Source organism: Maylandia zebra, linkage group LG1, assembly GCF_041146795.1.
Source record: "Maylandia zebra isolate NMK-2024a linkage group LG1, Mzebra_GT3a, whole genome shotgun sequence".
NCBI classification, from domain to species: Eukaryota; Metazoa; Chordata; class Actinopteri; order Cichliformes; family Cichlidae; genus Maylandia; species Maylandia zebra.
Window position 1 is genome coordinate 18,388,251 of NC_135167.1, and position 121,896 is coordinate 18,510,146.

General features: G+C 39.9%; 6 protein-coding genes and 1 long non-coding RNA gene across 13 annotated transcripts in view; 2 read left to right on the forward strand and 5 right to left on the reverse strand.

The window, feature by feature from the left end:
* rab27a (RAB27A, member RAS oncogene family) overlaps positions 1–20,664 on the reverse strand; it is a 22,086-nt gene extending 1,422 nt beyond the window's left edge. The window contains exons 1-6 of one of the 2 annotated variants that reach the window (XM_004543056.5): positions 20,283–20,664; positions 6,419–6,587; positions 3,898–3,983; positions 3,718–3,821; positions 3,058–3,181; positions 1–1,352 (exon numbers count right to left, since the gene is read on the reverse strand). The exon at positions 1–1,352 is cut by the window's left edge and continues 1,422 nt beyond it. In XM_004543056.5, the coding sequence (XP_004543113.1) occupies positions 1,157–1,352; positions 3,058–3,181; positions 3,718–3,821; positions 3,898–3,983; positions 6,419–6,571 (663 nt within the window). In that variant the 5' untranslated portion in view covers positions 6,572–6,587; positions 20,283–20,664 and the 3' untranslated portion in view covers positions 1–1,156. Of the gene's footprint in view, positions 1,353–3,057; positions 3,182–3,717; positions 3,822–3,897; positions 3,984–6,418; positions 6,588–19,699; positions 19,722–20,282 lie in introns of those variants that run through there. The other variant, XM_004543057.5, reaches the window with a different exon arrangement.
* A 1,509-nt stretch (positions 20,665–22,173) lies between these two features.
* pigbos1 (PIGB opposite strand 1) lies at positions 22,174–25,199 on the reverse strand. Of its 3 annotated transcripts, none has more exons than XM_076882774.1 (3): positions 25,060–25,199; positions 22,876–22,906; positions 22,174–22,520 (listed from the first exon to the last, which is right to left on the reverse strand). In XM_076882774.1, the coding sequence occupies exon 3, from the start codon at positions 22,473–22,475 to the stop codon at positions 22,317–22,319; it is 159 nt and encodes a 52-aa protein (XP_076738889.1). In that variant the 5' UTR covers positions 22,476–22,520; positions 22,876–22,906; positions 25,060–25,199; the 3' UTR covers positions 22,174–22,316. The 3 variants fall into 3 exon arrangements, with proteins under 3 accessions (XP_076738889.1, XP_076738890.1, XP_014267502.1); XM_076882775.1 differs by lacking the exon at positions 25,060–25,199 and adding an exon at positions 23,754–23,770; XM_014412016.4 differs by lacking the exon at positions 22,876–22,906 and having other exon boundaries at positions 25,060–25,198.
* Positions 25,100–29,761, forward strand: pigb (phosphatidylinositol glycan anchor biosynthesis, class B). The gene is made up of 12 exons (XM_014412015.4): positions 25,100–25,232; positions 25,320–25,443; positions 25,945–26,062; positions 26,164–26,268; positions 26,505–26,635; positions 27,159–27,299; positions 27,385–27,436; positions 27,563–27,774; positions 28,639–28,703; positions 28,789–29,011; positions 29,305–29,482; positions 29,555–29,761. The coding sequence occupies exons 1-12, from the start codon at positions 25,121–25,123 to the stop codon at positions 29,666–29,668; spliced, it is 1,575 nt and encodes a 524-aa protein (XP_014267501.2). The 5' UTR covers positions 25,100–25,120; the 3' UTR covers positions 29,669–29,761.
* ccpg1 (cell cycle progression 1) lies at positions 29,617–41,004 on the reverse strand. Of its 2 annotated transcripts, XM_012916983.4 has the most exons (11): positions 40,786–41,004; positions 37,526–37,615; positions 36,950–37,067; positions 36,773–36,858; positions 36,496–36,679; positions 36,314–36,406; positions 34,794–35,138; positions 34,589–34,650; positions 33,667–33,786; positions 31,765–33,056; positions 29,617–30,515 (listed from the first exon to the last, which is right to left on the reverse strand). In XM_012916983.4, exons 2-11 carry the CDS (start codon positions 37,583–37,585, stop codon positions 30,323–30,325), a joined length of 2,553 nt encoding a protein of 850 aa, XP_012772437.3. In that variant the 5' UTR covers positions 37,586–37,615; positions 40,786–41,004; the 3' UTR covers positions 29,617–30,322. The 2 variants fall into 2 exon arrangements, with proteins under 2 accessions (XP_012772437.3, XP_012772438.3); XM_012916984.4 differs by lacking the exon at positions 36,314–36,406 and having other exon boundaries at positions 40,786–41,000.
* A 3,188-nt stretch (positions 41,005–44,192) lies between these two features.
* On the reverse strand, positions 44,193–70,852 carry prtga (protogenin homolog a (Gallus gallus)). Its single transcript, XM_004543061.2, has 19 exons — positions 70,575–70,852; positions 68,874–69,176; positions 62,514–62,658; positions 62,202–62,335; positions 61,768–62,064; positions 61,518–61,677; positions 60,853–61,100; positions 59,523–59,687; positions 58,691–58,996; positions 57,813–58,001; positions 51,890–51,985; positions 51,612–51,798; positions 51,027–51,154; positions 50,735–50,905; positions 49,196–49,366; positions 48,980–49,103; positions 48,698–48,839; positions 48,341–48,454; positions 44,193–48,108 (listed from the first exon to the last, which is right to left on the reverse strand). Exons 1-19 carry the CDS (start codon positions 70,636–70,638, stop codon positions 47,728–47,730), a joined length of 3,525 nt encoding a protein of 1,174 aa, XP_004543118.2. The 5' UTR covers positions 70,639–70,852; the 3' UTR covers positions 44,193–47,727.
* A 6,276-nt stretch (positions 70,853–77,128) lies between these two features.
* On the reverse strand, positions 77,129–118,698 carry nedd4a (NEDD4 E3 ubiquitin protein ligase a). Of its 3 annotated transcripts, XM_004543064.5 has the most exons (29): positions 118,567–118,698; positions 117,209–117,282; positions 114,170–114,248; positions 114,046–114,084; positions 113,731–113,784; positions 95,803–95,853; positions 95,349–95,410; positions 95,070–95,172; positions 93,323–93,486; positions 93,110–93,224; positions 91,100–91,261; positions 90,853–90,936; positions 89,593–89,712; positions 89,147–89,419; positions 88,866–88,943; positions 86,796–86,850; positions 86,642–86,700; positions 86,503–86,568; positions 85,902–86,131; positions 84,522–84,643; positions 82,736–82,806; positions 82,540–82,635; positions 82,367–82,440; positions 82,218–82,278; positions 82,063–82,122; positions 81,860–81,967; positions 81,647–81,743; positions 81,426–81,498; positions 77,129–79,903 (listed from the first exon to the last, which is right to left on the reverse strand). In XM_004543064.5, the coding sequence occupies exons 1-29, from the start codon at positions 118,609–118,611 to the stop codon at positions 79,801–79,803; spliced, it is 2,778 nt and encodes a 925-aa protein (XP_004543121.3). In that variant the 5' UTR covers positions 118,612–118,698; the 3' UTR covers positions 77,129–79,800. The 3 variants fall into 3 exon arrangements, with proteins under 3 accessions (XP_004543121.3, XP_004543120.3, XP_076738891.1); XM_004543063.4 differs by lacking the exons at positions 113,731–113,784; positions 114,046–114,084; positions 114,170–114,248; positions 117,209–117,282; positions 118,567–118,698 and adding an exon at positions 105,457–107,478; XM_076882776.1 differs by lacking the exons at positions 113,731–113,784; positions 114,046–114,084; positions 114,170–114,248; positions 117,209–117,282; positions 118,567–118,698 and adding an exon at positions 97,615–97,669.
* On the forward strand, positions 118,104–120,260 carry LOC106676097 (uncharacterized). The gene is made up of 3 exons (XR_001342197.4): positions 118,104–118,441; positions 118,645–119,652; positions 119,739–120,260. It is a non-coding gene; the product is annotated as an uncharacterized LOC106676097 (long non-coding RNA).
* Positions 120,261–121,896: the final 1,636 nt, after the last annotated feature.

Genomic DNA, 121,896 nt, shown 5'->3' on the forward strand with positions numbered 1-121,896 from the left:
GAGTCTGAAGCAGAAAGCCTGATTTTCCCACCACACCACTGGGTTTTTAAGTTTTATTCAGCCAGGCAACGCCAGGGAAGCCTGGATATGCTGAACCTGCTTCGTAATACGCCCCTCTGGAGTAATAAATATTTATTTGTCAAGGTCTTCGGGACTTTACGAATACTACAAATGATGATAAATCTGAAAATCTGGGTGAAATTCAGGAAATTAGTCAAAGCCTCTCTTCAGACACAAGTGTTATTATTGGGATAACAACAGGCTTCTGCATTTATTTAATCAGAAGCCATTTTGATCATTTTTAGTCTCCAAAATATTCCTCAAAAGTAATCTGAAAGTCCACACACTGATATTTTAGCTTAAAATATAAAACTGAGTATTATGTTTAGCCCAAAAAAGTCCAAATATGCACAAAAGTTTGTTTTTAAACATTTTCTGCAACCGTCTGTTTTCAGCCGCAGGATAGATAACCCGAATCATCCCCGTTCCTGAGTTATTGCCCTGTTTTAAATCACTTTATTTAATTCATTCTAACTACTGAATGTACTTTTTTTTTTTAGTAATTATTGGACTTAACTGTACATAATAAAGTTTAGATGATTTAGTGAAACAGAGTTTTGTAATTTTGCAGGCAAACAAGCACAAAGATTTAGGAAGGAAATTAAAGAGTGTTACTTGTCCATCTAGCTAACACCGGATGGTCACTGTGAGCTACATTTCCTCTTGCTGTGGCACCGGTGAGATTACAGCTTAACATTCAGAAGAGCATCAGTAGAACATAACCTAAAGATCCATAAATAGCTAATTTATCTCTAAAGCAAGTATATTCATAAAACCTGTGGCATTGCAGTTCACCTTTGAATATATGATCTGGAAATTTAAGCTATTCATCATAAGAAATAAATATCCCAAAATCACAACCAGCATGAATTAATCATTCAAAAGACTCATTAAATCAATTCAAGTTAAATGCCCAAATCCAAAAGGCATTTAACTCAGCACTGACAAACTGGATGGAAATGTGTAACACACTGGTTGAATGGCACAAATGATCATCACAGAGCATACAATAATAATGATAATAATAATAATATACAGACTCCCACCTCTTCATCATTTCCCACCCACACTATGAACACAGATGTTTAAAATAAACCTAACATGCACATCTGCTTCTGTCGGAGCCCTCTGAGAGGTCTGGGGTGAAGGGTCCGTTAGCTCGGACAGTCCCGTCGGGGATCCAGGACTTGTCCACACATCGTTCCATCCTCTTCATGATGAGATCCAGCAGGACTTCCACGGCCTGGCTCACGTTATCCCCGTTTGCAGCACTCGTCTCAAAATACGGGATTCTGCACGGAAACATTTTTCAGTTACAAAACAGGGATCAAAGACAGCAGCTATAGTGTAGCTCAAACCTTTGTTGACGTAGGAGTGCAATTAAAAAGTTGTGACTCTGCTCATAAGAAGCAATAATAATAATAATAATAATAATAATAATAAAAATCGGTCATTGAAACACTGGTCCAGAGTCATTCATCGAAACGACCTGAACGTCGCCCCGCTCACAGAAGGGCACACCGAAACAATTTTACCCTCCCCACCTGCCCCATTCGCCAGATCCGACTCCACCCCAAAATGAAATTCAAGCTGAAGGATCGCCGTTTTGACGCAGTGAAGGCGTTCAGGACAAGACTTTCATGGAGCTGAAGTTGAGAACATGAGTATTGATTTTGTTAGTTTTTATGTGCAGAGCTGTGGAACTAAGCATGTTGATTAAGTTTGTGAAATGGAGCTAAGTGTTTTCCTGAAACAGCCTGACGCTGTTATTTCTAAACTAATTAGCAGCAAAAAAGGTCATTTACTGACTTACTGGAGACGTTTTCATCTTTGGATTACCCATCTGCTGCTGTGTACTTATTAAAATACACAGATATAATAATACGACAGTACACGGACTGCTACAGTATTGTTTGATCAGTCGGTTAACTGATATACTTAACCACACTGAGATAAGGGTGTTAGATATTGTTTATATAAATTGAATTGATATACCTTTTATTAGTCCCACAAGGGGAAATTTCATAAGGCTGTCGACCTATTGCACGCAATGGCGGCACCATCTTACCCTCCGACCATACATACATTACACAAAACATCACATGGAGAAGACAGGTCAGAGAGGTATAACAATGGAGAAATGCACCACATGAGGAAAGATGAGGAGAAATAATAACTCCCCCCAGACTGAGCTCCAACAGGGAGATCAGTTAGAGAACAGAAAAAACACCTCTGCACATAGCACATGAAAAAAAAACTCTTAATACACCAAAGAAACACATGACAAGCAACAGGGGTGGGTAAAGGGTGCAGCATCGGAAGGGAATAAGCGTCGAAGGCGTTTGGAAAGGGAGGGGGGATGAGTGTGTGCATATCAGTGTATATGTATGTGTGCGCGTGTCCAGAGTTCAGCTGAGACAGTGTCCTTCGTCCCTGCTAGGCTAAGTAAACAGAAATGAACAGATAAATATGGCACAGACTATATTAAAAGTAAATAAATTCATTTAAAATAATTACAAAAAAAAAAAGAAAAAAAAAGGGAGAAATGTCTGTGGGACATCTGCAAAGCTGAGGTCGTCCTCGACTGTATAAATGTCATTTTATAGTCCGTTGTTAGGTGGTTGCCAGGTAGACATGATGCCGTTTATAGATATAAATGAGAAGTTATTGCCAAGGCCATTGGCTGATTGTCATACAGTGCTTTTCTACTCTACTTGAGGACTCAAAGCATGTCACATATACATTCAGAGCAGATGGGCAGAGATGCCATATACTTGAATGCATCGTTTATATTTTTAGTAAAGGTGTGTCTGATGGGTCCCAAGCAGGATATTTTACACGTGTGCACAAATATTTGTTTTTCAAGGAGGACTAATTTAGTTCAACATTGTCCTGCATGAACTTTGGCAAACAAAGCGGCCACTGCCTCCTTGGCAAATGTTTGAGGGAGAGGTTCATGTACAGATGGATCACAGGCGGGCAGGCAGACAGACGTACCCGTACTTCTCGGCGAGTTCACGAGCCTGGTTTTCACTGATCATTCTCTGGTCCGACAGGTCACATTTGTTCCCACACAGAACGATGTCCGGATTTTCACAGTATGCATGGATCTGTAACTGACCTGAAACGATCAGAGGTTGTTGTTTTTTTTAAATGCATAAAGTTGTGTTTCCATGGAAATATCTTAAATAGTGGCAAACACATCAAGGTTTCATTCACGTACTAGTTGATACAGCTGGGGTTAGAGTAGGGAAAGAGTAATAAGAGGGAGATTAAAAGTTTAATTACACTTTGGGTCTAAAACCAAACTCCACGAGTCGGACATAATAAGCCTTTGTGCACAGTCAACAAGAAACAGATTATTTCTCTGCTAAGGCAGAGCCGACGTGGATGTTTGTTTGTCTGTCTGTCAGCAAGATTACTGAAAAGCTACAGAGCTGAATTTCATAAAACCTGGTGGAGAGATGAAGGCCAGGCAAGAAATAAAATCTGGATTACTTTCTTTACAAATCAGTAGAAGGGCATCTACAGGTGCCCTTGTAAATATCCAGTGACTGGTGCACTTTTTATTAATTACACCAGCAGTGAACTGATTGTTAATTCTTCCATTTTCATGACTAAAAATGTGCTTTCAGCTCAACACATTAGGACACATACTCATCCAGTGTCTGACGTTGAGGAAACTTTGCTCGTTTGTGAGGTCGAAGAGGAGGAGGAAACCCATCGCATCTCTGAAGAAAGCAGTCGTCAAACTTCGAAACCTGAAATCAGAGGAAGAAAAAACACTTAATGGAGAAAAACAAAAGTTAGAGATCAAGAAGTTAGAACAGAGTTTACCTCTCCTGTCCTGCAGTGTCCCACAGCTGCATGTGGATCTTCTGTCCTTTGCTTGATGTGCCATCTGGACCAGGTGATTTGTACAGCTTAGAAACAGAAAAATATACATATACTTAATTTAACAGATATTAAACTGGGATGTTGAGGATATAGCCACCCCATTAACCATGTAGGAACAAGAGGGGGGAGAGAAAAAGAAACAAAACAAAGACGATGATAGAAAAGGTCTGAAAACCAAGCTAGTTGTCAGCCAGTTTGAGGAGTTTAGAGGTGTTTCTGTTTGCTAATGAATCTTATGATAATCCCGATATTTATGACTGTGCAGGGAGTTTTGTACTATTCAAAAGTAAAGTTTAAATTAAGTTATGAACAGGGGATCCGTGTAAATGTAATTATCAGATACCAAATCAGAGCTGTCAAACTAAAAATGGGAGAGAGGAATGAATCATTGAATCATGCCTATGAGTGTTGACAGAGCGTTTAAATGTTAAATGAGAAAATGTGAGAATAATTAGAGTACTGCCAGTTTGTGCTTTTTATGACTGCATTTTTTTTTTAAACAAAAATTCTGACATTTCCATCATAAATCAGTGCAGTGAAACTAAAGGGAAAATTATGTTAATGACATTTAAAATTTCCTGGAGAAGCAGGAACCATGAACCAGGAGCAGAAGGCTCCTCCTGGGCTAATCACCTATGGCCAACGTTGAGATGATGGATAGTTGACACAATTATTTACAGAGTTTGTCAAAAACTGTAGATTCATCAAACTTTAATAATTAGAAGGTCAGAGACAACTGCCCATAAAACAGCAAATGTGACCTTGATAATGAGTTTATATTGTGTGAGCTCTCATTGTGTGCAAGTTTGATTAAATAATGACCCACACTGTAGGAGGAGTAATGACTCATGTGAGCACAGATGGACGACGGACAGTTCCCCGTGGCAGGAGCTCATCAGTCCTGCAGCCGGATGAGCTGAAATGTGACTTAACGCTTGAAGTGGGAACTCGTCTCTCTCTATGATTCCACTCCTTGTGTCTCCGCACACCAGAGATACAAGCAGAGGAGTAGGCAAGTAGAGACACCGGGAGGAAGAAGTTGAGGCAGCAAACATTTAAGAAAATGTTTTCCTGATTTTTGAGCCTCATTTTGAAGTTGCATGAATAGTTTGTTATAGTCAAATTACAGCACAACTTGATACCAGTGTCAGTTTATTTAATATATATATTTTCAATAAAATCTACATCACTCTCAAGATGTTATTGTTCTTTTAAAATTCTCACAAATGGTGAGGTGCAAAAACTCTGAACACCTTAAACAGCTGAAACAACTTATGAATATAATAAGGACAAGTTGTTCCAAAAGTCCTCCTTCCTCTGTGGTTTCTATATTCCAGCTGTGTCTCACGCCTCTGATGTAAACTTTTGCCTGTGTATCCTCCATCACGGCTTCTCCTCCTCCTCCATTCTTAAACACAGTGTACTGAGCAAAACTGCAGCTTGGTGTCTGATGGAGAAGTGCAGTTACCCCATGTATTAATTTAAAAAAAAAAAAACAAAAAACAACAACAGCTGGGGGAAAAAAATTTTTTTTCTGTTCATCTCCCCAAAACAAAAAAACAAAATATTCCCCAGCTGTGCACTCATTTATATTTAAAAGTAAAGTTTTTATGTTTAACGAAAAAAAAAAGAAAAAAAGAGGTACATTCAAATCCTTCAGACCAAGCATTGAAAAGAAAGATAATGACCGATACATATAACAGGAGCAGGTTTTCTTCTCAGAGCTGAAGGTCAGCAGCATTAAAGTAAATATGAGATGTGCTCAGCTGTTTGCCAATGGTATGAAGTGTTTATTCTTAAGGAGGGTGCTGCCTGCTTCTCAGCAGTATTAGTCATTACTTTCTGTTGCAACATTCACCGGTAGGCTTTTGTAACGTGGAGTGAATGATCTGGGAATCTGTTTAAGCTCCTGATCAGGCTTCCTGTACAGCGTGAGAGTGGAGTAATATGTTCATTAAGATTTCAAAAACACTGACAACATTAAAACAGAAAGTCAGAAACAAAAAAGAAAATAAAAAGGAAGCCATTTGTCTTAATGCTGTACATGGTTATCCATATGCAAACAGCTCTTATTTATTTAAAAAAAACAAACAAATGCAAACTGAGTCCATTCAAAACATAACAAACCAAACACTTGATGGTTTACATTTACAATTATTCATAATTACTTTCTGTTATATTTAAATCTTTTATGAAGTTAAGAAAGTGTGTTCAAAACGTCAAAATAGTTTTGCTTTGGTTTTAGTAGATTGCAATTTAAATTTATTTGTTTTATCCAGTGACTAACATCTGGTCTTTCAAGGTTTTTGGTGTTTTAAACATTGTTTGTCGATTTGTAATCAAGTGGAAACAGCTTTGGGTCTGCTGGACTTTCTTTAAGGTCACTTCCCTCACACCTGATGTCCTCCTAAACTGCTTTGATGCCAAAGAAGAAGAGCTGAATGAAAGAGCACCGACTCACCACTCGTTTTTCTCTGAAGTCTATTCCGACTGTAGTGATGAACTTGGAGTTAAACTTGCTATCTGTGTACTGGTACAGGAAGCTTGTTTTCCCCACGCCAGAGTCACCAAGGGCTAAAAATTTGATGAGGTAATCATATTCCCCATCAGACATAGTGAGGCCTTAATTTCTGAAACACATGAACAAAACAACTCAGTCAGCCAACAATCTTATAAATAAATATAAATGGAAAAGTGAAGCCATAGTCATATCTCTATTCTTCAGAAATTAAGCAGAGAGTGGAGTGAAAAAGTACAAAACTAGAACTAAACATAACTCTTGTAAAGTTTTAGTACATGTCTTATCCAAAAACCTCAAACACAGAAACTCTACAATATATGACACGTTTAATATTCAAAAGGTACACTCATCATGAAAAGAGCAAAAGTACCAATGAACTACTGTGTCTGTGTAAAGGTTATTATTATTATTCAGTACATGCTGTAGGTTAAACGCAAACATGCACACACCAGGAAAACAAGATGTGTTTATGTACTATAGAAAACAGTTCACTGCTAAAGTATTAATTAGTCCTGTGGTTGTTCATATTTGCTAAAACTATAGTTGCCACATAGACATTTATGTCTTCATCAGTAAGAACCAGAAGTCTAGAAGTGGAGTGCCAAAGACAGGCGCTCTGTTACGCAAATCCAGTGGTTGCTAAATGTTGTGCCGTATGGCAGGGCCTAGTGTGCAGTGGATTTTTTTTTTTTTTTTTGGGGGGGGGGGGGGACCGACCATATTATCAATGAAATGCACAACTGTAAAAAAATAAAATAAATTTTTTTTTTTTTTTTTAAATGAATTTAAAAAAAAAAAGTTGCATATATACCGTCTGTATGAATTACTTGGTGCTGGTTAAAGCAGACTTCTGTCAGATGTTACTGAATGATGGGAATTACAAGAGCAGGATTTAGCAGTGTGCTGACAGACAATCCCAGAGACAGCTCGTTTGGACCAGTATTTGACCAACTCTCTGTGTACAGCCTTTCAAGTTTCTAAAGATGTAAAGATCTGCATATGTTAGATCAGGGGTGGGGAACTCCAGTGGGTCTACACACCTGAATCAAATGATTAGTTCATTACCAGGCCTCTGGAGAACTACAAGAGATGTTGAGGCAGTAATTTAGCCATTTGAATCAGCTGTGTTGAATCAAGGACACATCTAAAACCTGCAGGATCACCAGCCATTAAGGTCTGGAGTTCCCCAACCCTGTCTTAGATAAATATTAGAGCTCTGGCTCCACTACAGTGTGAAGATAATGTAAGTTACCGTTCTCCAGTCCAAGCAGCAGATTTTAAAGTATTTAATTACAATTGCATTTAGGGCTGGGCCATATTATACCGTTCACGGTAATACCAGTATAATGTTAGGCAACGATAGGAAAATGAAATATCGCGATAGAATGGGAGTAAAACGTGCATGCGCAGTGCCTTTGTTTTCATACGCACATGGCCGATTGTTGAGTGAAACAGATGAACCAGAATTGGTTTGTAAAAATGGTGCAACTTCCGTGATGTGGAACTGGTTTGGTGTTTGTCCGTCAGATACACAACAAAGCACATTTTTTTGCAGAACATGCAAGCGGCCGTTGTTATTGTCATATTTGTCGGACTAAGATGCTCTTAAATCTGGGAGTAATCTGGGTCCTAAACTCCGTATTCTTCAGGTCAAACAACACTGCAGCATCACTTAGAGTTAAAAACTGTCTAAATTCTTTCATCTTTAATAAAACGATCAGCATTGCTGCTTTACCAGGTGTAACTATAAAGTTTAACTTCCAGGCATCCATGAAAACAAAAGTTATTACATTTAACGGAGTTAGAAGTTAGCAGGAAGCTAGCGGAAGTTAGCTCGCTAGTTTCGCTAGTTACCTAAGCATGATATAGCATGTTCTGACTGAGAGATTTCTGAAAAAAATCAAACGTACAGCTCTGCTATCACTTCCAACATAAATGAAGACAGGAAACTAAACAGCAGTGACGTTTGTAGGGTTACTGAAGTTGGGCTAGCTGGTATATAATGATGTGCTACGTGATCGCTAGCGACACAGCTATGTTAGCATAACATAAACAGTGAAGCTGGAGGACGAACACTAACACTTTTCCACTTATAAAAGTTAACGTGAAGGTTCTTCATGGTTAGAGACAAATGCAATCGCATGGCAGGATGCTGTAAACGGACCAAACTTCAGTCAGGAGAACAACTGAGATAATCCATCCACAATACGAGGTTAGTCATTAATATACTGCAACAACATGGGAATAGAGCAGCTGCAGAGAATTCAACATTAATGAATCAATGGTACAGAAGTGGAGGAAGCAAGAAGAATGAGTTTAATAAAGTTTGATTTATCTGACTGCTTTGTTTCGATTAATGTGCCTTATAATCCCGTGCACCTTATGGTCCGAAAAATGCGTACTGCACACTGCAGTTTAATGTTGCAAAGCACCTCTTTTTAACCATATAACCATATTATACGTGGTTATGCTCAGGATATGTCAGCCCATTTCTACTGGAAATGCCTTTTGGTTAAACTTTCAGCAAGGAATTTGCATTTGCACTGTTACATTTTTATAAAGCTTTAATGTACATAAAAACCAGCTTCTTGTTTAAGTGAAAATAAATGGAAGGTTGTCTTTTTGCGCTAGTAATGTTGTGGAGTTGTATTTTGTCTCGCATCAATTATATCGTCGGTTATATCGTTATCGCAAATTTTCAAATATATATCGTGATAAATATTTTTGGCCATATCGCCCTGCTCTAATTGCATTTATTTTCTGATGCTTTCACATGAACTCCGTCTTCCCTCAAATAACAACACTGACAAGTCCTCTTCACACATGAAGAGGACTTATCTGCGGTCTAAAACTTTTCAGATCCGGGACAGTGCTCAGACATTAGCTAGTCTTCAACCTGCCAGCTCCAGATCATCTGAAGTAAAAAACAGAAAAATATAAAAAACTTTTTTTTTTTAAAGCAATTGGTAAAACTCGTGATTTTAAAAAAATCTTGTGTGGAACTGTTTACTAGGCCAACACATGCGAAACCAAACATCTTGGAAAGCATGACAACTCCAAACAGAAGGGTTCAGACTTTCTGCTAGACTTCAAACCCGGGACCCTCTTGCTGTAAAATAAGATGCTAACCACGGATCTACTGCGCTAAACATGACCGTGTAACCACAGACACCAACCGCAGCATTCAACCTCACCACAACATTACACTCAGAGCACTGTAAAAGGCACATTAAACCTTTAACCACGTCACAAAAGATCAGTCTTAGAGCTATTTTTCTCTGCAGTGTAATTGTTTGTTAGTCTGTAAAAGGGCAAAATGCAACCAGTCTTCAAAATTTTGTTTTATGTAGGAACATCTTTTTGAACTCCAAAAAGGACCAATGAAATTTCTTTTACTGTTAAGTACCCCTTTAGATACTAGAGCAGGGGTGGGGAACTCCAGGCCTCAAGGGTCGGTGTCCTGCAGGTTTTAGATATCACCCTGGGTCAGCACACCTGAATCAAATGATTAGTTCATTACCAGGCCTCTGGGAAAACATCAACACATGTTGAGAAGGTAATTTAACTATTTAGATCAGCTGTGTTGAATCAAGGACACATTTAAAACCTGCAGGACATATTCAGACTTTATCATATAGTCTGACTAAATAGACTCATGTTCTATTAAACTACAGTGAAAATTGGCAAGATACATGCATTCCTTCTTTTAGAGTTTTAAGTGCCTTCCAGGCTTAGATTTGTACAGTGAATGGCAATGTGGGGCTAATCTGTGTGTGACGGAAGAGTGGTTTCATCTTGCTGACACGGTGACAGGAAGCATTTTAAATTCCTCTCCGACTAAAGACACGCACTCTGACACAGACAATGCTTTATGTTCCTACAGCTTTAACGTAGTTACAAATTCTCTGAGCAAATTATATTATTTTCTACATACTTGAATTTGTTTTTACCTTAGCATAAGGACACTAGACTCCTAACTCAATAAGACACGGACTGTGTTGTAGCTGCTGGATGTAACATTTTCATTTGTAATGGTCGAATAGGTCCAATCAAAACAGTTAAAAGATGGCGGAGATGTATCATATGACCACTGCATAGAAAAGCATTCAGACAAGTCTTACATTCTTTCACTCTATCGCTCATTGAACTCTCCATCTGGGACTTTAATAAGCAGCTTAAGACTAAGTGCAAAATCAGGATCCACGATAAACACCCTGAGATGGAAATGCCTGCTTTAAGCACGGATGTGGCCATAAACAGTGAGTAAAGAGCACCAAGTCAGACGACAGTGACGTCTACATTCCTTCTCGTGTGTCCGTTTTCACTCAGGCGGGTTAAAACTTCTAAACAAGGTTTTAATAATAACTTTAAAAGCCTTGGTGTTTCCATTAGGTCTCCTGGAAGAAACTCAGGTTGGCTCAACTGCAATCAGCATTACATAAATCCTGAAAGAAGCTACTTTCATTCTACATTTCAAATAAAGGGGATATATCAGTATTATTATCTTTTATCAATACAAATGTAAACTTAATGACACATATTTAATATTTAACCTTGTTTGCATGTTTACACACACACACACACACACACAAAATCAATCTCATAAACATGCAATAACCTAGAAGTCTGAAATTAAAATAACTGACATGTAAAGTTATAGTCTGTTAGATTAGCCCTATTATACCCATTTCCATCTGCATATTTTTGGGAATAGTGTTGCAAAGTTCAAAATAAGCTCATCTTATACTGGGCCTTGGAGCAGCCCCTCACTTGCACCTCTCATTTTAAAACCACCCTCTCTTTAAGCCATACTTTATTCGGATTGGGTGCTCCTCCTAAAGCAATGATTAGAAAAGTAGGTAAAAGGGGCTTCTGTGAGATTGAGGGGCTATGTCTAATATGGCAAAGAAATCATGCAGATCAGAGCACAGTGCTCAGCACTGGGCCATCAGTATATTTTTACTGGTCCACAAAAAAAAAAAAAAAAAAAAAAGCACAAAAGGTCAGGGTATGCATATTTAATATAGGAATCCACCATATAAAGATCAGCGTAACGGCCATCTTGAAACTCCTGCTCTTAAAGCAGCGTGTTCATGTTTGTGTTTTACAGATTTAGATTCTTCACCACAGAGATCAACAAGATCTATCAGACAAGTTCATACTGAGAACCATGTATTAGCTCAAACAATATGACCAGTGTTGGGACTAACGCGTTATTAAGTAACGCGTTACAGTAACTACGTTATTATTAAGCGCTATATAAATACAGGCCATTTACCATTTACCATTGTGGTAACGAGCACGGTAACTAGTTATTATGCCAAAATCAGGAACGCGTTAATCGTTACTGGGATTTAGATAGGCTCGTTATTCGTTACTTCGTGTGGTGGCTATCGCGGAGCTTCCACAGATTCAGTAACATTAGCAAGTGGTGGAGGCCAGCAGGTGGTTGAGGGAAAGGGGAGGCAAGAGGAGAGACCCGAGGTGGCCGCCGGTCCGAGTGTCAGGTGAACTGAACTTCAGGTAAGAAGTTATGACCTGCAGTCTATCTGGGTCAGATATAAACCAAGTTTAGGTGGAGTTTATTTTTGTTGTGCTGACTTTTTCATACTGCGTACTAGCTATCATGACGGAGTTTCTATACAGCTGGGCGAGTGCTATGTTACTGATGTTGAACTTTAATAATTAACCTTATGAACAAAATAGAGTTGCCAACCGTCCCCTAAAAAACAGAATTGTCTCGTATTCAGAAAAAATATCACGCGTTTTGTATTGAGGTGAAAAGGAACACCGTTTGTCCCGGACTTCAGCTACAATGAAAAAGACACAAAGCTGGAGTTATTCTGTGTCTTTGCTGCACAGCTGCCTCTTCTTCTTTCATTCTCGCCCCCTCCCTCTCCTGTTTCTACTTCAATCATGAAACTGACCAATGATCAGCTGATTGTCTCTCTTGTTTTTTTATCGCCGACTTCGCGCCACAAAGAAGAAACCAGCAGATGTCGTGTTAAACAACAGCAGCACGTTTAAGCTTGATCAGCTGTTGTTAGAATTTATTTAATATTACTTTCTAGTATCAGCTGATGTTTGCTGGAGCCACAGCTGTAAAAGCTGCTGGTCATGATATCCGTTTGGATATGTGGTGAGAGGGAAACATGAAGATGAAACCAGGAGATGTCCTTACTGAATCATCAGAGCTGAACAGGTGATGGAGAAACAGGTTTAACTTTTAGTTAACATGAATGAGTTGAAGGGAAGTTATGAACTGTTTCTGAGAGACAAATAACACCAGGATCCTTTTCTAAGTAGCTGACAGCTGCTGGTAACTGTGCAGGGGCGGGTCTAGCAAAGTGTTGCCAGGGGCCAGGTAGGGCATTAACAGGGAGAGGGGGGCACAAAGAAATACTTTTCTTTCTTATTCTCATTTACAATGTCTAGCTTTTAAAAAAAATAATTATCTGAGTCTTACAACAAACGATTGATAGATTGATGCATATATACACCATCAAAACAGTGTACATCACTGTCACAACAGTGTTTGTTTTCAATCAAAGGCTTTATGATTTTTCCTATAATGGTGGGCCAGTCTCTAGTCAAAATGCCCAGGACGATTTTTTTGTCCCAGTCCAGCCCTGTATGCAGCTTATCTGCAGTCTGGTTTTACCTACATATTCCTATTCAGAGGGCAGAATTTCTGAGTTCTGAGTACAATCAAAAGCACCACGACTGCAGTTTTTGTGTTGGATGTAAAAAGCGCACATGACGCTGTGATGTAGGCTAGAATCATGGCGGCGGTCAACGACGGTCCAGGCGTGGGATTTCTCTCGTGGAAATATGCACATTATCTTTTCCTTTCTATTGGTAGGTGGCACAGTGCACTTGTGGCAAGTAAGCAAGCTAGAAGACTGGCACTCTTGCTGGGTATCAGTTACAGAAGCAACACATTAACAAGAGAATTCTGAGTAAAACCAAAGTTACTTTCCCTAGTAACTAGTTACTTTGAAAGTAACGAGTAACTTGAAGTAACTTAGTTATATTACTAGTTACTTCTATCAAAAGTAACTAAGTTACTAATTTAAAGTAACTTACCCAACACTAAATATGACAGCTTAGATTAATTTCAAATAAAACATAAGAAAACAGACATAACCTTTTGTAGTCTAAATTCGACCTACATGGATGTGATGGTTGAAAATTTGTCTGGAGAAATCCAGGGAAAGAACTCCAACAAGATTATAGGACTACACTAAGCCTACAGAGAAACATGGAGGAGGGGCTGTTTTTGCCCTTTAGAAAACTTTCAGGCCAGAGCCCTAAACCCTGTAGTTGGCCTATGAGATGCCAAGAAAAAAAAAGAAGTTAATGACTGGTGTGAAGGTACCAAAAGTTTAGCACGTTGAAACATGCAGAAAAGTCTCTGCGTGAGTCCAAGCACAGGCAGTTCTGTAAGAAACAGGAGGGCAAACTGCACACTTTAAATGCTACTGTGAGGTTTCATGAATTCCTTGTTGGGGGTTAACTGCCACTCCATTTCCACATAAACATTTAAACCATATAACCGATTAAAACACCACAACATCACATCAAAGCAAAAACTAGTGTAATCCTTTAACTTTTTTCAGGTCAGAAACAGGTTTGTTAAAAAAAAAAAAAAAAAAAAAAAAAAAAAAAAAAAACACAACGAGAAGAAATAGAGCATCTTGTACAGGATGGATGGAGTTCACTCTGTGAAAAACTGTAAGAAGTAGTTTAGAAATGTTATAGCGTAATACTGGAAAAAAAATTGTGGTATTTCCACACCTTGTTTAAAATACTGAGAAATCTCCTCAGAAGCGCTTCTGAAAGCTACCATCAGCGAGCATGGCTCCTCGCTGTAGCCACCGATGCAAAGACAAAACAAATGCAAACAACACACCAACTTCTCTGGGCTCAGGCTAATTTAAAATGGACTGAATGGAAAACTGTCCCGTAGCCTGACCAATTAAATCCTTTTCCAGGATCTGTGATGTTATGGAAGGCATTAGAGCACACACATTGGGCAACTCGCCCACCTGTGAAGGCACCATTAATGCCAAACAATATACTTACAGTGACTTTGGAACAGTATGTGTACAGATGCAATCTTTTCCAGCAAAAGGCAGCAGGCCACATATTTCAACAGCACCATTCTGTGGTAAGAGTTCAGGTACTAAACTGCCCTGCCAGCAGTCCATACTGGCCACCCAATAGTGCATTACATAACAATAAACAAATGACAAAGAGGGCTACAAACTGTTAAGCAACTGCTGAATTAAGCAACAATGTAAAACTGTTTCACTCATCTTCCATATACTTAGTGTTGTTAAAGAGGTGATGCAACACAGTGGGAAAAGTGTTGTTTCTGAAACGTGTTAGCACGCAACTGAAATTCTGCATAATTTTTCTTCTTTGTAGTATTTTTACTTGGGTATAAAGTGTAAATATGAATTATTGCACACTGCTTGTTATTTATCTTTTAATCAGTGTCCCAAATATTTGGAAATGATGTCAATTTTGAAGTGTGGCTGAACTGCTCACATGCATGTAGATCAACAACTAAAGTGACTACAAAACCATCTAAATAGTTTAATCAAGAAGTAAACACTAGAGCCTTTACCCCAAAAGCTGATTCTGGTTATCTGGGCGAGAAACGTTTTGTCACTCATCCAAGTGACCCCTTCAGTCTCAGCTGACTGCAGGTTTCTCCAATCTTACAAACAGTACATTTGCACAATGACTGAAACTAGCACCACTGACAAACATGGGCTGTGAGGTCAGTTTCTTGATCATTAATATGCAAATTGTCATGAACATTGATCAACAACTACTGATCAAAGACCATTGATCAGTAACCATGTGTACTATTCACAGAGTTGAGGAATGGCTGCAATCACAGCATTGGTGATGCAGATGATGAAAGATATACCCTTAGGCCCCTTCCTTGATTCAGAGATTATCTTTCTCTTTTCACGTAAATGGCCTTCTTGACATCCCCCTCAAACCTGTGTTCATTCCTGTCCAGGATGTTTACATCCTCATCATTGAAAGAGTGTCCACTGATCTGTCGGTGTAAATAGCCCATGGGGTCCTGGCCTGACAAGTTAGCTTTTCTGTGTTGTGCCATCCGCTTAGCCAGAGGTTGTTTGGTTTCCCGGATGTATAAATCAGAGGAATCCTCCAGGCACTTAACAGCGTACACTACATTACTCTGTTTGTGCCAGGGGACCGGATCCTTGGGGTGGAGCAATTTTTGGTGCCGCTTATTTCTGGGTTCGAAAGCCACAGAGATGTGGTGTTTAGAGAAAAATGTGTCTTAGCCGTTCCGATACTTCTGACACATGAGGGATCACTAAGGGTTTTCGCTTAGACAGTAGTTGTCCTTCTTCTCTCCAAGAGAGCCTTTACAGCCTTTAAAGTAGAATTTATTACAGCATTTCTTTTTTGTTTCATCCTCAGCAAAATGTTGGAAAAGTCATTATATAAGTTAACCTAATTACTACATTTGTTAAGATGTTCACTAATAAAAATCATGTTTATCTAAAGGAGTTTAAAGTCCTTGTATTGTGTCTCACTGGAAAAGAAACTGAAAAATGTGCTTCTTCATTTATGACAAGTCAAAAAGTACTCTGTAATAGAGAAAAAAAAAACTTTCAGTTTTAAATCAATGGTTTTAATAAAAGCACTGGATTAACCTTCTAGGACTTGCAGCCAGTTTTACAAATAGACCAGTTACTGTTTTTAGTGCTCAGAAAATGGGCCAATATACTTCATCTACGAAGATACACTAAAGAATTTATTCATTATTAGCATTAGTATTCTTTTTTAATGAAGGTTTTTCCTGCTACCATATAGCAAACTGGCAACTATGTACCTAAAGATAACAGGACCACATGTTACTAAAGAGAAAAAGAAAAGAAAAAACCTACCCTGTTTATGTTGTTTGTTTTTTTCTTTTTAAATTGACGGAAAAGCTTGAGCCAATATACGAAATGTGCTTCGGCTAAAACAGGTCACAGTGACACAGTCGAGCAAAACCACAGTGAAGATTGTGTCAGCACATTTCTGCAGATTATTATCAGCTAATCAGAGACGTTCTTATTGCGTTTCATTTAAGTACAAAAAAATGGCACATCATCATACATCAAGAAAATGCATTACATGATATGCGTGGCACTGTTCTAAAATGTAAAGTTTGAGGTAAATTGCACAGTCATACAGCACTTCACAAACCTAGTATAGCTGTGAAAAGGATGCTCTGATAGCACAGTATGATCTCTTGTGTTAGGCAAGAAAACATTAGCTGTGAGCATCAAAAAGAAGAAGCAGCAGCAGTCATGTCCTTGTTACTGCCTTACAAAATGCAAATCTTTCATAATCAATAACACCAAGGGTCCTCCTCGTTCACTGGATGTACACCGCTCTAAAATAAACGTATTACATGCTGGCTTCATGTAGGAGATCTGAACTCTTTACTTGCAGTGTAAGAATCCAAGTGCTGCCGAGACTCAGAGGTCCACCAATAACCATTTTAATAACTTGTGTGTCTTTGGACTGTGGGAGGAAGCCATACTGTCTGGGGAAAACCAACACAGGTACGGGGTAAACGTGTAACCTCCCCACAGAAAGGCCTCAGACAGCCAGTAGAACCACTACCCTTCTTGCTGTGAGGTGACAGTACTAACCACTGCACAACCTAAAATAAGAGTAAAGACACATAGTGCAGACACGACATACAAGTTGTAATTCATGTTATACTTGTCTAATGGCTCCACCCTCAAACCCTCCCATTTAATCCCCGAGACTGGGATTGGCACTACAAGCTTGTGACTCCTGAGGCTGGAATTGTGCCTCAAACCAGGGAACTTGTAACTGTACTTGTCACATGTAACACAAGTGTGTTAACCACTACACTATGGAGCCGGTATGAAATGCCTCCATAGATGCGAACTAAGCCTGTTGCTGGATTTAAGTACATTTATCTCATTATTAGGGCAAAAGGTGACATGCAGGTTAGGATAATGGGTGGTGCTTAAATTGCCCCTTTATGTAGCAGTCTGGCGACCCATCCAGGGTTGGCTGGACGGGCCGATAGATGGATGGTGTCATTACTAACAACTTCATTTTATAAATGAAGGAGGATTACTATGACATTTGTTTTGTTGATGGTGTGCTTAATATTCAAAATTTGGAAGCTTAGAAAGGAGATTTAGAAAAAAAAAAGCATATTTAATTATCTGAATAGTTTTTAAATAATTTTTGGTTGTCTAATTGTTACAGTTCTAGGAAACTTTAAATTGCACAGCAAACCAATGTTGAGATCCCATTCTATAACCTAAATTAAGTGTTAGGCTATATTTATTTTTGTATATTTTATGGTGCAGTGAACTAAAAAAAAAAAAAAAAGGATATTTAACCAATTTACCCCAATGGAAGCTAAAAAAAACAAAACAAAAACATCACGCTTTTGCTTTAAAACAACTGCATCTGAACATCTTTATCTGTGGTACACCTGCATTCCTAATCTAACCTGATATTCCACCTTTCTATCAGCTAGGATGATCTGTCACCAGCTTCAAAATTACTCTCGTTTGTACATGTATTATATTGTCTGCATCGACAACACAGTCTAATAGAAAAATGTGAAACAGTCCCAAAGAAGTAGTTTGTTTGTCCTCATGAAGGTGAGATGTCACTTTTTCATCAGTCAGCTGGACTTTGAAACTAACATGTACGCATGAACTGAGAGATTTTTGAAACTAATTAAAACGTACAGCTCTTCTATCACTTCCAACATAAATGAAGACAGAAAACTAAACAGCAGTGGCGTTTGCAGGGTTACTGAAGTTGGACTACCTGGTATATAATGTTGTGCTATGTGATTGCTAGCGACACAGCTAACTTTTTTTCCACTCGATAAAAGTTAACGTGAGGGATTCTGGTGGTTAGGGACAAATGCAATCGCATAGCAGGATGCTATACACGGGGCAAACTTCAGTCAGGAGAACAACTGCGATTATTCATCCACAATACAAGGTTAGTTATTAATATACTGCAACAACATGGGAATAGGGCAGCTGCGAGAAAATTCAACAGTAATGAATCAATGTTACAGAAGTGGAGGAAGTGCAGTTTCTGGCTTTCCCCATATTTCAAAAGTGCTTCATCTCTTTGCTATGACTGTCGCCCGGCATAATTTGCAGATGATAATGGTTTTAGCCACTGTGATGCTTTCGACCAAAACAGGAGCAGCTTGATGACATCATCAACATGCGCTATCACAGTAGAGCGGAATAGTCAAAATCTCTATCGTTGGCCAAATTTATATCGTTTCTATCGTATATCGTTTATGTTGCCCACCCCATGCCCAACTCAAAAGATTGACTGATAGATGACAAAAAAATTATGCCACTGAAAAAAATAAATAAAAAAATCAATAAACAGGCTTCCATATAGTCAACATAAAAAAAAGCTATGCAGAGGTTGTTGTTATTACAGCATTACATGCAAGACTGGACAGAGGAAAAATCGTATTTGGGGACATGTTAAGAAGTGTGGGAAAAGTGTTACCAGGAAGACAAAAACAGATTAGAGGTTAAGACCATTTCACAAACTGCGATGAGACTTAGCACTGATGGTGGAAAGCTTTTTTTAATAGGTTTTTAAAATTGTTAAGCAGCAGCTTTAACTAATCTATGTTGTTTCTTTAAAAAAGGTCCTTAAATGACAACATTGAAAACTTTTCTGATAGCTTTCTTATCACATTTGTTATCACACATGTCATACCTCTGCCATGTTGTTTGACCTTAATTTAGTCTTGTTTTTTCCACATCTTGTCCAGAGCTGTCTAGAAAGAAATCTTTAAAAAAAAAAGCTGTATAATATACCCTAAAAGATCTCAGGGCTGTACCTTGATATGCATGGGAATGGATTTAGAGGCCATTTCTGTCAGGCTGCCATCCATGCAAACAAAAAGCAGCTTTAATCATTTGTCAAAGCTAAAGTGGAAGACCCACCCTGGGCAGCTGTCCAAAACAGAAGGAGGCAGCTCCTTGGGAAAATCCGGATGTGCCAGTACCATAAACCTCAAGCATAATAGGCAAGAAAAAATAAAAAAAAAAAAACAAAGAAAAGAAAAAGAGTGCTACACAAGTGATGTATTTGACTGGATATGGAGGTCCTGCATCAACGATCTAGTCATTAAAATACCTTGTGAGGACTTATCAGCAGCAGGCAGTCAGAGGCGCACAAAACCCATTGCCACGCTCCAATCGATTAACCGAAAACAGGCCGATAGAATCTAATAATCATCAGCTGGTCCTCGTGTGTGTCACTTCTGATCACGTGACTTGTTAGGCAAGAAATAATCACTTATTTAAAAAAAATTTTTAAAAACAAAAAAAAAAACAAAAAACCTTAACATAGATCCTGTGAAGAAGGCAGAACTGCATGGCAGCTTCCTCTATCAAACAAACTGCTGCCACCAGTTTGGTCTAAGCATGGCAGAGAAGTGTGATAAGAGCTGGAGACAGCCAGAGTTTCACACGTTTCAACAGTCTGCTCAATTATCGAGCAAGTGTAGAGAAAGCTACGAGCTCTATCTGGCTATTTGAGGAGAGGATAAAGCAGGTGCTAAAACGTTTCCCCACGCCAGCGCTCCTTTACTTTAACCACACACAAACACAAGCAGTCCCAAAGCAACATATTCGAGCGAGGTAAAAGTTTTCTTGCTAACTGCTGACAGATGCTACAGGCTGGTTTCTTCGATTTATATTTCCTGGAGTATACTCACCCGCCGCAGGGCGTTGCTGCTGGGCGCTTTGTCGCGTCTTTAAAAATGTGGCTAAAAAAGTGGCCCCTGAAGACTTTAGGGAAAGTTAGGAAATGAAAGTTTTACTTTGTCCGTCGCCGCTGGCCTTTTAGTCGACATGAGAGCAGCCTCATCAGCAGTGAGCAGCCGTGGTAACTCGGTCGGTGTGGTCGTGCTGAGAAACAGCTCCTCCTCACGGCTAACGTCAGCTGAAGGAAACGGCAGTTACAACACACAGCCGGACCAGACCGCACTGCTTCAACTGACACACGATACCTCCTCAGGAAACGTCACATTTTCTAATAACTACATACGGCGGAGTGATAACCGCGCCAATGCAAACTGTAACTACGCCATGTGCTCGTTTTGAGGCACTTTTTAATTACGCGATATTCAGCGCAGGGGCGTTTCCAGGATTTTTTAAAGTAGCGGGCACAAAGGGGTCCCACGAACAACAGGCAGGGGGGCATGGTACATAAGTATATGTAATGCAGGATATTAAAAAACCAACAGAAAGTCAGACTTTTTACATGAGAATCCTGATCTTTTAAAATAATTTTTCTGACATTAATTACGAATTCTGACTTTTCTTTATTATAATTCTGACAATAATCTCAGGATTCTGAGATCTAAATTTTTAGTCAGAATTCTGGGATTAATGTCAGGATTCTGCCTTTTTTAAAAATTAAAATTCTGACATTCTGTAAAACAAAAGTAAGAATTCTGTGATTACTGTTAGATATAGATAGATAAATACCTAGCTCAACTACACATTTAAGTCATGGTTCTATCTTATGACTCAAAGTATACAGAAGAGAGCATGATGAGGACCCTACCCAGTCTTTGGATTGGAACAGTGTAGTGCTGTCAGTGACACTCTTGAGTTCAATCCCTGAAAGATGCAATTCTTAGGGGTGAATAGTTTTTATTTCTGTAAATGGTGAAAACATTGTAACCACTTCTATGTTGGCAATATGTATTCATAATGTAGCTGGTCCCCTGAAAATGATTGCTGAATGAGTAATTCTATACGAAATCACTTGTCTGAAGCTATGAAGCACATGTTAGTTGATAAAATGGTAAAACCTTTTTAAAACTCTGTGTAGGCTATATATTATTACATTTGGGGGAAGTAATTACATAGTTCTGATCACTTAATTGTTTAGATGTTTAAAAAAAACAGTCATATTTTTGTGTTTCTTTGTGGTTTTCTGTTAGAAGCACAGGAAATGGGAAAAGTCTAGAACTGCATCTTTGACAGACCTGGTGTAGTTCAAATAGGCACCTGTGTTGAGTTTTGTTTTTTTTTTTACAAAAAAATTGATCTGGGCACACTGCACTGATATCACAACACAATTTTGTGAGGAACGCCATGGGGGCCTATCAGATATCAGAGGTTATTCCACTCGAGGTCTCCCTTCAACCATGGTTTTGTTTATATAGTGCTTATAATTAATGATAATTGAATGAATTACAAATGTATATATATTTTTTATATAGTTGCATTGTTAGTTCATTTATTCCATGAAGAGACACAAATGTATTTCATGTGGCAGAACAAAATGTGACCTGTTTTCAGGCTTCTGAGAACCACAAACCTCATTTTCTCTTTGCAGATGTCTACACGTGAATGTGGCACTTTATAACACTCAGCAAGGGCAACTAAGGACAACTAGAGGGCTGTTACAGTGCTTTTAGTAATGTTTGATCAATTTAAGTTATGTCTAAGCTTTATGGGCTCACAGTCTCATGGGTAACAGCATTTACTCATATGAGAGATACCTCCTACAGACAACTGTTAGAGTGTAAGGAAAAGACTTTTCTTTTTAAGAAACTGATGAGTAACTAATTTTGTTAGAAGTCATTCTGAAACAGATATGAGAACATGAAATTATTAAATATTTATTCTGTAAATTTATAATCACAAACAGCAGGAATCAGTATGACTTAATCCATGGTGATCTTGTCTTTTTGTTTGGCCTCCAGTCCAGCAGCCTCCTGCCTTCTCGAACTCCTTCAGTCCAGTTCATTCTCTTTCTTTGGCTTGTCCTGGATCTGCTCTCCGGATGTCTTTGGCACAGTCTCGAAATAAGGTCTGTAGATGTAAATTCCACCGGCAACTCCAAGCATTGTGGCAAAGGCTAACTGTGTGAAAGGCAGTCTTCTTCGAAACATGATTTATTATTCTTTTAAAAAAATTAGGATTTCCCAATAGTGAACCTAAAAGAACAACAAAAGAGTTATAAGACACTTTAAATGCTCAAGTCAGTCCAGCACACAGCTTTGAAACATGTGAAAACAGTAGTGAAATCACTCATCTCTTTACCACAAAGGCACAAAAATGTGAGGAAAGTGAAAAGTCTTTTTAGGTCTTAGCAAATTCGTTTGCACCACCGCTCAGTGTTTTTTTTTCCTCTGGAAAACTAACTATATGTATACTATTATTTTGAAAAATCCATATCGGATAATAGAAGAGGCCGATCGCTAGCTTCACAGTGTGTTCACCTTCTAGCTGGGAACATTTGAAATTTAAAAAATTTTTATTTAAAAATTATTTGTAACTTTCATAGCTCACCGAGGAAGCCTTTTGATCGATGTATTTGTAACTGCGGAGCAGACGCACAAAGATAAAAACCCGAGGAGATAAAAAACAGAAGAAAGAACAAGCAGGACAGTCAGTTACAGCAGGATGACATTCTTCTTCTACGCTGAGAAGAAAACTGCACTGCACCACCTACAGGAGCGTAGAGTTACTTGCTCACACACACACACACACACACACACACACACACACACACACACACACACACAAAAAAAAACAAAAACAAAAAAACCACCGAAAAAGCAAACATATTTTGACATAATACCTAAGCTAATATTATGGGACACATGAGCAGGTGAAGTTGTTGTTTTTTTTTTTATTTTACTTCCTGTCAGGGCTTGAGTTTCAAAGGAATATTTTTCTTAAAAATATGACACAATGTAAGATATGACATAATAATAATAATAATAATAATAATAATAATAATAATAACAACAATAATAATAATAGACCTTTAAGCCCAATTCTATTTTTTGGCATAATCCATCATATAATTTTGAATCAATTGAAAAATTCTCTTTTTCAATGTTGTTTGGTAAGTTTTAATATTTTAACTTTATAAATATTGATTCAAACAAAAATTTAATTATATGCATTGCTCTTCGACTTATATATGCCTGCATATTCTGGGGTCGAAGAGCAACCCGGCCCCGGACAAAGCGGATGAAGATGGATGGATGGATGGATATTCTGGCATATAAAATAAAATTATTTTTTGTGGTTATACTCACTCTTTCAAATAGATGCAAGTAAAACACAGCAAAATAAATACAATCAAAGATTCTGCTGCATTAAGTCCTGTCGCTTTTAAATCTATTTTCATCTCTCTAGCAGGAGTGGAGCCATCTGACCTTTGTCCGGTGCCACAGCAGTCATGTCAGTGGGGGGATCCGGGGCCTTGTCTGTGAATTTCACATTGCCATGTCGGTTTGCTAGGTGCTTGCTCAAGTTTAATTTTTACACTGTAGAAACACATTTTCTTCCCACACAGAGTGTACAGTGGACGCTAATGTTTTTGTCACTTTTTACAGAATCAAACTCAAAGTAATGTTAGTACTTCCAAGCTTTAAATGCAGTATTGTCATACTGTCTCCCACACTCTATATTATCGACTGTTGATCTACACACTTCTGTTGTTACAATGGACGTCGCACATTCGTATGTCATTGTCACACTCACAAACAAAATGGTTTAGTAATGCAGTAACACAGCATGCTCATGGGAAGGTAAGAGTAATCTAATTAGTTTTTTGCAATAGTAATCCCTTACTTTACTCGTTACTTGAAAAAAAAATGTAATTGCATTAATTGTACTTGTAACACATTGCTGCACATCTCTGGTGGTCAGTATCTGAAAGTAGTCCAGGGAAGGAACAGTAGTGAACTAGTGACAGAGGCATGGGCAACCAAGGCTCTCTGACGAGCTACAGAGGTGTCAGAACACCCCTGTGCATTACAGATCAATCTGATTCCCCAGTCTGATTCCCGTCTACCACCAAAAGCACCAACAACAAACTGGACCATGGAGCAATCACCTGTTTAAATGAATCATGTTTTATTTTACATCACGTGGATGGGCAGGTGTGTCCATGTTTTATCTGGTGAAAACCAGGCATCAGGATGCACTATGGGGAGAAGGCAAGTTGGTGGTGGCAGCATGATGCTTTAGACAATGTTTTGCTGGAAAACCCACATGTACCACCTACATAAGTATTGTTGCAGACCATGTACACCCTTCCATGGAAACTGCATTCCCTAATGGCTGAAGTCTGCCACAAAGCAAAACAATGAGTGTGTGGTGTTGACTTCGCCTCCAAATTCTCCTAATCTAAATCCAGTTGAGCATCTGTGAATGGATAATATATGCAACCTTAAAACAACAGGATGACAAAATAAATAAAGGAGCTTTTATTTTGAAGGCGGGGGAGAACATTTCACCGGAAGTAGACATGATTGCGGAAGCGCTCCATAGTTCATTTAGCTAACTGAAGTTAACTCACATTTATGAAGACTTTTTGGAGATGCAACAGTCTAATATGCTTGTTAAATAAACCCGAAGCTCGCTCGTCCCTGTCGGCAGGCCTGGAGCTCAGTTTTTCTTCACTTTTAAAACTGATCGTATATGTTAACTTTTTGATTGTGTGAGGAGCGAACTTACCTGCTGCAACACATCCGGGGACAGGTGAGGGGAGCTATGCCCGCAAGAGGTTTATGTGAAGATGGAGAATCTGCGCTCACGTCTGAAGTTTGGGAGCAAAGTGGAGGACGTGAAGCTGAGGAGACGTAAATCCCAGCTGTACTCCAGGCAGGAGGAGAGTCCCCTGAACATCGGTGGGGCTCTGAGATTTATCACAAACAGAAATAAAACAGATGTTCACCGCAGCTGCTCAAATGTGCTCATTTGTCTGACCTCCACAGGTGTGCTGAGCGTGACCGTGTTTTGTGTCGTGTTCAGACTGATTAACTGCCTCCTGGTTCAAACCAGCTTCGTCCCGGATGAGTACTGGCAGTCTCTGGAGGTCTCCCATAGGATGGTCTTCAAATATCCTTTTTGGGAGACACCCGTCACAGAGGGGACAGTGGATACGTGCACATTTATTCATTCATTTACTTTTATTTAATATTTTAAGCAACTTTGCTGTGTTCAAAGTCACTTAAATCACATTCCTTCCCCAATGTGATGCTCAGATTCAGCAGGTGTCTTGATCATGTCACCATGTCTAATTGCAGTTGAGTTGCTGGCCTGTGATTTGCTGATTAAATATTTGCTTTAACAGTTGAAAAGTTGCCAGTGATTGCAAATTTGGTTAGACTGTTGAGCTCTACTTTTTTGTGCTTTTCTGAACTTCCTAATTGTTGCCCCTGATACAATTCCACCAGTTAAACATTAAGAAAATAAAAAACTAAACTGAAATCTGCAAACCCCCTGTTTATGTTTATGGTTCCCAGCAGAGATACATGAAGTGACTGTTTACTGTTTTAAATCGCAAAAGGAGCTTTATGCCATTGTTATTCTATCCTGTTATAACCTTAACACAGTAACTTATGGGTATCTGACCTGGGAATGGAAGGCGGGAATAAGAGGATTCTCATATCCACTTCTCTTTGCATTCTTATATAAGATCTTACAGTTCATCAGCTACGACTCAGTTCAGCTGCTGGCAAGTTTCTTTATTATTTTCTCTCAGTAATCTTTTTTTAATGAGCATTTGAACGATTTCCTGTAGTCACGAAGTTTCTATAAACTTGTCTGGCTCTTCAGATTTGGCTTCCGCGAATTCTTCAGTCGCTTCTGGCTTCGTTTGCTGACGTGAAATTCTTCTTCCTGCTTCAAACGCTGGAAAATCAGGATGTTGCAAGATGGACAGTAGGTGGATGTATGCAGATAATGAAAGATTTGAGTGAATATAAGCAGACTGTTTTGCATGGTGACTGTGCTTGGGATTATTTTAAAGATGGAAGATGGAAACCTGCATTTTGTTCAATTCACACTGCGGTTTAAGCATAATAATAATAATAATAATAATAATAATAATAATAGTAAAAACGGCTTCAGTGCTCTGCAGTTTTCATACCTAATCCTCACTTGTCTTTCACCTCCAGTTCTTCTGTCACATGTGCTCCTGGTTTACGTGGTTCTGCTGCACCAGGACTCTGACCAACAGCATGGAGGCCACCATCACCACTCTGGCTCTTTCTTACTTTCCTCTGCCCGGGTCCAAAACACACAGCAGGTCTTGATCTTAAATAGAATTTATTCTAAAATAGATTTAAGAAACATGAAATAAATAAAAAAGGGGGAAAAAAAATCAGAAAAAGTTAAAAGTAGAAAAAAAACTGAATTAAAAAGTCAATAAAAATACATTAAAAACAAGAGAAAAAAATCACACACAATAATACATATCAGAAAGTATCCTTGAAGTGAACTTACACTTTTCATTTCACAGTAGTGTAAACTGTAACCTCAGCTATGCTTTAAATAAACAATAAATTAAAACCAAAACAGGCCACACCCGACTCCCCATCAGTCTGAGCCCTCCCCATCACTCCACATAACCAGAGACCAAAATAAACATCTGAAATGTAGCTTGATCAGAGTTATAAATAATAACCTCCATCTAAACTGATTGCCGGCAGTTTTAAAGCAAAGCTGTGCACAAAAGTCTCTCCTGTTGAATTATACAGAAGCGAAATGTACTTTTTATTTACCCTGATGATCTCTGTGGGGTGTTTTATATACACACTGCTGTTTTCCAGTAAGAAGTACTTGGCCCTGGTGGCCTTGGCTGTGATTATTCGCCCGACAGCCGTGATCGTCTGGTTTCCTCTGCTGTTGTATCATTTCTGGCAGGAAGACAACAAACTGAGGCTCATCACTCATCACTACATTCCCACAGGGTTCGTACTTTCAGCCTCTTCTCCTCTATAACCGTTAGCTTTACAGTGTTTTGTCTCCGGTGTATGATTGTTCTGTCATCACTAGGACGTTGGCCGTTGTCACTTCAACAGCGATTGACTGTTTTTTCTATGAGAAGGTAAAATCTGTGTGTCTCACTCACTCACACACACACACACACACACACACACACACACACACACACACACACACACACACCCAGCATGAAGTCGGTTGGCTGTAACGGCTCCTTTCTGTTTTCCAGTGGACACCAGTGCAGTTTAACTTCCTCAAGTTTAACATCTTGCACGGTGTGGCTGATTTCTACGGCTCTCACCCCTGGCACTGGTACCTCACTCAGGGCTTTGCCGTGGTGATCGGCCCTCATCTCCCGCTCTTTCTTCACGGTTGCATGCTCGCCTTCAAGAGATACAAAATCCTGCTGGCAGCTGTCGTCTGGACCATCGCAGTTTACAGGTGAAGCTGCAACACACACTGCTTACCTGTTCTTGTGATGCTGGCTTATGGTTATTAAACACAAATGCAGAGTTTCCTTTGCCCCTTATTTTTATTCTTTAAGAAAAAGATTAGTGTGAAATATTTGATGTCTGTTTGGACCCCGATTGGCTGCAGAGTGGAGCCTTCTATGGGTGGAGTTTCTTTCAACGCATGCATGTGTGGATTTTGGATCTGGGCGAATTGGAGGCTGTGTCTGTGGCTTTAGCTCTTTTCATGTTCTCTGGCATTTTTTTGGTGTTGCAGAGCGTGCATAGTGTGTTTGGCCCATTTAAAACATTTATGTTGGTGGTGCTCGTCAAAGAGACCTCTGCACAAATGTCACGAGCCAGATTTTTTCCAACAGAACATTGTAACTTAATTATTCACTTCACCATTCAGTTTGATTTAGAGTCTGACTCATTTATTATTTATGATACCAATTTTATTTTGGTGATTTAAAAAGTTGATAGATCAGCCAATATATATATATATATATATATATATATATATATATATATATATATATATATTTTTTTTTTTTTTTTGCTCACCTGTTTCTGTTCTAGACATCCAGGATGTCACATAGTCAAAGAAGAGGAGAAGGGACGGAGTTTAAATTGATGGTTTAAAGATCTCTGTGCAGATTTATTTATTTTTACGCTCAACAAAACCCTTTGTTCATTTTGAGTTCTCCTAAGACATTTGCAAACGTTTTTCTTTATTTTTTTTAACAGTGTGAAACCTGTTTAAATTCCAGCTACTTGTTATGTAACAGATTCCTATAAAGCTTCCTGTGGGTCCTGGTTGGTAGACAGTCTGACCTGTTTTATTTTTTCCTTCCAGTGTGCTTCCACACAAGGAGTTCAGATTCATTTATCCAGTGCTGCCTTTCTGTATGGTCTTCTGTGGTAAGTCACGTATTCACATCAGAACTGCAGTATGTGGTCATTTCCATCCAGATGTGTTTATATAATAAACGTTTTCTTTCCACAGGGATTTCTTTGGCTCATCTGAAATCGTGGCGTCGACCTGCAGCAGCCGTCTTGTTATCGGCCAATCTTATTCCTGCTCTGTACACTGGTCTGATTCACCAGCGAGGCACTCTGGACGTCATGAACCACCTACAGCCACTTTGTGACGTAGGCAATGTCTCCACCACCCGTCCACAGCCGGATGTATTCTTTCTCATGCCTTGCCACTCAACACCCTTCTACAGGTATTTGATGTGTTTCAATAGATTTCCAAACCACTGCATTCAGTTGTTTTCATTTCACACAGCATCCCACGTTTTCAAGATTTGGGATTGTCTCAACCTGATATTTAAGATTTATTCACTTAAAATCAGAGTTTTCAAAATAAAACACTGGAAACATGTTTTAATAATGTATCTGCTGTGGTACGAAAGATTGATTCATATAAACGTGCTTAGCTGTCCTCTGTCAGTCTTCAGAGCTCATTTCCTCGATCACATTATGATGCTATGCAGCTGATGGTCCTGTCTCCTCACAGCCACATCCACTGCCCGATTAAGATGAGATTTCTCGAGTGTCCTCCAGATCTGGGAGAGGAAGCTTACGTGGATGAAGCTGAGAGATTTTACGAGGAGCCTCTTCTCTGGTTCAGGACCTCATTCCCATACAAGTCCTCTCTGCCCACCCATCTGATCATGTTTGATGTTTTGGAAAAGGTAAGACACAAATTACATTTCTAATTTTTGCTTGCAGTGTTTTTAAGCACATTTTGTGTGTTTTCTTCACAGGAAATCTCTGTATTTTTGGAAGGAAATAACTTTGTGAGGGCAGCAAAGATATTTCACACTCATTTTCCTGAAGGAAGAGTCGGAGGAAGCATCTTTATTTATGAAAGGCACTGACAAACACTGGAACAATGGGAACTTTCTGTCCTTATGGCAAAACATGTGGGGGGGTTTTCTTTTTCAAATGGAAATAAATATTTTACACTTAAATCTTGTCATTCATTTTCATCAATTTAAATTTTCATCAATTTAAAAAAACATTTTATATACAGTTATATTTCCTCAAATGTTATTTTTTCCAGTTTTTTTCCTTTTCCATCACAAGTGAAACTGTCCAGTTAAATTAAGTTAAAGGTGGAATGATAGGAAACAGCATGTGAGCTCTCACATCACACAAAGCTGTTAGTGTAGCAGCAAATTAAAACCATCAAACTGAACACAGAAACATCCAGAAGTGCCCCCCCCCCCCCCTTTTTTTTTTAGTCTCTGCTGTTTTTAAATGAAGGTGTTGGGGCTGAAGAGGGAGGTGCTCATCAGTCTAAAATTTACCAGCCAAAATTTAAAGAATGACTCAGTTTAACATCTTAGATAAACTCAAGCTACATGTAGTTAGGCCGCGTCTTCCACTCCAACCTAATGATTTCTTCACCAAACACCAAAGAGCTGAAGGCCGTTCAGTAGCATTCAAAAGTTGTGCAAACTTACAAAAACAAAAAAGATGACTTTGCAACTAAAGTTTGTAGCCATTGTAATAAACTAGCTGAAATCGCTTCAGTATTTGGGGTCAAAGGGCATCGGGCCCAGCTCTATCTTCACGTCAGCCATGTGTCTGTCTGCGTTTCTTCCTGATCGGCTCCACTTGCGTTCGCTGTGGGGTCGAGACCGGGCTCGCTGCTGCTTACGCTGCTCCTGCTTTGTCCTCGATTCCTCCTTTGAGTCTGCCTCGGGTCCTTCAAACGGCCCACTGGATGATTCAAACACAACACAGACGAATGACATCACTGTGAGCGTGATGATATAAAGAAATTAATATGAACCGGCTGCAGCGCTGAAGAAAACAGGTTCAGTCCTCACTCAACTAACCTAACCCCAACCTTTGTGGGGGACAAAAGGTGTATTTTTTTGTTTGTTTTCAGGTGCAAACCTGTTACCATGGCAATAGTAATTAGTGGTGACGGCACTTGGTGTGCCTCTAATAATGACCTTCACTCCCTGGCTTAAATGGACCCTGTGTAAATGCTAAAATGTAAGCAGACATCAGAATAATAGAACTGGTAGAAGATGCCACGTACTTATTCCACTATTTAAGCTTAAAGTCAGCCAGAAAAGTCAGAGGTGGACTCCAAGTACACATTTTATTGTAAAGATTCAATCAGCTTATCTAAACACCCGATGAAGGCTTGTACAACCCAATAAATCATTCATAAAACTGTTTATACACTTATCCCTGTGTTTGAATTGTATGCAGGACTAAAGGAGAAAAACCATTTATGATTTGTATGTTACACCAGTTATTTCCAGTAGATAATCAAACTACAGACATATGAATTTTGATTAAATTACTTCAGTTATTAATTTTTAGAACTACAAACAACATTCAACCAAAAAGAGGAACGATTGAAAACAGTGAAATTACATTATTTACAAGTAATTTGAGTTACAGCAATTGATTGCAATTCTTCACCAACCAGTCAGTCTCTGATGGACTGCGGTTGTTTGGAGTCTTGAGTTCCACCCACCAGGTGACCTGTGCAATCGCCTTGTGCTCAAAAAGTTGCACAAGTAACAATTTGCAGTCAGTTGCAAGAAAAGAAAAGAAAAAAGTAATGAAAAAAATGAGCTGACCTTCATAGTTTTACTCCAGTGTGACTATTGAGCCATTATTTTGCTTCCTTACAGTTATCGAGCCACCTTTGATGAGCTCCGCCCCATTTTCCTGTCAGCGTGAGGCTGTAAAAGTGTCTGAGCGCTCTAGTTTGATTATTACTGTTTATTGAACATTTAGAGGAGCTGTTTTTATTTTAGTTATTTTTCACACATTTTTAGTTTAGATCACTATAACAGCTTCACTTGGACTGTTTCCGAGAAATTTGGTGGATTTTTTTTGTAAATTTATGACTTTAATCTAGAATTTATTTTCACCCATCCAGAACTTTTATAAATTATTCAGACGCAACCTAACAATAAATTAAAGGATCTTTCTGGACGCTCACCTCGGGCTGTAACTCTTTGTGTTTGTTTCTCCAAAGAAGTGCCTGTAGATGTAGTCATCAACATCCCCGAAAGCGTCATCATCGAGGCCGTGGTACTTGCGCATGTCTGCGAGAAAGTTTTCAACCCCGCTCACAAAGTCTGTGAACAGCATCTGGTCGTGAATGAACACTCCGTTGCAGAAGAAGTTGTTGATGAACGTCTCCAGCTCCTTCCAATGGTGGAAGTGGTCGACCTCCTGCTGCAGGTAGCTCTGCAGCAGCTTGTGAAACTCGTCAGCTCTGATTGGCTCTGTGGCTTTGTTGAAGAGCCTGGTGGATTCCTGGTAGGCACAGTCGAAAACCCCGGAGCATCCCTTCATGTGGGCTTTGTGAGCGTTTTGTTCCCAGTCCTGGTGAACTTTGTCTCCTGACTTCCGGGTGTTGTGGCCAGAGTCGTGTTTGTGTCGTTGATGAGGCTTGTGGGATCTGTGCTGCCACGACTCCCTTGTATTCTTCTCATTGCTTCTCTGTTTATAAAGCCCTCGGGCTTTATTGATGAAGGTTGAGGCAGAATCCTTGAAATGTCTGAAAGTGGATTTGACAGAGTCAGAGAACTTCCTCAGGTTCTCCTTCACGGCCTCTTTGGCTTTTTTAATCTGCTCCTTGTGGTGGTGTACGAACTCCTTGGTGGAGTTCTTCACAGCATCAAACGTCTCCTTCACTTTTCCCGCCATGCCATGCTTTGGTTTTTTCACTTTGGGCTCTGTGTCTCCTTTGGCTCTTTCCTCTTTGGTCTCCACATACAGCCGCTCCCACAGGTCAGAGCGCTGCTGCTCAAAGCTCAGCCTCTTCTCCAGCTCCATCAGGCGGGACTGCAGCTCCTCCGCCTCTGAACCCAATTCCTTTCCGGCTCCTGGGAATCGACTTCTCAGTTGACTTAGCTCTCTCCTCAGCTCATCTGTGACCTTCCTCTCTTTGTCAAATTTCTTTCTCAGCGTCTGTGTTTCAACCATCATGTTAGTCAGCTGGCCGTGGAAGCTTCTGGTCACCTGCTTCTCTTCCTCCAGCTGCTCTTTCAGGTTCTGGTTTTCTGACAGCAGCAAGTCGGCTCCTTCTTCCATCGACTCCAGATCTCTGATCTTAGAGTGCAGACTCTTCAGCTCCTCCTGTAAGGCTGACAACGACATCTCTTCTCGCTGCAGAGAGCTTTTCAGCAGCTGGTTCTCAGCTGCTAACTTCTGCTGCTGAGACACCATGTTAGTGTTCTCCTCCTCCTTCTCTTTCAGCAACATTTCCAACTTATCTCTCTGGGTCTTGATGGGAAAAAGAGGAACAGACATAAGATTGCATATGCTGTGATTACCTGAAGCAGTGCATTCACTAAAATCATTCAATATTTCAACAATAAAACGAAATATTTAGTATTTCTATTTTTAAATACCAGAAAAACGCAACCAAGTGTGGTGGAGGAATAATTCTTCTTGCATAGAAACACCCTGTTCTTCTACTGGGTTTGCAGAAATCAAGTGAAAAGTGTACGCAGCAACAAAAACATTATGATCCAGATTTGGGGGGGGGGGTTATAGAGCTGATCAGCACGTCCTATGTTGGAATATATGCTGTCACGTTGTCAGAAAGAATTATCACATGTTTTCATGTGCACCATCACAAGAGTAAGTGATGTCATTTTCCTGGGTTTTTTTTTTAAATTTTTTTAAAATTTTAAGAGATACAGATTTGGCATTTGTGTATCTGGAAAAATGTGTACATTTTTTAATTTATTTATGTAGGTATTATTACATACATATACATAACCCCGGGATATAAAGTTTGTATTGATGTATATTAAGTTAAAATGCTCAAAATAAAATGCGAAGTGGCTCTGACAGAATATTATAAACTTGGAGTGTCACCATCAGTTACCTGAACATGAGCCTGTTTCAGAATGAGCTCCTGGTTCTCGTTCCTAATACTCTCAAGCTCCATGAGCAATGGAATTTGGTCGTCATGCATTTCTTCCATGCCATACTCGAACAACTCTTCCTAAGTGAGAAAAAGAAGTAAAACAAGCCCATCAAAGTCCTGCTTATGGCTCCTCCATCTTTTAATTTTTTTTATCTATCTAAGATGAATATGGTTCATGGGAGCTGAAGCTCAATACCCAGATGGTTGTTGGTTCTATATTTTTTTCACATCTTATAAGAGCAGAGGTGTCCAACATGAGGCCTGAGGCCAGATTTATAAAGTGGGAAACAGCAGTGAAATCATTAAGTACTATTAAATGTCTTTCACTTTGACTTCTGGTTCCAGATTTATTAAAATCTCAGCTCTGGTTGAAGTGAACTTTTTCACAGTGTATAAAGTTATAAGTTAAGAAATATGCAGCAGTGTTTTGTTTTAATGCCCCACTTCAGATTAAATTTGGACTGAACTAAAAAGAGTTTGACACCCCTGTATAAGAGGAAGGTAAATATCCACATTTAGTCTTTACGACTGTGAGTTTCTGTTACACTAGTACCAACTCAGCTCGACTAGGTTTTTAGCATTTTCCATTAGGTGGTAGTACCTGATATCAGATACTCTTTTAGTACCTACTCAGCCAGGGATCCAAGCAATCTGAGTCTGACTTTTGGTAAATTCTAATGCTTTTTTTACTGCACAATTGTAGATCAAATTCATACACACAACAGCATTATGAAGGATTTAAGAATAAAAGCAAATAAAGTGATAAATGATCCATGTAAGAAGTTACAAAAATCAAAAGCACGGCACAGAAATTCATGATTACTGTTCTACCAAAAATAATAAAATTACTCCTCGAGTCGGGACCTGTGTAGTCACTGACCTGGGATGTAAGGTCCATCACATAGTCATCATCAAAGAGCTTCTTTTTCATCTCGTATTTCTCTGTAAGTGAAAGTTTTTACACGTTAGTTCCACAGCCTACAGTAGACAGGAAACAGGTGGAACCACATGAGCTACAGTACATCCCTAAAGTTGAGGTCCAAGAAAACTTTCTGCATTTATCCCAGTAAAGCTGGACTACTCACCATAGAAGTGACCCAAACACAGGAAGGCAGCTATTACGACAGTGATGAGGATCGACGTTTTGAAGATGCTGCTGTTTTGGACTCTCTCTTCAACATCCCGAGCAGCTCTTCTCACTTCAGTCTCCTCCTCCTCTTGCTGCTGCTTCTGTTCTTTAACCTCCTGCTCCCCTTTATCATCATCATCACTTGGGCGAGATTCCAACACAGCCTCGTCCTCTGGGTCAGTCACGGTGTTTGTGGTACTCCTCCTCAACCTTCGTCTTCGTACAACAGTGCTGGCGCTGCGTCCAGCCTCGTCCTCGCTGCTGCTCGAGTTTGTCACCGCTGGCGGCTGCACTGGGAAAACTACGGTTAAAAAAAATGAGAAGTTTTACATGAAGAGAGGAAAAAAAGCACAAAACAAGAAACAGCACACATGCAAACGGTTTCAAAAAGCAGGCATTGGTGCAGTTAATCATGCAGGCAACAAGCCTCTGTCAGTGCGCCCCAGGGTGGCTGTGGCTACAATGTAGCTTGCCATCACCAGTGTGTGAATGGGTGGATGACTGAAAGTGTAAAGTGCTTTGGGGTCCTCAGGGACTAGTAAAGCGCTATATAAATACCATTTACTGGCAGTGAGACCCCTGATCCATTTGTACACTGTGGGCCACATATAGCTCATTTGAATCTTACATGGGCTGAACCAGTGACACTGCCCTGAAGTCTAACTACACCTTTAATGGACAGTTGCACCTGAGTACTACTTGTTGGCCCCTGTCATATTACCTTAAAGCCACAGTGGATGCTCTAGCTCACTGGTTTAGCTTGCTTGAGAACTGGTATATAAGCCAGCACTAACAAAAACAAAGCTTAGAACTCTTTGTTTAATCAGAGATTTGCTTTCCTCGGTTGCTGTGTTTGAAAAACACAAGCATACACACTTATCTACCAATTCCTAAAAAGAAAGAACTAATTTAAAGGACACTACTTCTCTGGTGCTACTCCAGAGACTGTTCCTGCATTCACATTCAGAAAACTACAGAGTTGAGTCTACAGTACCACTGATTACAGACAGTTTGGCAGCCTGGACCTGGCTATCCCGATCTCACGGTTTTGTAACCAAATGGGAGGAACGAGGCAGATCTGACTAAGAAACTAAGGAATACTGCAGTCATTTAAAGGCAGCCATACCGCAAGACATTTTAACTGTTCTGGTACCATAATTCACAAGATAAACACCCCTGTGTGTTAAAAATGTATACCACACAAACCAGATGAGACTTTAAATGTAGTTTGAAACCCTCTCCACTGTCTATGCTTTACATACAGGCTATTGTTATTATCTCACTTCTCCACACAGAAAAATTAAATAAATAAATCAAAGTATTTGACTCCTCATATTTGCTCAGGCACACAGGCTTTAAACTGTCTGACAGCATCTCATCACCTCACAGTGATTCAGCTGCATCAGGATTAGTTTCGAGCGCTGCTCACCAAGCTAAGCATCAAATCAGAGTCACTGCATTTTCAAATCAGGCCACCTGGAAAAGAGCGGCCACCGGTCAGCTGACTTCTCAGACGGCTGCTTAAGTTCATCAGAGTCTGTGGAAGTTTCCAGTGACTCAACAACAAACCTGCTTTGGCAAACAGGAGAAATGTTTGTGTTGTTGTTTTAATGTTGGTAATAAAATCAGCTGTCTTTAGTGTGTGCGCGCCGTCCTACCGGTCTCTGCAGCACTGAAGGCGTACTGGCTGCTGCAGGAGGTGCCGAGGTAAAGATCTTCATGGACGGCTGCCTCTTCTTCCACTTCGGCATGCTCCCCCTCCTTCAAGTCTGGCAGAGTCACGATGTCGGAGAGGTCGCTGGAGGACAGCACGGGCTCTTTCCCTGCAGCTTCGTCTCCGACCTGCAGATGATACAATGAAGACAAGTTATACAGCGAGAAGAAGGGACGAGGCTCTGGATTAATTATTCCGGGGACATTTTCATGTCCTCTCACCTCTGAGGCGTTCAGTGTCTCATCTAAAGTTTGTTCTCCCAGAGTGTTGTCCAGTGAATCAGCAGTCCTTTCTTCTGCACACACAGCTGTCAATGTGAACATAAATGTGTGTTGTGTCAAACAAACTCCAATCAAAGTCACATCTGGATAAAAAAAAAGAAGAAGAAGGAGCTTTACCAGCTGATACTGATGTCTGAACATCCTGCGCCTCTGGTTCTTGCACCAGAGGGCGCTCTAACAGCTCAGCTCCGTACTCCACTGCTGTCTCGGATCCCAAAGTCTCAATATCTGAACCCTGCAAACACAAACGTTCAAAAACCAAACACACAGGATGAACTTCATTGAACTTTCTTTATAAATACCTGACCGTAATTAACTATTCAGAAAAGGACAATTTAATGATGAATTATAGCTGTAACTGACCAGCTATAGCAAAAAGTTGAAGGTTTTATCAATGAAGAAAAATATTTTAAATTTTTCTTGTTAATGAGGAAAAAAAACTAAGCATAAACAGGCTAGTGCTGTCAGTGTCGGCAAACTCTGGTTTACAGTTAAAGTTGTTTATCTTGTAAAACTCTAAAATAAACTTGAAGAAAGAACACAGGAAACTGTAATGTAGCATATCTCTTCAACATGTTCAACAATTCATTGACATTTTATACTTAATGACCCATGCAGACCTGATTAAAATGATAAAAACCATAAGACAACAAGTGGTAAGGATAAAGGATAAACAGAGGAAAGGATTTATACCTCATTACTAATAATAGTCCAGCCACAGGAGGACTCTGCATCGCTGGAGGTCTCTGACATTTCTGTCAGCTGTCAGCAGCACACAGACGTCTGGAGGAGAGAAGAAGAACACCTGAACGTGACTGAGCATCATTTTCAAATTTACAATAAAATTGTTTTCAGAAGCTTTACACAAGTAAAAGTAGAAAACCAGCACTGGAAAAATATTACGTTCAAAGTAAGTCTAGTAATAAAAGTAAACAAATAAAATATGTATGTAAATTCAGAAAATTTAGATAAAGTAAAGGCACTCACTGGAGAAAAATAGCTCCTGAGTTTCTTATATCGTTATGCTTTTATCAGACATACAGAAATATAAAAGCAGAGTTTGGTTTTTGTAGATGATGAAAGTCGAGTCCATTTTCTAATATATCAACCTGCAACTAACTATAATGATCTGCTGATTATGTTTCCAATAAATTAATTACTTAGTTCCTAAAACTTCAGAAAATACTTTATATTTCTGTATTAAATCGACACTGTAAGTTAATGTGATCACAGCAACTGTGACTGACTGCTGCCATTTCTGATATCAACTTGAAGAGAGAAACACTGCCGCCAGCTGCAGAGCGACGCAGGTACACCAGACAGATAAGTGCAAATGCTGCCAACGCCATCAGCCTCTTGACTGGGCTATGTTGTAGGCTGAATTTCACATTGATATGTTGTCCAAATAACACCTTAAATCTCCCTTAATTTTCAAAATTACTGAAGGTTAAAATGAGCAAAAGTAGCGAATTTTAAAAGCTGGAAGGAAGAAATGTACAAATATTAACCAAGCAACCAAAAAACAATTATACAACCAATACCACAATATTGTCCTCTGAAATAACGTGTAGGTCTGAAATAAAGTAAATAAATCCTCCAGTTTTTCCACTTCGATGCAGCACTCAAGTTCTTTTTTTATGTTGCACCGTCTTTCCCATCCCACCCATAAACAGAAACCTAAGCTGCTGAGAAAAACACTTTAAGCTTGTTCAGAAGTCACGCAGGGATCAATTAAACGCTTCAGCACCACCACCCACACCCAGCTACAGGCATGAGTAGGGTGTGGGTTTTCACAGGGATAGCAAAATAAATACACATAACAGTCTAACAGTGCAGGCAGTGACACCAACAGCTGCACAAATCACTGAGTTATTATTTCTATCTGACTTAGACTATGCCTGCTGTTCAGCCTCTTGTAGTGAAAGGCAAAGTGAGATGTGCAGGTGAGAGTGGCACAGCATGCAATTAAACTTCTATCAATCACTGCACATCCTGTTTATACAGCAGGGACTACTTTCACTCCATTTTATCACCAAGCTACATATAAAGAAAAAAACCAAACCCCCACACATCAGTTAAATAAATTCATCCACCCATCACGCGGCACTCGGCTGACCGGTGGTGTCACTTTACATTCGACTGCCAGACTGCTGCAGCAGTGGAGCTCCCGCTGAGCTCCACCTACACCTGAGACAATATGTTGTAGTGAAAAGATGAGCAAGACCTGTATGCCACAAAAAATTCACAGCAGGCCTGTCCAACTCATTTTCGTTTGTAGATCTGACTGTAACACGCGAAAGAGCTTTCTGCTCGTCTCCTCCTGCACCATTAGGAGCTTTGCACACAGATACATCTTAGGCTCCAGAAGGTTCTTATCTAGATGTTAACATGTTGCCTAGAAACCATGTAGCAACAGCTTAAAATGATCTGTTTTTAGTATTTAAGCACTTATCAACACCTTATAAAAGAACTGTACATTCTTTTTATTTATCAACAAAAATATCTTATTCATATCCACAAAAGTTGAATTATGCACAATATAGTATGTTGTCCTCAAGTTGCCTGGCAACCACCCTGCATTGGGTTAAGTGGCCTGTTTATAGTCTTTAGATCTGGGGTGACCAACTCCAGTCCTCGAGGGCTATCATCCTGCAGCTTTTAGATGCATCCCAACACAGCCGAATTACCTCTTCAGCATGCCATGACGTTTGGCAAAGGTCTGTTATGAAGCCATTCATTTGGTTCAGGTGTGTCAAAACAAGGATGCAACTAAAAGCTGCATGAAGGTAGCCCTCGAGGACTGGAGTTGGTGACCCCTGCTTTAGATACAGGGTTTTTAAGACTGATACCAGTTCTCAGTGATTTAAAAATCCAATATTTACTCATATCAGCCTAATTATTACTGAACATTGTTCTGCGTAGATCAGCTGTTTTTCGTCAGGACACGGAAGGCAAGCAGTGGTTGACTTGTCAAATCTAGAAAAACCAGACAAACTAACATGAATCAGTCATAAGTCACAAAACTCATTTGTTATTTACCGACCATTTACCGGTCTGCAACGTGCCCTCTGATGGGCACACTATTAAACATCAACATCACAATATAGTTGCGAGCAAGGTTATAATAACTAAAACTAAATATGCATAATGGCAAAGAGGCCAGCAGAAAGTACAACAAAAGTTAGTTAATAGTTTTATAAAGTTTTAAAAGTGGTCAAATAGGACTGGGTTGATTATAATGCAGAACACTGACCTGATACAATAAGACAGAGTCATAAAGATACTTGGATAACAGCTAATTTCTTTATTGTATATACATAAATCCTGTAAACTACAGCCTGTATATAAACACAGATATTAGTCATAAAAAAAATCAGACAGAAACATGAGTAATCACTTTTTGGCACGAAACCTCATTGGAGTCTTGTTGTGGCATCCCTAGATCTACGCGGTACTGTGATAATACCGTTATAACCCCTAACTTTGGCAGTCTCAAACTCCTCTCCCCGAATCCAGTTACATGCCCCCCCCTGTCGATGTGTTGTAACCGCAGCTAATGCCTTTTTTTACAGCTGGTCACGAGCTGATACCTGGCAGTGTAAACAAACAGAGGAACCAGCGCTCTCTGGCGGTGAAGGCTAGAAGACGATGCCAACCAGCGCGCGGCCTCACGCTGAAAAAAAGCCGCTGTTTACGTCTCTAACGGACAAATTTGCGGTTAAACCTGCAGCAGCTACGGGCAGCGAACACCAGCTTCGTCCGCTGACATCAAATAACCGCATTTGGCGTCAGTTTCGCTGTTACTGAACTAACTTCAGAGGCTTGTTATTACCGTCACCTCTATAAACGTCGTCGGAACGTATAATTGAAACCGTCTCGAGACTATCCGTTATTTTTAACAGTCGTTTAACATCACTGCAACCTAGAGTATGACGATAAGTGCCTAAACTCACCAGTGTTTTGTTCCTGGCGGCGAGACAGCTGTTTGCAAGAAGCTCCACAGTTATTGCAGTATATGCCCGAGCCAGTTTATCCGTTGACGCTGCGTAACCGACCAGTGGGAGGGAAGTGTAGTTTTAAAGGGTTTAGCTGGACACGCGGCGCAATGTCTTCTGCGACACCCGAAACTACATATCCCATGGGTCAGCTCGGCGGCCAAACAAACTCGGCGAGGGTGGAGCGAAAATCCCCGTGCGGCTGCGAAAAAGAAAAAAACATAAACAAGGAAGCGTGACGAAGCACCGACACAGTAACAGCAACGAGGGCGGAGACACGTCGATGAAGAGCTTTTCAAATGAGTGTTTTATATGTTTAGATGTGCAGCCTAAGCAGAACATTAAATAAGCAAAACGCCATACCTGAAAACTTTAACTGAACACACGTGGTCGTTGTTGTTGTGAGCTCAAATTCCCTGTCTCTTGCAAAAGACTTAATGAATACATAATATGTTGCTCGACTGGTTTGGGAAAACATGGTGTTGCAATCTAACAAATACTAAACAGCTGCAACTGTACTCGAAGAAGAAGAAGATAATAGTTTGTAAGAGGGGAAGAAAAGGTAAAGAAAGAGAATGCTTGAACATTTGTTCATGTTCCTGTAAAGCTTAACAGGTCTGTCAGTAACTACCGACACGTGTATGTGTGTGTTATTGTGTTATACATATATATTATGAGCAGGGCAAATAGGCTTACAACACACTATTAAGAACAATAACAACAACAACAACAACAACAGCAATACAAATAAAAACCAGAGCTAGAATAGCAATATGAAACTAGACAATGTCGTTTCTGGAGAAATTGCAGTGACATTTTTGCTACTTGGTCTGTGGCTTGTTACTCAAACCTCTAAGGTAAATAAGTTGTTAACAGCAGCTGCTAGTTGCATCATAAGAAGCTCAATAAGTAAGTAGGTGGCTATATATATATATATATATTTATATATATATATATATATAAATATACATAATTATCACGTTCGTACAATATAATATTTATATTGTACGAACGTGATAATATGTATCTTGTAATAACGTGATATTATGTTGTTCAAACGTGAATAGTATATTGTACAAACAGGAAAAGTATCTTGTTAGAACAATAAACCTTTCACGTTATAACGTGATACACTTTTTCTTTTGCCTGGGTGGCAGCTCTACGCTTCCGTAGTACTCTGAGCCACAAACCACACAAATTAAAATGAATCAGTTGTGAAGAATCGTTTCTGTTTGCTTTCATGTTAAAGTCACAACACTTACTTGTTATTTACAGACTATTTACCGGGTTGTAGTTTTAAGTAAGACTGTATGTTTGAGATTTTAGTGATATTGTGCAAATGCAAGAAAAAGAAGTCCAACATTGAAGGACATATTCTGGTCAAAAATAACTCCAAGACTCCACAGTGTTCCTGGAGCCCAGCATCTGGTTAAACACCATGTTTGTAAGATGTTTAGGGCCAAGTGTAACCTAAAGTTTTATCAGAATTTACAAGCAGAAAATTGGCTAGGGATGGGTATCGTTTAGGTTTTATCCGATGCCGGTGCCAAATCGGTACTTTTGAAACGGTGCCGGTGCTCAAACGGTGCTCAAACCGGTGCTTAAAGAATGGAGAACACAAAATTGGTCCACAAACCTCTCATGTTCAGCTGTTTTTTGTAAAAAGATAACAATGTTAGCCTTTTCTGCAGCTATGGGGCATATATGGTATCACTCTTGGCTGGAAGCAGTGCTTAAAAACCTTATCCAAAAACCTCTCATGTGTTTCCCTCTTTTTCTTTGGTCATTTTAGCCTTTTTGGCCAGGGTGAAGGGAGTATCTGCCATCAAACAAGAAGACAGACGCATGTAGCTATGATGATGTTTGCTAGTTCACCTTACATGCATTAATGTAATAACGTGGTTAGCCTACTCAATGTAAATCACACACGAACAACATTAAGCTACTCACGCAGAGAAGAACGGCTGCTGCTGCCATCATCATCCGTCATCATTTCTGCTACACTGGCAGGGCTAGGGGCCAGGACTCTACTCTTCGTGTTTTTGGGGATGTTGGTAACTCTGGGTCTGATAACAGGCAACCCACGCGCAGTAGATGCGCTTGGTGTGAGGTCTCGCAGCAAGCTATCAAATACAGCGCATTTCTTGGCTTTTAAAAAAACCTGCTATGCGTCGCCAGGTGTTTCATCGGATTTGAGGTGTTACCTCCTTTGACAGTATCACAGTATCAGCTTAAAGCACTTGTTGCTGCTGAGTTTGCATATTTTGCTGTGAAGTACAGCCAGACTTTTGACCGCTTCGCCTTGGACATTTTTAATCTGTAGCTCTGCTCTAAAAGAACGTACGTACCTGGACCCGCCTACTATCCTCGGAAACGTAAAATGATTGGCTAGAAGTGTATCACAGCTCAGGAAAAACAAGCACCGAAATAAAGCACCTAAATGTGCGCTGCTTTTCGGTCTGGTTACTACAGTTTATGTCAGAACCGGTACCCATCCCTAAAATTGGCAGTCATTCAGGTCTTTGTATCTTTAAGACATTGCTGCAGTTTAACTAATTGGTGTGTGTTATCTAGCTAATTGGTGTGTGTTATCTAGCTTCACGGACAGATAAAGTTGGGTATCATCTGCATAGCAGGGAAAATTTATGCCATACCTTCTAATGATACTGTCTAAGGCAGCCTTCCCCAACCCCCGGGCCGCGGACTGGTACCGGGCCGCGAGAGTTGAAGCTCGGGTGTGAAATTTATGGTTTTCAGGGGTTTTATCGTTAACTCGGTTTCCCTGGGTCTTTCCCGTGTTGTAGTTGTGTGTCTTATTTTGAAAGAAATATTTTACGCGTTATCATAGCAACCAGAGAGCATTAAGGGGCAGAGAGGAGGATGGTACTCTCAATGTTGTTGGCACATTTCAGGAGGACACTGCTAATAAAGTTACACAGTGAATTCACATTTACTATTATATTTACAAAATACCACCGTTGTTCTCTTGGTCATATCATTTTATTTTGTTGTATTTATCTGCCACACTTTAAAGGCCGGTCTGTGAAAATTTTGTCTGCCATTAAACCGGTCCATGGAACAAAAAAGGCTGAGGACCGCTGGTCTAAGGGAAACATGTATAATGTAAACAGAATTGGTCCTAGCACAGATCCCTGTGGTACTCCATAATTAACCTTAATGTGTAAAGAGTACTCTCCATTCACATGACAAATTGGAGTGTATTAGATATCTATGATTAAAACAACTGCAGTGCAGTACCTTTAATACCTATGGCAACTGCACACTGTATAGAAAAGTAAAAAGAATGCTCAGAGTTTCAGATAGAATCAACAAAGACCGACTACAACAGCAGATATTATAGCATTTCTGTATTTTTATTTAAAGTGAGAATCAGACTTTTTATCATTAGCTGTTTGTATAGAAACTTCTATCTAAACATTTTGGAAACTTGCAAGTCATTCAGCTGGCACAGACCAAATATAACAAAACATTAAGAGAAAATATCAGGTAACATAATAATTACATAAAGATACATTCAATTTCAAACACTTGAAACCTGCTTTGTCCTGATGGATGAGCAGCTGTGGGTCCCCCTGAGTCTGACTGTAAATGACCCTCAGTGCTCCTCTACACAGGATTAAAACATTACTGCAGAAGACTGTGTGTGTTTAACCCTTTAAATTCACATGTTTTTAACATTTATAAGATGAAAAGCAGCACATCAACTTCCCCAGTCCCACGTTTGATGGCCGTACATCTTGGCCCTTACAGGCATTAAGGACCCCAATCACGTTTAATCTGTACCCATAAAAACAATATGGAAACAAACACCAGAGGTAGGACTCATGTACCTGCATGAACTACTCAAGGGTCTAATCCAGAACCTGCTCGACCAGAGCGGTGATGTGTGTGTAAACGCACAAAGTTCAGATGTTTTTGGATTCTGGATCGGGCCCTTAAAGCTCTGCTCAGGCAGTACGTCTGAAAACAAAGACTCAAACTGTTCTTTGCAAAAGCAGGAAAACAGTATTTAGCATTTAAAAAAACCACAACAGCAATTGTTTTTGTGGGAAATGAAATGATTAAAAAACACGCTGTAACGTTTCCATCCTCCTGACATCATACAGTAATAAAATGAGTACAACAGCAGTGGAAATAACATTTCACACAAAGACAGGATGATTTTAAACTGATCTCTCGCCAACATGCAACGGTGACCTTTTAATAAAAAAATCTTTGGTTTGCTTTTTCTTAAGAAAGAAAGTTAAACTGATTGTGTCACCTAAATATATCAAATGATTGAATCCTCTGCAAAGTCCTCTGATTAAAAATACAGAAATGTGACGACTTGTGCACCCACTGGCATTTTAGCTCATTTATGCCATAAAATTACTTAAAAATGAAAAAAAAATTTCTTGTGAGCACTTAGAATGAAATTAAACTATAGAAATATAATAATAATACACTTTAAACATATTATTCCTTCTAATTATTTTTTTACACTAATTTACAGGAGACAAACCAGTGGATGCACGTTGACACACAGCTGCACTGCCGCAACACAGACTGCTAATCCATATAAAATACTGTATTTAACTCTTATAACATTATAACCATGCAGACGTATGTTTGCTTCAGAATTTGAGGAACTCTGCTGCAGGATAACCTGGCTCGTGTGCATAAATATTAGTCATTGTCACTCCATTTAGTGCCTGTGAATCCTGCAGGCACAACTTTCACCATTTATTTTCCTTTAAAATCTTCATCGTGGGTCAAGGCCACTAATGTGCAAGGCTTTGTTTGATGATCAACTGATCTCCGGTTTCATCTTTGGTCTTTGGTTTCAGTTGTTCCAGCCAGAGATCAGTTGAGAAACTAAAATAAAGGTGATAGCGTCACAGTCACCGCTGCACATTGGCCTCTAATACAAACTACTTTCCAGACAAGTGCTAACCTTTATCTACTCTAAAGCAAAAATACTTGGAACAAAAGTAACTACAAGTACATCATCCTCTAACAAAAATAGACTTTTTATAAGTAAATGTTGTCCATTCGATTCTTCACTTCAGTCTCTGATTGAACACTTCCATTACAACCACTCTTCATGTGTTGCATCCTCATGTGGGGTGTCTCCCTCAGAGAGATTAGGCTTTGGTTTTGGAGTCTGAGGAAACGCTGTCCACATTAAGGCTGATCATAAAGCTTTTCCATACGGACATGCCGCTGCAAGCACTTCTGGTGTGAATTCTTACACAGATACAATGAAGAAGAAGTCAACATACAGACATTAAAGAACCCGCAGATGTGTCCGTCTGTGGTAAGGGCAGCACAAACATCTGAGCTGCTGGCACATAATGTCAGAGATACATTCATAGCGTTTTCTTTGAGGCAATTACACGCGAAAACAGCTTAGTACTGAGAAGTTACCCTGTCAGTCCATCATATAACACTACACGACTTTTCGCACGTACTAAACTTTGTTCCCTGAGTTTAGGAAAACAATAAGACAATAAAATTAAATCTTAAACGAGGTAGTATAAAAACAGGAGTAGCAAGGGCGACTGCACACCGACATAAAGATGAAAAAAGAAAGATAAAACAGACATTCATTACATCAGTAACTGATAAAAATAAACTGAACAAAGACCTATTAATACTGGCTCAGTGCCTCAGCAACATCTGAGGTGATAAATAATAAACTGTGAGTGTGTGTTACATCCTTCAGTCCACACCACAGGTGGAGCGAGAGGAGTGAGCTGCAGCGCCCTTACCATCCTGTACATCAGAACAAAGCAAGGAGAGAAGACGAGGAAGTATAAAGTGTAATGTGACGGAAGCAGCCCATCACACAACGCAAGGTTTAAGTAGTTATTAAATATACAGTGGGAGGTTTACCCATGAGGCAAACCGAGGTAGATAATCCGCAAAAAGGACCTCCCTTTCGCTCCAGTGATAAACTCTTAAATAGCATCAGAAATGTCACTTTGACACTCCTTTTTAAACATTCATGGTGGGTGAGAAAAACACGTACACACACACACACACACACACACACACACACACACACACACACACACACACACACACACACACACACACACACACACACACACACACACACACACACACACACACACACAGGAAATGAAAAGAGAGAGTGAGAGAGAAAGAGAAGGAAGTTAAAAGGATAAAACGAGCTTTCCTGTCAACACTTTATACTGTAGAAGGACTTTGTTAGCTTAGCGTTCACAGTGTGTAGAAACAAAGAAGAAGAAAAAAGAAAAAATCAACACAGTCATATAGGCCAGCAGTTTACCTGCACATTCAAATAACATTATCAGGTTTGTTGTTTGTGATTAATTCAATATTATGGTCTTTTCAGTACTTTCATCATTAAAAGGATTTTTAGGTTGGCTATGTCAGAGTAAACTGACATAACCACTCCACATTAGTTCTTTAAGGCGCATGTGTGTAACGTAAAGCACTGTGCTAAAAGCCACATATTTCAGTGACATTTAAACACACTTTGGTTACTGAAGAATGTGATTAAGTATTTTAAATTATTTAATTTTTTTTTTTTTTACTTTTAGTCTAGGCGACTAGTCTGTTTTGTTTCTTTTCCTGTTTAACATGCTTATATAACTTTTGTTTTACGGGGTATGTGTGTGCCTATTTCTTAGCTCTGTGATGCAATTAAAGCAAAAAGGCAAACTCATAACAGCCCAAATAAGAGGCAGCGTGGTTCCAGACATTCTTCGCTGCACTCACTGACGTGCAGTGTAAATAAACAATAAAGTCAACTCTGGTGAGTGCGCACACTTTTATATTATGTGAATGTTTGTGCAAGTAAACCACCGCCTTCACACTCACACACACACGCACACATACAGAGGCACGCCTTCACACTCTGCTTTGGGCTTCGTGTCGACAACTGCCAGCATTCATTGACTCCTTCGCCTTCTGTTTGCTCTGATTTTCCTCTGACAGTTCGTTCAACTCTTCAGCGCAGCTGCTACAGTCAAACTCGGTCCCGTCCTCTGCCGTGGGAGACGCAAGGTGGCTGCTGGGCCCTGAGGACAGGTTGGTCAGCTCCGTCTCGTCGTGAGAGTAGCGGCCTGAGTCACCGGTGGCGTGGCTGCCCTCGCTGTTTGAAGATCCCTCTGTGTCGCCGGGATGTCCGAGCAGGGTCTGCAGGTTGGTGGGCTGGTTTGAAGAAAGCTCCTCTTCATAGGTCAGCACTGTGGTGCCGTGCTGGTATGAGGCCGCGTCAAGTCTTGTGTTCTGCAGCGCAGAGAGAAAGTTTCTCCTATTAGTCTGACTGTTCACGGCTCAGTTTCACATCTGCAGAGATCTTAACATCTTGAGCAAATCAACAGAAAAAAATATTCAGCCCTCATGAGAAGTGATTCAAACTAGATTTAAACCCAACAGACACAACATACCATGCTGTCGTCTTCAGGTTTGATTATTTGGTAATCACTTATTGAGAAGGACTCATTATTCTTAATCTCACCTGTGTGGGTTTACTCTCACTTTTCACATCACTGCTGAAGGAGAACCATTTCCTTTTCCTCTCAGCAGTGTGCTGAATGGGGCCGAGAGAATTGATGATGAGATCTGTTCCACCCTGCAAGAAAAGCAGCAATAAAAGAACAGAGGCTTTATTACAGTTCAACTGTTGTTTAAGCAGCTCACATTGGCACTTAATTATAAACCTGCACTGTCATTGTGGCACTGATTATTTGAATTTGTTTTGTTTTTTTACAATGTCACATTTCTCAAAATGTAAATATAACTTAACACATTTAATTAAAATATTTAAAGTATATTTTTGTCTGGATTTTAGTGTCACGAGTATGACATGCTGTACCTTTGCATCAAGAAAATGGCTTAGATTCATCATTGGCATGCTCACATCAGCATGCTCAGCTTCTCCTTGAGAGGATGGAGGTCTTGCAGCTGCAGCAGATGTGCTCATTCCCTCTCTGCATGTTTTCACAGCAGAAAGTTTCCTGAAAGGACACAAAGTGACGTGTTCATAGAGGAAACCTCGATGTCTTGAGACAACTGTTGTTGTGATTTGGCTCTATATAGATAAAAGTGAATTGAATTGATGTGGGACATGGTCACTACACTCAGAGACACCAGGTACCTGTTTTTGCCTCTGCAGATGATGATGAAGGCACAGATGATGATGCAGATGAGAGCGATGCAGACTCCAACGCTGATACCGGTCATCGACTTCTGATCCAGGTGGTAGAAGTTATCAGAAAACGCTATGGGCCGAGGAAACATTGTCAGGTTATCATGTAACCTCTTAAAAAAAGAAACTCTTTACACTGTAAGACATCATGTTGGTTTCACTGACTTGTGGAGCCACGAGAAACCTGGATATCATGACCAAGGGGGAGACCTTCTCGTACTGTCAGCTCCACCGCATGAGAAAACGGACCGTCGCCCATGTCGTTGGATGCTGAAACCTTCACGAAGTAAATCTGGCCAGGCTTCAGGTTCTCCAGCAGCGCCATGGTGATGGTCCCTGTTGTGAGATGAAATTCTGTCTGAATACACCGGTGTGTATAAAGCATAAAAGAAGCAAAGACCACAAGGTTCTCCGTTTAATAGCACACTGTTTGTCCATGTTCAGGTAGTTTATGACTCTTCTGTGGCACTGTAATCCATGATGAATAAAAATAAGTTCATGAAGTAGAACAATTAATTAAAAAAATGTTTACTAGAGCCAGATTGATACAGGGTGCTTAATACCAATACCAATATTATCAGACACTAGACCGATATGTAACAATTTAAAAATCTAATATACCAGCTGATCTATTATTTTCTTTCAGACACACTAAATCTCTGTCATCTGCGGTTACTCACAAGTCCTTACTAAGATAATATAGCAATTCTGTTTAAAAATCCTGTTTTATTGTTAATTGTCCCAACTCAGCTTGGGAAGAGCGTTCCAAACAAAACATGTTCCAACAGGGAAGTTGCAGAGCACCCTCTGGTGGACACACTATGCAATGCCAACACCCATAAAAAGGTTAAAGGGTGTTTCTCCCGCCTCTTCTTTAATTTTTTGCTTAATATATATTATAAATATGGATATTGGTATAACGACAAATAGCTGGTAACCAATATACTGGTCAAGCTGAGAACTATCCTGTGACATTTACAATCATGGATTTTTTTTTAACTATGTTTTCACAGTAACCCTTATAATAATAATAATAATAATAATAATAATAATAATAATAATAATAATAATAATAATAATAATAATAATTATTCATCTTATTATAGGCACCTTTAAAGACCCTCAAGGTCAGCTTACAATAGGACAAAAAATAAAATAAAATAAATAAAAACATAAGGCAAGGAACAAAACAAAACAAAAAACAAGCATGAAAGTGTAAAATCAGGTATAAAAGCTAAACAAGGTAAAAACAGACTAAGACGGAATCATGATGAAGTGTATACAAGATTAAAAAAATAAAATAAACACACATAACTGAAATCAATTCTGACAATGCCTGTGATATCGGTTTATTGTGTGTACTTACTAAGAGTCAAATTGTGAGCAATAATCTATCATAGTATAAGATGTATAACAATTATTTACCATCCATTATTGCAGTAAAAAGATATAGGCTGTTCATTTACAGAAGAGATTTAAAAGCATCTTTATGTGCAAATGGTCAACAAGACTGTAAATCAAAGTCTTTGTTGTAGTCTCATTAAACCACTTGGCAGTAAGACAAAGCAGTGAACTCTAGAGAATTCTGGGACTACAATGAAGACAGAGGCAGAGTCACTGATTCCCAGATGACCGTTTCCTTGACAGTCATGCATATATACACACACCTGTACATAAATGCTCTTGTTCTGAGTCTCTCCTTACCTTCCCTTTCCATCACCTGCCACTCCCCAGCTATCCAGTCATTTCTGGAGGCATACAGGATTGTGTAGCGTGTCACAGGTACATTGAGTTCATCTGGAAGCTTCCATGAAACAAGTGCGGTGTCTTCTTCAATTAGAGTCACTTTGATGTTGGAAGGAGGTTGCGTGGGAGCTGGGAGGTGAGAATGAAAAGACAAAGTGAACTCAGAACAGCTTTAACATGGGGATGTTCGTCTTTGTGCATGAAGAAATGAAGAAATTAATCGGTGAATAAGATGTTTCTGCATTTTCACCTTTAGGGAAGGTGTTCTGATAGACCACAGGGCTCCAGGGGCTGGACAGCTGGTCAAGATGGAGGCGAACAGCAAATTCGTACTTGGTATTGGGCTCCAGATCTCGCACGAGGAGTCTCTGTTCACTCCTGCAGAATACATGCACACTTTAAGAATTGTGCTCTCCTTTACAGATTCAATACTTACTGGCAAGACATTCCAGCCAACTTCAGACAGCTATGTTTAAAGAGGGTCAAAGAAATGGCCAGAAGAGGGCGATATGGAGCTGTGATGGCAGTGTAAAGAAAGAAGTACTTGTAAACTTTCCCAAACAAGTGTGAAGACAGCATTTATGTTGTTAAAGCGTTGTAAACACACAGTATAAGAAATGCATTCAGCTGATTTTAGGTTGTGATAATCAGCTGCTGCTAAAAAATCTAAATTACTGTTTAAAAAAATACTGTTAAAATAAAAACTATACTATGAAAGGAAACCAGGCAGTCGTACAGTAAATGCAGCAAATGCAGTTGAAATTACACGCTAACAAATATGAAAATCAATCTACATGTAGTCATGTTCACTTTGGTCTGAAGGGTAATTTCTTACGTCTGCAGGTAGAGCACCAGGGAGGCATTCTGCAGACCAACTGGATTGCAGCGGACGGTATAGTTGACTGCGTGGCTGGAGGTGAATGCTGGTCGACTCCAGTGCAGAAAGACGGTGGTCGAACTGTTGGTTTTAGCATACACGTTGTGTGGAGGAGGTGGAGGGGGTACCAGGCGATCTCGAACAGCTGAGAGGTACATCTAGATTAGTACTGTTATTTTTCCCCCACTTTTTCTGCACCATGTGGTCTGACTTTTCTATTATAATGTGGGACTTACAGACACATCCAGGGGTGCTGATAGTCTGGTCTGCTTGGTACCCATCTCCCACAACATTATAAGCCAGGATCTTAACGTGGTACTTCTTCCTTGGATCTACATTAAGAGATGAAAAAAAAAAAAAGAGCACTAAAGATTTAGATTGACAGTTCCTTACACAAGTCAGTATAGGCCACAACAGTGCCAGATGTGTTTCCTAAAGCTAATGGGAAGTGGGGGTGTTGTGTGAAAGAGAGCTGGCCGGTGTGGGTGTGAGGTCAGTGATGTGCTCTGGTTTGATGGCGTGGTGAGAACGAGGGGTAGGGCAGGGCGACAGATGCTCTGTGCTGCGAGTCCTTTGGTCAGTTTCGACACCACCCAAGGCAGCAGAACAGATAAGCCCCCCCCCATCCATCACCCTGTCACCCCCAGCCTTTTGACCACATATAAAGAAAGCTCTTTCTCTGGCCCCGTCAGGCCTGCTGGTCATTGGTCAGTGGCCACACCTACTCAGGTCCTGAATCTAGGGGTTAAATCTGGAGTGAAAACCCCTTGGGGAGGACACTGCTGATGGTCAGCAGCAGTAGCAGACCTTAGTGACCCTGGAGACCCTCTGCTGAACAATAGCCAACTGACCACATGTCCCTTTTACCCCTAAATGGTCATAATTTCCAGTGCTTAAAAACAGTAAACAAAATGTGACCCAGAGTCTCTAAATAATGTTTCAAAGATGCAGGATCACAGTTTGGTGAGAAACACCAGGTGGATGTGCAAAATAACAAAATCCAAACCAATCAATCCTTACTACTACAACTACTACTATCAGAGTCCTGTGTGTCCCGCAGACAACACAAACAGATGTATTTGATGTTCAGACATTTAGAAGCTCGAGAGAATAGGGAGACCACAGGAGATGAATTTATCTCCATGGAAGTTTGCAAAGTTTAGCGTGGGTGGAGCTACACACATTGCACCCCCACAGAGCCCTGAGGAGTTTCACTGGAGCCACACCAGGGCCAACAGGTCAGGCCAAGATAAAACTGAAAGAATCTGGGGTCATGGGTGTGGAATATGAGCTGAACCTCTTTTTTTGCCCAGGAAGCCTAAAACCTTAGTTATTCCTAAAGACAATTAAAAGCAATGAGGAAAAATAAAAGAACACAATATTCAGCAATGTAAACTATCTCATGAGTTGCTGCAGAGTAGACAAATGTTTACAGAGAAGAAGGACTGTCCCTCTCTTTGTTACTTCCAGAACTAAGTGAAAGCAGAATTCCTCGACTTCTACAGCTCTACAATGTCCTCCTTGTTATCTGGAGTTTCTGAGCCGCTTGTTAAGCCTTACCTCTAAAGAGGAGTAGGCATGTAGCATGCACCTCTACCCAAACCCACAATACAATGGGCCTGCCGTAATTATGTGAGAGAGGAGCTATGAGTGGGGGGGAAGCTGTGACATCTGGGCCATGACCTTTGACATGGAATCTGGGCAAGCTAAATCCTGCAAAAAAAGGGGGGAGGGTTACCTCTCTCCCCTTGAAGGGGGAGGGTCAAGCGGAGGAAGTGAGTGAAAAAGCAGGGAACCACCAAGAGTCAAACTGGCTTAAAGTAGCATCATATCAAAGTGTCCTGATAAAACCATGAAGATGACTCTTGAAGCTCTCAACAACACAGTCAGGTGAACAAAATCAAAGCAACAAATGACAACAACGAGGATTTTGCCTCAGCAAAAGATAAGAAAATAGTCTGAACTGAGTGTTCCTGATGATTATTCTGTTTAATTTACAGCACATGTAATAAAAAAAACTTATATGGCATGTTTCAAAATCCATCAAACAAGCTACTCAAAAAAAGCAAAAATAAACTGTAGTAAAAAAAAAAAACAGAGAAATGAGGAGACTTAATAAATAAAAGTCACTTTTAATTAAACAAGCACAATCATTACAAATGTTGTAGGGGATGATGCAACTCAGACGAAGTGACTCACTCACTTTCCTCGAGCTGCGAGTGCATCACAGTTAAACTGAAAATGTTTAAGAAGTTTCTCCATCTTCTTACATGAAACAATTCACTCACAACTGTATAACTGGGGTTTCTTTGCTTAATTAAAAGACTGAGTGTAAATATTACTGCTGGAAGGTATTTTTCATATGCAGAACTAGATTTACAAATTTTAAATGTGATTACAATACTACACATTGTATTCCGCTTTCAAAGCCATTCCTCAGGAGAAGATGCTTTCCTGTCCTTTCCACTGGGATACAGGCTTTTACTCCCATAAATTATTCTGTTTGGGGATATTCAAGCCATTTGTGACCCCCCCCCCCCCTTTTTTTTTTTTAAAAAAAGCTAAAATGCAGTTCCTGTTGGCCCTTGCAGTGTTGTTCTGTTGCGAAAGGCCCCCAGGCCCGAAGAGAGGCAATAAATGTCAATTCCTGCAAGAGCCCTCACACCGGCATCTATTAACCACCACCACCCCTACTATTCCTGTCTTTAGCCTCCAACACAAATCAGCAGACACACATGCAGGTTAAACATGACATAGCCTTTTTCAAATGAAGACTGTATTTCACACAGAACATGCTTTGCCTCATGTTTAATAAAAGGAGAGGACAAGATGCAACATGGCCTGCAGCTGTGAGATAAATCTGCAGTCCTGCCTGGTGCCAACAGGTATGAGAGGTCTTTAAGCTTCAGCTATGACAACTTGTGCTGTTCATGGGCCAAGCAACGAATACACATGCGAGGAAAGGTCACATCACCGTGCCATTTATACCAAACTGGAGCCTCTAAAACCACATTCCTGCTTTTTATGGTGTGCTTTCAATCATCTGGCTTGTCATGAGTGAGTTCAGAGCATGTTCTCTGCAGCTGAATCAGCAGTTTGTGGTTTTTCCTACAGATGACAGTTCAGAAATCAATACTATTGACTGCTGTATACAAAATCAAGTAGATTATGAAAAAATTAATTCACAGCACAAGCTGATTTGATTTGCAATGATAAACAGCTTCAAAGCTGCTTCTAGCACATCTTTAAAGCCGAGTTTAAAAGAAAAGCAAACACAAACCTATATATAGTTTTAGGGCAGCTTTCTTATTAAGTAACCACATGGGGCCAGGCAACTTAAGCTATAAAATGTAATTTGAAATGTAAAACTGCCAGAACACAGGCACTGAAACACTGAATTATAAACCCATAAATATTTCCAAAGCATATGACGCTCTGTGACTAACACTGCATCAGTCTACGAGCTCATTTCAATCAGCTTTACTAGCTGCCATTATCTAATGAGAACAATTTGCAGTAAATAACAGTGTAACAGACACAGTTAATGTATTCATTCATAATTCAATAATCCAATAATTCATCTAAGACCACTTAAATGTAAATCCAAAACAGGGGCGGAAAACCCATAAGGGAATATGGAGAAAATTCACTACAACTAGACTGATGTAACCGATTACTGCCTATCATCTAAGCTGGATAATAATAATAATAATAATAATAATAATGGATTGCATTTATATAGCACTTTTCGAGACCCTCAAAGCACTGTACAATTCCACTATTCGTTCACTCTCACATTCACACACTGGTGGGGGCAAGCTACAGCTGTAGCCACAGCTGCCCTGGGGCAGACTGACAGAAGCAAGGCTGCCATATCGCGCTGAGAGCATTGCTCATTGCCTGATCATCTTTAAAGATCACCTTAAAAGTGAGGCAATGTTGCTTCTAAAAGAAGGAAACACACATTCTCCCCTTATAGAAATAAAAATAACAAATAAATAAGACAGAAAGAAAGAGTTGTTGAATTCACTGGACTCTTCCACAGCTTTAGTTGGTCTGGAGTGGCCAGAAGCTTACTGTGACAAATGCCAATGCAGTCAAAAATATTTATAACTCATGCTAATGCTACTTTTTGACTCATTTTAACATCCAAATTTCCTTTCAACCTTTTTCCAATGCAAACTTCATTTTAACAAGAATTCAAATGTTGTAACAAGATTGTGTAAAACATAATTATCAAAATAATTTCAAAGGAAAAGAAAGCAGATATAATTAGAGGAAATGTCAGACTGCTCACAGCACAGAAATGCCTTCTGTGCTGCAGGATGCGTTGCCACACAGGACGTCAGACACTTCAGTTCACACCTTTCTCCCCATGCACAGCACTGCAGCTAATTTATGAGGAAGAAATCTCAAACCTGTGACATAGTGAGCTCACAAGACATGCTCATTGTTTAGCTAACAGCTCTCAGTTGGTCAGAGGATGGTTTTCCTTGAAATTCTGGCTAATACACCATCTTTGTGGCCCTCAAAGCCAAACAGAATAGGAGTCTTTGATCCTAATTCTCCTCCAGCAACACTGCTCAAAGGAGTCATAAAAGGCATGATAAATCAGCCTCCACAAAACAGTCTTACCCTCTTTAAAACACGGCCATGGAAAGCTGTTTTAACAACGAGGAACAAAAAGATGATTCTTTTAATTCAGCAGAAGCTGTATTTTACAGAGTGACCACAGCTCGCTCGTCCTCCCAGAACAACCCAGAACATCCAATATTCAGGGCAAAAAACAAGAAAACAAAAACCAAAACAGCTTAGAAATATTTCATACAACCATTCTTGCTGAAACGTTTAATAAATACTGAAACCCCCCCCCCACACACACACACACAAACTTTAGCTGAATATAGAGGAATCTTTTTACTTTTTCCAGCACCTCAAGCTATAGCTATCATTAAAATAATATTCAAGGTATAACTTCATATCTAGGCAAGTAATTTTAGTGTCTGTGACTTTATCTGCACTAGATTCAACTATGAGTTAATCCTAGCAGGAGAAATGGGTTTAGTTGTCATATTTTTCATAGGATGTGGCAGAATGAGCCTAAACAGTTGTAGTGTTTACTGAAGTAAATTCTAACTTACTGAACACCTGTATCATTTAGACTTCACACCTGCAGTAATATAGAATGACTCCTTGTCTTTCTCCCTTTCTGATCTCACTTGAGCACAGAGGCTTCTGATTTACAACTCAGCTGCTGACCACCTGGCTGACCTCCTCTGGCCACATATGGTCAGTTGTCCTTGGAGCTAGCCTGAGCTCCCTTTCCGCTCTCAAACAAAAAAAGATAAAATGAATCTGACCTAAAGGGCAGAGAGGCTGTGATGTGTCCCGAACACTATTCAGCAGCAGCAGAAAAGCCGCACACTGATGTCCCGCAGAAGTCAAGAGGTCGTGGAAACTGGATGTGATGCTGATATATTTCCCACTTAAAGAACCTCTGCTCCAAATGTGACATGACTTAAGCTAATTAATCGCTCACGTTCCCTAAAAAGATGCATCCAGATTTTAATAAAAAAATCTTAAAGACTGCTTTCTCTACTGTATGTATATCCATAAATGACAGAGATACACACATGATAAACAAGCAACAAGGCAGGTAAGCAACAGGATGTACACCTTGTCCATTACTTTAGTTGTTAGAATACTGGCATTCAAATTATGCTAAGTTTGATCATTTCATCTGAATATCTGGGACACTGAAATCAAACAAATGTCTTAGCTGGGAACTCACATGCAGCAGCTACCAAAACACAGACGGTCTCTGATTACACACACACACTTTCCCTGCAAAGAACCCCATCAGTTCAACACATCTTTTCATAGCAAATATCCATTTCCAGCCATATTAAATCATTAAACTATGACACCTTTAATTATGACGTAGGCAATATTAATAAAAAAAAAAACAAGTACTGTTAAACCAATAACACGTTGTTAAAAATCAACATTTTCAAAGATTGCCTGAAAATCTTAACAGATCTTAAAACTTGCAAAGTAAACACGAAACTTCCATCATGTGTTGGTGTTCATGTGAAAATACTGTAAAATGACCCAAACAGCCAAATTGGTGGCAGAAGGTAACCTAAGGTGAAAACTCACCGAGCCCTCCGATGGTGTGTTTATTATCCGAGGCGTGAAACTGAACTGGGGTGCTCTCAGGCTGGCTCTCCTCATGGTAGAATAGCTTGTAGCCCCGCACATTCGCTGAGTTTCTGGGTGCCAGCTGCCAATGTACCAAAATAGTGGTGCAATTTAAAGACTCCAGATGCAGCTCAGGAGCCAGGGGAACTGCAGAAGAATAAGACCATACGAACCACATTTATTTATTTATTTAATATAAGTACGTCACAGTCTTCTTATAAAGTCGTACAAAAGAGGAACTTGATCCTAAAACAACTACAATCCATTATTTGAGCTGTTTTTGAGTGACAGAGGAAGCTTCTGTCCTGACCAGGTAAATGTTTTTGAAAAGTTAAATAATGCCCCCATCCCCCCACACTTTTAAATACTCAATAGAAACCACACGTAGAGATAAGGAAGCTTGTTTCACACGTTTAGGAATGACGGGAATGAAGTTTGCCAATAGAAGTTGCCTTTCAGAGTTTACACTGGACACTAAGGGTAAAAGAGATGGACAGAAAAAAAAACAAATCCTCCCCTCCCCCTTCCCAAAGCTTCAGATCTAGCTCTAAACAGCCATATATTCTGTCCAGCTCTGAAGCCCGAGGTCTCCCTTTATGACCCATGACCAAAGCCCTTCCAATGTTACTGACAGCACAGGGTAAAGGTCAGAGAGAAACAAATGCAATGTCTTAACAAGATTATTAAAGCGTGCTCTTCTCAATCTCTTGCCCAATTCACATTTTTGACTCAACTTCCTCTGCTTGGATAAGAATCTATTTAAAGTACAATTCTGACTTCATATTTTTGATTAAATGCTTCTATTTTAGAGGTTATGAGGACAATTCTTCAAGTACCTTGAGCACCGGATGCCTTCGGGGTACGGTGCGATGTCCAGGCGGACTGCTCACCCCACCCTACGCTGGTGGCGGCAACAATTCGAAGAAGGTAGATGGTGTCGGGTTGCAGGTTTTCCAGGAGATGCTGGGTCTTTTCTCCAGGAAGTTCTATCTGTGAGACCGCGCTGTCAGAACTGGTACGATAGGATAAGCGGTAGCTGCAGACTCGGCCACGACTCAGCTTGTCTGGAAGAGGCTGCCAAGACACCTGGATGTCTGTGGGGCTGCGACTGGTGAGGCTGAGCTCAGGGGCGCGGAGGGGTACTGTGGACCAAAGTTTAAATGATGAGCTCAGAGCATGTACAAGTAAACCTGTAAGCCAAAAGCTTCACGGTGCTCTACGCACTCAGTTTCAGAATGTCTTTGTTTTTTGTCTTTTAACTCTTTCTTGTGTATTACGTCAAAGAGAGACTCTGAACACCCAGCACCACTCATCCATCTACTCAAACCTTCTGTTTCCCAGTGCTAGCCAATCTGAAAGCCTAAAGAAATGCCCAAACAGGGAGGAAGTTGCTTGTTGTGCACCACCTTGTAGCTAACACTGGACATTCAAACCTCCCACTGCACCCCGTCATATGTGCCAAAAAACGCTATCAGCTATCTCTAGTAAAACCACCTATGCAACTAAAAAAACATATGAAACAGCCTCATATCCTGTTTTTAATTATATCACACAGGAAAGACCATGGCTAACCCATCTGCAGAAAATTCAATGACCTTAAACAGGGCTTATTTCTTGTTTTGTATTGACTGCATTAATGATTTTTTTGTTTGTTATTGTAGACCTCACCGTCCTCAAGTGTGTGCTGAAACACGTTGTCCGACATGCGACTGGCTCCCATTGGCATGTAGGCGACTACATAGAAGGTGTAGTTGTGCGCTGGCTCCAGATCATCAATAATATAGCGAGTTGTATCGTTTCCAATGACAATTTGATATTCCTCATTGTTTAACCCTGGACAAATGACAGGATTAAAAAAAAAAATGTTGAGATAACAATAAAAAGCAGAACATTCAAACTTTAGCCCCCAGCCCCCAAAAATCAGCAACAATATGATACAGTTTTGTTACTGTAGGTTTTCATAATTTATTCAACATTTTATGTATGTCCAGTCACTTTGTCTTATTTTACCACTGCTCAGCTTGCTTTGTGCATTCCCATGTTTTTTTCATTGTAATAAGAACATTATGCAGCTGCAGTTTTCATTTCCTGCCCCTTGGAACAACCAGCCAAGTCAGAAACAAAGACGGATTGGTACCTGGTCTAATTTCTCACTTAAGGTACTTCAGGCAAACAAAAATGTATTCTGTGTAGTCTGAATGCCTCAGTACGGCTCCCTGGAAGTCTTAACAAAGCTTGACTTCCTGTCCAATTTAAACTATCTTCCCCTCATAGAATACACACTTTTGGCCACTCCATCACACTGGCTAAAAAGTTCCCTTTTTCAGTAGATCTTCAGTTAAGTCCCAAGCCTCTATCAACAACCTCAGGTAAAGAGCACACTGCCTGATAACCAGCTTCTTTAAGTGGCACCAAGAGGACAAAAAAAATCTGTGAAAAGTGCAACAAATTCCTGACAGATGTCAGTTATTTGTTCAGCGACATCCTGTTTTTTTTTCTCAGACATCATTATTCCCACCAAAAATCCAGCAGGTGTTCTTTTTTCAATAGTTGAATTCTGTACGTCTCTCCTCCTCAATGGAAGTCAGTGGCATTATAATGAAGTGCAGTCCTTGAATGCACAGCCTGCACATTTTCCTGAAATGCTACATTGTTTAAATGTGACTCTTGTTGTCAACAGAAAGAAAGTTCCCAGGAAAACTGAAAGGCTTTAAGGCTTTTCTGCTGCCACACTACAACCGTTGTGCTTCTTGTGAATAGTGCATCCTGTGTTTTATCCAGCAAAGGAAGGAACCCTGCATCTTTAAGCTTAACATGTCTTGTTGGTTCAGAAAACGCAGCTGTTCCAATTAACTCCGGAGTACAACAACACAACACTAACGTCACAGTGTCTGACAGAAAGTAGGATTTCTGAAACTGCCACGAAAATCCTGTCTTAATGTACTGTTCCTGTTACCAAAAAACCCAACAACAAAACATGTGTGTGGATTCTGCTTACCTTCAGCCTTCATGTAGTGTACAGAGTAAGCAATAACTTTATCCGAGTTATACAGAGGCCTCTCCCAAGCCAGAAGGATGGCAGAGCTTGACACAGTGTCAGCTCGGATGTTCCTGGGTGCGCTTGGCCGGTCCTCTGACATCACCACAATGAGCCTCGCCATAGTGAGGACTGATCCCTGCTCATTCTCTGCCTGGCACTGATAGATGGCGTCATCCTCAGGGATGATCTGGTTGATGACTAGTTTGCTGGAGACACCCGGAGATAAAGAGTATGGACCCAGATGATTTCAGGTGAAAATTTTGAGGAAACCAACAAAATTTCCATTGGCACATTTATAAATATACAGGGTGGGGCATTTATATGGATACACCGTAATAAAATGGGAATGGTTGGTGATATTAAAGTCCTGTTTGTGGCACATTAGTATATGTGAGGGGGCAAACTCCTCAAGATGGGTGGTGACCATGGTGGCCATCTTGGATACAACTTTTGTTTTTTCAATAGGAAGACGGCCATGTGACACATCAAACTTATTGGTAATGTCACAAGAAAAACATTGTGTGATATTTGAAAGTTCTGGTCAACTAGAACTTTCAAATATCATCTCATGATAATTTGGGGTCACAGTAATGACTCTTTAAATGAACTGGAGAGAAACATGCCTGTTGTACATCTTGATCCGACCATTAGAGTGAACTTTTTCTCCGTTCTTAAGCCAAGTGATGCGAGGCGTTGGATTTCCTTCAGCATGGCACACAAAGCGAGCGGTGCCAGCTCTGGGGCGCGTAAGGCTCTCAGGCCACTCCACCAAGGAAGGCGGTGCTTTAGAAAAAGAACAGCAATATGTTCAATTCTACGTGATCATCACAAATAGAAATCATGAACAGCCTGAGTAGTATATTCTGTTTTTACCTAGCACAGTGACATTAGCTGAGGCCATGGTATAGTTCCTTGTGCCAGGTGTGGTGGCTCTGCACAAATAGACGCCTCCGTGCTGGGGCTTGATGTCTGTGATAATGAGGTTGCCGTTCCCCAGCACTTTGGTGTTGTAAACATCAATAGGTTTGCTGTCTGCTCTGCTCCAGGAGATGATGGGTCGGGGATTGCCTGTGGCCATGCATTCCAGGATGGCAGTTTGGTGCAGTGACACCGAGATGTTCTGTGGTGAAGCGATGATACGAGGTCTCTGGGGAAGCTGCGGTCTGGGACCTGTGGAGAGAGAGCAGAAGACAGCTTTAGTGCACATGGTGAGCTGTAAGGCTTTCAACTGCTTCAGAGTCAGACTTTTTAACTCAACTGTGTGCTTAAATATTACAAGTTTGCAAAAAGTGAGCTGGCTAACACACCTGGGGTCACAGTGAGGGTGGCCTCTGTGCTTCGGCGTCGACTAGCAATATTGGTGGCGACGCAGCGGTAATTTCCAGCGTCAGCCTGCTGCACGGCCTGAATCTGAAGAACACCACTGGGCAGGACTGTGATTCTGAAAGACAGAAACACACGCACCCACACAACAATGATACTTACAATATGAACCAATTTCATATGAAACATCTTAGACAACATGAAATAATGGCTAATAAAGAATCTTATCTAAAATTTGTGTAGGAATAATGTAAATGAGTAAGATGAAATTAAACTGAAAACAACAGAGTGCATACCGTTCAGTGGCGAGGGGTAATGTGACCCGATTGAACTCCCAAGTGATGATGGGAGGAGGGTGTGCAACAGTCTTACAGGAAAACCTGGCGACTGAGCCTTCAGTCGCCACAATAGATGTTGGCTGAACTGAAAATGAGGAAATACCTGCAACAAAACCAACCAGGAGACAGATTAGAGACTTGTTATGTATGCAGAAGTACAGAGAATTAATGTATATCATTAAAATAATAAACAAAAGTGTTACAAGCATATCCAAGTTTGTGATTATCATGACATCATCCATCCATCTCAGTCAGATATCAGAAAACAGACGTTCCTGCTCCTGAAGCTGTAAACATGCAGCATGCTGCTGGAAGGTGGTGACTGGAGTGGAACAGCTACATCCTGCGTGGATTGGGTTTCTCTGAAACTGAGCTAGTGTCAGCCACCAGCCAAGCAGCAAGCAAATAAGACCCAACCAGATTTACAATAAGGACCTTTTAGATGTTTGTGTAAATCTATTGAAGTTTTGAATAGCTGTTCCTCTTGAGTCACAAAAATCCTGAAAGACACCCAGATCCTCATGCCCCCCTCTACTTAAAAAGCAGGAGGTCAGTCGCTTGTTAAAAGAAATCAATTGCACTCTTGTCTGTGATAGACAGAACAGTGAGCCCCACAGCTTGCTAACATTTACTATAATAAATAAATCAAATTATCAATGGCATACATGGACAAATCAGTACACTAAAGGATTTTTGCAGCGGACCAACAAATTAAATTTTCAATTTCAGTAGGTCCATTTTCAAAAGCTGTTGCCTGTTTTTAAGTCAAAACCATCACCCATTCAGCAATGGATAAACAAATACACTGTGGTGCTCTTTAACCTCTGAGCACACACCCAGAGCCGCTTCTGCTGCAGTGAGCCATCAGCACTCAGCAAAAGAAACACAAAAGAACAGGAAGCAGGATATCAAGTTAAAACCACGTCTGTCACATGTTTACTGCAAAAAAAACCATCCAAAGAGACGTTTGGAGATGCTGCATGGAGAAATACCAAATAAACTACAAATAAGGAAGAAAACAAAGAGAAACCACAGAGGAAACAAGCATAAACCAAACAGTGAAATGAATGATATCCGAATTACTCATTGCCAGCTATAATCCTTTACACTCTGATATTTAACATCCTTATCGGGATACTTTTCTTTTAGCTCAGTGCTATGATAACCTCTGCTTTCGAGAGACGTCTCCAGGAAATCCCTTAACTGCAATAAACACACAGTGGTGCGTATAGGGGAGGGGGTGATGGATGGCTGTGTGTAAGCAGTGCTGCCAGCTGCTGTGGTGTTAAACAACAGCAGAGCTCAGACTGCGTTCAGTGAATTATGACTTTTACACATTTAACAGAAACTGTCAGCTTCAAATCAAACTGACATTTGGAGAGGAAAGAAAGGATCTGTAGTTTGATTCCAGAGATAAAATTAACTTCTAATTACGAAATTGCAGTTTTATTAGGACTATTTGGGGTTTTGTGTCATGCAAGGGACTTCATGAATGAAAACATTAAAAAGGCATGGCTGCTGGCTTCATCCATTTCTGATGAACCGTTGGACAAAAGTCAAACTGTTGTCACGATCAGATGTCGTCACCATGGACACGTTTAATCTAATTAGCCTTAAGCTGTTGCCTCCTTAGCTCCACTGTGATGTTTGATGTGAGGACAGAAGCAGAGAGAGGCATTGAAACTGCCTCTCCCAGGCCCTCTCCTGCCCCTCCTGTTTTAACACAACCTCTTACAAAAATGCCATTACCCTGCTGAAGTGATATGACTGCAGGGCATGAGAGATGAGCTGCTCTGATCCTTTGCCTCTCCACTCTGCCTTTCCATTCACTCAAGTGATGCTCGATTGACAAACAGCGGGACAATCATTGATTATTGATTAACCACTAAGACAAGAAGGAAGAAAATCTTTAACTGCTGAGGGTTTGTTGTGCACTGTTCCAAGCTGAAAAACAGGAGGCGGACTCTTTGAGGGATGATGTTTGCCAAGAGGCATCTAAGACGTAGATAAAATCATCAAGGCAAACAGCCGAGCTCTTTCTAATTCAGTCAAATATACACATTTTCTGATTCGGCTATTTATTCTGTGTATTTCACAGTGAGTTATGTGGTGTAATTTCCTTTCCTACACCAAAATATACCAACATAACAATCTCTGGTGTAACATTTTGGCCTTTACCCTAAATCAAACAGAGTAAATACCTCAGCCTTATTCCCTAAAGGCTTGACAAAGCAGTTCCGACCATCTGCCCTTCCCAGCAATCTCACCTCTCACCTCTGACCTCCACAAATCCTGCATAGCACCCAACTATGGCAGAGTCCTGTGTGACCACCCCAAACTAGTCCTGTTGCTCAAACTGCCAGGAAAACTACCTAGAAAACACATTGCCCCAGCTGTGAGGCTTTCAAATACTGTTTTACAATAATAATAATAATAATTCTTTTGTTCTATCAGTGACATCTTCCAGTTGTTTCTGTTACAACAAAATAAAACCGTACAGATGGTCCAGCTGCTTTTTTACAATATACAACAGCCAGAATTGACAGATAACATGAATTGAAAGGTCATTGTCTTTTCTCTGTCTTATTTAATTGGATAAGCAGTTATAAAAGCTGTGGTTTTAATTCCCACCACACAAAAGGTCATTATGGCAGTTTACTGTTGCTTGTTTATTGTTTTTACTTGAAAAAGATTATTTCCATTATGTCAATTTGAATAATACTGCACCTCTAGCTTTCTAGAGATTTGACGAAAAGCACGTTACACAGTTTAAATCAACAACATGCACTTTCCATGACTTTTCTAAGTAGAGTTAGGTTACCTTAAATCTACTCTTCTTATGAGCCTGATTCTTGTTAACTGGAGTGAACCACGTGCTGAGACTAAAATAAACCAATTCCAGCAGCACTATTGAAAAGCATCGTCATTTAATTATGAAGAGTGATGAGTCCTTTACTATGATCACTGGCCCTACTGAACATTGATACAGGCTCTGAAAGAAAAAAAAAGGGCTGATAAGAAGAAGAAGAATGCAAGGCTGAAAAAACCCACAAAATCAATCACTAGCTGCATGGCAGATGTGGCGCTGCTCCATGCAGGCTGTCGGACAGTCAAGTGACCACTGGCCTGGCTAAACAAAGAGCTATTCCCATGAGCAGTGTGACCTCTCAAAGCTCCGAATGGGCAGTGGGGGAGCAGTGTTGGAAAGAGCATTCATCCCCCTTCTCCAATTCCTTATCTCTGCTGCAAAGTTTTCCAATCACTCAACAGCAACCCTGCACTCACAAACAGTGGCTTCATTGTCTTGAAACTCCCTAGCAGAGAACAGAGTTAATAAAGTCACTCTGTAAATACCCGTGTTCTGGTTTTGGCAACAGTTTTATCCTTTGTTGTGGTATGAAATAAAACATATGAGAGATAGATGCTCATGATCACTATGAAGGAAACTAATCAAGCCAGATGCGCACCCAGCATTATTGCAGGACAGATTTTAGGCCTACTCTGCATCCCACTGCACCTCCATCTATTGAACAGTTAAAAGAAACCTTTGACCTTTACCATGGTTCAGGGGAACCATGGTAACCTTTTGTAACCAGCAGAGGAGAAAAGCAAGAATCTTGGGTTTGAGTTGTCTCACTTAAGGGCATTTCCTTCACTCAGATTGCAGTTCACACTGTGCAAGGTTTGCATTTGTCTTCAAAATGTGCCAAGCTGGTGCAAGTCAGATGCATTCCTTAGCAACTTAAAATAATGTCACAGTCCTGACCTTGCAGGCTGTGGACACACCAGCGAGGTAAAATAAACTTTGCAGCAGCTCCTTAGAATACCTCCTTTAAGGCATGAGCATAAAAAAGTGAAGACTACCCAGAGTAAGAATTCATGCCAAACTCTCTTAAACAGTGACAACTTCACTTGGGAAAATTTGTTTTCTTATAAACATGAAAAAAGTTCAACAAACCACTAACCCAGGATACTGTTATCATAATCTCTGTTATCTGACTTAACAGAGTTCTATGCATTTTCTGGCTATTTTTGCCCATTTCATCAACAAAAATTATTATTATTATTATTTCTTGTTGGACAGCAGGTAGGGATGGGAATCAAGATCAGTTCGTGTGCCAGAGGAAGAAAACAGTGACCATGAGGCATTCACTTCCTAACACACTGGCCATAATTTTATTGTCTTAGTCTAGTCCTCAGATCTACCAAGTATCAACCTTACGAGCTGCAAGAACTGAGCCACAAATTTCAAAACACTGTAGTTTCTCTAATGGCCACTCAAGGCTTACTACAACATACATAAATCCCTACAGACATCCATGTTAAAATTTCCAAATTTACAGCATGTTTGCAGCTGCATTTCATCCACCTGGATGGTAGAGGATGGTTAGGGGCGTGGCCACTTTGATTGAGAAGCCTCCATAAACAGGTACCTGTAGCCTATCAATGTCTCCTAGGCCTCACAACTACTACCACTGGAGTCAATGAACTGTACATTTTCACTGTGTTTATTCCTACTGGAAATTTTTAAGTGAATAAACTGTTTCATTTCACTTCATCAGCTTTCACCAGGATGAGGATATCCTTTCACTAGCAGACAGTGCCCACATTACATCAGTATGGGAGCTACAAATACACCAGAGCTGTAAATGTTTATTAAAAATAAAATTGGAAATTTTCCTATTTTTATACAGTATTCACTTGTAGTGGTATATTTTTCTGGGGAGACAACTCAAGAGTCAGTCCCTGTACTGAAATCCCCATCAATCTGAGGTCTGTTGACAAAAGTCACACGATGAGGCTCAGGTGTCACATTCCTTTTCATCAAGGCCAAATCCCTTCTCACCTTTGTGCTTCAGGATCCTGTGTTTAAAGTTACCTTCCATCACCACCATATTTCTCAAACAACAATGAACATCCATCCAGAGATGGAGCAACGTTTGAAAAAGCTACCAAGGAGCAGACCGTCTGCAAAAGCAGCATAAATCAGCTGAGGAACACATGAAAAGACTCCAAAATTCAGACATCAATGAGCAGACCCCCATGCAACAGGCATGTCATATGATAATTAATCAAAATGCAGATCTACTAATATTTAACTTTTACGACTAGTGCAATTAGCCTTGCTGTGGTGACCACTTCCAGCAGCTCTGTCCACTTTTGCCCACGAAGAATGCCTTCTTCTTTTGTGAGCCGGGAGTGGACAAAAAGAGAGTGAAAAGCTTTATACTCTTTCACCGGGGCAGTGAGGCAGAAGACAATTGGGTTAAGCCTACGATGCCTACTGACCTGCTAAGGCCTGCAATAAAGTTTGGTCATTTAGACACTCAGGGTAAAGCCGCAGTATTGGGAGAGCAGCAATTCACATGTGTGTGTGTGTGTGAGAACCACTTACAACAACCCCCACTACTACCTCTGTGTCCTTCAACTGAGCATTTCTCAGGTATGTGAAAACTTTATGAGCTACCAGATAGACCTTCCAGCAGGTCTAAGTGCTGTTTTAAAACAAACTAGTAAAGCTTACAGGCAGCCTTTATCACCTCTTAACTTAAAGCTATAAAGCAAACTAAACCACTCAATCAATTAATCAAGCCACACTTTTTAAACACCAGAAAATGTCTGAGTTATGACTGGGAGCTCTATCAGAAAGCACTGCCTGTGGTACCGCTCCAGAATAATTAATGTAAACACAATAACTGTTATGTAACACATGCTAATTGCAGTTTTTTGGCACAACCTGCTCTTAAAATCCCCTTCCCTACAGCACTGCAAAAAAAATTAAATAATTTTTTGTATGTATTTTTGGGTTACTAATTGATCAAAAGCAATAGAAAACGCACACATTTTACAAAGTGGCACAACAAGACAGCAAATTTCAGGGCCTGTGAGTGGAAGAAGATATAAGGTGCCAAAAGACCAACTCTGTCTGAAGCCTCCCCTGCCTCCCCCTGAAAATACGAGGCCAACTCGCACAACGCAGGAGGAGAAAGCATTCAAAAAGAACAATTCCTCGAGCCATCAGGGTGCAATAACATGAAAGCCAGGGCCAGTGAATAGGGGTCATCTGCTCTTTCGCATTGGAGAGCCAGTATCCCACACTGCTCCTAACCTTTCAAATCTCCTGGTCCTTCATTAACACACCAATGGGCATTTTCCTCAATTCCCAGCAGCATCCCTTTTAAGCTCTAACTTTGAAGACTTTGTCCATCTTCTTGCTGCCACCAAAGCTGCCCAGACCAGACCAGACTGAGCATCAAATAAATATGCGTATAACAGCAAATCATGCTAGATTACACAACTCATATCCCTGATACTCACTTGCGATTGTAAGGTGGGCTTTCTGGCTCAGGATTGCTCCATACTTGTTCTGAGCAAGGCACTGATAAAACCCCTCATCTGATTTGTCTCCTCTTCTGCTCTCCACCTCTGAAATAAAAAGGGAGCCGTTGGAGAGCAGGTACACCCGCTCATTCTCCGCGATTTGTACTCCGCTCTTGAGCCATTTGACGTCGATGGGCGCCTCTCCATGCGCCTGACAGTCCAAAATAGCTGCTTCTTTCCGCATGACGGTGACATCGAGGGGCTCCTTGATGAAAAACAACTCACTAAAGCACAACACACCTGCAGGTAGAGAGACCAGGAAGAGAGTTGTTATGATTTAAGGAATTTAACAGCATTTGTACACCAGTTAAAGAGTTTAAGACCAGCCTGATGTAAAAAAAAAAAATTAAAGACGTTTAATAATTTCTAGCTGGGTCTCATCAGTGTCTGTGGAGCCAGTTTACAGCACCTACTAAGGGAAAAATCACATATAAAAGGCTTGTAGGCCTGCCAGCAGGAAGTCTACTGTCCAGTATAGTCATAACACTCAAGCTTGAGGTCTTCCTGCACCACCTACTTAAGGCTATAAAGCTGAAGATGAAACAGATTGTCCTATTAGACCAAGCCTGTAGTTTAAAGCATTAACAGGACAACGTGCAACTATATTTACATCTTACAAGCTTATAAAATGTATAAGAATCTTTTCTCATATTACTCATGAACCAACTCTGTTATATGTATTTATTTTGCTTTGGTAGCTGGATCTGATCTTTGATTTCAGCTCAACACCTGACTCACAGTTTCTACTAATACTCTGTGGTACCTTTAAAGTATATTCAGATGTTCTAACGCAGGGATGTTAAACTCATTTTACATTGGGGGAACTTCCTCTTTATCTGTTTTTCCACATGACAAAGAAATAATGCTTTGGGCTTAAACTGTAAGAGATAAACATGTAAATTTACAGAAAAAAAACTTTGTTGGGTCACTGTGAAGAGCTGTAACTATACTGTAATTATAAAATGGATATTTCTTGTTTATTGACAGAATGTCATCTTTTTGTTTTTTAACAGTCAACCTAGTGCAAAAATGGTGGCTTTTTATAGTAGTTACTTAAAAAATGAAACTTTCTGTCATTTAATTGTTAATCTGTTACTTATTTTGTTTTGCGCAGTATCAACGACCATGGAGGAGGTCTGTGTTAGTAATAAAAGGTGTAGCCACATATGAAAATACAATTAAAAGTCGAAAAATGATGGCTTCCTTCACATTTTCGAAGTTATCTAATAGGCCAACCTGGAGTCTTTAGCTGTACGATTCTGGCGCCCGGGCCCCATGTTTGACACCCCTGATAATACAGTTTTTATATCTACCTGTAAATAGATTACAATTAACCAGGTGAACATTTGAAGTTAAGGCTGACTGTTGAATGAACCAAAATAGGAAATATTGCCTTTAATACTCATGTTTTATGGCTTTTAAAATAAAACTTTTTACCAAATATGTTTAAAAACTGCCTCCGTGTCTTCGGTTTATTTTAGGCAGCTAGCTAAAAGTTAAAACCGTTAAACTGAATCTGCGAGCTTCCGTTAAAGTCCGCAGACTAACACACACGTCCTCACGGGACAGTCAGTGATGTCCATACAGGACGCCGCGCACTCACAGGTTAAAATGAGTAAAAGTGGTCCTGCTTCTTACCTGTGATTGGAAGAAAAACGACAAACAGCAGACGCTGGTATAAACTCCTTTTAAATCGCGCCATTTACGTGAATTGTCCGCGCATGCTAGCTGCTCTCTGTCCTTGCTGCTTCCTCCACATGAGCTGCTCTGCTACTGACGAAGAGGACTCCCTACTCAGAGGTGCAGGAGGACAGCTTCCCTCGTCCGGCCGAGGGTGGACGGTAACACCAATTAATCACATCCATAGTACAGCGTGTGGTGCGGCGCCACCTAGCGGCAAGGCACGGACACTACACCTGGGAAAACATTACTATAGAAATTTAACTGTGTAATTTTAAAACTGTGTATATACTGTATATTCTGTGTATTTATACTCTCACTCTTATTGCCTGTTTATGCCCTGTCCTTATCTTCAACGTCATGCTGCTCTGTTGTACCTTAATTGCCCCTTTTGGATAAATAAAGTCTTTCTGATTCTGATTCTGATTTGTGATTTTTGCAGTGAGTTCACAGCAAAAAGCAAATGAAAAAACAAAAAAGAAAAATTCAATTAAAGAAGAACAAATTTTCAGTTTTATTATTGCAGGACAGTCTGTGCAATGTGCTACCAGAACATTTTCAGTAAATTTACATAGTTATTTCTTATAATTTAGGGCTTAAGCGGTATCTGTTTGACTGTGTAGAAAAAACAAGCTCTACTGTTAAAATTGTACTTTATATATTGAAATATCTCAGAGATTAAATGTGTGATTAAACTCAATTAGAAAGTTTCAGAAAGTTCAGAAAGTTGCACTGGTTCTGTTCACATAAGATCAAAGTGAGCTTAATGTGGTTCACAATGTAAAATTAATATGATATCCCTGAGTTATAGTGTTTGCCATCTTTAACAAGCTGTTGCACCTGAGTGATCAAAAGGAATCATGGTCAAAACATGAGCGCTGCCAGCTAAAAACAATGGAAGGGATCCAACACAGAGTGTGGCAAAAGATGTGGTTCCCAGTCGGCTGTGTCTCAGGCAAGCCCAAATTAAGTTGGACTTTTGTAATAGGAAAACATACAGGCAGATCATGAAAGTTGCCATGAAAATGGACAGAAAAGAATATAAAAAAGGTTTTAAAAATAACACAAAAACACTAACATAGGGTTCAGAGTCACCTGACTCTGTATTTCTAATATTAAAAGTAGAGAGGCTGTCTGTCTCCCAAATCCAAACTGGGAGCTGGTTTCACAGGAGAGGGACTGAACGCTGAAGCCACTGTCTCCCGTTCTACTTTTAGAAAATCTGGAAGCCCCAGTAAAGCCCGCAAACTGAGACCAATGTGCTCTACTGGGATAATATAATTCTGTGAGGTCAAAGTTCAGTTCTTGAAGGAAAAACAAAAAACATGCTTTTGCATGTGGCAGATTTTCAAAAACAAAGCATGATGACAGGTAAAGTTTTCTGCGGTAATGTCCTTATCGTGATGTGTAAATATCTGTATTCAAACAGAGAAATCTGTTAGAAACAGAGAAATGTTTTAGTGCAGTGATGATGGCATATAGAAACTTAGCTGACTTTGTGTCTGAAGCTAGGATTATCTGTTTAACGCTTCTATGGCACCGTAATGTAAATGATAAGGTACAACTACTTTAAAAAAATAAATAAAAAAGCATTAAATAACTCTTTATTATCTGACTAGCCTTCTCCGTACACACAACATCAACCATTTGCAGCATTATAGTTTAGAGAGAGATCAGCTGGTGACCATAAATAGTGTTTAATGTGTTTTATAGACTATTTAGTAAAACACAGTAACATGATAACTGAGAAGCCTTCATCTGCTGTGGAAAGCTGTTAGTGGAGGTGCAGAAGCTCCAGGACGAATGAGTACACATAACTAAAATACTGATGTCTTATTTGATAAGTTTTCAAAGTCAGTGATTAATCTTCAAGCTGAATTTGCACATATTGTTGCTCTGCTCTAATAAAAGCTGAATTGTCTTCTTTGGCCCATTAATACTGCACGATTTGTATCAATAACGTCATGGTCAGATGATTCACAGTCATTTTCTGTATAGTATCAGCCCAGCACCCATGATACTGCCCAGCAGAGCAACACCAACATCACTCGCTCCACCCTTATCAACAAACTCCAGTCATATTGATGGGAACAGATCCCTCAGTATCAGAGGCCAGACTTTTCAGACTGAAAAAATAATGTTAATGGAAATGAGTTTGTCCTTTAAACCTGAGCTCTGCAACTATGACAAAGCACCGATAGGAGCAGGACAGCTGCTGTGTCAATGTCCATATTGATCCGATGTCCATCACTTATTGTGGGGAGAGATCAAACCCCCCACCTCCACATGCTCCTTCCCTTCCTCCCTTTGTGAATCTCTATGAAGCAGCAGGGCCACAGGCCAGCTGTGATCTGAAAACTGAAAAGGAAGAAGGGGAAAAATGAAAACAGAACTCCTCTGTAACTGGTTGGGTTTATCAGTACATCAGGATTTTTTATTGAGAAGGAGACACTGACTACAGTAAGAGACCAAGAAAGAACCAATCTGTGGGTCTCTGCCTTCAGTCTTGTATTTAATAACTTAAAGCATGCTCTCTTGGGTTGAGATCAGGTGACTAATTTGGCCTTTGAAGAATATCCCATATCTTTGCCTCCTTTCTTTGCTCATTTCCTTCTAGGCAAGAGAGTATGGCCCTGCACACCTCACAAGTCCTGGTACTTCTGTCACCAGTCACATAATGTATAAACCCCAGTGACCCATTCAACTGTCAGCCATGCCATAACATGAACATGAGCTGTTCCTTTGCTTCTCCATACTTTTTTCTTCCCTTTATTCTGGTGTAATGTTTAACCTTTAATCATTTATCCTGCTTTCATTTGTCCAAAGAATTTGGAAAAAAAGGGGGAAAGAACCTTGTTTCTAGCAAAATCTAACCTGGCCTTCTTGTCCTTGGGTTCATCCAGGGGTTTGCACCTTGCTGTAAACCCTCTGAATTCACATTCATACATTTTTATTGTTGATTTAAGTCTTTTTATACATCAAACTCCTTGTTTTGTTCTTCACTCCTTTAGATGTTGTGAATTTAGCATCTTGTCAGCATCTGTTTACACCTCATATTTAAAACTACAATAAAAAATCTGCTTATTGTTCTTTGAAATATCGAGGAAACACTGTCTTCCCTGAAGAGTTAATGCAATACTTAAGTTCATCCCCTTTAAATAAAGCTGAAAGTTTGCAGTTCAATCACATATTGATTGGTGGATTGATTTGAAATCCACTGTGGTGCACAGAGGCAAAATTACAAAAAAAACCCAACCCTACTATCATATTTCTGAACAAGATTTGATCCATATTGATCCATATCAGTTGTTCAGTGATATCCACCCAAAACTGCTCAACAAGAGGACCACAGCATTCTCCACAACCACAGCAACACAATTTTAACGATGCATGATCACGTTTCTTCAGTGTACAGGGTTTGGCATAGCTCCTGTGTAATATTTATAATTGCAGTATTGTGTGTGTGACACAATTAGATGTTTTTGTTCCATATATTTTCATAGAAAGGTTATTACCCAACCATAAAATTGATTATCAGCTCTTCTATTAAAGACGGTCAAAAAAACCCCAAACAAACATCTGTGTGTTACTCTAAGTTTACATACACATACATGACTGGTGAGGTTTCCCCTTGCTGTACTTGTACCATAATCCAATAACTGGCCACATTCTCAGTTTAAGTGGTGGGCACGTCTCTTACATAACATGGGAAAGTGAGGGTCTGACCTCATTCATGGTCAGTGAGGATCAATAAAGAATTTAGTTTCAGCACCTGCCAATATGCTGCAGTTTGGTGGGTGGAGTGATGTTTAAGCTCTGCGGCCAGATCAATGAAGTAAAAGTCATTACTGGGTTATGAATGTTGGTAAGGGTGTGGGTGAAGGGGAGCCAGCTTTCCCCAAAATCTACCATCATTGGCTGAGGGCTTTATCTGCTACCACCCATGCCCATCCCCACTGACCCCTGAAGTGTCCAAAAGGCCGGCCTGAATCGTGTGTAACCTTTCCACTGACCTCCGTGGAGGGTGAGGCCTTTCTTTTTTTTACTGCCCTGATGGGGGGTTGTGGAGAAATTAGGACTTTGGCTCTTCAGCTGAATCACACAAAAGGCTCCAGCAAGAGAGATGTAGATGAGTCCTCTCCACACGCTACTCTTCTTCACCAGAAACAGTTCACATGAAATGAGCCCTCCCCCCAACAATAATAGGGCTGTTATACAGTGAAATGTAGCTTAAAATGAATCACAGCTGGAAATGAAGAAGCAGAACTCAAAGAGAGAGATTAAAAAAAAACAACAGCCGGTGTGAGCTGAAACAACACCAATTTGTTCATAAATGTAGTTTTTCATATTTTGTAACATAACCTCAGATCAGCCAGAAGAAAACGGATGAATTAAACACTTCATATGCACTTAAAAGCTCACTGAGCTCTCTATGCTTAAAGCAGATTTAAGATGTTAAAAGTATCTCTTACAAAAGTCTGGGTTAAAATGAGTCCAGACTTGCAGGTATACCACTGACTAACTACAATTTGTGTTCACTTCAAAGTATGGATGTTACTGCTCTCTTGTTTCCTATTATAGGACACACATTTAAACAGTACCATGTGATTTTGCCGACATGCTTTGGTTGTATCCACACGTGCAGACATCTGCCTGCTTTTTTCAACTGTCAGTGTTTTTCTGCACTTGTCCCTTACAATTAATCTGTTAAATAAAATAATATTAATAAAAACATAGCAATTTGGTGATGCCCCAGCTGCTATGTTCAGGAAATCTGATTGTGTTTCATCTCCCCCAGCTGGAACAAGTCAGTACTACAACCACAGGCATGTAAGAACATGCTGGATCACGGGGTTAAATCAGATTTAGACAAGCGATTTTTATTTCCACACAATAGTCAAGTTACTTTTATTTACAGAGCACATTTAACCCAGCATGCTCTCCAGTTAAGAACCCACATACTAAACAGTAAAACTCACACAAACAAGTGACATGATAAAAATTTTAAAAAAGCAAAGCAAAAATTACTCTATTAGTGAAAAACACAATAAATGCCAAAGCTGCTGAAGTTTAATCTGAGGATCAGAATGTGGAAGAAAGGTAATTTAAGTGACTTTAAATGTAGCACGGTTGTCAGGGGAAGACGTGCAGTATAGGGCCCTGGGTGGTTTCAAGCCCAGGCTGTTACATTTCAGACATGTTACATATGGCCTCAGTTATCATCATAGTTAGATTTTTTTCTTCAGTTTGCCAACCAATCTGCACTGTAAATATGACACACTAATCCCCTGCTGTGAAGAAAAGGCAATAAAGAGGCTGGACTGTCATTCTGTTGTAAGGCCTGTAGTTAACATTAATCAGTAACTTCCAATTTAGACATATTTACACTGCTACAAAGAACCACTTGTATGTAACCTCTTCATCTCTGAAATAAATCAATCATGTTATTGATAACAGTGAATGTGAGACAGGAATTTTCCATGACTTATTGAAAGCATTTAATTACTATGTGTTTATACACCACTCTGCATTTAATCATTAGTTACTATTAAGCTCTGGCTCTCTCCCACAGCATGTCTTTGTCCTGTCTTCCTCCCCTCACCCCCCAACCAGTTGGGGCAGATAGCTTCCCCTGTCTGAGCCTGGTTCTTCTGGAGGTTTCTTCCTGTTAAAAGGGATTTTTTCCTTCCCACTGTCGCCAAAGTACTTACTCAAAGGGGGGTCATATGACTTTTGGGGGTCTTCTCTGTTTTCTTTGTATTATTATTATAGGGTCTTTACCTTACAATATAAAGCACCTGTTGTTGTGATATGGCGCTATATAAATTAAATTGAACTGAATTTATACTTTAGACTTCTTTTAGGCAGCCTAGAACATGGTGTCAGGGGATAGCACTTAGTGGCTGTCAAATGTGGGGCCCCACAGGGATCAATGTTAGGACCACTTACCTTACTCAACTTCACTTCTCTAGCATTTTCTTCCATGTGAAGTATCACTTATTTTGTACCAATCACTATTTGAGCCTCACTTAAATGATTATAATGCTTTACAAAAGGGAATTCCTTTTGTATGAGCCATGCCAAGGTCAAAGTTAGATGCTCCCTCTGATCCTCTTTTTCATGGTTACAAACTTTTGAAGCTAACTGAACTAAGCTGACTTATTTCAAAATGCTTGTGTTATGCATAATGTAGCATTAGACTTAACAAAAGACTTTGTGAGCCTATTCTAAATATATCAATCCTCTAACAGATATAACATGAGGGGAAAAAACAACTTTCAAAGGGTAATAAACTTGGATACTTAAGTTTGCATTTAGTGTGACCTGGCCACTTTTGTGGATCTGTAGAGGTGGAGGTCCACAAATTTGGTACTCTTTAAAAAAAAAAAAATAGTTGCTACTAAAACTTGTCTGATTTTGAATCTCAAGAATCTTTCAAAACTTACTGGCTCCCTATCAGAAGGACAGCAAAATAAGGTAATAATAAAAAGGAAGAAGAAGGAGAGACTGGATAAGTGTTTTTACATGTCTTTATTTTTCCAATACATTTATATTCTGTGTTATAGGCCATCACATTGGGATTTAACAGCTACAGTTTGTTCTGCCCTTTAAAATGTTTTACATACACCATCGATGATTTAATGCACTTACAGGTGTTATAATAACAAAGTTTGATATATCCGAAATGAAGTACGTATTAATTAGTCTTCAGTAGGCAACAGGATGTCTATTCATTTCATAGACCAGCGAATTCAATGACACATGACAAATAAAAGGCATTGGTATTTAAATACCATTGAAAGGAGAGAATGTGCTTTTCTCTGCAAAAAAAATGCTCTCAGCAATGCTCACATGTAAACATCTGAAGAGATGTGCGCTTAAAGCATCGGATCATGATTTTAAAGAGAGATTTATGCAGGCGACAGATTGGCAAAGATTTCAGAAGTAAGACTCATCAATATTAACAAAGTGCTTCACTTTATAAAAGAATAGGTATATAAAACTGTCGTCAGAGACAAAAACCAGCCCACAACTTTCTTTCCTTTCATCACCGACCTGTAAACACGGCAGTTATGTAAACACGTGTCTTACCGTTCAGAAAAAGTTCAAAGTACGGCTTAAGCACAGTTACTTTCTCACAAAGTAACTGCATACAAAAGGTACTACAAGTAATTAATTTTGAAAAGAACAATCTGTACACATTTTAACAACCAACAATATATATATATGTTTTTGTAAATTGCACTCTTAAAAATAGAGCACTTTGCTGCAATTAGACACCCTTGATGAGTAGAAGACAATAAAATGTCATTCACTGACAAAAATCAAAGCATAAAATCTAACACGCCGTATTAAAACTGTATAAGTCAGTCTGTCTGCTAACGTTTATGCAAAGCTAAGGAGCTCTAACGTTAATGTACATTTATTTATTCTTCTGCTTTATAAACAGTCAGTGTTGAACTTGAGCTCGAGGAGCTATCGAACGAACAAGAACAGATACTGACTGTAGAGATGCATCGAGACCTGTTCGACAACACCGAGCAACTCCCAAGTGGCAGTTTAAACAAATGCAGTCACATTTGCATAGTACATCAGCACAGTCCAACACTGCAGACAGTCACTTCTCCAAATCTGCACACAGACAAGAGCGTATTTAGTCTGTTACTGGTCCGGGTTTTTACACATCACGACCACAATGATTCACCAAACTGACTGACGGCAGTTGCTCACATTCCTACGTAACCTGCACATTTTCTGCTAGAAATGCTTCTGAGGTCTATACATATATATATTTGGGACACTGCATCAGTGCTTCAAAAAAAACTGGAATGGAAAAAAAGTAAAAAAATAAATAAAAAGAAACTAAATGAAAAAAAAAGTTTAATCTTTTTTGTTGTTTAAGGACATTTTAAACTGTTGAACAGAAACACCCAATTAGTGTTTAACAGCAATGGAGACAAATTAAGTGGCGAGCATGGCTTTTTTTTTTTTTAAGCATTAAATTCTTGCCTTTGCTAGAGCGCAATAGTTTTTACACCGAGCATGAAGGACCTGCATGTAATAAAGTGACAACATAAGACCCAAAATGAGCTGAACACGACTGTATAAACAAGCACGCACAAAAGCCGTGAGCTCCGGTTTAGTACAAAGAAAGAATGAGTTTTGTGTGCACCTCAGGCGTAATTCAGACTATTCATTCACATGTTTTTATAGAGAAAATGGGGCCTGATGAAGTGGAAATGACTTACTAACATTAAACACCTACTACTATTATTAATAACTAAGGCAGTGTGTAATGTACAAACAGATGAGCTTTCTTGTTTCTAGAACTCGGCCAGGATTTTTTTTCCTCTGAACTTTCACCTTTCTTCTGATGCAGATTTTCTTGCAGCTTTTGATTCCACAAATGGGTCCATCACATAATCCTGCTCTTCCCCTGCCATCTCTGATCAGTTCCTCAGTTTCACATTTGGTACAACTACCCTTTTTTAAATGGCCAAATTAAATAACCTGAGGTGCAAACAGTGGTTTCATTAACAAAACCCCCCCCAAAAAACCCCAAAACAAAAAAAAGAGTGGTTACATCCATTCATGTCTAAAGATGCAGTGGAAAGACTTGTTTATGTATTTACAGTTTCAAACACTGATGTTATTAAGAGAGGACAATCTGACTGAAAGGATGTGTGTACACATCTGTCTTTATGCATGTGACTGGGCAAAAAGTGAGTAAAACTAAATCAAACGTCCATTTTTAAAATGTAGGTTTTTATCATAAACTGTACAGCTGTTATTCACATTCAGATACTCTTATCGCTTCACAGAATCAAGTTATTTAAATATATGAGCATTTTCGCAGAACAAATAAGAGTGAATACACCTTTGAGCGACTTGCATCAGAGAATTAAATACTAGGATAACCTGATTTGTAAACTTTACAACACGCAGGGTGACGTAAAAACACCTCCATCACTCCAGATTTCATGTCTTTTCTTCAGCTGGGCCCCGACAGAGGACTCATGTGAGTCTTGTTGCTCTCCATCTTCACAGCCGGCAGGTTAAAACCTGAGTCTGATACACAGCTTTTTTGTTGTTGTTATTTTTGTATTTTTTCCCAGGGGCATCACGCAGCTTTGCTTTACTCCAATGACAGCAATGTCAGTTCAGCTCATTTCCCACGTATGCACTAATCCACCCCGTCGAAGCCTTGTGCATTCTCTATAGCGATGTTAAGCTTCTCCCTCAGTTCCTCAAAGGACTCGTACGGAGGAAGGTCCAGCCGATTAAAGCTTTAAGAAGCAAAAGAACAGACAAGAGTTAAAATTTAAGCAGTGGCAAAAAGGGAACACGCAGGAGCGTAAACACTGTGATGTGCCAGTGAAACTAAGAATGACAGTAATGCGCCACTAGTGGGCTTCCACAAGTCTGCACTATGAGATACAGTAGGCAGTTTGAAAGCAGCACAAAACATGGATGAAGTTTCTGGTCTGGGAAGTGAAGCCAGTGCTTAAATCTGCATTCTTTCTAAGACTCGTCTGACTGCATGAAGATTTCTGGTTGTGCAGAAGTTTATGAAAAAACTGCCTTCAGCTCTCCTGCTCTGCGACTTCTAGCACTTTCCTGATGACTTTGCAGCCTTAATCAATAGTTTCTGGTCATGCTGAATAGAACATGAAGTTATAAAATGTGGTCATTATTAGAGTAGTAAAGGACAGTTATCCAGGGTACACCGCTCTTCAGAAACCCAGGTACAATCTCACTGCTCACACATCTCTGCAGACAGTCATCTACATGTTGTAGCTCTGTAGTGTCACCAGGAGGCGTTGTTCCAAATGTGTGGACAAACAGGTCTATGGGCTACACCTTAGAGTGTCATGTCTGACTTCAACACAAGCTTGCTTATAACAGCACCTCACTAAACAGCCACATTACAGTGGGTACATAGATGATTGATACCAGTCTCTTTTCAACAAGCTGCTCAATTTCAACACAAAACATGGGCAAAGCAAAGTGATGCTAATGCTTTAAACTGGCACTCTTTCTAAAGGCCAGTAGGGCGATGAGACTCTGGTTGCAAAGAGAAGCCAGAAAATAAATCTATGAGAAAGGATTTACTGATTATTATTATTTATAAATAAATAAATGGATAAAATGCCATTTTCTATAAATGTTCTGTAAGGCACAGTGTTTATTGAAAACACATCAGATCTCAGTGGGGGGGGGGGAAACCCCCCAAATAATGTTGATATCTATACTTATATGGACTAGGTAATGTGTTAGGAACACCAACTATTAGAATATGTGCTGTTACAACTCCGGGCCTTCGTGCAGGATTTGTGTTGAATGAGTTTCCTGGGGAGAGGCTCATGGGAAAATCTGAGTAAATCCAGTCTTTTTGGGTTTGTGGATCCCTGCTGTTTGTGTGATTTTCCATGTATCTTTCCAATTTTACAGGGGAGATTGATGGGCCGGTGATTGGTGAAGGTGTTTTTCTGGAGTATGATTAATTGTTTTAGGGATTCCCACCTATCACGTAATTCTTGTAAGGTAACAGTAAAAAATATAACAAAGCTGAAATGGCTAAACTCAACTGTGCTAATACTACAAGCTTCACTGCTAGATCCAACGCAAGAAGAGCAGAGGAAGAAACAAATGTGCTTTTATCCTTTTTAAAAGTTGGCAAAAACCTTCAATAAAATCTGAAATGATCCTTTGTTAAAAACAACTGTGTCCAATATAAAAGGGAGAAAAAAACAGAAGAAGAAGAAGGAAATAAAAAAAAAAAAGAGCAAAGCACAGTGAAATGCTTACCATGTGTGGGCCCTGGGAAGTTTTTCACGTGTTCCCCAAAGCTCGATGGTGAAGAGCTGCGGTCCATTAGAGCCTGGTAAATAAAACCATTAAAAATCAGATGACAACAACAAACATGAGTTCAAGTGGAATTAATTTGCAAGAAACAAAGAAATCAACCCAAGGGCAAATAGTTTAAAAAAACCCCCGTTCATTTAGAGAGGGAATAATTCTAATCTCACCATAGAGTTCAGCAAAGCCATTCATCGGGACCCTGGATGTTCCCGTCACAAACTGTAAGAGCCGGATTCGCTTTTCTGCATCCATCAGCAGCACCGCCTGTAATAAAACAAAACAAAAAGCATGAAAAAAATACATATCAATGAAGCTTTTCTGCACAGACGTCCCTGCCCCAGCTGCAGATTATTAGCCACAGGTATGGAAACTTGTCTCACCTTCCAAAACCACAGGATAACCATGTGGTTGGAGCAGTAGCCGTTCTTATACTTTGTGTTCGCTCTCCAGTCGTTCACGTCCACATCTCCAAGACCACACATGAGCAGCTGTGGAGGAAAACAAAGCAGATACACTGAACATTTTCCATCCCTGAGAAACAGTTTTGGGGTTTTTTTGCTAGTTGGATCAGCTAAAAACTCACCTCGAGCTCATTCTCATCAAAGATCTTGATCAGATCTTGCGGTACCAACTCAAAGAAGCCCTAAAACACAAAGTATACCAGACTTTTATTCCTTTGTGTGTCTTTAATACCCGTACCGTGTTTAGCAAGTTTAAAAAAACAAAACCACTGTTTACCTCCTTGAAGGCAGTCATCTGCTTCTGTATTCTGTTCACAAACCTCCACTGAATCACCAGGCTGTTAATCACAAAACGGCATGTCAGCATCAAACTGCATTTACACACACACTGAGAAAAACAAAACAAAGTAAAAGCATTTTTCTTACTGGATGTATTCATCCTTGTTTTCATTGGTGACGACAATCTCTGAGCCATCGGGTTTCAGGTCATGCTGGTGAGTCTGAACAGGTGGTGGTGTAAGAAATGAAGCATCAGTCAGAGAGACACAAAGCCGCGTCACAAATTAAATTAAAATTAAAAACAAGGACGTTCAGCAGACCTGTCCAAACAGCTCTTCATCTATAGTGAACCTCATGTCCAAGTCTGTTGGGTCGTGCTCCAAAATCCACTTCAGGGAGTTGAAATATTCACCGTCCTGAAAAGAAAAGAAAAGAAGACATTTAATTGAAAATGATCTACATGACATCCAAGATCCCGAATCACACCAATGCAATAATTACTACAGTCATACTCACAACAGACTCCATGTCCTGGAGGGTGATTGGCTTCCCCAGCATCATCTTGTAGAAGGGCCGAATGAAGAAAGCTGTGAAGTAAACAAATACGCAAACACTTACAAAGATATTTACTGGTGACGTTTTTAAAAAGGTGCAACAAGAGCAGCTCCCATCAAGCCAAACATGCCTCCCTCTTCCATTTACATTTCCAAACACACGTGCTAACTATAGTCAGCTGATTGTAAGTGTGTTTTCCTGCTCCTCTTCCTCTTGTTACTTTTACTCTCTCTATTACGCATACTGTTAGTGAGAGTTAATGTGGGTGAAACAGAGCACAGGAGAGCAGTGAGGACAGACTCTACCACCGAGCTGAAAGTCAAGTATGTATATGTTACAAAGAGCTTTTTTCTTTTATTCTTTGCTTTTTGGCAAAGCTGACCACTCTGGAGTGCACTGTGTCATCTGTTTCGAGTGTCCCCTCTGTTGGCTTTCTCAAATTATAAAAAACTTGTGGCACCAGTGTGACCTCTCAACCTGAAGATGAACCTACGGTAAAAAATCCTGGTGAAAATCCTAGGTGATTTTCAGAAAAGTTGAGACGTGACCCTGAAGATCTGAGAAACCTCGACATCGTGGTCACCGAGATTTGAACTCGTCTGAGATTTTAGTAGATGTCCCTATCTGACGAATTTGAAAATCCCATCTCAAGTTATCTTGAGAACAAGGCGACATGGGATTTTCAAGGCGACATGGGATTTTCAAGGCCACGGGTGTCCACGCCAACCACCTGTCTAGTATTGATTTCAGGAAGTCATCCCCTCATCCTGCGCTTACAGTGGTAAATGGTGCAGCCATTGAAATGGTGGATAATTACAAGTACTTGGGGGTTGTTCTTGATAAGACCCTGTCCTTTGAGTCACATCTTGCTGCTACAGTGAAAAAGGCCCAACAAAGAATGTATTTTTTAAGGAGGTTGAGAGGTTTTAAGGTTTCATCTGAAATGATGACTCTCTTTTATAAAAGTTTTATTGAATCTGTTTTAACTTTCTGTATCATTGCTTGGTACGGTAGTATGTCCATGGATAATAAGACCAGACTTAACAATCTGGTTAAAGTGGCGGGCAAGATTTCAGGGAGGTCTCAGGTCCAGCTTGTGGACTTTTATAACAGGCAGGTGCTGAGGAAGGCAACTTCTGTCCTGTTGTGTTCAGATCATCCTCTCTTTAACGATTTTCAACTGCTTCCATCAGGTCGTCGTTATAAAATGACTGCAGTGAAGACAAAGTGACACAAATTGTCGTTTGTACCTAGTGCTATTATCTTAATTAACAACACTAAATTGTAAGTGTTGTTGCCATTGCACATTGCACTTTTTTCGATGGAAAATCTAGGTTGTTTTATCAGGCTTATATTATATTATAGTATTTTTTTAATGAGTGTACGTGATGTGTTGGTTGTATGTTTGTTGTTCGTTTTGACATACTGCGAATCAATTTCCCGTCAGGGACAATAAAGTTGACCATTGACCATTGTATGGTGACGACAATACCCCATCAGCCTTTTACAGCTAGAGGTAAAAACAACTTGAGAAAGCCAGCAGCCTCAAATGGAGGGACTCCTACCCAGAACCATGCACAAACACCCAGAAAAGTTACCAAAATGCAAACAATAAAGCGCAGACAACAACACACAAAGAAAGACAGTGAGGCAATTTTTTCACTTTCTTCAGATAAAAATACTTCCTGCTGCTACATGAAGAACTCTTAAAATATCTGACCATTTTCAGCAGCCATGTGACACTCACCATCGAGGAGTTTGCCGTGAAACACAGCCATGCCTGCCACGCGACCGATGAACTTGAAGTAGGTCAGGTGGTCCTCGTTGCATAAACCTGAGTTGGGGTTAATCTGAAGTGTGTAGTTGTCCCTAAAACATAAGGCAGATCAGGAAAGTGTCTTTAGTAAATGCAGTAGTACTTGCATAGCATTTTCTACTCAATTTGAACACTCAGAGCTTTCTGTCTACAAGTGTCATTCATTCATACAATAGCATTTTTTAACCTGATGTTCACACTCTCACAACTTTAGGTTCAGTATCTTGCCAAAGGTCGTGGAAAACGGCATTGAACCACCAATCTTCCCACAGGTCAACAAGCCGCAGCACCAAATGTTAGTAGGAACAATTACTACTTTTGTGGATCCTAGCCCAGATAGCCGGACTGAACATTCTCACATGGTTTGTAGTGACACATTTTGGTTCACCTGGATTTTTCTGCGTGAAAAGAAGCCAAATCACAGGGAAAAGCTTGTGCAAAATCATCAGCTGATTCAAGCCAGGATAAATGATCTACAGCTGTGAAAATGCCCTTAGAGAGCTGGTCCAGGCCTTTGCTGTAACATATACCACAGTTATTTGATGTGCTTCGTATCACCAGGGTTGGAGATTTTGATTGAAACTTTTTTCAGCCCACATTTTCACAGCCAAAGAGAGTTTCGATTGCCTTTTGTGTGTAAATGTCTGCAGCACCTCTTCCTCATTCCTCTGTGTGTGTGTGTCAGCTCTATTTTTTTTTCTCCCTGTGTTTCTCTGTTGTTCCCTGGTGTGAACGTGCTCTGTGTCATTTTGTGTATCTGGGAGTGGCTGAAGACTCCCATGCCTGTGGCTGCTTTTTGCATAAACCCCCAGGTTTACGCATTGCTCAAAATTCGTAGTACATCTCCCCACCGCTTTAAAATTAGCCTCTTCCTCTCCTTTTCCCTTGAATGCATCAGCCCCCCCTTTTTACACTTATCCCACTAGCTTCCTGTCAGCCTCTTATCTGTCATACTCCCCCTGACTCACTCATGCTGCTACAGGACTCAACCAGTTCCTATTTACAGTGAAAATGAAGGTTAATAAAGCATAATGACCTGTAAATATGCCCCCTTAAACAAAAATACATCATCCCAAACATCGTTACCTCACAGAGACACATTGAAATTAGCAGTGATTTAATATATCGATCTCGGGAACTGTACAGAAGTCCTGGATTTGAAGTAAATACAAGCACTGACATCTTTTTGTCCACATTTTAGCTGTCAGTGTAGAGGATGCACATCACTCGTGCAACATATAATTGCTTAAAAATTTCCAAAAGTGGGAAAACTACAAGTAACAACAACTGAATACAAAAATAAAGACTCACGTGGCGGAATACTCGAATAGCCCGTAGTACGGGTTGAACATCTCTTTGGACATGAGGAAGAACCACTCCCTGGCCACGCCACCGTAGTCCAGTCCTTTTTCTCCATCAAACTCCACCCACAGTCGTGCCTTCAACAGGTCTGGCCTCTTGACCGAGAGGATGCGTCGGTATGAGTCCTCCAGCACTGCATTTCGTTTCAGCTTCATCTCAAAGCGGTTTGGGATGTCCGCCTACATTTAAAAAAAAACAAAACAAAAGCACAGTGGTGAGTTTTCGGTTACCTTTAAGAAGTTATGTTGAAAATCAGTGTGGCGGAGGTGGTATCCCTGGGTCAGCTGCAGGGGAAAAGTGGTCAAGGGGGCAATGCCAAGGAGGCTGGAGAGATAGGTGGTGGGGATCTGTCTAATGAGGCTTCTGCCTTTTATAAACAGTAAAGCTGGAGAGCAGAGGGAAGTGTGTGTGCTGACAACCAACTGGAAAGTCGAGGAGCTGGGTGCCGAAACATACATGTGTGTCACTTCAATAAACACTTCTAAGTATAAAATATCACAGTGTGTCAGGTCGATCTCTACAATCAGTAAGAGCTTTTGAGGATGCTCACCGGTTTCTTCAGCTTCTTCTTGAAGTAGTCATACTTCTGTTTGTAGTCTCTAGAGTAAGGCACTGCCTGTAATCACCAAAGGATGGAGGTCAGCAACAGCAACAGCAACAGCAACAACAACTTTCAAAGTCATACTCACTGGTCCAGTTATAGCAGCGTTCTGCAATCTGGGATCTTCCCATTGTGTGTTCTTTGTGTCTATGAAATAAAATATATCAAAAAGCATATATTAACAAGAAAACAGATTAATGTACTAATCAAAGATGTTTTCGACTTAAACACATCATACGCACTGTGATCTATGTAGAAGACCCTGCCATCACTGTGGACCCTCTCCTCCCAGCCAGGCTAGAAATGAAGAAAATATCAAATCTATATTAATCAGGCAGATTAAATATCACATCAGCAAACCAATCAGGGCACCACATACAGTGTTCAGCCACAACAGTAAAACCACCATTAGTCTCAAAAAGGAAATGCAGTGATGGATAGTTTGAAGCACATAAACAGATTAACGGGACAATTATCTCTAAATTATATCAAGGAAACGGAAACGCAATGATACCAATTACATTCAAACAAAACAGGGAAACGAAATAAACATAGAAACAGCTGATGAGACATCAACTAGCTCAAGGAAATGACTAAACATCTGATTTTTGTTACACCTTATGTTAAAAGCAAGCAATCCTGGAGACAGTGTGGTCATAACAACTCCCACATATTTTGGAAATTAAGTAAAATTCAAGTATTTCAGGAGAATATAGGTGTAGCTCTAAGATGCCAGGTTATGAAATTTCAGTAGATGTCATGGTACTGTACCTTGGAGCAATTAAAGAGGGTGTTGTTGTTGTTAAAAAGTCATTTTTGCAAAAATATTTCTTACCTAAAACTATAACAAAGACCTGGGATAAACTTGACCCACCAGGTCTTAAACAATGGGTGAAGTAACATCTTTATAAAGAAGAGGACGATTTTCTCGCTAAAGGCCTAAAGGAGATGCCTTTTTACAAAAGTGGAAGAAAAGAATCACCTTTATGTCAACTGAGATGGTTAAGGACAGTTGGGACAATATATTCTGAGAATGTAGCGATGCAGTGTCCCACCTGTGCTTTTTGCTAAAACTTGAAGAGAAAAAAAACCTTAAACACTGGCAGGTGGACAGGTGGAGTAAATAACACTGATAATCTTGTTAAATTTGGGAAATGCCAAGGAGTGGCAGCAAGCAAACGGGCAGCCAATGAGCTGGACACAAAATGTTTTCATAGTCGGGTAACTGACGGATGCTGACAACAGTGGTCTAAGAGGATAAATGGTGAAGGGTCAAGTGTGCACAAAGTTAACTGCTGTGCATAAGGGGAGGAAGGTGGATCCATGCGATCTGATCCTACAGAAGAGCGAATGTAGTAGAAATTGATGAAAACCTCAATTTGGGCTGCGAGAGAAAGAAAGTGCGTCACAGCTTACTGTGTTGTCCACTGATATAAAAAGCCTACAGTGGGATGAAGATGAGCCACGGAACAATGAAAGAAGATGGGCCGTTTGATGAATCACTTATTTTCTCTTGCACCTTTGTATTAACTGGGAGAGGTATGTGAAGCACGCAGCTGATGGATGCAGATTGGCGCTCTGGGTAGTTAAAAAGAAATCTGCTCTTTCATCGTTTCAGAAAACAAAACATTTATTTTAAAAATGAAATGAGAGTCTGATTTTATGCACTGCATGGCTAATGTAACACATTTTGTCACATGCTTTAAGTGATTAACACATGTACATTTCTATGGAAGTATTGTGAAATGGTCATGTGTTTAAATTCTTTTACCTTAGATATTATAATGTCTTTAGGGATTATTTTTCTCATTTAATTTTTTTAATTAAATTTTACTTGTATTAAACATCCCATTCTGAATGTATAATTTTTTCCACAACATACTTTTTCCTATAAATAGCCATATGTTGAGAAAAAATTCAATAAGAATTTCTTTAGACCACACAGCCCACTGTGTATGTGGCCTGCAGTGGCCTGTTTAAGCAGGAAAACTGCAACTGTCACATGACAATTTCAAAATATGACCTCTTCATTCAATATTTCCAGAACAAAGTGTTGACTTGACCTCAAATCTGATAAGGAAACTATGGGATATGCTGAGAGACTCAGCAACCTTGAAAAACACTGGACTTTAAAAGTTTCCTTTGCCAATGTCTCAGTCCCCTATTTTGAAGATTTAAAGATGCGTTGGTGGCGCAAGTGGACTGGACTTCACTACGCATGGTGGTCTTAATGTTTTGGCTAGCAGGCTTTTTCCCCTGATAGGTAATCCTCAAAAGTTGATGCCTGTGTTGCATCTTGTTACTGAACTTACCGGCAGAGGGCCAAGATCGGAAGGATCAAGCGAGGATCTCCTCCTCATTTGTACAGGAATCCTTATCCTGGGGTCTTCCTGTTCAGAGAAAAACAAGCAGGGTGTGTTTCAGTCAGAGAGGAAATCCTCACACAAGAGATGGTGGTGAGTTACAGCTTGGAAATTCACTTTCTTTGTGGCACAGATTAGAAAAAAAGTCAACTAAATAACTGAAACCCAGTCTAGTTTTTCTGAATTGGACACACAGGTGCATTCAAAGCCTTTGGCTGCTATCTTCTCACCCAGGTAGTTGTCTTGGTATTGTGGTTGATGAAAAACGGCCTTCCATTGGGTGCACTGCGAACTTCCCAACCGAGCGGCAGGAAGCCAGATTCTCGCGTGGCCTCGGGGCTTGGAGTGTGCTGAGGAGACTCCTCTGTTGCTGCTGATGGTTGGGATGGTGTAGGGCTTTGTGATAAGCCTGCACTACTCTGTGCCGCTGCTGCTGCTGCTGCTGCTGCTGACGGTGCTGCTGCTGCTGCTGCTGACGGTGCTGGTGCTGCCTCTGAAGTTCTCTGTACAAATAAAAAGACTCCAGTGAGATTCTAAATCGAGAACAGACACACTGAAGGGGAAAATTGACAGAACAGTGCTATTTTAGAGCTTTAATCTAATAAAAAAAAAAAACCGGGGTTTAACAAAGGTTTCTATGCAGAATGTGAATAAAAAGATATGAATGCTGAAGTACCTGCACGAGAGGTCGTGTCCATGTAGTGGTTCGGTTGTTGTGGTTGATAAAGTAGCGTCTTCCTTTACTATCTCGCTTTTCCTCCCAGCCTGGAGGTAACCCAGTTGAGGTTGGAAGCAGCTGTCAAATTAAAAATAAGTAAATACATTCTCAAGACGATAATTCAAGGACAATAATTTGGCATATGATATAATTTCCACCATAATCATACAGACAGTCATTATAAGGCACTCTATGCAAATGGATTATTATTAATGTATCCTGTCCAGTTTGTTGGCCAGGTTCCGTTGTGGTCTGACTACTTCGTGTGGAGCCTTATTACTCCAAGCTCAGAGGCTGAAGAGCCTATGGCCACCAACTGCAGTCCAAGATGCCACATTGATGAGGCCCATCACAGGATGAGAGACTCACTGGCTGAATAACAGGACTGTTGTGACAGCTACCTCACACAGAGGTCAGGGACTAGTAGTGCTGGGTCAGAAACCCTCTTGTGATTGATTTGGTTGCTAGCAGATTACTGGAGTAGTCCAAAATTTGTATGGAAGATGCCAAACATATGCAAACACTCACCAACTGCTCACTAGTAATGAAACTAGAAAGTCTGACACAAACAGGAAAAAGATAACTCAATAAACATATTTACTAAATCAATCATGACTGGCAGGGATTGCTGACTGCTCTCTAGGCCTGTGTGACTCAGGCTTGTGACACTAAGGGAAGATAAGATGGGCTGATTACAAAGGACTGAACTTTCAAAATAAAATATAGAAACTCGAATTCTAAACTTTCTAATGCACATGAACAAATAAAAAGCATGACCGGTAATAATTTCTATAAAAGACAGCACGGTGGACTAAAAACAACAACACCTGGACCAACAGCAACAGACACAAATCAGCAATCAGAGCTTTCAGCAAAAGAGTGAAAACAAGATGCAGCGATTCATGAGAAGGCATTTCAGATTTGATCTGGAGTGACAAGTTTTTTGTATGCACAAAAATAGTATAAGTGGTCAAATGACTAACCTGTGGGAATAATCGTGATACAGATTATTAATTGTGAATCTAGCAAACAGACAAACTCTAGCAAACGCAATATTCCACATAGAAATCTATAACGCAGTTAGCAATGCTGTATTCCTTAAATGTCCCTCCACAGGAACTGTGACAGTCTAAGATGATTGAAAAGTGAACTCATAAAGACTGAAGCATTCAGATGTAAGAACATTTTGGGGACTTCAACAGAGAGCGAAACACTCACCACAGGATTAGCAGGATGTTCCTCTCCTGTTGAGGTCTGGGCACTTCCTCTGCGACTGGAATGCCTTGAATTACTGGTGTGATCCTGCAGGAGAGCGGAAGGATGACTCTGATGACCACTTGGCCATTAATGTGCATAAATTTTCCACCACTCTCCCACTCTCAGCTCACATTTATATGATTACGAGCCTACTCCCCCCCTCTGCTTTCAGTAAGTCAAACCTCAAGCGACACAGAACATAACTCACGATCTGGGAGGGGCGCTGCTCGCCAGCTGCGGCAGCGATGTTAACGCTCCTCATTTCATCGCACAGTGAGTGGAACTCCACTGGGGTGCGGGGTGAAGGTGATCTGAGCTGGTTACTACTGTGGTACTGGGTGGAATCATCCTCTGTAATGATCTCCCAGCTCTACATGATGACAGAGAGGAGACTCCAATGAAGCAACAGCAGTGCAGGGCTGTCAGAGGTAGTATGACAAAGATCTGAACTTCTTTGTTTAAATATACAGCGGATTGAGAAGACGAGCCCGACGCATGACGTCTGCTTTGCTTAGGCTGTGTTAAAACTGATAAACCTTAAAGCAGGTTTTAAAAACATCCCTGTGCAGTTAACCTTTTTTTTTTACAAGCCTGTAAGCCTGCACATGGTAGAATTAACTTAATATATACATAAAAATCAAATGAATTGGGCTCTATAATCTTTTTTAAGAGCTACTTAATCAGTACTTCCTGTCTTTGTCCTTTTCTCCACCGACTCCCTTTGCTCCACCCCCATCAGTTTCACCTGTGTTCAATCACACCTGTGTATTTACAGTCTTCTCTTGTTTTTCCTGGTACCCACATCCTGCATCCTTCTCAGGTGCCTCATGGTTCTTTCCAGATGCCCTGTGTTTTATTCTTGTTGAACTTTCTACTGATATTGTTTTGGATTAGCCCTGCTCATGTGAGCAATGCCCTTTGTTGCCATTTTCCTCCATAGGTCAAAGTTGAGCTTAATTGTACCATTGCATGTCTTTGCAACACTGCAACAGTTTGTATCACTATTAAAAAGGATTAATTAAGATCATGTCCTGCACTGATTTTGAAAAAGCACAGTGTCCATCTGAGTTCAATCTGAGCATCAGAATGGGGAGGAAAGGTGAATTCACTGACTATGAATGCAGCATGCTTGTTGGGGCTAGACGGGCTGGTCTTAATATTTGAGAAACTGCTGATGTACTAGGATTTTAAGAGAAGACCATCTCTGAATGCAAAACAACTGCTCCAAACCTCAAAGCAGATGGGCGACAGCAGCCGTAAACCCCACCGGATGCCATTCCTGTCAACTAAGAACAGGAAACTGAGGCTACAGTTCACACAGGCTCACCAGATTGGACAATAGAAAATTGGGAAAATGTTGCCTGCTCCAGAGACTCTTGATTTCTGCTGCGACATTCACATCACAGGGTCACAATTTGGCATCAACATGAAAGCATGAATCCATTCTGCCTCATATAATACTGGAGGTGGTGTGGGTGATGCTTTCTTACAAACCTTTGGGCCCCTTGGGAACTAAATGAGCACCATTTAAACCCCACAGTTTCCCTAACTATTGCTGCTCACCATGTCCATTCCTTTATGACCACGGTGTATCCATCCTCCAAAAACTCAAATCATCTCAGTAAGGGTTTCTTGAACCTGACAGAAAGTTCACTGTCATAACATGGCCTTCAGCACATCGCATCTCAATCCAATTGAGCATCTTTGGGATGTGGTGGAACGAGAGATTCACATCATAGATGCACAGCAACTGTGTGATGCTATCATGTCGACATGGACTAAAATCTCAGAGGAATCCTTCCAGCACCTTGTTAAATCTTTACAATAAAGAAATTAAGGCAGCTCTGAAGGCAAAAGGAGCCTAAGATTACATTTATGTACTAAATATATTTCCAAGCAGAACATCACTGAGAAGGCAGCATCAGCAATATTTCTGATTATTCCTAACAGACTGCTATAGACTATATCCTGAGGCAAGCAGCAGACTCCTTTGCTACTGTGTTAACCAGCTAGATGCTAACCACGTTTATGTTGGATGTTTGGTGCTAAGCAAGTACTGCAGAGTTGGGTGGGTTTCGAAGTTTTTGCAGCAAAAACAGCATTATGAAAGGGTTGGACTCAAGTGTTAAACCATGAAACTTGTTCTCTAATTTTATCAACATTATCAGAAATCCTGGGACATAACAAGGAAACAGGGAACAAAAAATGAAAGAGTTACCTCTGGAGACTCTTGCGTGCTATCCTCATGTTCTGAGATCTGTCTGCGTGTTATGAAAACATGCGCCGCATCCGTATTACTGTTCTGTCTTCGTTGAACTTCCAAATTGCCGTCTCTGTTCAGGGGGAGACAGACACTTAGATTCTCACTAATGAAATGCATCAAAAGGGTTTTTTAAATTAATTTTTTTATAGGATATGGGAGCCTTCTTACTGCGTGGTGGGCCGTTGCCATTGTGTGGTTCTGGTTTCATGATTAACATAGTAGATCCTTCCCAGATTATCTTGCCTCTCCTCCCAGCCAGGAGGAAGAGGAGGCAGGATCTGGTTTTGTCTGGGACCTGACATATCATGTGTCTCCAGAAGTTCCCAACCAGGCTGTTAAACAAGGAGGACATCATTTTGAAATGCTAAAGAACTAAACTAAGCTGTACATATGGAAAACTGGAGATAAAAAAAAAAAGTCTCGCCTTACTGGAAAATAAAATTAAACGGCCATTTTCACAGAGCTTTTTCACATTTACAAACACAGCTACTGATATTAATATGTACAAGTTACTATATACAAAGTTCAGTGCAAATAACTTTGTGTGTACTAAACTTTATCTGGTACCTTACTATTACTGTTCTTGGTAACTGTGAGTGGCATGCAAATAGCTGCAGCTATGCATAATGGTTGCTTTGGCCTTGAAGGCCTACTTTACCCTTTTCTTTGAATAGTTTTTTGTATTCGGGATTCTTATTTCCTACATTTCTCAGATGACTGTCTCAGTTTCACACACGTTCACGCTTTGTCATTTCCTTTCTATAAATTCCACTCCCAATTTTTGTGGTGCAAACAGTGAATTTATATGCAAACAAAGTAAGGGAGTGTGTACATCCATTCATGGCTAAAGATGAGGGTGGAAATCACGTTGGTGCACACACACAATACAGTTCACAATGACTGAGATTTAGAGAAAGTATCATGGATGTGCAGTATCGTGTGTGTATATGTAAGAGATTTATACACCTGACACTCTGACTTGTGCTTTGATCTGTCAGTAAGGAGATGAACCACAAGCTATTTTGTACCTAACGCTGAAAACCAGGTGACAAGGCCAAGGTTATAGCTGGGATCTCAATGTGACCCAGCTTGTCAAAACGAGCCATAACAGTTTAATAACTTCGCAGTGTTAAGATTTAAGTTAATCTAAATCTAAATGTTAATTTACAATACTGTTCAAAAGTCTTAAATCACCCCTCATTTCTTCATCTTTTGCTCAGAAAAATGGGAAACTGGTGCACTGATTTATTGAAATGTACAAATATAAAAGAAACAGAGTTTGTACAATTTTAATGAGCCTGAAAGTCAATAATTGTATAACCCTGCCCCTTTATTCTTCAACACAGCCTGAACTCTCTTAGCCAAGAGTTAGGATAATTTCTGTAAGTAGCCTTCAGAAGTAGTTCTTGAAAGTCATTCAAAGCTCTTCTTTGGATGTTGCCTGTCTTTTGTTCTGTTGTCTGTCAGCATGATCCCACACTGCCTCTATAGTGTTGAGGGTCTGAGCCCTGGGGAGGCAAATTCATGACTGAAAGTGTCATTGTGTGTCTTCTTGTGTAGGTATGCTTTTTTTTTTTTTTGCATTGACAGTGTGTTTGGGATTGTCATCATGCTGAAACATACTGACGGGCTGCAGTGCCACCCCTCAGCCTCCTAGCAGATACACCTATAGCATAAATTTGAAATTATGCAGCTTAGTCATATCATATGTACATTAATAGTAATAAAAACACAGATTCTGGTTCACTCCTTACAATTAAAGATGCAAATTAATGCAAACATTTTCGTGTGATGCTCTAAAAGCGAGTGCAAGGACTTAAATTCAGCACCAACTACTAACTGACCTGACACTCATGTTGAACAAATGGAAGCACTGCTAACACAAAAGCATTCGTAACACTAAGCGTAAACTTACATCGTTGTCCTCAGTCTGATCTGCAGTTTCCTCCTCTGAACCTGGGTTTTTTGGCAGGTAGGTCATTTTTAGACGCAGATGACCTTTAACTCTGGACTTGTGACTGTGTGGGAATGGCAAAAACGTAAATAAATAATTGTTTGGTTTTCTTTGTTTTTAGTGGAAGAAATAAATATCCAAAATGCTAAAAAATAAAATAAATGAGTGAGCCAATATATGGGAAATGGAATGTAAAACAGAGAAAGACAAAAGATTAAATAACCATGAAATCATGCCAACCTTCGTGGGTGAAGCAGAAAATCCTTGAATGTGTATGGCCTTTCATTGTTAGGATTTTCTGTCTGAGAAAACAAAATAAGAAAAGGAAATCTTTCATTTCTTCACACTGCATGAATAAATCTGCTGTTCAGCTCAGGATCATAACACTTTTAAGATACCAATGGGTGAAATGACAGTGACCGTGCACAGTGAGGGCTAATTTGTGGGTGCTGTATTTATAACAAAACAAAAGCAGCAGCATAACATAAACACAACAGACTGTATTTCCAAAACTGTGCACACTGATGTGGAACAGGCAGTAGAATAAGGATGTCCATGTTTATATTTAAATGGTGCCATAGGTGGGACTGAAGCTAAGAGCTCACACAGTGAAAACCAAATTACATTCAGCCTACTGTGATCTTAGATTAGAGACATCAGTATTACAATGAATTTTCTATAGCCAAGCACTCACCGGTATTTGATTTAAGGGGATATCCACCTGTCCCAGGAAGTCATCACGTGTCTGAAAGGGAGAGAAAGAGGGAAACGCATGGACATCAGAGCCGTGACAACATCATCTACAAACACAGAGGACGGGCTGTTAATCTGATGTCTAAGAGTCCCTGTTCCAGAATGCAGGTTTAGCTAAACCTGAGAAAACTCATCTCAGCTCTTCTGCTCCAAATTTCTGACCCACTGGACCCAAATCAGTTGCCTGACAATCAGTTTCTTTTTCTTATTTATACAGTTGATATCAAAGCACATACACACGGCTTTTACAATTAGTCTGTCACCAATTTCACCAGACATCATCGGTTTATTATCAGCTCAGAATATACTGTATATGCTACACATTTAAAACTGTGACAGTAACATTTAACTGCACGTAGTAGGTAAAGAGACTGACATCCAGCCCAGCAAGTATCATCTACCCACAAAAAAACAGGGACTGATTTTTTCCATTGCACATGACCAAAATCAGTCTTAATTTGTCTAATGCAAGTGTGTCAAGCATAAGGCCCGGGGGCCAGAATTGGCCCGCTAAAGACTCCAATCTGGCGAAGCAATTTGGGCAGCTTTGAAAAATGTGAAGAAGGGCATACATTTTAGACTTAAGTGTGTCTTCATAGGTTTTACAACTTTTCCTATTGATAAAGATCCATGATCATTCATACTACACCAAAGATATATAACAGATAAGACATTAAATGACATACTTTTTTTTTTTTTAGTATCTACTATAGAAATCTATGATTTTTACAGTGAGTTCACAGTAAACACACAACAAACATAAAACAAAACAAGGACATTCTGACAATTAATTTTAGTTTTGTTTTAAAATCACAGGGCGGGCACTGTGCAAAGAGCTAACAGAACTTTTACTGTAAATTTACATATTTATTTCTTTACACCCAACGCAGCATTTATTATTTTTTTTACAATGTAGAAAACCTATGCTGTATTGTTGGACTTATATATTAAAATACCTCTGAGATTAGATTAGTGATTATACTTTTTTACTAATATATACATATTTCATTTCATTTCATTTATTTATTCATTTTCAGGCACAACAAATACCTATATTGAACATAAAATACACAAAACAAAAAACAAAACTTGTGTATATATATATATACACACATATAGATGTATATATATATACATGTGTATATATATATATACATAAATAATGTTTTTTACATGATTCATGAAATTAAATTAGCAGGACTAATTTCCCCCTTAAAACATCTGTCAAAAGAAAATTTAGTTCATTCTCTAGTTTCTGTACGCCTAAGTTAAGGTTATACAAGCATTAAACATCAAAGGCCAGATTAACAGTTTAACAGCAGAGTAACTTCTCTGTGTTAAACAAACCACAACTAACCACAAGCGCAGACAAAGCATCACCGAAATAACACAAAAGGTGATCAGAGCAAAAGCTCCCTGGATGAGGAATGTTAACATGCCTCGTCTGTTGGGAGGGGGGATGATTAACAAGCTAAAAACAAGTTTTGGGAGACAAAACTTTTCTGAGAGAAACCAGACAAAACACATGTCATGTGAAATAACCTAAATGTGGCAATATTCAGTCAAGTCAGACACACAGGTTTAAGGTTTCACTCTACCACGTCATTACCACAGTCAATGGCATTGACTCAATGGCATTACATAGCACACAATTCATGTTTTTGGACAAGTTAAATCTATAAATTTGTTTCAATGACACTACGCTGCATTCTAACTGACGGGCACAAATAGACTTATGAGATGCATTAATTACTTTTTCTGTTTTGAGTTATCGTCCTGCTGCTTCAGTTTTTCCTGGTTTGTTAAAAGAGGAAACTATGGGTGGAGCCATTGAAATACAGATGGCCAACAAGTGGACCAAACTATCAGCTGTGACAGTATGGGGGGGATGGGAGTTCTTTGCACTGAGTTAATCGATTGTCCTTGGGGTTTCCCCCTCCTTTTTCCTCTTCTGCCCTCCTTGCATTTAAAAATGGTCTATTCCTTTAATATATAGCATAAGTTCTTGATTTACACAGGTTAGTTTGTTGAGTTAGGGTCTTGATTTGTTAAGCAGTTAACTCCTTTACGGGTTCACTTCTTGCTTAAAATAGTTTGTTTTCATTATTTTGTATTTTTGGTATAATTTTATGTGTTTTAGGGTACAAAATAACCATCATTTGTGAACCTTTGTAAACATTACACTTACTTGTGCATGTACATCATTTCCTCAGTCCCTTATATGGCATAAATGGGAAGCTGCAAGTGGCTTCCTCATCCTCTACCCAAAAAAACAAAACAAAACCCCGAAACAAAACCTGGGTGTGGCTTAAGAGTTTGGCAGGACCTTTAGTGTGCCTTGGGCAGAAAAAGTATTTAAAAACAACTGATTTATAGTACAGAGAACCACTTTAATATCTCTAAAGAAGTATGTCTGTGTTATCTGCAGTGACTTCAAGGTTGTACATCTCTCTCTTTTATCTCAATCATCAGTAAGGGCTAGAAATATTTCCTCTCACCCGATTTTTTCACAAGACACTCCCTTTAACAAACCGTCTTTAATTGTAGATTTAACAGAAAATGTTTCCCGCTGCACTATTTTCCCACTTCAAACAATGAGAGTCATTTAACTGGCTCCATTTCCGTGTATATTTAGCATGTTGCCCAGGCAGGAATGTGTTTATCAGCCGACGATGAATGGCTGCTCTGTGTTATTCCAACAGAGACTGGGATCAAAATAATGTAGCATTTGCCAGATGAACCGTCTTTGCTTTGAACTCTTCACACATTCACTGCATGCCTTTATTGGAGCTGTTAAGGTCTCGAAAGCAGAAGGCTGAGGCCAAGCACAGTGGGAGTCAGCACGTGTGACCAAAATTAACACCCATGGCAGGTCAAACTGTCTAACAGGGGTACAAAGTGTTTATGTGAACAAATTTAGATGGAGGCCTCCTTCATCGTGCCCTTGCACTTCTAATAGAGCAACTGAGAAAAGCATAAATCCAGATTAAAATAAACTCTGAGCAAGCTTTTCCAAAATTACAATGAACTGTCCTAAAAACAGCAGTCTCTGTTTTATGCAAGCGGTATTAAGACAAGCACACTTGTTATCGTTGCTGTTATACTGGCAGGCTTTGCATTTCCATTAAGAAACCGCCTGCTTTGCACAGTATTTCCTTCATGAGGTCTTCTAAGAATACTAAGGTTAAACGCACTGTCAGTCCTCTGTGTTTATTTACCCTCCACCATATTATGGAAGTCAGAAATAATTGTATTTATTTTGGGTTTGTTTACAATACTGAATGACTGGAGATTTAACATACAGTAAACAGAGCAGCTGTGGCTGTATATAGAACACTGTCTTTATTGTTTACAGTAGTTTATATTAACAGAGGGTACCCATATGGAAAATAATTAAAAACTATTATTAGCATTGTCTAACTGATACTATGACTTACTCATAAAAGTGGATTCCCCCACATTTCTCTCCTTTTTGTAATAGAAATCTGCTAAAGAATCCTATTTAATTAGTAAATCATAGTATAAGACATACAGGGCTCACATAAATAACTCATAGAGCTCTTTTTGATGAATAAAAGTAAGAATAAAAGTTAGATAAAGAAATGTTTCATTTCTTTTTAACGGAGACATTGCGCTTATAAAACATTGAGAGACGCTCTTAACTTAAATAGATTACTTCCAAACAGCAGACTCTTGGATTGCAATGTTAAAAGCAGAAGTACTAAAAATCCCAGTTCTTGGAGTGAAAATCCAGAAGCAAGTCAATCCACACAGACTCTCATATTAAAATACCCAATTTTAGCTATAGAAACTGTTTACAGCATGGTTGAAAACAAAGACATTGGTACTTATGGATAGTTTCTCCCTTTATTAATTATTTTTTAATGGAGTACTGTGTTGAGAGAAATATTAAAGCTTCCTTTCCAATTAGTTGTACTAACAGCTCATTTAAGAAATCTGTGCTCCAATTTTGGTGATTGAAATATTTTTTTATTTGTGTAATGCACTCAATAGGAGGTTTAATTCAATTCACTTTCAGTTATATTTATATAACGCCAAATCACATCAGTGGTCACCTCAAGTTGCTTTATATTGTAAGGTAAAGAACATTAACAATCATATGACCCCCTATGAGCAAGCGCTTTAGTGACAGTGGAAAGGAAAAATTCCCTTTTGACAGTACTACACCTCCAGCAGGACTAGGTCAGACAGGAGCGAATATCTGCCGTGACCGGTTGGGGTGAGAGGAGGAAGTCAGGACAAAGACACGGTGTGGTGTCTGTCTGACTTCAAAAATTAAACATATAGTTAAAATGTGGGCACCAAAACCAAACATCTTTTTTTAATATAGGCTGTGGCTCCATCCTGCTATATATATTACTGAGAACTTACAGTATATATTGCAGCTGAATCCATTTTTCTTAGCATCCCGTGCAAGCGGTTATTACTAAAAGCTAGCTAAGGATAAATTGGTTTTACCCAGAAACACAATCTCCAGAATGTCCAGATCAGGTGTTGTGTTTACATCAGCTGATCAAATCCACTGATCTCTCTGCCAAATAAATATTTAACTCAGCCACAAACCGTAGTGCATAAACAATTAAAGCTAACGGTTTGAAGTTGAGTAGGTCACGTCTATATCAGTAGCGAACAGATGATGGAGTGAAATCAGAGCCTCCTGGGTAAGGTGAGGCTAAAGATAACAAAGGGGAAATGCATGCTACGGACACGTGAAAAAAAACTGCCCAAGATAAAATGATAACGACAGATAAATGTCCATTCAGAGCATCCCTGCAGGCTCATGTGACACTGAATGCAGCTCAAGTTTAGCATATGGCATTAAGCAGTGCTGACCACAGACTGCATGAGGTTGCGGCAAACAGCTACAGACACATGTTGGTAGCCTCAGCGATATCCATCTTGGCTCTGCAACGAAAAGCTGCTTTTGACAGGTGGGCAGCAGCTTGTGAAAAATAAGCTTCTGAGGAGCTAATGTGGCGGTGGTAGCGTGGTGATGATGGATACTGAACTGAAAGCTGACACAGGTGTCAAAACAGCACTTCATTGCCATGACAAAGTTAAGGCAAGTTAAAACACATTATGTCTGACAGCCTAGATGTCATTTGTTATGCTCTTGGGGAATATGCAAACAAATTATTTAACTACAGGATGAAGAATGATGTCAAATATTTCCAACTACTGGCTGTAACCCAGTCTGTAAACCTTTTAAAGCACAGAAGTTGGGCTTTGTATAAATCATATGGGGTTAAAGGGCACTTTGCTGGGCTATCTCTCTAAATACACATTAGTTATTTTGCATGTTAACTCAGCAGCTCCACAAACCCACTTGTTTGTGTAGTGAGATACCCCTAAAACGTTTAATGCTCTATGAAACTGTAAATGCTTGTTATTTCGCTATATAAAATCATTGTTAACATTCATTTGATTCATGTCTTCACCTTGTTGTGCAACACATTCATACCTGGTTATTCATTAACTATGGTGATGACTCATCTGGTGACTTTGGGAGTGCGGCTAACCAGAGCAAAGGAAGTTTTCAAACACCACCACTGATATGAACCTACATGTTCAGCCGCACACAGCTTCTCTTTGTTTCTGGAGCAGTATTTAAAAGTTTTAGGTGATTGTCCACGTGCAGCTGAGAAAAACAAATTCTAAAAATATAAAAAAAAGGTCCAGAAATAGACAGATGCTAATTTGTCATATTGCAGTATTATTAAGTCTGCAACAGTTATATGTTTGTATTTTTGGAGTACATATGTTGGTTAGCAGTGCTGGTCTGTTTGTACTCAGGTGACCTATTTTTTTGAAGTGGCTATAAAAGGCAGTACAAAGTACAAATTTATACATGTTTGGGCAATAAAATCTGTAGCTGTTTTTAAACATTTCCACTACAGATGTGGGAGGATTATTCACGACCTGTATGGGTTTTATTATTGTCGCATCTTTTTCTTATAGTTACCTAAGATTATGATGCACAAGATCTTAGATAACCATTAGCACGACTCACAGCGTAGGTGGACATGACAATAAAAACAAAAGCGTGTAATACAAAAGACTTTCAAGAAGAACTTATAGTTACTGTGGTTTTGCATTTTAATTAGTTCATTTTTTGTTTTCACTTTATTTACAAGGTCTTGAATAATTAGGCCACATCTTATCTTTAAGACCTCATAGTACCATATCACCCCAACAACTTCGCTCTCAGACCACGGGCTTTCTTGTGGTCCCAAGAGTATTTAAAAGTAGAAGCCTTCAGCTTTCAGGTCTCTCTTCTTTGGAACCAGGTCCTCGCTGGGTGCTTCCCATGAGTGTTTCTTTTTCTCTGACCCTTTTTTCACTAACTGTGTTTACACACCTCTCTGCATTTAATTATTAGTTATTATTTATCTCTGGTTTTCTTCCACATTGTGTCTTTTGTCCTCTCTCCCTCCCCTCACCCCCAACGGGTCATACAGATGGCTGAGCCTGGTTCTACCAGAGGTTTCTTCCTGTTAAAAGGGAGTTTTTCTGTACCACTGTCGCCAAGTGCTTTCTCATAGATGATCGTTTGATTGTTGGGATTTTCTCTGTATTACTGTAGGGTCTTTACTCCACAATATAATAAGCACCTCGAGGCAACTGTAGCTGTGATTTGTCGCTATATAAATATTGAAAAAAAAAGGTTTTACTTTCTGGAGTTGGTTTGCTTGTTTTAATTTAGTTTTTATTAGTTTTATTATTGTTGGTGGCTATTTGTCAGGGATTAAACTGCAGTGGTTCAGAACATGTATTTCTTGCCTAGAAATCAAAACATAAACAGATATATGCACCAAAGCCTCTTCAACGCCACTTCACACCAAAGAGGTTCCCAGTTTGAACCTTCCTGATCAGATCGGGCTTTTCTCTTTGGAGCTTGTTCTCCTTATGTCTGGTGATCCTGAAATTGGCCAGATATCTGGTTATCTGTCTTGCCTTTGCAGCCCAGTGATGGATTAGCAACCTGTCCGGTGTGCTACAGCTGGGATAAGCTCCAGAACCCCCACAACCCCGGTTAAATGACACTCCAGTCGCACAGGCCTAGAAACCAGTCTATGTCTTCCTGGCAACCACAACCCCGACTATTTGGCGAATGGGTGCTGGAGGTTTCTAGCAGGTTTCTCGGTGAAACTGCACCACCAAAAACTGTTTGGCCACCTGTTTTTTGCACTGAAGACGCAGCCCGTTCTCACTCCCGAGGCGTAACATGTCGACGTTTTGTCACGTCCCGCGGCGTTCCTGAGGAACGCGAAAGGAGACCTTCGGCGTTCTTATGGTACGCGGCGGGTTATGGCTGGAATCCAGTGCAATGACGCTCCCGCGGTAATAGACGTTCCAGCCCTGTATTCCAGCCCTAAACCTAACCTTATCCCTAGCCCTGACCATAACCTTATTCCTGACCTTAACCAGGACTTTAACGATGTTAAATAGCGTGTTTCTAAGCGATTTGAAGAAAAAGAGCGAACATGTGTAGATTCAGTCCGGACGGTTCTCCTATTTCCTCTTTTTTCCGAGGTCGTCATTTAGGAACGTGGTGGGTAGCCGAAAACGTAATATGGTGACGATTTGTCACCTAGCGTAAAATATTATGCTTTGGGAGTGAGAACGTGTTGGAAGACGCTGACTCATCTGCAAACACCCGCCAACTACTCACTGAGGGGTGGGTATAAATGCATGATGCAAACTAGAAATAGAGATCATTCACCTTCAAAATAAAAGTGCATTTTGAAACATGCTGGTTGTACAATTAAGCAGAACTTTTACTTTTTCAAAGTAATCCGCTAGCGACCAAGGAAGTCAAAATGAGGCTTTCAGTGCATCAACCTCTTTGACACCAGTAACCATTTGCCAACTAGTCTGGGACTACACATTTTTCAATAGAAGACTAAGTTTACTAGTGGATTACTGAGCAGTCTCTAGGCCTGTGTGACTGAGGCCTAAGTTCTTAAGAAACTGGATTGGGGACAATATTGTTTTAGTGCAGTTGTTATTTATATGTCAGTTAACTAAATGGTTTTTTACAGCTAGTTTCAGTTTAGTTTTAACCACATTCACCTTGTGAGACTAAATGTGTATGACGTAGTTCAGTTTTTATTGTATGAAAATGTGTAGTTTTAATCTAGTTTTTTTTGTGTCAGTGTTTTTTTTAATTATTATATGGAGAACATATGTCAGAGGGAAGAAGTAAGAAAATCAGTGCAGGTATTACAATTAAAACACAGAACGTTTTGACTCACAGCAGAAAGGAGTTGACTCACAGTCTTGTCTACAGACTCATTAAACACATCCATCAAAGCCTTATTGGCAAGTTGTGAAACAATTTTTCCAAATTAACAACTTTCTCAATTTTTTTTCTTTTATTAGCAATTTTTTTTAGGAGTCAAATTTTTTATTTTTATTTTTAAAGATAATTTACAAGTTTTTCCATATTTATTATTTATAGTTAGGCATGAAGCATGTTTTGGGCCTTCTAGAGTGAAAGTATAACTGAGATTTACCTAAGCAAACGTAACTATTTTAAAAATAAATGGACTGACTAATTAGTGGAGGAAGCCGTCCTACTTGACATTCTGCTAAATGGAGGGGGGTAGGGGTGGAGACTGACACTTGATATTTCACAAACACTGGCTGGCAGTGGCACCAAGGAAAGCAACACACCACCAGTTTACTGGGAAAGGCTCACACTTTCATTCCGCCTACATTACATTAGCACCACACACATGCACGTCCACAGATGGCTGGTATGACTGCGCAGCGCTCTAGTATCATGCAGTTAAATTTGAATCAGTGCTACACACCAGTAGACTATCTGGAGTCAGGCAGAATATTTCAGAGGCACTTTATTTATATCAGCAAGGGGCACCACTTTTCCCACTGCTATAATTAGCCTGGGTAAATACTTAGGCCAATTACTCATAGTGCTAACAGAATAATAAAAAAGGAAACTATTCAAAAGATGAGTTCACACACCGACAGACACACAAACAGGTTGAAAGGGAACCTTTCCCTCTTATTCACTGATTTCTGGGAAACTAATAAGCAGATGGATTTACTGTAATGCAACCGAATACCTTTGAATGTTTGTCCACATTGGGCTTGTTAATTGCATGACTTAGCTGTAGCGATCTTCTCAGTTACTGAACGTCACTCTTTCTTGACCCGCAGTAAATTGAGTTTTAAGAATGTGAATGGCAGAGCTGTATATCTGTATATCTATATAGACATAAAATACACAGAACTATTTGAATGTTGAACTTTATGCATGGGAAAATTAAGCACAAAGTCAATATAAAATATAGTTGTTATTTGCATTACTTTACACAGTCCAGCTGTTATTTTAGTCCCGTGTACATGGCAGTTAAAGTCAGTGCATGTGGAATCTCCTGGAACCAGTTTAACAACATTTCAGTGAATCCACTTTGTTCTTTACCTTAACATGCTTTCCTGAGCCTTGCTGTGTCACATAAACTAAAAAAAAAATGCTTATTTGACAGCTGTTATCTTCTCTATACACTATGAGGTATAAGGCCTGGGACCTTCCATTTAAGAAACTTACCTCGGCACATTGACCTGAGCTTATGGGTGTATTATTCCATTTGTTGCCCGTGTTTATATCAGGAAGAGAGGTAGGCAACTTAGCCGGGCAGCAAGGAGACAAATGAATGTGCACATGTGGAGAGCAGGGGCTGCTGAGTTTGGGATTCGAAACGTGACATGAAATTCCAGTGTTGGCGTAAGGCACCTCGAGGGAAAAGCTCCTCTGTATGGCGTGATGACAGGGTTTTTCCTGGTGGCCTTTTCCTGATGAACAAGCTTTCAGGTTTTTCTCAGAAGGTTTAGTTGAGGAGAACAAACAAGCAGAGGTACTACGATAAAGTTTCTTGTGGCAGTCGTGATCACCCTCTGGGTGCTCTGCTGGGTAATGAGCCTCGGGATATTCCACATTGACTGTAGCTGTTGTTGTGGCTCCTTTTCCTGATATCATTGGTTTCTGGTGGGCAAAGCGCAGCAACAGGCTGCTGGAGTGACGATTTGATCTGTCTAGAGATGATGACACTTCCTTTATTTTGCTCATGTCCTCTGTTTTAGATTTTGGTTCGTCCTGTAAGGGAATATTAAACTGCACCATGTGTTTGGTGTCCCTGAACTCAGCTGAACAGCTTTCTTTTGGGAAGCGATGGCCGATTACTGCCGTGTTGGTGGACCCTTTGGAAGTCACCTCCTCATCTGTCAGTGAGTATCCATTAACAGAAGTCTGAAGAGATGACTGATTAGAGCCCTTCTCTATAGGGAGCGCAGGAAAAGCCACTGGACTTACTGGGGAAGCAGGTGGGGTGCTGCAGGGGCTCTTTGGGAATATAACTAAGGAGGAGCACCGCCTCAGGGGGACCTTGGACTTGCAGCAGTGTAGACTCCTCTCTTGGGTGGTCTTATGCTTTTCTGGTGCCTCTGGCTCGAAGATGCTGTTACTGCTACAGTAGCCGCCATCGCTGGCCATGCTGCTGCTGCACGAACCCCCGTCAGAACCCGCACACGCTCCTCCTCCTTCACCAGCTCCTGGTTCTCCATCCTCTACGCTGCCATCCACCTGTCCGCTGAGCTTTCCACAGGGCTGGAGTGAGATCTGTAGAATTCTCTTCTTATTACATCCTCCGGTGTTAACCCTGGGTATGAACACTGAAGAGTATTGATTATAAGCATAATCTGGTGACAGAGGAGTCACCTTCAAGTGGACAGAATTGTGCGCCAGACTCTCCGAGGGGCTTTGAGCTGACACACTGACTCCGCTTTCCTCACCATGGCTGCTGAGGCTTTCTGACAGAGGGTCCGTGCTGCTTCTCCTTGACGCAAAATGCAAGCGGAGCCGACGTGCCATTCGTTTAACTCTCTAATCCCTGCAGCGCCAGCGGGAGCTGCATGATCAAACTTGCTGGCTGGGAAAAGGAGAGCAAAGCAACTGCTCCAAACTCTGCTCTGTGATCACAATCATTAGGGACTGCGCATTGCCAAAATAGCTCTGGTGACAACCTACATTCCTCTCCAGGCGGACCATGGCTTTTAGTCAGGGGAGGTCAGTGGTTCTGTGTGGAGGCATGACCCAAACAGATGACCTTTGAAAACAGATTAATCTCACTGCTGAGCCCCCTTTAAAGACACGGCCGCGGAGCAGAAAGCAACACTGAGAGTTGAAGGAAAAAGCGGACCTGCTTCATAGCCTTAGCTCAGGGCTAGTTAACTGCACCCTCTGACAAATGTGTAACACCTCACATCTGCTGCTGCCACCTCACTCCTGTTTACTCCCTTGGGGAAAGAAAAAAACAACAACAACGCGGCAGTCGTCCACGCTGCATCTTCGACTAAAGCTCTGGTCAACTGTTACTTCTGCTTCAGGCCACTCACCCAAGACTTCACTTCCTGCTGCAGCTATGCTTCTTATGTTTCTGCTGCTCTGCGCCCCCACAAATATTTTTACCCACTGCTATTGAATTACAGGAAATCAAAGGGACTGACTTTCAACATAATTCTGCTTCAGAGTGAGGACTGGGTGACAAAGCTCAGCTAGCACACAATAAAAATGCCAAAGAAAATAAAAGAGCACCCAAACAAATAAAAACACTAATAAAAATGCTTTTTGATCCTCAGTGACTGAACAACCTGCTGCAAATCATCTGCTTTACTGCAGAAAATTCAACACGATAAGAGGGAGAAAGATTTGTGGGACCGCGGTGACGCGACACCAATCACTCAACACTTCATGTAACAGTCAGTACTCATCTGATTTCCTCTCAACGCCTGTTACTCTGATATTGCTCTGCCTCTAAATCGGTTTTAGCATAGTCTTTAATAGTAAGACGCCAGGCCAGGATAAAGCAATGATTCACCGGTGGACACTTCCTGCTGCGGTGGAAGTCATCACCTAAATTTTTAAGGAGCATGGCAAACTGCCAGAAAAAACCCATGATTGGCCATTAATCACTCATCCAGGCAAAAGCAGCTTTAACTGATGTTGACGGTATCTAGGCCATAAGACAAGGCTGGTGACGCACACCGCACGTTCATGTTAAGTCACAGCAAAGCTGCCTGGAAATAGGCACAAGAATTTGGCATGACAGCGAAGATCATGCTTTGCATTGAAGGATAAGTTATATATTTATTTAATAAAGTCTCCAGCGAAAGTGTCTGAGGTGAGGTCATCAATAAATTGGGTCAGTGGGGTGTGGCTAGAGTAGAGGCTGGGCATCTATTAAGGTGCAGCCCTAAAGAGTTTTGATGTTTTACGATCAAACAAATCAGCAGAAAATATGGCTGAACTGATAACGTTGTCCTAGAGGAACAAGGGGCACTGACTGACATCTGACTGGGGTGTCTGAGAGTTGGTGTGTGTAAATGTGTTTTATACAACTCATCACACATGAAGTAATCAAACTTTTAGAGAGCTGAGTAGCATTTCTCAGATCTCTGTCCAAGAAAATATTGACAGGCATTTTTAATCCATCCATGCATGCATTCTCTTCTGCTTATCAGGGTCACAGGGGGGCTGGAGCCTATCCCAGCTACCCATTTTTACGGTTAGAGAAATATCATAAAGGTGATCAAACATCTGCTGCCAGTGTCCAAAAGCCAAACAAGGCGAATGACCTCTTTAAAATCTCTCAGTGAGACATGCTTTTACAGGAGACTCTTTCCGGAGTAGTGTAAAGAGCTTGGAAAGAAAGCAACTGGACTTCTTTAAGTTTATTGAAGACTTATTTGGCACCTTTCTAAATTTTAATTTCAAGGACTCACACATGAATTCATATAATTAAGCACTTTCTAACTATCACACACTGTCTTTCTCTAATGGATTTTTCTGAAGAACTTTGGGGATCAAACCACTGACCTTCTTTTTATCAGATGACCCGAATGACTGAGCAACATGTCCTGTTTTGTTCACTTATACCATTTCTGATTTACTAGAATGTTTCTACTGATAAACTTACTGCAGACCAAGATATCAACAGCTACATGTTTGAAGCTAGCTTCCTGCTAATGTAATAGTGTAAGTAACTGCTACAGGTTCATTTTCCACACATGGAAGTTCACTGCAGGTTCCATTTAGGATTAGGCTTAATCCATGTATGAAAAAGCCACTGATGTAGTTTATCTTCACAGAAGAGATATATTTAGTGTACTATATAACAAATTTTAGTGATATATTAATACCTCCAGCTCCAGTCCCAGTCTGAGTATGTTTTTCTACCTGCCTGATTGGTTTGGATAAGTTTGGTTGCCTCTCAGCGTTTAGCTTTTTTTCCATAGTCTTTGTAAATGTTGTTTTGCTGTAGGCTACAAAGCAGCTACCATTGTATCACTTTCTTTTACCATTTGAATCGTGCCAATTAATTCAAGTGCAGGTAACCATAGCAACTTCTGCATTCATGCTGTCTCTGGAAGTGGGGAAGGGGCTGCTGCAAAGACACACTCATGTATTTTAAGCGAGAACTGTACAGCAGCATCTGATTTACTTTTTTATGGTTTTTGTGGGTGTGTCTAGCTGCCTCTGAGATAACTGGGAACTAGATATGACCACACTGCTGTTAGATTAGATTATGGGGGTCTGCTGGCATAGCCTGTAGAAGTGATTTACTAAAGAGTTTAACCCTGTGGAGTCTGACCTCTTGCTATCAGAATATGTAATTTTACTTTTTTTAATTGTTCTCAAGAGTCTGGGTAATCAAGGCTGTGTACTATCTAAAAATCTGGCCAAAAAAACAAAGTGTCCAAATATATGCATCCATCAAAGTTTCACATTTTGTTATAGTAAAAACTACTTTTGGTGGTGCTAGAGGACATGTCATAGTCCAAAGGAACAAAGATTTATGCTGTGGGAATAATAAATGTTTATTTATTAAACTCTCAAGAGGCTATAATTGAAAGTCTTAGCCAGAAGAATCTTATCATCCCAAGATGTGAAAGCTCACACTGTGGAAACACCATGTGGAAACAATAATCATCCAATCAACACATCTCGTATGAGACGACCAACAAAGCACGTTTCTTGCTGAGCTCTCGGTGTGCCAGAGCTGCGCGCACACACACACACACACACACACACACACACACACACACACACACACACACACACACACACACACACACACACACACACTTTCACAGCTCTGACACACCCTCCAAAATACTCCAACGTGTAACTGGAGCATGACAAGGCAGAACTGAGTGACTCACCCCCGTCTTTATTTTATCATGTGACTGGAAACCTGTGATGTAGTGACAGGTTCCAGAAACATTCAGCCATTTAGCTGCAAACGAAAGCTCGTGTGTTGACGTTTTTTTAATGATCTAGCGACTGACTGTACCTGAAAAGTCTGAGCAAAACCCGCTGAAACATGTTGAATGTTATGGTAACAAATTTATGATGTAGAAACTCCACGATTACAAAAAGCATCACAAGACTATTAACAGTGAGGTGATTCAGATTTCACAAGAGTTAGAAATGTGAATGTAATTATCATAAACTGATGGGACTGCTGGATGGCTGCCCAATGCTTGGCTTTTTATTGACTTGTAATTCCAAGAATCTACTTTGCCGCTTCCTGGTATTGTTGGGGACCAAACTTCACCAGTGATAAAAGTCTATGAAGCTGTATACAGCTCCAGTGGGAAAGGGGCAGGTGATTCACTGATTCTACAAACTGCAAGACATGTATCGCAGTTATAAGAAATGTAGCTTAGGACACTACAAAGAATGACAACTTCTTTTGTTTACTTTCCATTATAAAAGAAAGTTAGTTATGAATGAAATATTAAATATGGAGCAGCAAAACAATCAAGAAAACAATCCAAAGCTTCCAATAAAAAAACCTGTATGAGCTTTGGAAAACCTGTTTTCCCCCAAGTGATTGCTGGAAATTGCTGGCAGCCAGTAGATGAAATTGGTCCCAAAGAGGTACATGCAGTGCTGCACATAGGAACTCCTTGCAGTTGCTTTGCTCACTAGCAGATTGCCACAGTTGCCACATGTAGTTTGCATGGACTTGCAAAAAAATTGCAGACTGCTCGCCGAGCGGTAGTAAAACTGTGAAAAGTGAGACGCAAACTAAAAAATGGAGACTGTTTGACTTCAAAGTAAAAGCTGGTCGCTCGTCAACCAGTCTCTAGGACTAAGCACTAGTAGATGTTTTTATCATTATCATTTTCTAGCCTGCTTTGTGGACACAAGTGTAGTTGGTGCTTTTTTTTAGCGGAGGATCAATGCAAATTGAACAAGAGCAGCTCAAGACAAATATCTACACCAAGTCTCTGAATCCAGATTAGTCTCTGATACAATCTTGAGAACATCAACAATGTCTTCTGATATTTATTATTTCAACTTATAGACATATTATTGCTGTTTCTTGAAGGAGACAACAAGGAGAGCGACTCCAAAAGTTAATCAATTCCTACCTCTGGCAACACTTTTATAAATATGTTCATACTTTTTAAAATAATCGTAAAACCAAACCGTAAAACCAAAGCTTACCGTGGCAGATGCATAAAAGGAAACACAGGAGTTTTATTCAACGTGAAGCTAATTTGTAATACGCATGCACATCTCTCTGGTGCATGAATATAAGAGTGATAAAGAGAGTTTTCAGTTCATTTCTGCCTCTGTGAGTTGAAGTGATATTTAGTACAGTCACATAAGGACTTCTGAGCATCCATGTTGGTTCACTGCTTGACCGTGTTGACTTTGCATACAGTTACAGACTGTTAGCTGCGAAACTCAGAAGTGGTCGTGTCACTAGAGTCCGCCTGTTCGTGCGTACCTGCTTTGTATCAGCCCAGAATGAAACTGGGTCAGCAGCTTATCACATGTCCCCCTACATTTAGGCTACATCCTAAAACCTTTAACATCACTTTGCGCCAATTGTGTGATCAATAAGGAAACACTAGACGCAGGCATCGATATTCTCTTCAGTCTCCTATTCAAACTATTCAGCTGCATCCTCTCCATGCCCTTAAGATTTGCCCCTATTTACAGTCATGAATAATAAGGTATCCCAGTTTCCAACAGTACTTCAAGTGTCATGGCAAAATAAGGGCCTCTGTGTATTTGACAGGCAGACAAAGCACAGTTAACCTTGTAATGACTGGGGCATACCCTCCTCCATACAAATATGAAACATACTGTACCATTTTACGACATGCAACGGCTTCTTTGCACAGCAATAAATTTTCTTAGTCAATAAATGGGCAAAACTGAGTTGTGCAGTGTGAAAGCTGATCATTTTTTATATTCAATTTATTTAAGACGACCTTATAAAAAACCCTGCAAAAGTATTGCCTACTTTAATCAAGTTTGTTACTCTTGTGTTCTTAGAATAAATTACAAATATTTTCCTTATTATAAGATATAATTAAAAAAAAAAGTCTACTGAGCTAGTAGATCTGATCTTAATTTCAGTGGAAAATAAGGCTTTATAAGTTGCAATTTAAGACCATAAACATGATCTAAAAGTGACCTTAGGCTCCAGCAACTAGCAATTTAAGCCTATTTTACTTCTGCTGGTCAGACAGGAAATGTATATGTGCTATCTTGGGATTTGTAAATGTGTTGAACCATTACTCGAAGTTATCACTTTCTGCAGACTGGAGCCTGGTTCAAGTGTGCAGAGCATGAAAGTAAGTAAAGTAAATGCTCATTATAGGCTCAGATCGTGGTTGGACTCAGATCTAGTGGACAATGCCAAATGACAAAAACGCACTGAAGCAGATAAACTGGGAATATTACTGTTATGTTAGCACTTAATGTGATAAAATGCAGAATATATTTGCAGTAAAAAACTTTTGTTTCATTCATTGTCTGTCTTCAAATCTCATATCTGCTGACTCTCATTCACATATAAAATAAAAATGTAGTATATAATGCCACCATCTCATCTACAACCTCATTTGACTTGACCAAACACACACATATACAGATCACAGTAGGAGGTCTGTATTTGTTAGGCAAATCTGGGGAATTAAAAAAAATTTAACTAATTAATAATGTGTTAGAGACCCAGTTTACTCTTAAATGTTACCCTGATCAGTCTGTCCCATTCTAACAGGAATTATTGGGGCGCCTGTTTAGCCTACTCCACTGCTCCACATTACACTTTAGCTCTACAATATTTGACCAGCTTTGCATTTAGACAATCCAACCACAACTAAAGAGCATAATCCCAGTACCTTTAGTAATTAAATCCCCTCCAGATATCACATTTCACGTGGATTTTACACTGTGTGTGGAAATACTGACGATAAAGATCTGCTGCTGATCTGCTCACTTATTTTCACTTATTCACATTTGTTTTCACATTTGCACTGACACACACACACACATGGAAACCCATGCCCAAAAGCTCCTGGCAGACAATTTTTGTGCTGATGTTAATCCCAGAGGCGGTTTGAAGGTCTGCCAGGTTTTACACAGTCAGCGACTGCACTCTATAACTTTACGTGGTATGACACTTTGGTGGTTGACTTGCTGTAGTACCTAAAGTTTGCAGTAGCATAGCTTATAACGTATAGCTTGGTTGTGAATATCTCGGAGGGAGGACACTTCACCAACTGACTTGTTGCAATGCTGGCATCTAATTACAGTTTCACAAATTCAGCGAGCGCATCGGAACAACCCATTCCTTCACAAATGTTTATAAAGGCAGACTGCACATCTAGGTGCTTGATTTTATACACCTGTGGTAATGTGACTAAAAGCACCTGAATTCAAAGAATAAGATTTGTCGCCCAATGCAGTTTAGTGTAGATCATATACAGAAACAAAAATAAATAATTAAAACTAACTCACCAGCCGGTTCTCATCAAACACCTCAAACAGCAGACGATGCTTCTTGGGATCAACCTGAAACACGACAGACACTTTAAAGTCAAAGCTGCTTAATCGACCAGTACAATAACCAAGATGCGTGGACAACACTGCCAGAGTAATTCAAGCGTCACATGTTATGGCTACATTTGATTTAAATCTGATTTTGGAATCATGTTTTTCTAAGTAAGCATTGATTTGACTGATATCGCATCAGAGTACATTCGTTTTATAAAAAAACAAAAAAACATTACATGCATTTTAAAATGTGCTTAATGTGAATCACATTTCACTTACTCTGAAAAAAAATTCTTCATTCCACTTGGGGTCCAGTGTCTTCGGGTCAAATGAAAAGAGAAAAGAATAAAATAAATCAACGAGATATGAGCACGACTTCAAAAGCAGGTGTTCACGCATTTACCTTTTTGATGGTTTTGGTCTGAAGGCTTGCGATTTCTCCAGTGACAGGATCATACAGGGACAGTCTGGTATAGGGATCACTGCAAAGGAAAAACAGAGACTCACTAAGTCATTGGTCTATACAGATTCAAACAGTTATGATCTGCTTCCTGCCCTCAGCGGTTTATTCAAAACACTTAATATCAGCCTCTACCTTCAGAACGTAAGAAACATTAACGAAATTGTTCCAGCTTGACATGCTCATAATTGCAGTTTCTAATTTATTATAATTCTAGGAACTGTGCATAGAAACCACATCCATCAAAGAAACTGTATTATTCATTGCTCTCTCTTAACAAAGCATTAGTGATGCATTAAATGACGAGCGCTCCACTAGAGCGGTACTAATAGAGCAATTTTGGCCATTACGCGAACAATTAAACACGAAATGGACATAAAGACAGAAGAGTCCCAAAACAACCAACAAAATCAACAGAAGCTCTCAATTATGCGTCTTTGCTTTGTATGCCGTGCTATGTGGAAGTTAGGGGAATTATTTTCAACTTTAAAAAACTAAAAGTGGGGGTAAGGTATGAGTGAAAAGTGTTGTAGACACACTGGTTTGTGGTTCTTTGGAGGGAGTCCCAGAGTTACAACAGTACAACAAATCCCCATAAAAACCCTGAATGAGGGGTGGAAATAAGAAGGGTAGCCAGCTGTATCTAAATATTTGAGGAATGTTAACCATCAGAAAACAGAGTTTAACACTTTAAGACCTAGCATAGAACCAAGTCCGCCAGAGCTTATATTATATTTTTACATGTTGTAGTGCCATTTTTGGGAGCATTTTAAGTTGATATACATCAATACAAGCATTATAGCCCAAATTTGAATAATATGTATGCATTAAGTTCATAGTAATTACATAAATTGCAAAAAATGCAATAAACTACAAAAAAAATTGAAAATCGTTTTTCTTTAACATATATTTCTAGTTAGAGAAATTTAAGAGGTTTATCCCTCAAAACTGTAAATACAAAAAAGTTGCACAAAATAGTTTCCCACCACAGGAATTTTATTTTAAGTGTCTTCATAGTTTTATTTTTGAAATACACCAATTTTTATATACTGCAGGAAAAACGAAAATAAATATTATAATGGAAATTTGCAAAAAAACCAGCATATGCATCAAAATAAACTATTTCCAGCAGTGCAATATGAGTCCTAAGCATCCCAGAAACAACACAGAAAGTCATAAAGTCAAACATAACTTTTAAAAGCACAAGTATAGGCTCATAAGGCCCTGATGGTAAAAAACTACATTTCCGCAAAATAATGTCACTTCCGGTTTTGGGCAGGTCATGGCGGACATGCGATAGTTCGCGCCGATGGACGTAGGAAGTGTTACAAACAGCTGATCGGATTGGCAAAGCGTGTTTCTGGAATATTATGTTTTTGTTGCTGCAAGTGCTTTTTATGCAGTTTTTGCAAAGCTATATGTGGAAGGAAACTGTGACCGAGGACAAGCTGATGGCATAAGAAGTACAACTCCTCCGGTTTCATATGCAAAAAAAATTTATTGCGCTAGCTTACATGGTTGCAGTGCTACCGGGATTTAAAAATAGTTATGCAAAATGGAGCGTGCCCGCTCCGACCGGCTTTAAAGGGTTAACTAAAGCTTTTCTGCAAATGACACAGAACAAAGTCCTTCTGTTTTTTGGAACAAATGGAGGATTTAATATGAATCAGTGATTCACAAATTCTAGTAAGCTCTGATTGTAATGTAAAGAGGAAACAGACAGGAACAAAGTGCCCCCTGTGCTCTGGAAGTTGGTGACTTAAGATTTCTTTCAAATCTGCTGTGAACATTTTTAATAATCATCAATTTATTTAAATAAATGATCACAAAGAAATTGTATGGTTGTCAAGTTGTTAGGTGTGGCTGTGTGCAGGCAGGAATAGGACCCAAGGTGCAGACTCCGGAGACGGACGTGAACTCAAAAAGGCTTTAATTAGGTACTCAAAAATATAACATAACTGAAAAAACTCAAAACAAACTTAAACTGGAGAAATGACAGAACACACAGCTAAGAAAACGGTAGATCGCGACACGGACACAGAGAAACACTGGGCTTAAATACACAGAGGGAGCAATCAGGGAATGGGTAACAGGAGGGAAACACAGCTGGGACAAATCAGGACTGACGAGACAAAAGGAAGCGTAAACTGAACACACTAAGACAGAGACCTTCAAAGTAAAACAGGAAACACATAACAGACTCACATGCAGGCACTACAGAGGGAACAGAGACGTGGGATCAGGGCAGACACAAACACTGACTGAACACGGGGATATAGGAACTTAAGATACACATAGACGCGAACTAGACAAGGGGATGCAGGTGATAGGGGAGACAGAGCAACTAAAGAAGACAGAGACATAAGCCATAAGACAGAACTCAAAGAAACCAAAAACTAGGAAGTATAAATAATATCAAAAACTCAAAAACCCTGGGTCGACGACCCAGGCATCCTAACACAAGTAGCACATGTTGCTTTTCTCTTTAGATGTCCTGCAATGCTGCACATTAAATATGTTTGTATTTTGAATCGCTGATAAAACTAAATGAGAAATGCCAAAGAATCACACTGAGGTTTGGGGAAATTTATTTAGAAGATAAAAAACATTAGTCATATATTTCTAAAACAGTGGATTAGTCTAATCAATCAAACTGGAGAACAACCTGTAACTCTTCTGATTTTAAAGGTTCAGGCTTCTAATTCTGCTACAAGTGTGTGTGATTTTTTAAAGTTTACGACAGTTGATAATCCTATTTCTAATTTCATAAAGGAAGAGCTCTGAAGGTCATGTGGTATGTGGTTAGATTGCAAAACACATTAGTGACAATGCCCTGACCCCTGAGTCTCAGACTTTTCCAACACTTCCTGTGTTGGAAAACAGTGGCTGTATTAAGAATGCCCACTTAAGGCACAGGTGAAATTATGTTGTTGTTGTTTGAGCAAACTGGCATGAAAAACAGACCATGTTCCTTCAGCTTACCTGGCTCCAAGAATATCCTTTTTGGCCAGTCCAATTCCAGCAATGACTTTCACCTTCAGGATTCTGTTATCCTCCTGAATCAACAAAATAAAATAAAACAAGTCTATTTACAGTACAGTAAGATACAAATAGGGACAGAGACTGCATACAGCCTATAGCTTTGACTTCTGCTGCACATATGTACACACACAGGCAATATTACTCAGTAATCATAGTTTTCTGACTTTTTATTTATTTTTAACTTGTGTCTTGTTTGCACACTGTGGGTCGAGAGTGTAATGATATTACACTCCTGTGCGTGTCCTGTAAACATGGCAGAACTGACTTTAACTTCAGTCCAGTCCAGAGTTATCCTAAACTGGATAAGCAGAAGAAAACAAATGGATGGATGCATGGATGGATGAGGACAAGCATGAGACGACTTAGGTGTATTTGATTATTAAGACTGAGCTATCTGTGTCGCTGAGTCAAGAGTTTGGATTGTAACACTGGACCTAAACTTCTTAAATCTTCCACCTGCCCAGTTTATAATAACTCTAAAACTAATGAACACTAAACTGACACTCACCTTTTCATACAACACAAACTAAACAGAAAACCCACAAAAAGCACTCTTATTATAGCTTCATAATATAGTAATAATCTGCGCATGGGCAGTCTACTGTATACCGATGACTTGTATGACAACAGGTGTCCAATAAGTGATAAAAGGCAATAATAAGAGTGTACCAGCACTGATGCAGTGTGGCTTCAGTCTGATCGTTACCACATGCATGCACGCACACAGCTCGCCGTGCAAGCACGCATGCAGTGGTCTCAGGGTGATGTAACATCCTCACAACACTTGGCTCTTGTGCCCCATTTTTACCGTAAAATCAGTGAATCATCGGGAGATTTCGCAACCTGTCACACTGACCCGAGCTCCTTACTCTGCATTCCCCGTTTTGCTTTCTTGTCCTTCTCTGAATCTTTTCACAGACATCTGCTGCTTCGGTAGAGCTCAGTTTTGTTTGTTTGTTTGTTTTGTTTTGTTTATCTTGAGCAAACACAAAAGGCGTTGACAGCCCAGGAGACGACGGGTTTCCTGCCCACGAAAAACAAAAGCTCTATTATTTTCAAGGCTCCTCTAACACTGCCTGGCAGTAGTTGGGAGATTTTCAAACTACATCGATTGTCTGCTAATAGGTAACACATTTATCTGGCGGAGACGAAACTCCGAAGCGAACAGACGCGGTAAGTTAGGGAGAGTTAGCTCGCTAACTCGACGCTCCGGTTAGTTTCTAGGTTAGCTGCCGTTGGTTAGCTGGCTAACGACAGCGGCCTCGTTTATAAACCCCCCCCCCCCCCCCCAAGTTTACCTCATCTGTCTGAAGTCCTGAGATCTGTGAAGAAACTGAAGCCATAATAGTATCCTCGCCCTTCTTCCTCCCACACAGCGACAAGAAGAGGAAGAAGAAGAAGGAGGTGGCGGTGCGACAGTCAGTGCTCCGCAAAGGTGTGCTTTTCCACTCCGCTGTAAGTGAGGTACTCCCTCCGTGTGTTTACCCTGCTGGATGGCGTGAAACTAACCTACTGATAAAGCTGTGACACCTTCGTCACTCTGTATCCATCCTCCTCCTCCGCCTTCTATTCCTCCTCCTCCTCATGCTTCCTCTTTCTCTCTGGGTCCCCCTGTCACAGCCTGAGGAAACCCAGAGGGAGCTTCCTAGAGATCGATGTAATGTCACAGTGCGTGCGTTATCTAAAAGAAACCATACATGTTTATTACAACGTAAATGAGACAGGCATTAAACAGGTTGGTCGCACTGATAGAGAGTAAAAAGCACATATTTGAGTGTTATGAAACAAAGATAATATATTCAGTTAACCCGATTAAAAAAAAATTAGTTTAGTTTTGAGTTTAGTTTTTTCCCAAGGGTTTCCACTTCCCCATTTCAGTTTGAAAAGTTTAACTTTAGTTTCGTTTTAAAGCCCTACTTTCTCTGACAGTACTATCTGAACACTCTTAGGCAAGCTTTGTTGTAATTTCTTTAAGTAGTCTTCAGGAAGCACGTTGAGCTACTGTTGTGATTTGGCGCATTTCTGTACCATACAAAAAGACTGATATGTATTGGTGTAATTGCGCTTCTTTTGATTGTGATTAAACTTCTTTACACTGACAGAAAGATGATTTCACTGGTCAGTGCTGTAGACAGTCACTGTTGTACCTCTATCCTGACCTCCTCCATACACATTAACAACAGTTCGAACCAAAAACTTTGCATTTATCACTCTGTAAGAAGTGTTTCTGTCATGGTCCGGGTGAATACGGGGTGTTTCCACTCTGCTGGGCTCCACCTTCAGACGGAGACTCCAATCAGCTTCCACACCTGGTTCCAATCAAGTCACCTGCATATAAGACCAGCGTTCACGACAGACCCCTGCCAGATCTTCTGCTAACACATGTTAGTGCTAGGCCGCCAAGCCCTTGCGAGAACTCTGGATTACTGTTTTTTCTCCTCACCGTGTTTTCTTTCCTTTTTCGCCATAGGACCCATCTGCCTGCCTCCCTGCTCAGCTCCCCACTCCAAGCCTATTCTGGATCTGCTTTGGACACTCCTCACCCGGCACCCCCTGGACACTCCCTCCTCGATTGACACCCCAAATCTGCAACGCTGACTTCACATCTCCCTCCAAGCCGCTGACCCCTTTCTCCATTCCCCGGATCCCTCTGTGGAATCCAGCCCTCAGAGTTTCTCGTTCACAGTCTTGCCTCACAGTTTTCCGCTCATAGCTTTCACAGTTCATAGCATGCATAGGTTATAGCATTCTTAGTTTTCTGTTTTGTAACTTCGCTCAGCTCTGTAAATAAACTCTGTGCTCACGCCCGTTTTGCCTCCCTCTGTGTCTGCATTTGAGTCCACACCCACTGCCTGGCCCTCTCGGCCGTAACAGTTTCCACAAGGACAGGGCTTTTACATAATGTCCACCTGCTGTGAGATAACATTTTAAGCCTGACACTTCTTGTTTTGTCCTACATATGTCCAGCTTTCTCCATTTTTTAAGGACAAAATGCACACCATGCCAAGATATGAAGCTTTCAGCTAATAGATCTTTGGGATTCACCTTGTTGGTAAAAAAACAAACAAACAAAAAACAAACAAACTATTTTTTTATCTGTCAAACGGTGTGATTTTTCTTTGATTCAACTACAGAAATGGAAACAAATGATGTGTTTTGTGATAAGGTGCTTATAACAAAGTGCCTAAAGATAGAATTTTAAATTTATTCTTTGCTAAATTGTCTGTTATGTCTAGACACAACATTTTTTTTAATGTCAGAATGATTCATAGGTTACTGTTAAGTGGCTTAACAAACAATAACGGCAACAACAAACATTCCTCTACAATTTATCAGGTACAAGGACCGCACCGGAAGTGAGTGAAAAAGCAGCCAATTTCCAAAAAAAAGCTCCAAAAAGCCTGAGAGCACCTTAAAATAATTCCAAGAAAGTTGATGTGGTGCAAGACCTTTCCACAGTATTGTACTGTAGTTCTAGATTTTAGTTTAGGTGTAGTTACCTATAACACTTATACAACACCAATAAAACTCCAATACAAATACAAATGCACGTGAACGCAATTATAAAAGCATAAACTGTAAGATCAGCGACACTGCTTAAGATTATAACATCACAATAAAGGAAATTTACAGATGAAGAGGTGGAAGGAGTAATCTGTTAGACACCCATGGAAAAATACTACAAGAGTGGTGACTCGGTGTCACATGGCATGTTGAGCTGCTCTGCATTTTTATCCGATTCTTCCCAAATTATTTTGACAGTGTCTCACATGTTTATAGGGCTGTTAAACTAATTTTAGTGCAGGAGTTATATGGCGTCAAATTTGATCAATTGTAAAATACATAATTAAAAAAAACAGCTTTTCACTTCTTCATTTTAGTGAAAGTACATTCTGAAAACATTCACATTTAATGAGTCAAACTGATCCAAAATGATGAACAACCTGAGACGTTTTAAGAAAAAGCTATTTCTTTTTGGGCTTTTTAGCCTTTATTGAAACAAGAAACTTACAGTAAATGGCTTCAGGGTTGACTCTAACGCAGGTTTCTGCAATATTCTTATCACATTTGGTCACCTGCTCAACCTGGTGGGCTATACCGACGCCCAGGAAAAGCTTTATAACTACATGTCTCAGTTTTTCCACATTCACTGATTTGCTTTCATCATGTGAACATTTACAGATCCAGAAAGCCACAAAAAACATCACATGTAGAGTTTTTATAACTAAGCAATTAATTGCTTGCTGTTGTTGTTGTTGTTTTGTTTTTGTTGTTATTTTTAGAAGTAATTAATGATTTCACTTCATGTTTGAGATGAAGTCTAAACATGCTTAAAAGTCAAAACATCCACTACAATGATACGAATACACAATTAAATATGAAATAAATATAAATTTAAAAAAGCTTAAAAATGTTGTACACTTGCCTTTATTTAATTTGAATGAGGAGAGAAAATAAAAATGTAGGCAGATGTAAACATTTTAGGAATGTAAACCATCTATAACACAAAGTTTAACTCAAGTTCCTTCTTTTTTCAACACAGAAAAAGTCCTTCTGTGTTTTTTGGAGACTGGAGGACGTGGCACAATCTTCCAGCCCTGAACGTCCCCAAGGTCAAACCGTGCAAA

Coding starts and splice junctions, on each gene's coding strand:
- pigb (XM_014412015.4), top strand. CDS start 25,121: ATGGAGAATCTGCGCTCACGTCTGAAGTTTGGGAGCAAAGTGGAGGAC. Junction 25,233..25,319: donor GGAGAGTCCCCTGAACATCG/GTGGGGCTCTGA, acceptor TGACCTCCACAG/GTGTGCTGAGCGTGACCGTG. Junction 29,012..29,304: donor CACTCAACACCCTTCTACAG/GTATTTGATGTG, acceptor GTCTCCTCACAG/CCACATCCACTGCCCGATTA.
- nedd4a (XM_004543063.4), bottom strand. CDS start 106,776: ATGGCACGTCGGCTCCGCTTGCATTTTGCGTCAAGGAGAAGCAGCACG. Junction 82,636..82,735: donor TCCAGGACATGGAGTCTGTT/GTGAGTATGACT, acceptor TTTTCTTTTCAG/GACGGTGAATATTTCAACTC. Junction 82,279..82,366: donor AACAAGGATGAATACATCCA/GTAAGAAAAATG, acceptor TGTGATTAACAG/CCTGGTGATTCAGTGGAGGT.
- prtga (XM_004543061.2), bottom strand. CDS start 70,638: ATGGCGCGATTTAAAAGGAGTTTATACCAGCGTCTGCTGTTTGTCGTT. Junction 61,678..61,767: donor AGCTAATGTCACTGTGCTAG/GTAAAAACAGAA, acceptor CTTTTTCTAAAG/CACCGCCTTCCTTGGTGGAG. Junction 51,986..57,812: donor ACACACCATCGGAGGGCTCG/GTGAGTTTTCAC, acceptor CTCTTAATGTAG/ATCCAAGGAAGAAGTACCAC.
- ccpg1 (XM_012916983.4), bottom strand. CDS start 37,585: ATGTCAGAGACCTCCAGCGATGCAGAGTCCTCCTGTGGCTGGACTATT. Junction 37,068..37,525: donor GGACTATTATTAGTAATGAG/GTATAAATCCTT, acceptor TTGTGTTTGCAG/GGTTCAGATATTGAGACTTT. Junction 33,787..34,588: donor TGATGGACCTTACATCCCAG/GTCAGTGACTAC, acceptor TTTCTCACTTAG/GAAGAGTTGTTCGAGTATGG.
- pigbos1 (XM_076882774.1), bottom strand. CDS start 22,475: ATGTTTCGAAGAAGACTGCCTTTCACACAGTTAGCCTTTGCCACAATG.